General features: G+C 42.9%; 2 protein-coding genes across 2 annotated transcripts; both read right to left on the reverse strand.

Moving 5' to 3' along the window:
- Positions 1-6,899: 6,899 nt before the first annotated feature.
- LOC125438759 (solute carrier family 22 member 2-like) lies at positions 6,900-26,751 on the reverse strand. Its single transcript, XM_048507281.1, has 10 exons — positions 26,332-26,751; positions 24,625-24,728; positions 22,058-22,212; positions 19,220-19,388; positions 16,619-16,733; positions 14,594-14,706; positions 11,458-11,672; positions 11,222-11,330; positions 8,893-9,005; positions 6,900-7,902 (listed from the first exon to the last, which is right to left on the reverse strand). Exons 1-10 carry the CDS (start codon positions 26,743-26,745, stop codon positions 7,778-7,780), a joined length of 1,632 nt encoding a protein of 543 aa, XP_048363238.1. The 5' UTR covers positions 26,746-26,751; the 3' UTR covers positions 6,900-7,777.
- Positions 26,752-36,741: 9,990 nt separating this feature from the next.
- IGF2R (insulin like growth factor 2 receptor) lies at positions 36,742-120,605 on the reverse strand. The gene is made up of 48 exons (XM_048487772.1): positions 120,312-120,605; positions 114,391-114,524; positions 106,681-106,805; positions 105,447-105,545; positions 104,782-104,911; positions 103,508-103,622; positions 101,878-101,995; positions 99,672-99,834; positions 98,807-98,981; positions 96,781-96,884; positions 95,966-96,130; positions 95,025-95,165; positions 91,187-91,330; positions 89,459-89,596; positions 88,404-88,548; positions 84,343-84,520; positions 81,002-81,117; positions 79,782-79,944; positions 78,480-78,653; positions 75,845-75,946; positions 75,194-75,295; positions 74,583-74,736; positions 73,307-73,474; positions 70,571-70,714; positions 69,153-69,331; positions 67,537-67,624; positions 66,729-66,947; positions 64,977-65,110; positions 63,522-63,619; positions 62,987-63,123; positions 59,786-59,976; positions 58,891-59,017; positions 58,511-58,636; positions 54,887-55,155; positions 54,065-54,277; positions 52,767-52,916; positions 51,494-51,655; positions 50,313-50,520; positions 48,689-48,835; positions 47,256-47,490; positions 46,559-46,695; positions 45,626-45,743; positions 44,160-44,306; positions 43,330-43,514; positions 41,907-42,093; positions 40,503-40,658; positions 38,390-38,459; positions 36,742-37,736 (listed from the first exon to the last, which is right to left on the reverse strand). Exons 1-48 carry the CDS (start codon positions 120,482-120,484, stop codon positions 37,341-37,343), a joined length of 7,449 nt encoding a protein of 2,482 aa, XP_048343729.1. The 5' UTR covers positions 120,485-120,605; the 3' UTR covers positions 36,742-37,340.
- Between the last annotated feature and the right edge of the window lie 1,291 nt (positions 120,606-121,896).

A 121,896-nucleotide genomic window follows, 5' to 3' on the forward strand; every position in this document is an offset into this window, starting at 1 on the left:
TGCATCCCACTGTGGGATCCCAGATGGTTTGTGCTGTGGCCAAATGGAGGTACAGTATTTTATCATTTTCTGTTTGCTGAGCCCTTGCTCAACTTTCTTCCAGTTCCACAGGACACACTCCAGAGGTGTTAACACTGGGTGTTGGTCCTGGGGCTTACTGCCTGATTGTCCCATGTTTCAACTCAGGCTTGAATACAATTACACAGGTTTAAACACACTTAACAATGATCTAACACACATCTAACACAGATCTAAACACACAGTTAACAATAATCTAACACCAACTTAAGTTGCACACAAAATGTCTAACAACAGATTCTACAATATTTCAATTACAATAGAACAAAATTCTTCACTTTTCTAACAATCAATTCTACAAAATTCAATAACACAGAATTCTTTACTTCAAAAGTTTGTGCCTGGCTACCAAGGCACTTCAATAACACAGAATTCTTTACTTCAGAAGTTTGTGCCTGGCTACCAAGGCACTTCAATAACAGAAATATCACCATGAACAACAATGCATGCATTTCAAAGACCCTTGTTCTCTTAACAAGGTCTTTTTTTTCTTTACCAAAAGTACATCCTACTGACAGACGTCTCTGCCAGTGCAGGTGTACTTACCAATACGATGTGCCAGGCGCTCAGTCCCTAGCATAGGGTGGCCCTGAACCCGCGACTTTCAACAACAACAAAAAATTCACTGACCAAACAGGAATCCGGCTGATGGTCTGACAAGCGTAGTCCCAATCCAAACAGAAAACCCCACGTCCTCAATCAGGACGGCAAAGCCGACAGTGTCTGGTGGTGCAGGGTCAGCAATGTCAGCCAAAAAAAACGTTTGTCCTGTCTCCCACTCTGCCTGCTAGGTCCGGGGAGCTGGTTGGGGCAAGTCCTCACCCAGGCCTCCGACCTGGGCCCGTTGGTAGAGAAACTGACAACTCTGCCCCTTGAGTGTCAGTCACAAGACCACCTTGCATTCAGTTGCAAAAGGCAAAATGGTTGAAAAATAAGTGAATGTTTATTAACAGATCTCTTACAACTAGATCTAGGTGGGTCCAGTACGAATTATGCTAGCAATACATTCATTTTATAATGATAAATCCAACAAGCAGCATTGAATTAATGAGATTGGCTAATTAGTATTTCAGCTCCTCTTTCTTCCTGTGTATGTCTTGTGTAAGTTTGGGTGCTTTCCGTATACGGGTTGGCTTTTACCAGTTTGTTGACTCAAGCAACAGTTTTGAGATAGCTACATGTCAAATAACCATGAAGCAAGGCTCCCTAGGGAGGGGGTCAGGAGGAGAAGAGTGCAGGTGGCTTTTCTGAGAATCACAAGAACACAACATTAAAGAGTATTTCTAAGAGAAACCTCGTGGTTTTGACACCTCTAGTACAGGATATAAATAAGCTTGGTCTCTGCAAGGCAAGAAGTTTGCGGTCAGGGCATCTTAGCATGTTTGCAAAAAGAATGCTTTTCAGAAAATAAAATGCTTTTCAAAGTTTTTCTCTGTAGGTTTCGGCTTAGCAGAGAGGCCTTTCAAAAAAATCACAATTTTGGGGTTCACCTTACAAATGCACTGATTGTTATGATATATTGTACACATGTGGATATTGTTGTGCACCACCCAGAGCCCTTCGGGGATGGGGCGGTCTACAAATCCAAACAATAAATAAACTAAATAAATAATCTGACCAGGAGAACCACCCCTCCCCCATGCCAATCTGGGCTGGCAAGCTTGCTACAACCCAGCCCAATCAAGTTACATTTATGTCATATCTGGCCCTCATAACAAATGAATTTGACATTCCTGAATTAAAGCATTCAAAAAGGGGGATATCCACATCCAAAATTAACTAGAATTATCATCATTGTAAGAGTCACAGTGATCAGATGTTAAGCACATATGACCGACCTATCATGAGCAAACCCGATTGCCACTTTGGAATTAGAAAGGAATTTTCCTTCAGGCCAGACTGGCCAGGGATCCTGGAAGTTTTGGGGATAAAGCAGGGGTCACTGGGGGAATGAGAAGTAGTTGTGAATTTCTTCCATTGTGCAGGTGTTCGATGGCCTTTCTGATATTTTCCAACTCTACAATTCTATAATTCTAAACACAAAGCTTGATAAATTATATGTCAGACATCTAATGTTACAGACAGTGGCATACAACCAATAGGGACATAGAGTATCCCATGTCCCTAGGTGCACGCCGTTTCGTCAAGTGGGAGGGGCACTGGGCACCAGCTGGGTCCCTGTGCCAGGGCTCTCCAGCAGTGTGGTGACCCAGATGGCACCCAGAGGCTCCCCCCGTGCTGAGGCGCCACTCACTGGTTGAGCTGGTTGCTGTGGCTTCAGGCCAGATCCCACCCCCCCACCCCCCAGGGAGGCCGGGGAGGGCAGAAGCTGGCCTGCAGGGAGACCAGGGGTGGGGCTCGGCAGTCCAGGTGGGCGCCACAGCAGCAGGCCGGTCCAGGAGCCAGCCTGCCACTATGGTGCCTATCCAAGCCTGCCCCCAAGCCCTGGCCTTCCCCAGCCTCCCTGCTGGTTCCTGTAAGTGGGGCACAGTGGGGTGCGGGGAGCTGGGCGTGGGGAGCCAATCATGCCCTGGGGCCCCATTTAGGCCCAGTACGCCACTGGTTACATATAAACCAGACTCTGTAAGGTTCCACCGTAGTTTAGGTGTTATTGGTGAAGTGCAAGATGATTTAGATCCCTTCTCTGATATAAATCAGGGAAGTCTTCAGCTTTTCCTGCTTCCTTCTCTGCTTCCCTGTAATTTGTTCCCCCCACGCTTTCATTCCTTCCCAACACTGGAGGTCCCTCCTTAGGAAAGTTATGGCTCAGTTGCCTGGTTCTAGGCATCAGGTTGGGCCAAGTTGTGTGGTACTAAACCTACTGAGGAGGCTGAGATCTAGTCAGCGGGCTCCTTTAAGACTTTTCAGCTCTACTGCCCAGGTAATTGGCAGGTATGGGAGCCACTTGAAGCCTCCTAGCCCACCACATGTCTAGTGAGCCTCCCAGGTGGTAGAGGAATTGACTTATGCCAGACTATGAAGGGATCTTGACGTGCCAACTCCCAATTTCTACAGTGGAAGACTGTCTCTTGAGAGGCAGGTGGTATAGTGGAGCATGTGTGGCCTGTGAGTCTTTATTAAAAGCTGGATGGAAGCAGGCCGAGAAAGATGCACAGCACTCTTATTCCTGAGCCCAGAGGAAGAGGACTGAGGTGCTTTCTAGTCCCCTCCCTGTTTGAACTGAGGCCTTCGGAAAAAGAGGACCTCACTGTGGGATTTGAACTGCCTTAGGGCCAGCAAACCTTCTCACACATTGTGGGATAGGTAAATATGCATTTGATAGGGAGGAACTTGCAAAGTGAGTTTCACCAAAAAAAAAAAGTGTAACCAGAGTCAATGCAGGCCAAAGTACTAGAATGAGATTGAAGTCAAAACACCACAAGATCATACTTAAAGTCATTTATTAAAATTATGCAACAATATGATTAAAAGAGCGGACTGTGAGGGTTAGAGCAACAAACCTAATTCAAAAGACTAACTACAAAGTAAAAGTATTGGTTCAATGGCAGATGTTATCATTCAAGTTCAGGTCTTTAGCATTCAGAGTTGGCTCCTCTCCAGGAGCTATCAAGTTTTTAGTCAACAACACTCTCTCAGGCAAGATAGGGCCAGAATCAGGGTCATGATTAAGAATCAAGGAACAAAAGTAAAATTAAAACCCTGATCTAGATTCTCAGGGATCTGAATTGGCCTGATGTTACTTGACCAGTCAGATGTGTGGTCATTAATGTCAATTGGCCACATAACTCTGTTACTAACCACATGAGTAAGGGAGGGTCAGAAGAGTATGATGATGTGACTGAACCTATCTGCAGTGAAGTCCAGCCCCCACCTGTATTTTTCAGCTCCTTGTCCTTGATGTGCTAGGAGGCTCTTCACTCTAGCACTCCTTGTACCTGGGTCTGTTATCTGGGTTTCTAAATAAAGGACATCTTGCTCTCTTTGCTGGTAGGCATAAAGCGGACCCAATCTTTGAGAAAACATTGTAATGAATGGAAGGATCTTGGTTTCTTGACAAACACAATATCCATCACACAAATGATGGAACATAGCTGATTTCATCAGCAAAGTTTTGCCAAGGTTCTGGAAGTCCTTAGTGACTTAGTGAAGACTATTCCAGGTTTCTGGTACCAGTTTTTGTATACTGGTTTTAAAAAATTATTTAGAAAATGTACATGCCACCTCTCCAGGAACATGCCGCAAGCAGCTTAAAATTAAGGTTTTGGGGGTTTTTTAATAACATTTTAAAATATCTTGCTATAATTTTTGCAGTTTTCATTGTATAATTTTTTATTGTATAATTCAAAAACTGCCCCATTTTAAGTCAATTTAATCCCCAGCAAGAGTGTATTAGGTTAAATCCAGTGCAAAGACCTTGTGAATTCCATGCAAGGATCCTCATTGGAGTGCTAATATGGTGTAGTGGATAGAATAGAAGACTAGGATTCTGGGTGACTCAGGTTCAATCACTACTACTGCTATGGAAGCTTGTTGGACAATCTTGGGCCTGTCACAAACTTTCTACCTGGCCTACCTCACAAAGATATTGTTGTGAGAAAATTGAGGGGAGGACAGTGTTCTAAAAGCCACTCTGAGTCCTAACTGGGAAGAAAAGTAAGATATAAATAAATGCATTGTTGTCATCCTAGGGGCGGAGTGAGGGGGAACTGCGCCCCTACCACACGTGAGCCCTGCGTCCCTGCTACATCCCTGCCTCGGAATGCCCCAGAACACCCTCGCCAAGCCCCTGCAGGGGCGTATGCCTGGTGCGTCACCCCAACCCCACCACACCACTGCTCTACCCCAATCAGTAATTTATGACTCAGTCAAAGTTTATTCCCAAATCCACAGGATCGGCTTAGAGTAACAGCCATATGGATCAGAAGACTGCAATAGTGAGGGCAGAAACAGCCAGTCTCCAGATAGGTCCTGGGGATCACTCAGAATTACAGCTCATCTCCAGACAATAGAGATCAATCCCCCTAGAAAAAATAGCTGGGGGAGGGGACTCCATCGCATTGTAACCCAATGAGCCCCCTGTCTATCCCAGGCTTCACCCCAAAATCTCCAGGAGTTTCCCAACCTAGATCTAGAACCCCTCCCCTCCATCTCCCACTGGGGGCTGGGGGAAGGGGGACACAGTCACTCCTTTCTGCCTCTTCTATCAGCCGAATACCACCCATGCAAGAAGAAGAAGGAAGCAGTTTCATAACTTTTCCCCTCCCCCAGAGGCAAAACTACAAGGGGGCCAGGGGATGCACGTTTCACCGGGCACGCGCCTGGAGGGTGCAAAAATTCAGGTTTGTGGTTTTTACATTTTCTAGTGTTTTTACAGTTTTTGGCCTTCAGGGGGTGCAATTTTTAGGCTAGCAGCACCAAAATGTCAGGAATTTTTTGGGAGACTCTCCTGATAATACTACCCATGTTTGGTGAGGTTTGATTCAGGGGCCCCAAAGTTATGGACTTCCAAAGGGGGTGCCTCATCCCCCATTGTTTCCAATGGGACCTAATAGAATATGAGGACTACACCTTTGAGGGTCTGTAACTTTGGACCCCCTGAACCAAATTTCAACAAACCTGGGTGGTATTATCAGGAGAGTCTCCTAAACATATCCTGAAATTTTGGCACTGCTAGCCTAAAACCTGTGCCCCCTACAGGCCCAAACCTGAAAAACACAAAAAATACAAAAAACACTAACGAACCGGTGTGTGTGTGTGTGCGCGCGCGCGTGCAGAAACTAAGATTTTGCTCCGGGCTCCATTTTCCCTAGCTACACTTCTGCCCTCCCCAGTGAAGCCTCCCAACCTGCTGGCTATTACTTCATGATGGAAAGTACTGCAAACCTGGGAATAACTTCTGTGGGGAGGGGAGAGTTAGGATTGTGGGATCCCACTCATTGCACCCTTTGTACACGGACTTTACAGTTCAAATGCCCTCATCCTGAGGCATTCCCTCTCTCTGCCCCTCCTCAGTTCCAGGGATTATTTTGAGACTTGGAAAGCATGACATCTGGAAAATTGGAATACGCCACAAGGGTCAGTGGAATACGCTACAAGGGTCAGTGCTATCAGTCACAGACCAGGAAAGGGATTTGGGTGTCTTAGTTGATAGTTCCATGGGAATGTCAACTCAATGCATGGCAGCTGTGAAAAAGGCAAACTCTATGCTGGGGATAATTAGGAAAGGAGTTGATAATAAAACTGCAAGGATTGTCATGCCCTTATATAAAGCAGTGGTGTGACCGCACTTGGAGTACTGTGCTCAGTTCTGGTCGCCACATCTCAAAAAGGATATTGAAGAGATAGAAAAAGTGCAGAGAAGGGCAACAAGGATGATTGAGGGACTGGAGCACCTTCCTTATGAGGAGAGGCTGCAGCGTTTGGGACTCTTTAGTTTGGAGAGGAGACGTCTGAGGGGGGATATGATTGAAGTCTATAAAATTATGCATGGGGTAGAAAATGTTGACAGAGAGAAATTTTTCTCTCTTTCTCACAATACTAGAACCAGGGGGCATTCATTGAAAATGCTGGGGGGAAGAATTAGGACTAATAAAAGGAAACACTTCTTCACACAACGTGTGATTGGTGTTTGGAATATGCTGCCACAGGAGGTGGTGATGGCCACTAACCTGGATAGCTTTAAAAAGGGCTTGGACAGATTTATGGCGGAGAAGTCGATCTATGGCTACCAATCTTGATCCTCCTTGATCTCAGATTGCAAATGCCTTAGCAGACCAGGTGCTCAGGAGCATTAGCAGCAGCAGAAGGCCATTGCTTTCACATCCTGCACGTGAGCTCCCAAAGGCACCTGGTGGGCCACTGCAAGTAGCAGAATGCTGGACTAGATGGACTCTGGTCTGATCCAGCAGGCTAGTTCTTATGTTCTTAAACTACATGCTCATTAACAATGGGCAGGAAAGCACTGAGAAGACAGTAAAAAGCATGTACTGTAATAATTAGATTGGATTACATTACGAAATGTACACAGTCACGTATGCAAGGACTGCTCTTACTACCTCAAAATGTATTTTCAGTACCAGGCCTATGATCAGATTGCTCGGAAAGAAGAACACCCCCTCCTGAGCTGTTTCCCCGGAGAATAGGGACAACAGCCTCCTGGGGATCTCCTGGAATTATAGATTTAGACTCCATCCCTAAATCTCCAGGAGATTCTCTAGCTGGATCTGGCAATCTCTACCTCCTGAATCCCCTGTTGGTGACCAGGGAAGATCAGACAACCCTACTGGAGAACTCCATCTTCAAAGAAATGTGCAGGTTAATATGTTGGTAATGGTGATTAGGTTTATGCAAACATTTGGAAGGCGAAGGATGCCATGTTGTATGTTTTGATCCGAAGCATGTTTATGTAAAGGTAATTTCAGGGCTACGAACCTATTAAAAAGTTTTAAGAGTGTATCTGCCACTATTTGAAATGTTCTCATGCATGTAGTGAAGGCAAGCAGCTATGATAGACAGGTAAATCAATTTAAACCATATCTGATTTAAAAATGCATATCTAACAAACCATATAAAACACACACAAGACAAAAATATGCATTTATATATTAGTGTAATGATTCTTGGAATATTGAACGGCCTTTCAGTTTGTTTCTTGTTGGAACATTGATTAGTAAGCAAAGTTGGACTCTTTTCACGCAGCTGTTGAAATAACACTTTTAAAGTAAAACTTAACATATTATTAATTAAGCTGACTAGTGTGATACTTGTGGAAGTTTTCTACATCTTCAATGGTTTCAGGCAAAGTTCTCCCTTTAGTTTCAGGCAGAAGTAATACTGATACACCAGCAATCAAACCAACTAAAGCTGACAAAGAAATGCATAAAATACAAAGTTAGAATCCAAGATACAGTGGATTGCATTTTTTAAAAATCACAGACCTTGATCACAGACAGTAAGCCCATGAATTTGTACTTAAGACAGCATCCCCTTCAACTCAGTGGGACTCAGCATTAAACAAGATGAGACACTGGAGATATCAGACTGGAACAATTAAAAAAATTGTTAAAGGAGCAGGGGCATTTATGTTGGGGCAGTGAAATTCATAATGGAAAATGTAAATTGCCCTCCCAATTTACAATTTGTGCCAAAGTAATTAAATAAAATAAGTAGAGGAAAATATGCAGACACCTTACATCCCTACTGAGCTTAGTCCCCTCCTCAAAATTTGCTTTCCCAATTCACTACCACCAGTTCTTCCCAAGCTAGAGTTAGCAGCCACAAGAAGATAGGAGAAACTTGAATAGAAACTAGAGTAGAAACTTGAAAACTATTTTAGTACAAGTCAGTTTGTTGTGATTTCTTAATCATCCAAAATGATAAAAGTGCGCGTTTTTTTCCTGCCTGTAGATGGGGATTCCAAACTAGAACTGAATATGATTTAGAATCCCAGTTACCAAGAAACACGCACAGCTTGCCATTGTGCCTTATTTGGATAATAAACTATGGTTTGAATCAAAAAGTCTGTTTTTTTACATGAAGGGAAGGAGGGATGAAAAATACAGTATACAAGTTCATTCTTCTCATCCTGATGAAACTAAAGCTTTTTTCATGATATCTAAATGCAGTCTACAATTGTAACACCATAACTTATATAAAGAAAACAAACGCATTGTACCTGCCGCTACTTAACATCTATATTATCAACGTCATATAACATATTCATAATAGTGCAATATCAAGTGCAATACTCTTAAAAGTGCTCTACAACATATATTCCTTCACGACCATAACTTAGACGCGATTCATATGCCCGAGCACTGCATACCAAACTATTAGCAAATACTTAATACTTACTAAATACTACAAGAGGTAGCTCATGCCAGATCTCTGCTAGCCTATAAACAATGAATGGTGATATTATTCCACCCAAATCACATAAGGATGAGCAGACCATCACGCCAAGGTTTCTGAATAAAAAGAAATATAGACATATTATTACAGCTAAGGTTTGCAAAACTGAAATACTGAGGTTGCAAAGTTGATGTACAACATTCCTTATCAACTCTGCTTTTTAAGAAATGGTTTTTTATGTCTGCATTTTAAATATTTTATAGATCAGCTAAGAAACTGAGCTTTTCACAATTATAGTTTACATTTTCTGGGATACAAATTGGAGTCCATATCAAGACATCACTGTTTCTCAATGGCTGTTTTCCCTTCAGCACATAGGAAATATTTGGCAGTTTAGTTTCCTTTGAAGAAGAGCACTTGAGGCAGTGGTGCCTTTATGGTATTTACAAATATACAAGGACAACACCATGCTGTGTATTCTGATTCACAGCTGGCTTTTGTGGCCTCATGAAGCTGTGTTATGCTGAATGAGACCATCTGTCCATCCAGATCAGTTTTGTCTACTCAGACTGGCTACAGCCTTCTGGAGTCTTCATCAGAAGTCTTTCACATCATTTACAGCTTGATTTCCATAAATGAAGATGCAGGGGACTGAACCTGGGACCTTCTAGACACCAAGCAAATGTGCTGCTACAGAGCAGCTTTTCCTCAAGCAACAGATCCAGTCCTATTGCTTGAAAAGTATGTTGCAGAGGAGTTACTAAATTTCAGCAGCTTAGGCTGGTTTGCCAGGACTGCCAGTTAATGGGAAATGCTTATATGACCAAATCACACCTTGGTAACATCCGGATAAAATATGCTCTACATGGGGCAGCTTTTGAAAATGCCCAGAAACTTCAGTTATCGGTACTTCAATCGGTACTGGCCACAGGAATTTCAAATAGAATCCTACCAGAATATTACTTCTCCGCCCCCCCCCCCGCCCTTATTATATTTACTATACTGGCTACCCCCCTGCCCCTGCCCTTTTTATATTTACTATACTGGCTACCTACTTCAAAGGTCCACTAAACCCCTAGATGTCTTATGACGAGAGATACGTGTGACCCTGGCTCTACACATACAAATCTGGCCATGATTCCATATCAGCTCTGTCACTGGCTCAGGCGCGACTGGGAGAGGGGTTGCAGCTGCCGCCGCCATGCCCAGCCTGTCGGCTTCTCCGAGCCCTTCCCTGGGCCCCAGCCAGGCCTGTAGTGGGAGGCCTCTGTCTTGCCGGCTTTCCCTGCTGACCGTCCCAGCTGTCCCCAGTCATTTCGAAGCCGTTGATGCCAGTTTTGTCAGGGGATGGGGCTCGTCACCTGGCCAAGTCTGGGGGTTGGGGCTGCACTCAGCCCCAATCAGTCTCTTTAAAACAAACACACAAGTTGGAAGATGCACCAGTCAACATTCAAGCCATGTGCAGCTGCTGCGGGTGGGTAGTTCAAAGCAGTGGGTTGTGATTAACATGTGCTGTTGAAGAGGTGTGGGAAATGGGGTAGGGAGTCAGAGGAAACAAGATGAAAGACAGCAAAGGGTGGGGTAGGTTGGGCCATGAAAAGTGCAATGGGGCTTGTCCACAGGCAGAAAACAGAGATATTGTGGTGAGGGGAGATGCAGGTGAAAAAGGAGTGGGGCAGGGGCAGCAATCTCGAACTCGACACCCCAAAGCACAAACAAAATGTGTTTGTTGTTCCTTATGGCTTTCCTGTATGTGCAGAGTGTGTTTGCCAAAAGGTGTGGTTCGTGGAAGTAAACATTACTTCCTGGGAAACTTCTCTGCACATGCTCAGAGATAGAACCTCCCCCTCAAAAAACAATAAACTGAGCTCTCGGTTGTCGGATGTGGGGGGAGCAATTTCATTACTTGCCCCGGGCACCATTTTCTGTAGATACGCCCCTGGACAGAGTCTATGGTATGCCATACATTTTAGATGAGGCTCCCCCATGCTCTCCAACTAGGATTGCTAACCAGCATGGTATAGTGGTTAAGGTATCAGACTAGGCTCTTGGAAACCCCAGTTCGAATCCCCACTCTATTATGGAAACTTAGTGGATGACTTTAAGCCAGTAACACACTCGCAGCCTCGTCCTTGGCAAGTATGTGGATGACAGATCTCCAAGAAATACCAGGCGCATGACATGAAGGTAGACAATGGCAAACCACCTCTCTTGCACTGAAAACCCTACAGGGTTGCCAGAAGTCAGCTGTGAATTGACAGCAAACAAGCAAACAAACAAAGCACTGAGCAATTTCAGTAACCACCTTTTCTTTGATGGTAAAAATGCTTACCTAAGAAATGTTGGATACAATTCAGTATTGACAAAGCAAACCATTTCAAAAGCCATAGTGATTCCTAATCTGCCAAGACAAGCCAGAGTAATCTTGAGCCAGAGCAAACCTGGAACACAAACATTAACACAAATTGTTTCCATGCATCTAAAAGCCATTCAGCAAATAAACAATGTTGCATTTCTGTCCTGAGTCAAGGTGAGTGAATTGTGTATTAATGGAAATTATTGACTTGCCATCTGGGGTGAAAGCTGTAGCAAGGCAAGCAAATCCTGCCACAAAATTTGCTGAAGCCCAGGGATAACGCCGACCTACACGTTCAATTGTGAACACGAGTATGAGGGCAGCAGGAAATTCCACAAGAGCAGAGTAGAAAAAATCCAGATAAACATTGCCTGCAGCTATTCCCAGATGCATAATGAGGCCCTGGTATATCACGGAACTGGTGAACCTAGAAAAAAAAAGAGCAATCCTGATTAAATGTGAAAAGATTTGTCAGCCTGAGGAAAGAGAAGTTCTCCTGAAAAATCTGCAACACAGTTTCAGGAAATACTATCAGAACAAAAACATCCCACTTCATTTGTCTTTCAAGACAGACAAAAAAATTCCTGCAACATTTAAGATTCCTGATTTTTTTTTTAATCTACAAGTGTAACTTTCCCATTTTGTTTTTATACAGCGATGTTCCCTCAGTATGATAAATTCATTTCACACAGAGGTCAGGGAAGATTCAAGAAAGCAACCTGAGGCAGTATTCTCACACTGAGGGAGAGGCTATTATTTGACTGTCAGGCAAATCCACCACTGTTACCTTCAGAGGTAGCAGGGCAGGCTACCAACCCCAGGGCACTTGGGACAGAGGCAGGGTGAGGAATTTTATTCAGACCAGCAAAAGGTTCAGTAGCACTGAAAAGTGGGACTGATGTGTCCAAGATATCTCTTTTTTTTTTGGTAGGCTTTAGTATGGGAAAGGAATGTTACAAAAGGCATAATAAAACCATCATAGATACATAGATCACCAAGTTGGCACCTCTTCATCACCTTGCAACAACACTTTAAGCTAAATGTCTGTTGTTATCTACAACTGAATCACGCTCTTCCTCTGGCCATCCTTTCTTGAATAATGTGCCACTATGGAAGTATTGACACATATAGCAGGTCTTTAAAAAGCAGCTGTTTTGGCTTGCTAGCCTCGAATATAATATATCGTTCTTCCGCTTCCTGCAGCATTATCAGTAGTCAAGTATCAGTAGTCAAGTATTACATGGCAGTGACAGGTTAGAAATAAAATGCTAGTCATGACACCCAGTTATAACATAGCAGAATTCTTTGATCCTTTGCTAAAGTCATGTGGGGGTATTGATAGGCCTGAAGTTTTATAGCTGTCCTTGCATTCCTTCAGGGCCATCATGGTCCCCCACCCTGTGTCTGTTCAACATAACTGACAGCTTCTTGGCTCTTTGTTATTTTGGGCGATCACACAGGAAACTGCAGTCTGGAGTGCCAAGGTCTACTTACTTAATACTAAAGTTATTTCAATGTTCCTGAGGTTACACCATTATGAAATGAGTGGTGTAACCCCAAGGCCTCCAAAATCTGTATGGGAATGTAAACACTTGCCTTCCTGCACTCATAGGTTACTACTGAAAATGCTAAAGATTAAAAACAGTACTGCCAGCCATGTTAAATTCCTTTTATCTGCTTGAGAACCAAAGGCCTTTGCATATAGACAGAGTCCTAGTCATCTCACAGGCCTTTGCATTAAATGCAAGCTGTCCCTCCTGCTCTGGCTTGTTTAGCTTCCTTTTTCTATCAACATTTCACCCCTCCTAATTATTCATGGCAGGCTCAGGTAGCCTCCTTAGTATGCTGGGCTGGTTTCCCCATTTTTTCTATGACTGAGCTGTTTTGATGAGGTGTTTTATGCTTGTCTGCTCAGGCTTAGGAACTTCAAACAAGTGGAGCCTCAGCCTTTTTTCTGTCTGGCAAATCCTCATTTTCAAGGCACCAGAGAACTGAGGCAAGTTTGTCCAACAAAAGTAAAATGTATTGAACAAACTAGATGGGATCAGTTGATATTTCAATGTATGGAAATCAGGCAGGAATTGACTGTATACAAACATCAGTTTTGGCAAGGCACAGTCCTTAATTCAAGCTTTATAAGTTTCTTCAGTTGCTTACGTGTTACATTCTTTTCTTTAAGATGGTACAGTTAGATGTTACTGGTTTATAGATTAACAATGACTTTGGGTTCAAAAAGGCTGGTGCTCTTTTCACACAGTACACATACAGCCTTGATAGTATTAGATACCCACTTCACATAAATCTCTCCCTGAGATAATTTTAAGCACAATACTAATACGCCAGACTGGGAATCTACTTGTGTGTATAATTCCCATTCTAACTGGCTTAGGAATTCTTCTTCTACACCCAGAAGATATATTCCCTTCCATTTCATTTATGGTCATTGGTGGAAAGTCTCACTACTATTCCAGCTTCAGCCTTGACCACTAAATAAAATTCCCAGTTTTCTTGTCTGAGTATTTTCTGCTTTAAGCACATGCTCACACTCAGTATATTTCAAGTCAGATCCACTCCCTGACTGAAATCTCCTCAGACTAAATTTTAGCACACACAGTTAAGGGACTTGAAGTTTTAATTCACAGGAATCAGGATCCAAAAACTCATAAAACTTTTCCTCTCAGATACCCTCCCTCTCTGAGTCAGCTGGTTGCTCCACCAATCAAAATGCAGACCCAGTTCCCCAATCAACACTCTTTCCCATTCCTGGGATGTTTTTCCTCACTCTATTCTGATAGCAGCTTGTTCCACTGACTTTTAAACCTCTATTTTACTGTGCATTCTGACACACTTTCTGCCTCTAAATCCACCCCACAAACACTGTGCTACAAGAGTGGGGGTAGGATTTTCAGGACTGGGAAAGCATGAAGAGTTTGTCTTTGATAATGGTTGCCAGAGCAAGAGGGAGACACTGTAGGTTTATACAGTAGGACATGGAAACAAATATTTGGCTTGTATAACTTTCACTGTTCTTCAAGGAGAGCTTGTGAATTAGGGCTTACAAACAAATGTTTACATAAGAAGGCTCTATTTACACTATGAATCAGCTATGAAAAAAAATAATAGGTGGCGGGGGTAGACCCTAAGTGTGTTGGCTACTTATACACTGAGGCCCTAATCTGCATGCAGGGCTTCATGAATGCTGGGGAAGCATACACCCCAGATAAGGAGGTCATATATGAACCATTCCTCAGTGAATAATGAACCATTCCTCAGTGAATAACTAGGTAATATGATGGCAACAGGGGTACTTAAGCAGAACATGAATAAAAAGCGGCAAAGTTCTCTTACCAGTTATACATCAAAATAAATGTGTATTTTCTCATCTGTGGTGTCTTCACAAGATCAATAAGTGAAGGGCTCAGTTTTTCGCCATCTTCATTTCCCTCTTCACAGATAACACTCTATAGAAGAACTGTGCAAAATTAATTAAGGGTGAAGAGCTCAGGTAATTTTAAGTTTATTAAAGAAATGGCAGATTCCAGATAATCCATTGTTAAATATTTTTCTGCATACTAAGAGAGATTTGTACCTAATTTGAGGGTAAACCTGTTTTGGTGCCCTAATGTAAATGCTCAAACATGAACTTTGAGGGAACGAACTAGTGGATTACAAGAAATCACATTGGGGTGGGTTGTCATGTGGAAATTTCACCCTCCCCCTCCAGGATTCCATAATGTAACAGGATCAGGGAATTGAGCAGGCTAGTTAAACAAGGACAGGCTAGTCTGCAGTGAACCCAGCCAATGGGAGTTCATGCCTAGGAGGGAGGGAGAAGCTGCAGGCAGTAGGGATTAGAGAGCATTTAGGGGAGCTAGGAAAATATCATATTTGTTTGGCAAAAAACCCTGTCACTTTTACTTTGGTGTGTCTCTCATATGATTTCGCCCTAACATATTACATGGAGTCAAAAATGACAAGCTAAACAAATATTTGAAGCAAAAGTAAAAGCAACTAAATACTGAAAAAATGATGAGCTCAAGCCAAGTATTTGAGGCCTGGTTGCAAAACAGCAAGCATGAAAGTAACTGGATTTTCAGGAGTTTCTATTGCCATTTCCCCACTTAAAAAAAAAAAAAAAGCTAAGGCAAACTGGTCTAGCTTGAACCGCTGCTTTTCAACGTGAGTTCGTGCACCCCACCGCAGCTTGTGCCTTCCGAAAGCTTCGCTGTCTTCCGCAGCGTCAGAAATGCGGGTCTCTTTTCTGATTGGCTGGAGCCCTGCCGTGGCCTGATTGGACGGTAGCGTCCACGTCACTAGGAGCAGCGGCCCATGCTCTATGAGGGTTTTTCCTAAAGACGCTCTTGCAAACAGGAGTGGGAATGACGCGCGCTAACAGGTTTGAAGAGCTCCAGAATCGGGGTGGCTGCGCTGCCGCTGCCGCTGCTGTCGCCGCTGCCGTGGGGAGTGCCACTGGACTGTGGGTTACTTGCTGTGAGTAGCCCGCATCAAAAGGGGAGTGGGGAAACGGCCTATATCAGCGAAGGGATTGTATATTGCTACTGTCACATATAAAGGCATTAAATATAAACTGTCATTTATTATAGTACCTAAACAGGTAACCCCAATCTTGGGTCAAAAGAATACAGGTGCATGAGCAGTTTGGGAGGGAAAAAACCTAAGTACACAGGTGTTCAAGTAATTAAAAGCCAATCATGCAAAGTGAGTGATAAGCTCATGTTTGATCACTCTATTTCATTATGGTACATTCAACTTGAAAGTTGCAGCATCCCACCTATGAACATGCACATCCTAGCTTAATCTTGGCTTGTTCCCCTGAGATATCCTTACTGCAGCTCAAGCTGGGATGCCAGTTTGTCTGCATAGGAGGTAGGGGAAAGAGTGAAGATAATGAAACAAGAATTGGTAATGCAAATCTGGTTTTGAGTGAATCAGATTTTGGTTTCATGCTAACTACAGATGGTTTTATATTATGTGTAAATTAAGCCACAGTGATTGGCTGGGGTTTGAGAGGAATCATGTTGTAGGGAGGGTAAACAGTTTGGAAATTTACTCATCCAAAATCTCCCCTCCAGGATTTTGTAAACTTGGAATTAAAACAAATCTAAGAAATTCAAATCCAATTTAGGAATCTAAGAAATCCTAAATATTAAATGGCACATACCACTGGCAATATTTTATAGGTAAAGAGCAATGAAACATAATAATTGTAACAAATGTTGATTAGTTCGGCTGTCAAACACCTGATTTATTATTGTTATAATGTGTACCGCTATTATGATGAATACTGATATTACTGCCATTGTCAATCAATACAGTACAAATTCATTCACAAATATAGCATTCTAAATTCACCTCGAATTGGGCAGGTAACATTTTCCCATTTGTTTTAGCAATATTGTCTACAATCTCCATAGCTTTACCATTCTGTCCTCGGGAGATAAGCCATCTGGGAGATTCTGGGAGACACCTATAAATAAAAGCGGTTTAAGTCAGATGTATAATCAAGTGTCATATTCCACAAAAGAAGTCATCTAGAAGGCTTTGACCATAACCTCTCTAGCCATACTGAAACAAAGCCTAAGAATACACCTATTTTTTCCCTGTTTATCCCCCATCTTCACCCTCTTCCCATTCCTTTGTTGGCTTTCTTAGATAAAACTAGTGGGCCCGACCACGCTTCGCTGTGGCTGAGGGCAGTGAGGTCTGAAAGGAAAGGAGAAGGAAGGGGAGAGGCGTAACAGCTGTGTCAGACCATTTGGGTGGGAACGCTCTTCCTTCCTCTCCCTATGAGTTTTGGAGCCATCAGTGTGTACCTCCTTGTTCCCCAACGGGGGCTGGCTTGGTTGTTCCTAACGCCCCTTCGTGCATGCGGGTTGCCACCGGCAGTCCATGCAGGGAAGCTATGAGGAAAGCGAGAGACAGCGGACCTCCCCATTTAACTTAACTGCTCTTCCCCTCTGGGAGGATGCAGCCACTCGCTCCCTTCCTTTTCTAGGCGGACCTTGGAAACCAGTCTGTGGCTTCGCTGCGGCTCACTGTGGGGAGGTAGGCAGGGAAGAGAGGAGGAAGGGGAGAGGCGTACCGGCTTTTCCAAACGGCTTGGCTTGGAATGCTCCTCCTTCCTGTCCCGGTGTGTTTCTGGGGTATACCAGCGCCAGGCGGCCAAGCCACACCCCCGGCATGGCGGCCCCTCATTAGTCCGCTGAGGGTTTGGGAAACATGCCTTTTACCGGGCTCCGGTGTGACCTGTGAGCCCGGTGAAGATCCGAAAACATGCCCGCAATAGGAAGCCATGCTGTGTGCAAATTTGGGGGTGATCTGTCCAGCCATTTCCACGTTAGGGCATGAGTAACAAACTCACGCTTAGCTTTTTATATATATAGATGTTAAACTGCAAACTCCTTGAGGTAGGGAGCTATTTTCTCGTACTCTGTAAAGTCCCCTGCATAACATGCTTCATAACTAAATAATACTTCATTCCAACATGGCAAAATGAATAAATGAATGAATGAAAACCCTTATGGCACATTTAAGGGCCAAACTAGACAAGATACTGGAGATCCATAACTGAATCTTTGTCTATTCTGTTTATATTTCTGTTAACAGCAGCCAGAGAGAAGTGGGGCTAAGTTGTATTAGGATGGTATTTCCCTTTGCCATTTTCCTAATTTATCCCTTCCTTGCTTCCCCATAACTACTATTTGTCTTGTTAGATACCCATTTGTTTTTCCTGTGAGGCAAATTACAGTAAAATGGGGATTATTTTTACTGAGAAAACAGCAGTAGAGGGAAATCTACACACACACACACACACACACACACACAGAGTTGCTATCCATGAGGAATGGCTGGGATTTAATGCCACAGAGTCCATTTTTCAAAGCAGCCATTTGATCCAGGTAAACTGATCTCTGTTGCTTGGAGATTAGTTGTAATCCCAGGGGATCCCCAGCTACTATCTGGAGGTGGGCAACCCTATTTGTTCCTCTGTATGCATTAGTTCATTCCATTCATTAAAGCTCAAATTTAGATATGTCAGTAAATGTTGCTGGTCACAATACTGCATGCCAACAAAACACTGATTGGACTATTTTGAAGTAGTGCTTTAATCACTAGTCAAGCTGAAGTGCACACTGCTTTGTGGTATGGGCTAGTATACATGGAATTGGAAAAGTGGCTCAGATGTGATAAGTGCAAATCTGAATAACCCTAGATCACTCTACTGTCATCTCAACAGTGGTGTAGTGCCAATGGGGTGGGGGCACGATGCCCCAGATGTGTGTCATGATGGGGGCATGGCAGGGCTTTCCGGGGTGTTACGGGGGCATTCTGGGGCAGGACGAGAGTGGGTGGCGCTGTGGCAGGGGTGCAGGGCGTGCGTGTGCACTGGGCACAGTTCCCCTTCACTCCGCCCTTGCATCTCAAACTAATAAAATGCCAGTCATTGTTACTCCTGGTGGGTGGGGGTGGAGTAAATGTATAGTTTGTTTCCATTGAGACAACATATAAAGCAAGGGGAGGGAAGGCAGCATGGTATAGTCCAATCTTGGCAGATCTCAGAAATTAGGCATGGTTGGAAGGGAGACTTCCAAGGAAGACTTCACAGAGGAAAGCGATGGCAAATCACCTCTGCTTCTCACTTGCCTTGAAAGCCCATTGCTGGGGTTGACATAGGTTGGCTGCAACTCGATGACACTTCATACACACATATAGCAATGAGATCGGGGGGGGGGGGTCGCTGCAGTACAATGACAGGGAAAAAGAAAGAAAAACCTTCTTTGAATTATTGTCCCCTCAAAATAAAGGATTTTGCTCTCTGTACTACTGACTCCAGTTTCTAAGAATCAAACCTCTTCATATTTACATAGAGTCATAGCACCCTCCTAGGTTCTATTTCTTGGACATTATATAGAAGCACACAATGAGAAGTAAACAGAGCTGAAACCTCATTACCAGTAGTAGAGCAAAAGCAGGAAGGATGGCAAGGTAACAGCAAGCTGAAGCCATCTCCAGTGGGGAATTGCATAAGCAACCACATCAAGGATGAGAAGACCAACAGTAAATGCCGCTTGATAGAAAATAGCCACCGTCCTCCTGTACCCTGGGCCAACAATTTCTGTGACTGAAAAATAAATTATCTGATCTTTGTAATAATATTTTCATCTAAAGTAAGGTTCAAATAGTACTTAACTGAAATTTACCCATTTGGGACTAAGCCTGGCTAGCTTAAAATTAAAGTGCTCCCTTGTCACTATGCACATGGGTTAGTACCCCACAGCAACAATAGTCTGGAATGTGAAACTGGTAATCCAGTTTAAATGAGATGGTGCCCATGAGGAAAAGTTCCTTACCTGTTAAACTGAAATTAGGCTTTATTACTGATGCATGTGTAACAACTAGGGAGTGTTACCTCTGTCCACCTGTGCCCTGAGCAGATTTTCCCTCCAAAATTCCAACTGTCAGTTTATGCTATGACTGAGCAGCCCCCTTTGATCTACTCTGATAATAAAGCAGTAACAAGAAAATGATGATTTTACTTTATATTTCACTTTGTGCTTCAGACCCCGCCTGGAGGTTAAACCAGTGCCTCACTGCACCAAACATGTAAAAGTATAACACCTGTAAATCTTAATCTCTTACAATCTCTCAAATAACTTTTTCTATTTTTCTAGATAATAACCCAGAAAACTCAGCTAAGAAAACTGTATAAATGTTTTCCAAAAAAACCGACAGAACAATATATTCTTTGTTTTTGTCTTATTAACAAAACGCCTGCAGTAGAAGCCACTTACAAACCCTGGGCTTCTACTGTAACAGCATCAACTACATTCATATATTTTCATGTATGTTCAATGTAATGTAGGGCACTATAACCTCTGGATAGGCTGTTATTTCGGATCTCCTTTTTCAAGCCCAGTTTCTGAAAATAATTAGAACATATTTAAAAAACAGACCCCTTTTTTCACTACAATACTATGTAAACTCTCAAAACACTTTATTTAACTATTCCAAAGTGCATACATATGCTACACCCCCAAAAGTTTCCCCAGAAGTCAACTGCATGATTTATACGAAATAATAATAAATAAAATTAACTGCATGTATAGGGAAAGTATTAATGACATACATTACACTGAAAATTACTATTTTTGGATATCTATGGAGGTGTATTATATCTAGGCACTTTGGAATAGTTAAATAGAGTGATTTGAGAGTTCAGTTTATATAGTATTGTAGTGAAAGTGGCCTGCTTTTGAAATATGTTCTAATTATTTTCAGAAATTGGGCTTGAGGAAGGAGATCGGAAATAACAACCTATCCAGAGGAAATATCACCCTACATTATATTGAGCATACATTGATAATATATGTATGTAGTTGATGCTGTTACAGTAGAAGCCCAGGGTTTGTAAAAGACCTCTACTGCAGATGTTTTCTTGAGACAAAAACAGAGAATATCTTGTTCTATTTGTTTTTTGAAAAACATTTATACAGTCTTCTTAGCTGTGTTTTCTGGGTTATTACCTAAAAAAATAGCAAAAGTTATTCAAGAGATTGTAAAAGATTAAGATTTACAGGTGTTGTACCTTTACACGTTTAGGTGCACCTACCTGGCTGAATCCTCACCTGGAGGTTGACAACACTATGTGCAGTTGAGAGCACCATTCTGCTTTTCAGATGTGAATTCCATTTCAATCTCTGTACCATTTTCACAAGAAAGAGAGACGCAAAAATGATTACAATGCAACCTATAAGCGAGCTCTTTTGAGCACTGTATTTCACTTGTTTGTATTACAGACAAATCTCAGGACAAATGGGACCCAAAGATAATGATATGTTTTATTGGCATTTCTTGCATATTAATTGAAATGAAAACAATCTTTTGACTGAAGCAAAAAGGTGCTGTGCGTTGTGAGCCCAGCCATTTTACTAGGCTTGCTGGCTACTGCCCACTAATGTCAAGCAAATTCCTGGTACTTGTCTTCTGATGCTTATCTGGTTGATGTGCAGAAGCAGGCCAGCAAAATGGTGGAGGGGTGGCAATCTTCATTGCCACATGATGATGTCACTTCCAGCATGACCCAGAAATGCCAGCAAAGAAAGGAGGCAGAATTTTTCTCTCTGCTACACTAGTTTTCCATTTCCATTGATTTTATTACGCAAAAAACACTCAGAAACTGGAACCTCCCACTTTGATCTGGTACAGGCCATTCATCCATCTCAGCAATGTACAACCTTATTTCTTTTACAAGTATGAACCAGGAAACCTACTGCTCACTATCAAACAGAAGGTTTATGTGTGTGTGACTTTTGAGGGAAATTTAAAGATGGACACAACATGTTCCTTGAAGGATATTCATACAAGCCCACTCACTGACAGACTAACTCCTAAAGTTGTGATTCTATGCATTCTTATAGAATACAAGTTCAATTATCAGCAATAAAATTTACTTTAAAGTTTAGGACTGGAGCATTAAAGTTCCCTGAATCATTGTGCATTCTCCAACTTTAATTAGGTACAGATAACAGAGAGTTAAAGATGGTATGATTAAAGCATCATTACTCAATTTACTCACATTATTATTTCTCTTGGCTCTTTAAATATCTGTAAAACCTGTTTTACAGAGACAATAGATAACCAATAAAATAAATGGACATACATACTATATAGGCAATGATGATTCTCTTATGACACTTGCCATTCTCTTAAACAAATATTTGTCTCTGTTCAGCACTCATTTCTTTAATCCAATAAACAGGGTGTTGGCAAAAGGGAAAGTATCAGACTTACTTAGGATATAGCCTGCTGTCCAGGCGCCTTTGCTGACTAGTCCTTGCATGAATCGAAAAATCACAGACCATAAGTAGTTTGGCGCCAAGGCTACAAGAACTCCTGAAATGGAGGTTATCAAAGTGGTAATCAAGAGACTTGTTTTACGTCCAAACCTATGTTGAGGGGAACAACAGGAACAAGGAAAGGAGGAATCAGACAATAAGGATAAATATGTGAGGAGAGATATGAAATTATTCAGTTGGGTGGAACAGCCCAAGGAGGGAACTATGCACCTAGTCAAATTTACGATGATATCAGTTACCAGTGTAATCTCTATTACTATTATCAGAGTACACTAGCTACTACAGCTGACTGGAATATTCTATTTATATCTGGGAGGAGCTGCTGGAAGTAGGTGATTTTATCTATGTATTATGTGCAGAGACATGCTCAAGCAACAGAGATAACATCTAATAGAGATATGGGAAACATCAAAAATTCTTGATGAGCCATAATTGGATACACTTTATAATCCTTATTCTCTACGGCGAAAAGACAAATATGGCAATAAAATATTAAAGAAACCTGTAAACAGCAAAGTGAAATGATACATGTCTAGACTCAGCCAGTCACTAATTCTTGACTGAATAGCAAGAAAGATTGGGAAGACTTTTACTTAACAAGTGAAGGCAGATATGCTGATAAACCACTGCCAGAAACTGTGCAACACCTCTACCGATAGACTGATTAGGAAGTAAGGAAATGATATACAGCAATTCAGGACATGGAATCAGTAGGGGATACAAAAAGAAATACACACAAGAGATAAAGCAAATTCACATTTCTGGATCCTGTAATGGAGTTTTGGCCTTTCTACAATAGAAGCTACCCATGGGTCAATACAAGCCCAATTCACCATGCTGATATCAGAATGACATATACCTATTCTATATTGTTGATGGTTATTGATGAGATTGGAAGTGTATGGTATCATTTAGATACTGTAGAAAGTGGGAACAGATTATTGTGGGGTTGCTATTTTTAGTAGCAACTCCTGATCCTTGTAAAAATCTAGCTATGACCTAATTAATCATTTTATCTTTTTAACAGTGCTTACTGCACTAGACATTATCTAGAACAGTTATTAAAATTTTGCTTGCCTTTCATGACTATGGCCTTCTCTGCATAAGTAATTTAAAATGTTTCTAGAACTTTAATAAATCGTTTCCGCTGAAGTTTTCCACACTTCGGTTTTCCCCATTTGTCCTGAAAATGTTTCATTTTCTTTTTAATATGTTATATTTAAAAACCCAATCCTTTGGCAGAAACATTTTCTTTTTCAAGTGAATAAGAATCAAGGGGTTGTGGGGAGGGGGAGGGGAGCGGGTTGTTGCAACTCAAATGGTGGTAAATATTAACAGGTAACATGGATTTAAATAGGTTCAGCTTCCAAACTATATGTGCTAAAACAGCCAAAATCCTTTTCATAAGAGGTTTTAATACTAACTTACACTCTGGATCAAACCACTACTATTAAACACAGCACCCTACTGTAAATTAGTAACTCTCTCACTCAGTTCCAGGACAGTATAAGCTAGCTTTAGGGGGGAAAATCTGATCTCTGCACTGTCAGTCCTTAACCCGCTGCCCTGTGACGCTATCCAATTTACCAGACTCCTCTCCCCACTTGACCACTTCCAATTGCCAAATTTTAAATGACTCTGCCTACCAGTACTCAGCATTCTGTTCTCTATTCCCCTCATTGCTCCCCCATCCATTAATGTTACAGTGCAGAGTAGTTTAGGAGTCTTGCTGGGCCCTGCTGTTTTTTAAGGAGCAGGTGAGTTGAGAAGCAAAGTGCATTTTATCAACTGCATAAGGCATAGAAGCCTGCCTTTCATCTGCAGACAAAAGGCCTGGTCATACTAATCCATGCTACAGTAACCCTTGACTTAATTATTGTTAAAAGTTATTTACGAGGCTGCCCTTGGAAATGACTCAGAAATTTTACCTGGGGCAGAAAGTGATAGTCTGTTTATTAGCTAGAGCTGGCTTTAAGAAAAATATTCGGCCGATTCTGTATGCTGCCACTTGCTACTCATTTGTTTCCAGATCCAGTTCAAGATGTCAGTGCTTACTTTTGAAACACTCATCACCCACCTACTTGAAGGAACTTCTCTCCCACTATGTACTTGGCTCTGTCCAACAGGGCCTTTTGCCTGTCCCATCTCTAGCCTGGGAGAGTTTTTCTGCTGCTGCCCCCCTGTTCTGGAACGACCTCCCAGAGGTGACTTATCTTGCTAGCTTTTTTATTCATGTACTTCATGTATACCCAGCCTTGAGAACATGTGTTCTGTATACTCCACCCAGAGTAAAAAAGGTATCTGTATTTGTAAAATCTAATGGAAAAAAATGTTTGGGATACCTACACAACACAAAGATAATTACCAAGCATTCATTGAAACCTAATCATAAATTTGGACTTATCCTTAACAGACCTGTTGATTTTCTACAATACACTGAATTTCTGCCTCATTGATCCGAAACATTAGTCAGTTGAAATTCACCCTTCAGTCAATACCTACCTGTCTGCTATATAGCCAACATTTACTGACCCAAGGAAAAACCCAGCATTGACACATGCCTGGAACACATCTAGCTTCCAGGAGTCTTCACACACCAAGTTAAACTGTAGGGAGACAATTAAGATGAAAATAACTAATAACCTCACTGTTATCCAGAGCTCAGCTACAATATTCTGCAGTTCACTGACATAAGCACATCCACTCTACAAATAGGTTTAACAATCCTCTCCAAGGAGCAGGTTTGTGAGGCCAGGCAACCAGCAGGAGACTGGAGGGACAAAGGGGAGTGACTTTGATGAAGGCCAACGGGGCCAACTCAGGAGTCTGGGATTTATGAAAAGGCCAAGTCCTAGAACAGCAGTCTAGAACATGGCTATTTTGCCCTTTCTCTCAGGAGCTCAGACAAATATACATGATTCTTTATTCACCTCAATTTTATCCTCCAAAAGTGGATTTGAACTCAGGTCTCTTTAGCATAACATTCTAACTGCTATTTCACACTGGCTCACAAGCTTATATTGTGTCCCCACTGCTGTTAGCCAGTCTATAGTGGATTCCGCACAGCATGTTTATAACGAGTTGCAATTGTTATAAATGAATTCGTTTTATCAAAAGGGAAAACAAGTTCATTTATAACTATTGCAATTTGTTACAAATATGCTGTGTGGAATGAGCCTAGGATAATATGTTTCCCAATAACATGACAACTAGCTGATGTGCCACAGCAGCTCCTTGGTTCAACTTTCTGTACATCCTCCCACCTTGCCCTTCCCAGCTGGTAAAGCAGTTTCTATTCTGCAGGCTTTTGTCTACTGAACAATGATATGGCTCTGGTCAGTCACCTTCTGATTGAGCATTTGCCTCAGGTTCTGTCTTGATGATCCAGCACCAGGGGCATCACATGTTCCCCAGGCACACACCATTTTGTCATGTGGGGATGTGCTGGGCCCAGCCTCTTCTGCCGTGTGGTGACCCGGCCGGCAGCCAGCAGCTTCCCATGTGCCAGGGTGCTATGTGCCAGCCAAACTGTTCGCCTGGGCACCCACCGCTGAACCCCCCCCCCCCCAGTCTTCCTGCAGGCTGGCTCCTGCCCTCCCCAGAGACCTGTTCAAGCCCCACCCCCAAGCCTCGCTCTCCCGGCCTCCCTACTGGCTTCCCATGCTCCATAAGTGTGGCATGGGGGGCGTGGAGCTGGGGGGGCATGGGGAACTGGTTATGCCCCTGGTCGCCATTTAGGCCCAGTACGCCACTGTCCAGCACTGAGTGACTTTTAATCCTACTCACAACAACACCTGTCTTGAGTTCACAGACACATTTTTGCAAGAGTGAATCTCATCTAATTTTTCTCTGCAATTTGGTCACTAAAATAAAATAGGCAACAAATAAAATGAAGGGGAAGGATTTTTGGACATGAAGAGCCGGCAAATAAGTGCAACATTTTCAGAATGTAAAGCACAGGGTTGCTATTGACATCTGTTCTCTTACAAAAGAAGCATCACATCTGAGATAACAGTTCGATGGTCACATTAATATGAAAGTATTTGAATGTAAAAGAAAAATGAATGCCCACACTTCTTGCTCAGTATTGCTGTTTCTCTCTGAAACCTTCCGATACAGAAAACCCTGTTTTTGTTTTCTCTTTTTTTGCTTTCAGTTATTCAACTAAGATGAAGATAAAGTATGAGAAAGGCATTTGTACACCCTTACCTCACTCACGATGGATGATATTGAAGGGTCATAAAGCCAGCCATCCTGGCAAGTGGTAAGAGATAGATTGTTCTTGTCCCAATGGCTAGCAAGACCTCCCAATGGATCTGTACAGCTCAGGTCAGTTGCATTCCAGTTCACATTGTACCTCAGGCACTGACTAGTTAAAGCTTCTCCAATCTTTCCCTTTGGAACTGTGTAATTCAATTCCTCTTCAAGACTCCAGCTGCATCTGCTCCTTAACTCCTTAACTCCAGGATTAAGGCAACGGTGCTCGGGTATAAAACCTAGAAAAACAACTCCCACATAGATTGGGGCAAAGGCAGCAGACAGGAAGCAAATGAGAAAAAATGTTCTTTTCTGGAATCGGTCAAACTCCCCAATATGCTCTAAAATATCATCTAAGTTTGGCATTTTAGGACAGGGATGTTGTTCACAATGCTTCCCTCAATTGTGCTGGGGAGAACTGCTTAAATTTTAAAAAAATGACCTAAAGTCAGTTACCTTATAAATTATTAAGCTGCCTTTTCAACTTTTATATAAGGTACAGTAGAAATCACTCTGAAAGTCTTGCAGTTCTTTTCCACAATAAAAACAAAAATTCTTACCAGCAAAAAAACCAACTTATATTAGTAAACCTACATAAAATTTTGAAGAGGTCATATTTGTCTGTCTTAATCATTATGCTGTTTCAGGTCCAATATCTTAATTCTCTGTTCTACATTTAAGAAACTAGTAGTAGTGAAGCAAACAAAAAGAGGTTACTAGCGTAAAGGAAAACCATTGGTTCGTGATAAAACAGTTGGAGGGGAACAAAAAACGGCACCATGGTACATTTGTCCAGCCTTAGACATTGGAACTGCTTATATATAAACAGATTATGGGCTTCCTGCTGAACATTCTATTATTTCTTCGAATGCTGACCCTGTTTTACTCTGTAATTCGCAGTACACTGGCAAAATGCTTTTTGTTATGATGGGCAGTGCTTGTAGACAGAGAGCAGCAGGAATGCCGGAGTGTGCATTGCAACTCCATACTGTTACACAGCATACGGAAATCCATGCCAAGTAGGATTGCCAACACTGAGTTGGGAAATTCCTGGAAATGTGTGGGCAATTAGTCTGAGGATGAGAGGGAGCTGAACGGGGATGTGTTGCTATAGACTTTGCCCTCCAAAGTGGCCATTTCATCCAGGGGAACTGACCTTTAGTATGGAGATGAGTTGTAAGTCCAGGAGAGCCCTGGACCCCACCTATACATTGGCAAATCTTCCCTCAAGTGTGGCTGAGGCCAGTTCTGTTTTCCTTCTAATTTGGCCCCTCCATATAAATTTGCTTTACCCCAGAGGAGAGCATGACAGTCAGTTCCTGAGGGACCCCAGTATCAGGAACCCATTCCATTATTCCCTCTTCCACATAGTAGCAGTTCATTTGTTTTGCCTCAAAGAATTCAAGACCAGTCTATGCAAGCAGCCAAAACAAGTAGGTAAGCTTTGCCTAAAATCTACCACTTTGGGCTGCAGGTGAGAAGACTGCATACTCACTCTCACACAGCAAAGTAGCCTGGCAAGGTGAAAGGTGTGGCTGAGTCTTTCTTCTGACATGCTATTTTTCTACATTCTGTTTTTCTTTTTGAAGGATCGTCTCCCTCTGTGCCAGATACTTTCATCAGACAGACAGTCATTGGCTGACTACCCTACCACTTACGGTAGCCCATCTGTCATCAACCAGAGCCGGACCTTCTTCACTGTAGCTCCAGCTCTGTGGAATGAGCTTCCCACAGAAGTGAGTAGCCCCCTCCTTGGAGATCTTCAGGAGGCACTGTGAGGCCTGCCTGTTTGCCAGGGCTTTTGGAGAAAACCTGAATTGGCAGGCATCTTTTAAGGGCTTATTTTATTTTTTCCTTTAAAACTGAAAATATTTTTAACTGCTATTGTAAGCCGCCTTGAGTCATGAGGAAAGACAGGATATAAATGAACTAATAAATGCAAGGAAGTTTTCTTCTTGGGGACTAGACACGCAAACTACACTTGCAGCTGAAGGAGTATCTGTTAGGATTTTACAAGCACCTGCTTCATGCAGTCAACAGGAGTTAACTGCTGAAGTTACATGCCTAGAATCACATGAGCTTCTGGAAAGATCTCGCTGCTTCTTTTTCCAGCAAAAGAGGAGAGACAGACACACAGGCACAGATAGACTGCACAGACAGCCAAACTTAGCAGTTGCATAGATAGAGTTTGCTCTTCTTATATTTAGTGTAACTTCATTTGTTATCCAATAACAAAACAACTCTAATAATTCATTGCAATACCACAGTACCACTATGCACCATAGTTTCACAAATTGTATAAACTCAGTGGGAGCAATGGGGAACAGAGTCTTTCTGCATGGGCTTTCTGCCATGTTTTTTGGACTTGATGCTAGACTGTGATATATGCCAGGAATTAGGTTTTATACATATATTGCCCCCTCAGTGTTCATGCAGCAGGTAGCAATCCCTAAAGATGGAAATATTCATTTAACAGAAGTGCTTTCTGCTCCAGGATCTGCTTGCTTTTTAATAAGTAACTATCAAAAACTTCAAGCCACAGCAGAGACAAGCATTTTCTTTAAGCTGTAAGGGCAATGAATAACTGGAATCTAGGTTCATAGAACAGTCCACAGCTGGATAATGTATCTTTCAGCTGACTTGATTTACAGTCTGGAATCCCATATTCACTACTTCAGAGCATGACTATTCTGTCTTGAAGCTTGTTCAGATTGCCAGATAATGGGCATTATGCAATCTACATTCATTGGTGCTTTATGTTTAAAGCTTATTGTGCAACCACATGCGGTAGGAGGTTTTGAAATAACTCATTGGTCATGAAAGAGGTGCTATCAGTTCACTTCTGTTATAGCCTTCACCCTTAAAAACCCTCTGGGGATAAAAGTGTCCCAGTATTGCTGCAATTGCAGAGGAGCTGGTCTGAACTGTGAGAGGAAAGGATCTTTTTGCCAGAGTAATGCTAGTACCCCTCACTGCGCTGAATGCAAAGTCGAGGCAAAACACCTAAGTGACCAGACACGTTGAAAAATGTGGATCCCATGTTGTTTTAAGGAGAAAAGGCAACCAGAAATAGTGGCTAGAATGTTCTGTGACTTCAAGCAGCTTGCCAGTGTAGTTTGTTGTGCAGCTTATAAAGAGGCATCGAAGAGGGAAGGGGTAAAGAAGATTTGTCTCCTTATCTCCTGGGCAGCTAGCCCCTTGCTGGCAGGTGGCAGACAGGATGGGAAGTTGCCACTCCTCATCTGTGACCCAAATCAACAGACAGAGGCTGCTTCATTTTAGAGTCAACCCTGAAGGATAGATGTTGATAGCTGGTTGGCAAATCATATTGAGGGGAAATGACACTTGGGGCAACACCTCCTCTGGATGCCCCTTGGTGGGGGCAGGGCTCGGGGGCAGAGCTCGGACTGAGTCCCACCCTCACCCCTCTGCAGGCCAGCTCTTGCCATCCCCAGGGCCTGGGGAGGGCAAAAGCCGGCCTGCCCGGAGGCTGGGGGCAAGGCATGGCATGGTATCAGTGGGCAGCCCAGGTGTGCACCACAGCTGCCTGCTGTCGAGCCCCATCCCCTGCTCGGTGATGTGTGACTGGAGCGCACACAGTTTTGTTATGTGGGGAGGTGCCCGGCACCCCTCCACGTGACAGAGTGGTGTGCACCCAGGGACATGGGTGACCCCATGTCCCTATAGGCTGTATGCCTCTGCTGGTTGGACACCATAGTTATTGGACACCACAATCCCCAACAAAAATTGATGGAAAGATAATAGAGAAACTGCATTTTAGGAACTCGCAAACTCTCTCTTGCAGTTCATATCAACCAACCAATGCTTCCTGAAAAATGTGGCTTCCAAAGCCACACTAATCTCTACCTCAGCGAAAACTGAAGTAAAGATTTGTTGAACTCCTTAGCAACATACTGTGCCTTGACTGATCCAACTACCAAAAATAGATGCATTAGGAATAGTAGACACATAGGTAGACCATATAAGTAGATGAGATTCATGCAAAGTCCATTAGGTAAGGAAACCCTTAACCTTATTTAACCTGCTGGCATTTTGAGAATTTAAGAATGGGTAGTGTGCACAAAATGGTGATAGCAGGTGTGGGACTACTCATAAAATACTGGCCAGTTCCAAGCTAAGCATCCTTCCATGTTAAGACAATCTCTACTGGGTTCTTGTGAAGCACCTTCAACTTGATACTAAGTGGCTTCACATAGCTGTAGCACTTTCTTCCACATCTTGTAAGGAGTGCAAAAAATGCTATGGGGATGCAAAGCCATTTGGTTACAGTTTCCAAAGAAAGGGAAGTGTTGGTGGCTTGTAGTTTCCAAGCTTGTAGTTTCCAAGCTTAGAAATATAAAGGGGGTCTGTGCCTTCGCATAAGTATATAAGATGTTTGCCAAGGATTAACGCAGCACGTAACTAGTCAATCCAATTTGTATCCAGTGTTCATTTCCCAAGCAGAGGAACCTTTCTATCAGCAGAGAAGAATAGGCAACTTGGATCGTCGTTTCCCTTCTGCATACCATACCATCACAATCACAACCAGTGCTATCCCAAATCATGTGACAAATTCAGGGGCTCCAGAGGGAGGGGATACATTCCAGTTCCATGAGCAGTTCTTTGAATATTATCCAAAGCATTTTATGTTACTTTTCCAAGTTAACTTAGATGAGTTTTCTGTGGTTACTGCAATTTGTATGAACCATACATTGGATAAATCTATAATTTACTCTAAAGACTGATTCACTTGCTCTACACCCCCCTCCCCATCAGCAATTGTAGTGATGCATTTGAAAATTGAAATTAAAAGGTTGCTATTCAAGTCTTTAGTGTGAGAAGAGATGCTGGGCGCAGCTTAGCTTAGAGAATAGCTTCATAAAATGTAAATCACCTTCAGTCACCTGTAAGCCTCTCCTACATTATGTATGTAAAATGTCTATTAGTGTTCATTTACGTTCTCTTCTACAGTAAGACAGAATAGGTATTACATTACTGTTACAAGCCAGTTCCATGATTACACCTGTATTAGCCAAAAAGTCACAGCACCATTGCTTGTTGGCTAAAGTCCTTTTCATCACATGCATGCAAATCATACACAAACCAGGTGAACCAAGAACCACTTTTGTGAAAAATGTCTTTATCAGAAGTGAGGAGTTAATTTGGTAGGCACTAAACAGAAACAAGGAGACTCCAGGCTGATGTTGTTTGTGTTTTTATTGAATTATTTTTAATTGTTCAGAAGTTTTAATGTTTTTATGTGTGCCATTTTTGGAACACTGTTCAGGTAAAAAGATGGCATAAAATGTTTGAAATAAAGGAACACGTTGACCTAGGTCCAGTTTGTGGCCTGTGTGGCCACAGCTTTTAGTTTCAAAACTTAGAAATATAAAGTGGGATTTTAGGCTTGCTGAACTTTGCTTTTGAATTTGGAGCATTTGTATTCAATGTCATATTACTGGGCCTTTTTTCATATTTCACTGTGAGAACATAAAATTCTATGGTTTGCCCTTGTACTATCAAATGTAATATTTGTATCTTATGGCATTGGGTTAGCAATTAAGACCTTCTTCCTGGACAGAAATTTTCATTTTTGTTAGGGTGTTGTGGGTTTTCTGGGTTGTATGGCTATTGATCCAGTAGCATTTTCTCCTGATGTTTCGCCAGTATCTGTGGCTGGCATCTTCAGAGGATCTGATGGTAGCAGAGCAAGTTGAGTATATATACCTGTGGAATGTCCAGGGTGGGAGAAAAAACCTTTTGCATTGGTTAAATGCATTAAGAGTTCAATTTGCAGGTGTAATTTGCATTTGTTAAGTGGAATCCACCTATTTTAGCATATGTATGTAACACTGAAGTTGCATAATCAAATTAGTGAGGGCATCTGCATAGCATTTTTGTATTTGCTAAAGCGGCAGTAGTAAGATTCTTTTCCTGCAGTGAACAATTGCTATAGATGACCAGTTAGTCATGAGTTTGCAAGTGCACTTTGATTTTTACTGATAACTTGTCATCTCTAGCTGTCTGCAGTGCCTTTCATTCTTACAGTTAGGATTTGGGCTGGTTATTGTTGTATATTTCATTTCAGTAAATATTGCTAAATCAGTAACTTTCAACCAGGAAATTTCTGTGATGAAGATCCACACAACAGGAAATCTACTATTAAGGATGATGCATTGCAAAAAGGTTTTTGTGTACCTACCCCTGCTGGGCTGGGACCTGCGTACACACACACACACAATGATAAGGATGGTTTCCTTAGCCCTAACACTGGGGGTACACAGTGAGCCAGAGAGTACATAAAGATCTACATAAAAAACTACAGCATCGGTTCCTTATTCACTCCTCCCAGAAAGTAGAAGCCTGGGCAGCCACTGTAGCTTGCTTGTATCCATCTGTGAATTGGGGCTCAGAAGTAATTGTTCTCTAAATTATGTCAGAGTAGCAGTAAAGCCCATTGCAGGAGAGATGCAATGGGCCCTAGCAAGGGGTCGAAGAGGAAGCATCTCCCCCTGCAGTGGGCTTTACTGGGGCTTCAGCATCCCTACCCCCTGCCCCGATCCCAGCACAATGATTACCTGATTCTGAGTCTGCGGCTGCAGGGTGGGGGAGGCGGGAGTGATGTGGGTTGGGGTAAGTAGGAAGATGAGGATAATGGGAGGGTGGAGGGGAGTGGCTCGGCGGGGGGTGGGTAGCCAGCAAGGTGAGGGTTGGGGTTAGTGGAGGATGGAACAGAATGGCTTAAGATGGCAGGAGGGTTAAAAGAGGAGACTTGGGGTGGGGAGGGTAGCAAGATGAGGGTTTGGGTGGGGCAGGGTGGCAAGGTGAAGCCTGGGGTGGGGGGAGGGTTGTAAGGTAAAGCATGGGGTGGGAGTGGATTGGAAAGTATTAGATTGGGGGAGGGTGACAAGGTGTGTCATGGGGTGGTGGGAGGGTGGCAAGGTGAGACTTTGAGTGGTGAGAGGGTTGGAAGGTGTTGCTGGAGGTGGGAGGTGAGTATTGGGGTAGGGGAGGGTTGGAAGGTATTAGAGTGGGGGAAGGTGGCAAGGTGCTGCTAGGTAAGGGGGGAGGGTAGCAAGGGATGGTGGAGGGTGGCAATGTGAGGTTTGGAGGAGAGGGTTGGAAGGTGTGGCTAGGGGGAAGGTGGCAATGGGTGGCTAGCAGTTGGGGAAGGTGGACTTTTGGGGATGGAGGGGCCCAAAGAGCCCAGCTGGGGAGTTTTGGGGGGTGAGGGAGACTTTGTTTGGGGTGGGAGAGCGGGCTGTGGAGCATTGCTGGACTGTGCTGGGCTGTGGAGCAGCTGCTATGTGGGCCTGGCAATGGGAGTGCAGGATGCACAGGACTTGGGCCCCTGTGCATCCTGCATGGTAACTGACTAAGGGTTCGTCATCTGATGTTTGAACCCTTAGCCAATTATTTATTGTAAAATTTCAGACTGTATGCATGAACTGGGCATATATTGGTGGGTGATTTAGGGTTGATCACCATGAATGGTTTAGCAGGCCAATTTTCCTTCTCCAAAGTTTTTGGGTTTTTAAAATTAAATCCACCTGTCCTGCTCTTGGTGAGAATTTTCCTTACGCCCAAGCTACTCCTTCCCTACTGCATTAGGTGGGGATTTCCAGTGACATCACTCTAGCACTTTTTTCCTCATGTGGGAACAGTCATGTTTAACATCTTTTAGACAGACTGTTCCCTTTAAAACTTTTTTTTCTACGAAGGACAGATTTGCACAATACCATAAGTAAAAAATTGTTAAAAAGTAAAGCTGTATAAAAGTCAAGTTCATTTGAGAAAGAGTTGAGAGGTTAAAAAGCAAAGTCCACTGACTCCTTCCTACGGTGGAGAAGACAAGCTGCAGCATTATTAGTAGGAAGGTAACTGAATAAGTTATTCACAGTCTCCTAAGAGTTGGGAAAAGTCAGTCACTACCAACAGCAGGTTAGGTTTGCTTGCTTGCTATCAGCAAAGCAGAAAATGACTTTGCTTTCTAAGTTGTCTGTTCTGTACCCAATGACAAAACATTAAATCACTGACCAGCTCTAGAGGAGAATAATGCACAAAGGTCTCTTCTTTGGTAAAGCAGTCCCTAAAGACTGGCCTGCATTACATGCAGAAGTATTGGCCCATTCAAGTTCTCAAAATTACCAGAAAGCATCTTCTCTAAATCCTATTTTCTCTGACCCATAAAAGAAACAAACTTTTTCATCTTGTGCCATGGGAGCAGGAAGGGGAAGCAAATGTGTGTGTTGCCCAACACTACTCAGTAAACTTCATGCTGTACAGTTATTTCAGCAGTTTGTCCTATTCTGACCTGTGAACATTTGGGGTGGGGAGCAGTACCCACAAAAGACAATGTAATGTCATCTCATTTCTGTTTGCTGAGTTTTCAAGTCCTACTTGTATCTGCATCCTTAAATTAAGGAATGAGGAATCAAGCACCCACAGATTAATTTTTATGGACTATTCTGTGATAGCAAATGATGGGAGATCACTTGGCCACCGCACTTTTGGTATTCTGAGCTCTTTGAAACCAGCATAAGATCTGAGTTAATGTCTGGAACCCTTTCTCTATGACTTACAGATAACCAGCCATTACCCTTTCCCCCTGTAGATTGTAATTTGTGAATATTTCTCACTATAAATGCTAGCTGGCCAACCTATATGCAAGATAACCTTCCATCCTCTGTAAGTCACCAGAGGCAGCTCAGAGTCCCTTGCCAACATTGACTGAATCCAGCGGAAACGCTGAGGAAAGTTTTCAGTGTGATGGTATATTAATGGTTTGCTTTTCCCCTTCTCTGTTTAAAAGGTATATTACAAAGACATTTAACAGGATGAAAACATTACTTTTATCATCTACCAATTCCTAGAAGAGCACTAATTTCATAATTTATCATTTATTGAAACTGTGAACACTTTTGTTACATTAAACCTGATTCCTCAGTGGAAACCAATGTAAATAGGAAAAGTACAAATGAGGAAAATCTTCTAGCCAGTACAAGTACTAGTATATTGGCTGTTGAGCCTCTCTCCTTGCTCTTGATATTTTTCAGAAACACTGAACAGGTGCCAGCCAGTGCAGGAACACTGAGATCTTGACTAAGCTTTGCCAACAACAGTTTAATTATCATGGCTACAGTATGTAACAGTTACTGGAATGTTCAATGGTATTATCCCAAAGAGTGTTTTTCTTTTTTTGGCCTATCAGCATTCATGTATTTCAGGAGCATGAACCTGTGCAATTAAGGTTTCTGTGGCCCATGGCTTTAATCAAACCAGAACCTCCCAGGATAATGAAGCTGATATTCTAGTAATTCTATAGCCAGGAATCAAACAAATTAGTTCTGCATCGTGGGATTGTCAGCTTTTTCTAGATGGGCTACTTCCCAATAAGGGTGCATCTAGCTAAAACAGCGCCCGGGGCCCACCCTGGGCACGCCCGCTGCAACAGCTACCTTTTACTTACCTGCTGACGGTTGGGTTCTTTCAGCCACCCACCCTGGCACCCACTCGCCTATGGTGGCCCCAACGGCTCTCCCTTGGGAGAGAATGGGTAAGAAGCAGGTAGGTGTCTGGCTGGCTGGCTGGCAGTTGGCAACAGAAACACCAAGAGGGGAAGAAAGGGAGGCAGGAAGCTGAGGCTCAGGGTTGGGAAGAGGCAGGTAGGTGTCTGGCTGGCTTCAGCCAGCAGAAGTGCCCAAGGGGGTGAAAGGCAGGAGGGAAGCCGAGGCTCAGGGTGGGGAAGAGGTGGGCAGGTGACTGGCTGGCTGGCAGCAGCCAGTAAAAGCATCTGAGGAGAAAAAGGCAGGCAGGAAGGAAGCAGAGACTCAGGTTAGGGAACAGGCAGGTGGCTGGTTGGCAGTGGCCAGCAGAAGCATGAGGGAAACAGGTGGCTGGGAAGCAGCAACCAAATTGGAACCAGCAGGCAACCAGGGTGCAGTTGTGAAGGTGCTGGGCCCCCAAAATGTGCCCCCCAAAAGTGGCACCTGGGACTCGAGCCCCCAGTGTTCCCAGTAGATAATAGGAATTCTTCCTTTTACGGCTGCCTAAACTATCCAATTGTACAGCTCCCTCCAATCTCCTTTCCCATCCTTCCAACATTCAGACACCAGTGAACTTCTGCCCCTTTAAGTATCACACAGAAGGTTTAAGCTCATCTGAGAAATGACGATATTTTCAGCCCAACTATACTAGAAATGCATCTCTGGGTATTTAAAAATGTGTTTTTTGTTTGTAAATACTGATGAAAGGATTGATGTGATCAGTACTGGAGCGAGACTTACCATGCAAAGAACAGCCACTGTTCTAGGCTAAAGCTCTAAAGATATGAAAGACCTTTCAATAAAAACAATTTTCAAATCATAACAAGTCATTTTAAGTTAGGATACAGAAATCAAATTTACAGGCAAATTTCATCAGATCAATTCCAAAATGTACATCAAACCAACCCAGAGGACACACAGAGAACCCCTCAGCTCTGCTTCAAGTGGTGGGGAAATCTGTAGAACAAATACCCTGCCTGCAGGAAGAACATGCTGCTTATTATTCCCATGAACCTGAGTAGTGAGAGCAATAAATTAATACAGAAGAGTGTTAAAATGCAAGTCTCATCTTGAAGCTAGAAGTGAGGGGACTTCATTCAAATTGGATTCTACCCTTCAGAAACATCATGTAGCTTTTTCCAAGTCAGGGGGAGTGCAAATCCTGGCTTAGGAGACGTACCACAATTCAGTTTACTGGGTGTTAGAAACCCAGCAACTGTTAAAGAGATCATTGTAAACAACTAGGATTGACCATTTCTCTCTCCCCCACCCCCACCCCCACCTTTCCCTCTGAAATTTTCCCTTACAAAAGGCTAGAAAGAAGTCAGCGGCAGCAGAAGTCTTCATATTTGGTTGGAAGTGTTCGCTGTCCCATTTCAATATATACATTGAATTTTGATCAGGCACGGTACTGAGCTAAACGTTCAACAAGTCCTCATCGCTGTCATCATGGAATGACGCCGTATTTGTTGCATTTCGCAACTTCCGTTGGCCAAAACCAGAGCTGCCTTTGCTGTTCATGCCACCATTAAGCAGGAGAGCTTCATCGCCTGCCTTCTGATGAGGCATACCCCTATGGGAGCCTTTGGACTGGAAGGTCTGGGCTGAATAAATTTTTACTTCTGGTACTGTTAGAACTTCATCCTCACTGTCCATGTCATCCACATGAAGGGATGGGAGGGTCTCTGATTTCCTTGCTTTCCTGGTGACATGGCCGTTTTCTTTCACTTCATTTTCCAGCTTCTGATTTGGTGTTGCAATTTCTTCCATGAGCCACTCAATTTCACTCTCATTTACATCTTCGGTGTTAATCTGTCACATTCAAGGGGTTACAATTAGTGAACAATATTTTAAGGGCTTTGCACAAATATTCCAGGGTTGTTTAAAGCAAGGTTATATCTTCTGACTCTCTCTTTCTGTAGCAGCACAAACACTCCCTCAGCATAAAGGAGCTTATTGAAAATATGTTGAATTGCAACTGCCTCAGTGAACTACTCTCAAGAGGAAATATGCACTTAGGGTGAGGGGGGCTATTTTCACAAGCCTTGTGAAGCACCAAATCAGCATCTTCACATGGAATGTTTAGATTGTGAGGGGAGATAAGAGGACTGTCCCACTGCTGCACAGCTTTCATCATTAGGAAGTTGCTTCTAATATTTAGCTGAGAAGCACTTCTTTGTAATTTCCTCCTTAACTATGTCTAGTGAAATTCTTTATACCTCATGCAACACTGGCTTATACAGAATTAAGTACAATGTGTTCAACATACTGAATTGCTTAAGACCAAAGGCATAGTTCCAAGGGGGCCAGGGTTAGGGGGCGTGGCGGGGCGTGTGGTGGGGCATTCCGGGGTGGGACGGGGACGACGACGAACTGGTGCACTGGGCACTTTCCCCCCTTGCTACGCCTCTGCTTAAGACATTAAAAACTTGAATGCATACAAAAATAGATATGGGAATAATTACCTTTGAGTACTTATAAGAAACATTTGATGTCCTCCAACAGCAGCTTGCAAGTTTTTGCTTTACTGTTTCTCTACAAATAGAGAAAAGATTACATATTCAATCCATTAAGCTCCATTCATTAGTAAATCTATTGGCTAAAACCAACTTCAGGTTTTACAAAGTGAATTGACCAGTGGCGTACCTGTCAGAGGGACATGGGGTCACCTATGTCCCCAGGTGCCACCTATCTGGTAACATGGGGGGAACAGCGCAAAATCACCCCCCCCCCCAGACCAAAGCTTTCCACAGGTCTGCTGAGCACCCCTTGGCCTGGCCCCACAAGAGGAAGAAGTTGAAGACCAGGCAGGGAGATGATCAGCCACTGCTGATGGGAGGTTGAGCCGGGGGGGGGGGGGGAGCAGCAGCTCCCAGAAGGCCTCCCTCCCAATAGTGAAGCCCTCCAAGGCCCAGGGTGGAGGGGGGGGGGATCTGCTGGCTGGCTGAGTGGGCGTTCAGCTTCTCCATGTGGTCCTTCTGACATTGGGAGCCATGTGACAGCCTCTTCCTAGTAGCTGGAGGGAAGAAAAGGCCAGCCCCACCGAGCGTGCTCCACCATCCAGCCCCATCCATGTCTGAAGACGTGGCCACCAAGGGTCCAGGAAGAGCTGGGCTGGTGGCAGGAGCGGTGCGGCCGCTGGCCTGCCTACCAGGGGGCACCTGTTTCATTGGCTCCTGGGCCAGCCTCTGCTGCCTGGCACCCGGCCATGTCTCTGGGCGCAGAGTATGAGGCCGCTTCTGCGCTGACTGACAACCCAGACACTGATGAGGTGGGTGAGGGTGAGCCTCTCCAGCTGACTGGCACAGCCTCCGATAGAGGTAGGGGGGGGGGGCAGCAGCAGCCGGCACTGGACTGGGAGCCTGCCGTGGGCAAGGCCTTGTTTTTGCGCCCCCCCTCTATCGGAGGCCAGGGGCGCGGGGTGCATAAACAAGGCCTTGACTCCGGGCCACATTTTATGCCAGTACGCCTCTGGCACTGACATTCACTTTTATGTCTGAAGGAGGACTTGACTCCCAGATCAAACAACTGCTCTGAGAAACTCCTCCACCATTTAAAAAATTAGATCCTACAGAGAATTTCCATGATTAAAAGAGAGATGTGATTCTGCCCAATTCCATCTCCCGCTGAAGACTTCCAATTTATGTACGTATGTACGTATGTATGTATGTTTCAATTTATATCCCAGCCTCTCCTGCAGGGCTCAGAGTGGCGAACAATACAATAGTAAAAACAACCGTAACAATACAACAAAATCAATCAACAATAGCAGCAACAGATGGCAAAGACCCACTCCCTCTGTACCTACGGGTGGCCAAGGTGGTAATATGGGAATCAAATACAGCAATCAACCCGGCTGGCCAAATGGAAATGCCTGGTGGAATAGCCTTGTCTTACGGGCCATTTCATCTCTTTCTGGGGATCTGCTATCCCCTAGAATCAGCATGTCAGGGAGCATTTTGGGCAGTAGCAGGAAGGGGAGGTAGAGAAGTTGTACAACCAGTACATCTAAGAATATTACCACCAGAGCCAAATCAATTTTGTCAACTGAGGATCTTGCCCCTGAAGTGAAAGGAAACTTGCAAATGGAAGATGTGCAAGTACTACCCTTTATCATGAGCCTGTTTATGCAATTTCCCCTTCACATTTTACATGAAATAATAAGGGGGGGGGGAGTGCAGAAGATGGTGGTCCAGGAAAAAGACACAAAGATAGCATGCTGGAAGGCTGAGCAAGAGGAACATAAAGCATTGGGTCACAGCAGAAGGGATAAAAGTGGGACTGGGGGAACGATGCAGGCTGCAGCAGCTGAATAAGAATGCGCTTCAGTGGCACCACTGCTAATTGTTTTGTCAAAGAAAGGACAAACATTACAGAAAACGAATCCTTTTGCATTAAGGTTATTTAGTGCTGCCATTTGCGCCACAATTGCCACAGTAAGCACATTAGTCTGTGTGAACCAGCAATCAGGAGAGGCCACCTGAATGGTGCTCACAGGCCCCTTCTCTTTGGACAAAGAGAAAGTGACCAGGAAGTCGTATCAAAAATAAAAGCCCTAACAATCCTTCGCTCTCTTACCTCCGCTCTTTCTTGTAAAGCAACAGGATCACTAAACATGCCGTAAGAATCACAAGGAGCAAACTCAGCACGGCACCAACTGCTTGGCTTCTTCCAGAAAGGCCTTTATGAAAGAAATCGTCCACATAGTCTTTGCTGTTTGTGTCCTCGGGGTTTCTGCAGGTAAAAAATGAAACAGCACTAAGTTTATGTAGGAAAAGGGCAACAGTGCCTGAACAACTTCTGATTACATATATTTGTCAAACTGCTTATTGTGACATGTGGAGAAAATGGGTCCCGAAGTTACATGTTCATTTGGGTGGCTTACAGCCCCAAATCCTCTTCAGCGAGTGGAGGATTGGCTGTGATGGTGGATTCACCCTTCCTGAGGCACTTACCCCGATGGAGGAGTGATTCCGCTGGTGTGTGGCCTCTGCCCCCATCCCTGGCACTGGAACGTGGTGCTGAATGCTGCCACCAGTGCTCTGCTGCCACCAGTGCTTTTGTCAGTGTTACATCGGTGAGCACTTTTGTCTGGCATAGATGCGTTGAGGTCCATTGGGGCTTTTTGGTGTGGAGGCTTTTTGACTTCCCCACGCCATTGGGAAGCCTATTTGGGGGCGGTGCCTAGGTGCCTAGCTTGTGGATGGTGCTGCTCGCCTTTGTTTAGAACCAGCCAGCCAGCCAAACTGAAGTCTTCTCTTAATAATACTTCTGAGTGTTCCCTGCACCACAGCTTTCAAAGAGACTACTTAGCCAGAAGTTAATTCATTGTCACAGGTGCCAAGTTACCTCCAATAGGCTCATTTACACACTAGGATTGGCCTCGGACTAGGAAGCATGTAAGATAGGAAGAACCCCACCAAAATGCAATTTGTGAAAATATTTGAAGTTGTTGGTCCTTAGCCTTTATGCCAAGGGGGCTTAATTGATGGGAGTTTTGTGTTCATATAAGCACCACCTGATATTTATCAATCTTTAGATCAAAGGGCAGTGAAATGACAGCTCAGGAGCAGTTAAAATTTATCACTGAGCAGCTTTCTGGCAGCCTAATATACTACAGACTGCAGCCAAACAGTCCCCCCAAGTTTCTCCATAAGGGCAGCCCTGCTGGCTCAGACCAGTGGTCCACCTAGCCCTGGCATGCTGTTTCACACAGTGGCTAACCAGTTGCCCTAGAGGGCCACCAACATGCAGGACACACAGGCCAAGGCCATCCCCATGAAATGTCCTCTGAGCACTGGATTTCAAAGGTTTACTGACAGCTCAGTTTACTGCCTCTGAATAAGGAGGTTTCTTTTACATTCCACTCTGAGTGGGAAACTTACACTATGCACTTGGAACAAACCCTTTTGCTATTCCATCTGGTAAGTATAGAGAAGATCTCCTGTCCTCTAAGCTAACTGAAAGACAAGATTCACTTACACCAATGGGCAGACTGCTGAGGTGTACCAGGTAAACAAGTACTGGCAGTCTGAGGACTCATGAAGGAATTCGGGGATGCCTTCTTTGTCCTGCTGGTTGCAATGGAAGAAAATAGTCGAGGACACAAACTTTGTATCATCTCTACCACATTTCGAGTTGGAAGACAGCACAACATCCAAATCTTCATCTACAAAAGAGGGAAAGACAGAGATGACATCACTACAAAGGGCTGACAAGCAATTAGAACACGTTCTCATTTCACCTACTGTACTTAAAACTGATAGAGGGGATAGTTATTACTGAAATTTCATTTTGACTACTATCATGTAACCCAATAAAAAAAATTCCTACAGCTGGCTCACAACAGAATCTAACAGAACCTTTAAAGAAAAACAGAGATGTTAACCTGAGTATCAATTCATCATTGAGTGGGAGTGATCCACCCTGACTCAACTTTGATCTATTCTTTTTCCTGGACTTTGTTTTCATTGGTACTTTGCATAGTAATGTAACGTAACTGTTGCTTGGACTGCTTAGCCACCCATCCTTACTTTGTAATAATGTTATCCCAGAGGCCCCAACCTCTTCTGTACATTCGTTCTTCTGGCAACTGGGAGTAACAGTTTATACATTTGATTAACAGCTGTGGTCCACATATACTTACAGTTGTTTGTCTGAAGATGCCACAAGACTGTGAAGCTGCTATTCCTCCCACCTGAGGGCTTGTTTGCTTTTTAAGGAAGTCAACAATTGCTAGAAAACTACAACTCAGCAACCCCACTCATTGCCAGGATTTACTAGCTCCACTAGCTCACAGTTTTCATTGTCATCCTATTGCTCTTTTTGCTGCAGAGGTGGGAAATTAGGTGATAGTGGCAACAAACAGTTCACGTTATTGTGGTGTTGTGATCTAGCAACTGCAGATTTTATAAAAGCATGAAAAAACTTAGGTGGTGTTGGCATGGTGTTGGCATGTGGGAAGGACAACAGCCGTGCAAGGAAAATGTAGCCACTGTGCGCAAGACCTTCAAAAGTGTGCCCCTTTCAAACCACGCAAGTATGCAAAGATGTCTGTTTGCAATCTTTCCAAAAAGATTGCATAAAGCCAGAAAATCCAGAAAGTAGATTTCCCCCAGAAATCCCAACACACACACAAACCCCAGTTTGGATGCCAAACCCCAGTTTGGAGCAAAACTTCCATGGTGAAGTTTCCCTTAACAAATAAACCAGAGCAGGCAGGGCAGTGGCTTGGCAACTGGAGTTGCAAATTGGGAAGCCACTGGGCCGCTCTGCTAGGAACTTATGGTATACAGCTACCATTGGCAGCTATATATTGAGTTCTGAAGTATTTTAAATGCACCTCATCAATATCACTGCCAGCCTTCATAATGACATAGCATTAGTAAACCAAGTAGGTACCTACCCTGAATATAATATTTAGTTTTGCTAGAAGATCCAATTTTTCTGAACAGGGAACCTGTTTTTTTAACCTGGCATATGTTGGCTCCCAAACACTCTGGATGCTTTGAATCAGTGATAGACGAAAGCTGAATTTCGTAAGTGTAGATGTCACCATTTGGTCTGATATCACCAGAAGCATTGTATAATCTGAAACAAGGCACATTTAAATAAACTAATTTAAATTTATTTAAATGTATTAACTTTTTAATCCACCCTTTCCTGACCATGTCAGGCTCAGGGTAGCTTGCAACAGAATTCCACAATTAAAATTACATATTTCATAATTTAAAAGCCTCACAAACTAATACTCTAAAAACATACACCATAATGGGAACCAATCAGAGAGGAAAGATGGGAAAAGGGACCAACTAAAATTAAATAAATGAGGGAATAAGGAACAATTGACCTCAAAAGTGGACAAAAGGAAGGTGGAAATTGTCACTGTCCTCAACCACAGGCCTGGTGGAAATGTCAGTTTTACAGGCTCTGTAAAATTACAACCAGTCCTGCAGGGCTGGGTCTTCCTGGATAGAGGGTTCCACCAGGCTAGGCAAGAGCCAAGAAGATTCTGGCTCTGACTGAGAACAGCCGGATGATTTTGGGACCAAAAACCACCAGTAAGTTGTTCCCCACTGAGTGAACTGCTCTTGGGAAGGGGGAGGTGTAACAGGAGAGGAGTTACCATAGATATGAAGCTCCTACCCCATTAAGGGCTTTCAAGCTTAGCATCAATGGCTGGATTTTTGTAGTCCTGATTTATAGCAGCATAAATTGTTCCCACTATTTACTTACTTGTAATATATATCACCCAAACTGAAATTCTTCCCAGTCGCTGAGTTTTTAATTGTGCCATTCACTATTTCTACTTCTTGAGGTTTCACTGCACAAGCAGCCCGAGTCTCCCATGTAATATAATAGATACAATTTTCTTCATCAATTCTAAAAGAAAATACTGAGATGTCAGCAAAAAGCATTTAAGAAAAGCATACGTGGTGTCTGTATGCTTTATTTCAGTAACTGCAGCTTGAAGAAGATTGTTTTTCAGTTCTCCGAAGTCACAAAGACTGTTGAATGAGATAATTGGGAATTCTTGTTAAGAGTTTGTAACCATTTGCACCAGCAAGCAATTGAAGATAACACTGGCAATTAGTTTAATTAGTAGGAATGATCCCATTGGATGTAGAGTGTTACCTGACACATAGCTTCTTCTATATTACTTTCGAATATTCTAAGGGAGACATCTTTACTTATTGGCTTATGCTGTTACGTGTATTATTTCTTGCTTTTCGACTTTGATCAGTGCTCTTGACTGAGAATGTTACTTTGCTTGCTTTTGTGGAACTAAGGCTACGCAATTATGAATATTGCTGACTGGGCTATTTTGGGGCTTTCTCTCCTTATGTTGGCTATTGCAATATTACAAATATTTTTCTGTTCCATTTGTGAATGTTATTATCAGTGCCATTGAACTTCTCTGATTTCTCTTAAACCAAAAAATAACTTTTATTCAGCTTGTGTGAGTTGGTTTTTTGGTTCAGTGATGACCAACGGGTCCTGGGAAAGTACTTAAGGTCCATGACACTTTTCCTCCCAGCATCCCATGCCCCCCTTCAAAGAGCATCCTTCTATTTTGAGAAAATGGGATTATGCCATCACAAATCAGCCCTGCACGAATGGAGGGGCAGAAAAGAGTGGAAGCAAAGCTGTTTTCTCAGAGCAGTCCCATGCAGAGCTACGCCAGCCTAAGCCACAAAAACCAACTGGCTGAGAATGGAGTATTTAGCTCAGGACTGCACCATTATTAACAAGGCATTAAGAAAGGGAAGTGGACTGAAGAAGTGGGAAGCTACAAGGAGTTCTTTAAAAATAAAGATGGGTTATGTATGTATGACCATCTTCTGAGGTGATTATGAAGCCTTTGGTTCCACTAATAGTAGATCCTTCCTCTGAAGGAAGGAGCTTGTTCTGCTAGCATAAAGAGGCTTAATAAAAAAGCACCTTGGAATTCGACCCAAAGTTTCTAGAACTTGAGATTATGGAATTAAGTGAAAAGGCAACACATTGCTTAAAAGGAAGTCTAAATACACAGTGAGCTGCACAATAGCTAAAGGTCTGGCCACACAAGGGAGAAAAATTTTCTTCCCTCACATAACAGGGAATACTGTAAGTCCTTGTGGTACCTACACTGGTTCACTGTGGTAACATGCAAGGAGATCCTGACCCTGTTGGAATGGCCAGTTAACAGCCTCTGTACTTACCTATCCAGTTTTGGCATACCAACGGTTTTTGCACATTTCAGCTCTATTACCGTTGTTGCTTTCTTGTTTCTGTGTGGACATTCATGGCCATTGGAGTAATTGAGAAGAATTTTATCATCTGCAATAGAAGAACCACCATGTGTTTGCAAAGTATAGGAAGCAAACAATACTTTGAAACACTCCCTCCAACTACTCCTAATACTATTTCTTCATAAGCCATACTCCATTCAAGTCTTATAGCCAAACATTTCAAATCAAAATGCAACAGGGTTGCAACCCTGGTTTCTAGGTGTCGGGGGGGGGGGGGCTCAACAAAAATATGACACACATTCCAAACAGTTGCAGAAATGAGGCAGTTTTCACATATTTTTAATTACTCACTGCAAACATTTATTAGCTGCCTTTCTCCATTGTGGAACTCAAGGTAGCTTACAATATAAATAAAACATAAAAACAGAATAAAACAACAAATGATAAAACCCATAAAAAGTCACAAAAACTCCAATTAGGACCGTCAATAATAAAAGTTAAATCAATTAATGCAGTCCTAAATAAAATGGTCTTCAACTGTTTCCTGAAAATCAACAATGAGATTGACAGATATTCCACAAGGGTAGTGGGCCAAGCAACGGTTAAATCTTCGGAAGGAAGGAAGGAAGGTGGATAGGCAACCCTCCATGGGGAGATGGCTCCATAAATGTAGGGTTGCCATGGAAAAGGCCCACTCTAGTGTACCCACCAAACAAGCCTCTTTAACTGGTGGGACAGTCAGGAGGGTACCTCCCTGCAACCTTAAGTCCTGGGCAGAAACATATGGGAGAAGATGGTCTTTCAGATACTCTGGAATAAAGTTTGCATGCATGTTTTTAAAAGAACATACAGATAACTATAGGAAACCACCATAGCAAGATCACCAAAAAAAAAATACAATACCCATCACATTCAGCATCTGTGTGTGCACCAGTCCCAGAACTTGTACAGTCCCACTATGACTCTTCCGACAAATATTTGCCTGCTCAGGGCAGCCAGAGGGCCCTTCATGGACTCTTTGACAGAGATTCATGTAGTAGCTGTTTAAAAAAAATCATAACTGTATATATATCCTTAAGTAAATATTTCCATTATATAATACTTAAAATATGGCTCCCATTTGTCTTTCGATTCATGTTCTGATCTTCTGTTGACAAAATTAGTCAGTTTAGCATATAAATTGATTAAAGACCTCTTAATATATATTGATTAAAGACCTCCTAAAATAGTACAATATTTTCCATGTGTACAAAATTATTTGTATCTATTAGTTTTTTTCTAAATATAACTGAGAATGTAGCTAAAATTAATTAGATAATTCAAACAACCAATGTTTAAGGTTGCTCTTTTTCAGTATATTAGTAAGTAGTAGTTTATTTTCATCAAAACGATTTTAAAATTTTATAAATGCAGATCCATGTAATGACTTTATGAATGAAATGTTTAATTATTTTATTTTCTTATTTTTCCCTTTTCTGTGACTTTTTGTTTGTAAAATAAAAACTGAGGGGGAAAAACAGAAGAAAGAAAGTGAGCACAAATCTTCTGACCAACAGGAACTAATCAGCCAGGTTTCTATGAGACATAGAGACAGACTTACTAGCTGTCCTTGTCAGCAAACTTCCATGATCCTGTCAGCGAGGAGAGCACTCTCAAATCATAGGTTCTGTGCTGCTGAATGAACTTGCACTCCATTTTCCTGGGTGGGCACACAACTGGAGTCTTCCATTCAAAAGTCACAGCACAATCAAGGGTCTCACTTAAAAGCCGAGGACTCGTGTTACCAGCGTTTTCATCACACTTGAAAATAAAGGTCGACTCCCTGCGCCCAGTTACTGGAAGGCAAGGACAAAAATTTACCACTCTTGAGAAATTAAATCTGTGACTAACTCCTACAGTCCAGTTTTGTAATAGCTGGGAGAAAATTAATACTTTCAGTACTTCCATATGTACACCTGGACTGAAAAGTGAAGCAACTTAATACTTGGGGAAACCTGCCTATTCAGAACATTTATATTGTCACAACAGTGGCTTTCATGCCAGTCTCAAAAGGAAAGAGTATATACCGTGTTTCCCCAAAAATAAGACAGTGTCTTATATTAATTTTTGCTCCCAAAGATGCGCTATGTCTTATTTTCAGGGGATATCTTATTTTTCCGCTCCACAGCTGCATGCTCTGGTGTTCTGTTCAACGGGCATGCTTCCAAACAAAAACTTTGCTACGTCTTACTTTCGGGGGATGCTTATATTTAACACTTCAGCAAAACCTCTACTATGTCTTATTTTCAGGGGATGTCTTATTTTCGTGGAAACAGAGTAAAAGCTGCTCACAACTGGGCTTAACAAAACAGAACAAGAAAGCCATGAGTTTAACAAAACTCCTGAAGCATCAATATGGAAAGAGCAAGAGAAGAGTCTGCAAAGGTCAACAGAAGTTACCTGCCCACTGGTATTTAGTACAATGATGGCTGGGAAAAGTGTAATCCAGAATTTAATCCTGATTTGAAATTTCAGTTTGAAGAACAGGTCAACAGACTGTGATTAGATTAAAGAAGTCTTTGGTATCAGTTTTGTGCACAAAGGAATGGGACAGGGAGGTTGCACCGAGTCAGACTGATCTGTACCATAAACTCAAATGTGTCGGAGATGTCGGAATAAAGCATCTGAGTCTACATCACCTCCAAATCCAGTGGGCCTGAGCCAATCAAACTCATTTTACACTGTGAGTAATACTGCATGGAGTATTTATTATTTATTGAAAAACCAGTACAAATGGTTTCAAAACTCAGATGATCTAAAAATTATGGGAAGTAGCTTCCAAAATATTTGCTGTAATGTTCATGTACATTATATGGTCATATCCTATTTATTTGGTAAGCCCACACGTACACAAACTCACTGTTCAATGTAACATACCCAGCAGTTTATATTTGTCACTAGCTAACAAAACAATAGAAATCACAAAATACCCCATAACTGACACTGTATAATAGTTACTATAAGCACCTTCTTTAAAAAGAGAAGCTTTCTTACCATTTCCACAAAAACCCCATTTTTTGTCTCTTTGGAAATTATCCGTAGTAGCACACCACGGCCGTTCGTGTCCTTCCTGAATGCATTTGTCATACCTGACACCTTTGTACTGGAAAGGGAAGACACAAAGCTCATCCATTTCAGTCACTGCAAAACAAAAAAAAGGCTTCCATGAATAAAATATACTGTCTCTACCTAAAGGCACTCCAATTTAAATGAGCCAAGAACTTCCACAGGTTTTAATCACCCTAAAATTGCAGACTACAACAGTGAACAGCTCTTGGTTCAGCAACTGCCCTGTATTATGAACACCTAGGATACCAAATTAATTGTGTGCAAGTTTAGGGAGAACTAAAACAGATGATACTCCAAATGGAGGTTAAGGTTTGTGCTGCTTCTTAGCTGATGTTGTGATTTTTAAGAAGGCCCCTGATTGAATAGGCCTAAGATACATTTAGTTCAGCCTTCTGCTTGCGAGAGTATAAGATAAGACAGAAGGCTAAACCCTTGTTATCATACAGATAAGTGAGTGAATATCGCTTTTTATAGTGTTATCCCAACATTTTGAGCTAAAGGCCCTCTTTAGCAGAGAGTATCTTCCAGATAAATATATATATCCAGTCAGTTGGAAGTATTTGAACCTAATTTTCCAGGAACCTGGAAAATGTGTCTGGGAAGCCCACATTCAGAACCTGCCTTCCTGTTGGCCCCCAGCCTCTGGTAAGCAGAAGCATACCACCTATGAAAAATATGAAATGGTATAAGGCTGGAACCTCTTAAACATGGCAGAGAATGGCAATTCTCCATGTTTCATGAACTTGATTTTTAAAGTAACTTTGTGACTGAACTCCTTCAAGCGTTTTGGAGAAGCAGGATATAAATGATTAAACAAAGGAACACCATCCACCAAAGGCAGGTTATTGTAACAGACATGCACCCACTATTCATCAGCTACCCAGAACAATGAAAAACAGTAACTCATAATGACTAACAGGATTTGTGAATGGTAGGATCAGTCTCCCATGCTTAGGAAGAACTTCAGACATCCTGTGATTACCACGTGAATGTCTTTCCCTTCTGGTTGTTCTGGTGGTAAGCTTTGCCTTACTCATACCATAAGGAGAGAAGTGAGGGGGGAAAGGCTCCTTAGCTGAGCTCTGAAATGCCTTACAGTATTAGGGCAAGCTTGAAATAGGCACCTTGCCTTGTACAATCTTCAAGATATATGGATCAGACATTTGGCATTATAAACAGATATGTCCATTTCTCTTCTTTACATCTCCAAGAGGCTCAAAGGGATAAGAAATGTCAGAAGCAACCTTCAGGAGATTGCATAACCTAGCACACTCCAGGACAACCGCATAATTTACTAGGGGAAATTTCAATGGCGATTCCCAGACATAACGGCTTCAAATATACTCCTTTATGCTTTGGGATTGAGAAGTGCTTCTTCAAATAGAAACTGTGAGCCAGAAGAAGCTAAGAAAGTAGTACTGTTTGTCTTAGGCATTAGGCGCTGATTGACTGCACCCCTACATATGTTATTGGGTGTTTCAATCAAGCAATCCTGAAGATAAAGGAACTCATTCGCTGGTTTACTGGTAGCAATTTCACAAAGCTTTACCTGGAGGGCACATATCACCACCCTTATACTGCAAAATGACAGCTTCATCTTGATGCCGATAATCCATCTTCATTTCCTTTATGTTACCAAACGAGGCAGCACTGTTGCCCGAGACAAGGCAGACTGCTGCCTCTTTGCATTTTCCTTGGGGCACATCAGCTGCTCTGGAACACACCCCAAAATGATAATGCCTGGATCCAGATGAAACCTGTGCAGAGAAGTCAATACCACACATTACTGAATTGCAAAAAAAGATTTTAAAAGATGCTTAATTACCTTGTCATGCAAAGACGAGTGAGGGAACAGAAGACTGAGAGCAGAAACCCTACTGGGAAAGATCAGTGAAAGCTGCCCATATGTGATACATTTAATTTAAATGCTGAAAATGGCTGCTAATCTCAGTTTCAACTATATAGGGCAGTCACCCAGAACTGCGAAAGCCTGAAAGGAAACAGAAAGATTGGGATTTTTCCCATCTCCCCCGCCCTGCCCCCCATTTTTCCAATAGAAAAACTGGAAATATTATAATGTATTCTGTCTTAGAAATTAAAGTTGTCAACTCCAGGTTGTGAAATACCTGGCGGTTTTGGGGCCGGAGACCAGCGAGGGTGAGATTCAGAGATGGTAGAGAGCCCAGCAGGGATTAATGACATACAGTCCACCCTCCAAAGCTGCCAGGTTCTCAGCTTTCTCTCAAGTATTGGGTATATTTACAATTTTGCTTATAGAAAACTAAGGCATTTATAACTTTTCAGTTCCATGTGGCAACATTTTCAATTTTATATGCCAAGCAGGATACAAACAATGCATTTTATGGTCATCAGTGGTAAAACGAGTTTAGCTTCTCTAGGCCAAGAGGTGTTACATCTATTTCAATCCCACCTTCCCACCCCCCCACCCCCCAAAAAATCACAACTTTTTCTGAGGGGAAAAACATTTTCTTCCTCCTTGGGTTAAACATTTCTGGAAATTTTACAACTCTAGGATCACCTAGGGAAATACACTAATGCGAGAACTTCCAGCATTATCTGGAACTGAACTGAAAATAAAAAAATAAAACTAGACAAATCAATAGCCATTTGGGTCCCCATAGCAGCAACAGCTGAAGTCAGAAACATATAACACAATAGAGTAATTTGGATTAAAAGGGTACAGTTCCCTTACTGGCCAAGCCACATCACCTTGTGAGACTGTCTGGAAAAGCTGGAAAGATTGAAAGTGTAGTGTAAGCGCTCATCCGTCACTGAGCAGCCCAAAACATCAACTTCATCATGGCATACAACTGGAGTGCTCCATTCAAACAGGTATTCACAGTCAAGCTTGCCTATCATTTTTGGCTCCCCCTGTGACCAAAGCACAAAGAAGAAAACAGAAAATTGTTTAAGGCTTGGACTATTAGATGGCCAAATAGGAGGGATGAAAGAACAGCAGCAGCCTTTAGGAATGAAATAGCCACTGAAGCAAGATACATTCAGAATAAGGTTTGATGCACCAGTTGATATTTAAGACATGGCTGACACCCTTAATTATATTTTCATTTCCAGATGACTAGGATCATCTAAGAAGCTAAGCAGGGCATGCCCTTGTTGGTACTTGGATGGAAGACAGCCAAGGAAGTCCAGGGTTGCTATGCAGAGGCAGGCATCTCTTGAAAATGCTACGGAGTTGCCGTAAGTTGGCTGCAGCTTGACAGCCAAAAAAAGAGAGTAATAGACAAAAAAGGCATGAATATCCCTTGAGAGAGAGATGCTCATTGCAGACATTCAGGTGCAACTCTTACAGCATTTTGCTGTAAGAAGCTCAGAAGGTATTAACTGCTGGACTATTGTGTGTGCTCGGCATAAGGCAGCACAGAACCTATTATTCACAGCAAACAGAGTATCCCCCTACCTCCTTCATAGAGGGGCTTTCTATGCTTCTCCACAGTGGGCATACCACCCTTCTGCCCCAATTGATATACCATTCCTTTCCCCATGCCTTTTCAAAAATTTAACATTGCCTTGCAAAGTATACAGACTATATCAATTTACTTTATTTAAGCATCCACTGCATAAAATCCGAGTACAAATTCAAGCCTGACTACGGTCTCCATGCGCCAATCTAGGAAGGCATTGGTTCACTTTTTTCATTCACCTTCTATTGCAGTTCAGTCAAATATTGTTTCGAGGAGGGCAGATGAGAATCTATACAAGCATATTTATTATAAGTACCCCTACCCCCTTACGCTAGGAAACATTTGTGATGGGATTGGGAGTGCACCTGCTTGAATGGAAAATATGTGTCGAGTGAACCCAGGTCTACAAAATACAGCCAGGTATCACTGAAGTAGATAGAGTAAACCCAGAAATGGCCTTAAAATCTATTTCAACAGTATGGCTTTATCATCCTTCTTTTGATATCTCAAATAATTTTTTGATACATTAAGCTGGAAAGGAGAAAATCATAGCTACTTACCAGATTTGTTCCTCTGTTGCAATGAAATATAATGCGAGAGGAATAGTTGAGTGTATTATTTGATGAACAAGGAGTAGAACTTTTATAAGCAATATAAACTTCATTTGTTGCTGAGTTGAGTTTGGGAGCTGCAGGGATGTGCCCAATATCCTGAACAGAAGACAAAATTTGTTACTTTAGTTGTAATAAGTTCACACTTTGCTACTGGTCTGATGAGCGTCAAGGTAGTCCTGAAAGTTCTGCAAAGCATCTCATATGGCACTGAGAAGAGAAGTTATCTTGGGCTCAGCAGATGAAAGCAGCAGCCAGTTAGATCAGAACTAAGAGCAGTTTGGCAAGAAACACGGGACAAGGAGACAGACTCCTTGGGCTGTGACATGTCAGACTGCAGGCTGGAGAACTCCATTTTCAGAGGCTGCTCCCACATTAAATACCACCTCTCTCTACAAGCCAAAAATAAGTACCACTGTAAAGAAAAGATTGTCATAGTCTTCTCCTTGATGAACTCATTTATAGCATGGAAAGGATTTAAAGCTATGATCCCCTCCATCTGCAATCTGAAGAGGTATAGTCTCTAGTGCGACCTCTTCATCATGCAGAATGGAAGTGGTACAGCTCCAAGCATGTTTCTTGGAATGACTGGCTCTGGACACAGTAGGAGTGAGAAACAGTTATTCCCTGTTTCTCAGCTTCTGCTTTGTTCCATAGCTTTTAAAGCAGACCAGGAGGTGTGAAGGAACCTTTAGAAAGCTATAGCATCAACTCAGAAATTTAAAGTAAAATTTGAAAAGATTTCCTTCTTCACCAAAACCCTGTCACATTTTAATGGACTGGGATTCAAACAACTAGCTTGTATCCATACACTTGCCCTGTGAGGCTAGACTTTTAAAAAAAATCCATTTGAATAGCAGGCATTTTCCTTCACCCCAATACCATAGCATAAAAGAGACTTGCCATGCGACATAAGGAATTGCAGTTCAAAATGTAGAAACCCAAACCACCTTGGGAGATTGAACCTTATGTCAGGCAAAGCCACAGCACAGTGGAAGTAATTACTTGATAGTGCCCTCCAGGTGTATGTATAAGAGGAAGGGTTAGTACAGGCACATAGAGAGTAGAAGGGTATGCAACCCCAAACAACAGACTTGCAAAGATTATTCTTTGAAGACTCCAGCCAGCTCAATAGCTTTACCCATTATTGTTACAGAAGACCCAAGCAACAGGGCTTCCATTCCAACAGAACATTTTTTTTGCTCAGGAATTTTATTATTTTATTCCATTCATACTGTGAGACTTACTATAGGATCACCAGTCACTGGGACCATGCATACAGCTGCTCCAGGTGGACAGTTGACATCTTTGATTGGGTTTAGAGGTTGGCAAATATTTATATAAAAGTCTGGAACAAGGCCAGTCATATCATCTTCATCAAATGCCTCATAGGAACCCGTTTGATGGATCAAAGGAGAGAGGTCAATTATTGTGCTGCCATTTGTAACAGAGCATTCCATCTATGGATGGGAAAATGGGAAACATCATAAACTGGCACTTGACATGCCACTTGACATTTTACTAGTGGAAAACAACCCAGCTAAGCCAAGTGTAATGAATCATATGAACTGCTGTAAATGTCCCCAGCTCATCTTGGTGCTTTTGTCCTTCTAATTCACCATCGCCTCTTATGCATTTCACCCAATTCCACCCTTCAGCTTCTTCCCACCTCTTCCCACTCTTGTAAACACAACTGACTATATTCATGATCTAGGTTCTAGCTCACACACACTTATTTGGAAGCCCACAGTCCAATGAATGTAAGTACCAACACATGTCCAGGGTTGAGCAGCTGATTAAGGCAGACTGTATCTTATCCCCGAAGGGCGGTATACTAAATTGAATAAATAATAATAATAAATTATTATTATTATTATTAGGCTTTTCCTCTCAGCTTTGCTGCTCTGTACCACAGCATACACACCGGCCCAGCATGACATCATGCAATGAAGGGCTAAGTACATGCCCCATGAGATCACCATTTCCCTCCACATCCAACCCCTGCCTCTACCATCGCTTGTGTTACTGATTCCTTTAAGCAGAATTTGGTGATGCTTTCAATTGCTTACCGCTCTCTCCTCTTCACAGGCTAAAGGAGTGTGCCACAAGAAGTCATAAGTGCACGTTGTTTCATCAAAGGCATTGAGGGAAGGCTGGCTGCCAGGGCCAGCATTGCTCCTGCACAGGAAACTGAAATAGCTAGTATACTTCAAGTCAGGATTTGCAGGGCAAGGGTCTCCATCTTTGTAGACAAGTTTCAGCACTTTATTTTCATAAGTTAACATTTTGCTTAGTCTTCCAGCATTAATTTGCTGTTTGCCAGCAGTAAGGCAGATCCCTGTTACCAAGTTTAAAAGTGAAGCATTAGTGTTTTTGAAGATGCTCAAAATTCTGTCCAAGCAATTTATATTGGTTTACAAAATGTATATATACTCTGCCTTTCTGCTCTCAGAAGCAGCTAACAGACTAAAAGCAAATAAAAAATCTCAAAAGCCATTAAACCCAAACAAAAACACAACACTAAAACAATTAAAGCTATGTTAAAAATACATGTACAATAAAAAACACAAACATAAAAATGATAATTAAAACAATAGAGCAAGAAGGGAACACCAGATGAAACAAAAATGTATTTCCTTCAAGCAGAAGAAGGCAAAAGATGGGGACAGACCATTCTCCTTGGGGCAACAGTTCCAGCATCAGTGTCACAACTGAAAAGGCCTTCTCCTGGGTGGCCACCCACCTGATCTCAGAAGGCAGGGACACCTGAAGCAGGGCCTCAGAAGATAACTGTGGCAGTCAAATAGGTTCATAAGTGATTAAAAAGTCCTTTGGGTAGGTCAGTCCTTTGGGTAGGTTAAAGATCAAGAGCAGCCCAAAAACAAACCTGGAGCTAGTGAAGATAGCCCAAAACTGGAGTCATATAGTCCTTATGACCCACTCATCAACATCTGAAAGGCAACATTTCCTACCAACTGAACTTTCTGAGTACTTCTGAAGGGCAGTCCTATGAAGAGTGCTTTATAGTAATCAAATCTAGACTAACCAGTGCATTTATCACAGTAGCCAGATCCTTTCTGACCTGGGAAGGCTGGCAGCAGTGCACCTGCGCTGGAGAGAACGGTGCAATTATACATGTATACCTCTGAGGGGAGTGCAACTGCATCCAGAATGGGCGACACATTAAGTTCCAGGTCAGTGGATTGTGAAATCCACTCTTGATCAGCTACATTTTAATACATACAAGTGAAAAATAATTGCACTAGTTGCATAGTTAATTCAGAAAAAGACTAGCTTTGAAGACTTCAGGGAAAAAACAGAGGCCCAGACTATTGTCTAAGGGTTAAAGAAACATGAACTCTGGTTATAGAGCAAATTTCTTATGATCATGTCCTGCCCATCTTCGAAGTTTGAGGACTCTTTGAGAATATCAGATATAACATGAAGAATAGAAGAGTGAGCAGGAAATCTATGGAAACTGAAAATTTAGTTCTCTTTCACATAAACACATGTATTTTCTCACACAACAGCACCTTTGGACTCAACCCTAAGAGTAGCAATGAAGAGAAACTACTGGTTGCACAAGTAACGGATTGAAGTTTTTCAGTAACTCATTGCATTAAGGTAGTTCTGCGTGCTCAGTTCCCAGTTTGTCAAAATGGGAGTAATATGGCCAATCACAGAAGTTTGTGGAGAGAATTCATTAATCGGGTATTACTTAAGAAAATAAAATTTGTTTACTCTCTCAACACACAGCGGTGGAAGGAACAATTAACAGTCTGAGATATGCAGATGACACACCACATTCACTGAAATGACTACAGATGAAGGTTAAAGCAGAAAGCGTCAAAACAGGATTATGCTTGAGCATCAAGGAGACAAAAATAATGATTGAATAGAATAGAATAGAATAGAATCTTTATTGGCCAAGTGTGATTGGACACACAAGGAATTTGTCTCCGGTGCATATGCTCTCAGTGTACATAAAAGAAAATACATTTGTCAAGAATCATAAGGTACATAAGGTGATTGCTGGGAAATTTACACAACTTTGGGGCTGACAATGAAGAACATGAAACAGTTCAAGATTTTCTATTGCTTGGCTCAGTCCTCAACCAAAAGGAAGACTGCAACCAAGAAATCAAATGAAGATTAAGACTGGGAAGGACAGCCATGAGCAATCAAGAAAAGAGTCTTCAATGTAAGGATGTGTTGCTGGCAACCAAGATCAAGCTAATTCATGCCACAGACTTCCCTGTTGTTATATGTCCGTGGTGGCGAACCTTTGGCACTCCAGATGTTATGGACTACAATTCCCATCAGCTTCTGCCAGCATGGCCAATTGGCCATGCTGGCAGGGGCTGATGGGAATTGTAATCCATAACATCTGGAGTGCCAAAGGTTTGCCACCACTGTTATATGTGGATGTGAAAGTCGAGCAATGAAGAAAACTGGCAGCAGGAAAAGATTATTCATTTGAAATGTGGTGTTGGAGGAGAGCTGCGTGTGCACTGTGGACTTCCAAAAAGACAGATAAGTGGATTTTAGATAAAATAAAGCCTGAACTTTCCCTAGAAGCTAAAATGACTACACTGAGGCTATTGTGCTTTGGTCACATTATGAAAAGACTAGAAAAGACAATAATGCTAGAAAAAGTTGAAGCCAGCAGGAAAACAAGAAGTCACAACTCTCAGTTTGCAGGATTTGAGCAAAGCTGCTAATGAATGTATGTTCTGGAGGTCATTAATTCATAGGACTGCTGTTAGTTGGAAGCAACTTGAAGGCACTGAACATGCACAGCAGTAAATGGAGTACCCATCTCAAAGGAATTTTCCAGCCTTAGCTAGTTCACTGTCTTTGCAGGTGAACATTATTCTTCCCTGCCCTCATCACCATTTCCCAGGCAAGCTTAATTAAAACATGCATTGCTGCTGAGAATCCCTGTTGGGAGGTGGCTGTTTGCTCATTCTCTGGACAGCCCCATGATTGGTTGTGAGGGGTCAGCAGGGTATGGACAGCATTTCCCATAAGAGTAAGCAAAGAATAATCTAGTCTCTTTTTAATTTCCCTTCTTCCCTCCTTGTGGTCAGAAAAAAACTCATAACAAGCTCTAGAAACTTTAGGCCTCAAGAACCAACTATGTCGTGATAGGACTTTTGTAAGTAGTTAGCAAGTTAGCTTTGTTATTTTCTATGCATCCTTCATTGCCAAATGGTGTTCCTTTGTTTTTAAGTTCCTTTCCAATTTTCTCTAATAAAACTCATTTTGCTTATAATAGGTGTGAGTTTACTGACCAAGTTCAGAAGCGCTTGGTTGCATTACTGTACAGCGGCTGGCCTGTCACTATAACACCCCCATCCACACTAAGATTCTAAATTCGGATTTAATCACATCAGTATGCAGAGCATGACTGGTTCCCAGTTTTCATACTCAGGGAAAGGGGGAGGAGGAATAGGCTAGGAGAACACATGTAAACCATGTTCAAATTAAACTGGAGTTTAACTGCAGCTTGGCATGATGCCTAAATGCAGCTCTAATCTCTAACATGCATAAGATTGCAAACAGAATGGGTTACCCTTTTGCTAACCTCAAATCAGCTATTGCTGATTTTGTCTACTTCAATAGGGTTGAAGTGGAGAGGGGGAGTATTTTTGATGGGCTCAACAAGCTACTGAGAGGACGGCAAAGCTTACCAACTCCACTACCACAGGAGCTTTTAGCTTCATCACACACACTCAGCTGGATTGTTCTTTGGTTCCTGAAGTCACGGACAGTATAGCCATCCTGCCTCTTTAGAGGGTTAAGGTCAAAGAGGTGTCCTGTAAGAAAATGGAAAGGGTGAGAATAAAGGTGGGGAAACAGTAACAGTACTGCAGTGAAAACTCAAGGAGCACCTTCTTTTGTCAAAAGACAGAAGATGCTCAAGTGCCACTGCTCTGTCTCACAGCGAGAGGGCATGAAACAAAAACCAGCAGTAAGTAACCAAAGCCCCCAGCCTGCTGCTGCTTCACCTGGGCAGAAAGCTCACAGCCACTTCCAGCTATGACCCTGTCAGGCCCACAAAGGAAATTACCTGTAAGGGGGTTGGTTACTTTGCAGTTATTCTGAACATTGCTTTTCAGAGGACAAGCAGCAGCAGTGAGCCACAGAAAAGTATATTCGCATTCTTCTATTTCCGTTATTAGCTCTGGCTTAGAGTCCTAAACAAAACCATTAAAAAAGTGAAAAACAGAAAAAGAGTGGCACAAAAGTATGGCAGATTTTCATAAAGCAGCAAATACAGCAGTGGCTGCTGCCAGGGAGTAGCCCTTTTTCTCTGTTGTTAAAATAGCTCTAGATAGAATATTAAGTCCAGCCTAGTTATTCTGACTTGTCACTGAAAGTTAAAATAGCTGTGAAGGAGGAAGAGCAACAAACTAACCATGTTAGTTTTTCAGTCTGCAATTTGCAGTGGGTGAGTACAAAAGGAAAGGGAGGCTTAATCCCCCTTTTCATCATTTCATTCAACTCTGTCCACGATCTTCCCACTAGAATTATTTACTTTAAGGAGAAAAACATGCAGGGAAGTTTCTCCTCACAGAGCAAATAGTAGCCAAGGTATCCCACCCTGATCTGAATGGGGACTGCCACCCCGATTCCCCGCTATTTGCATTTCTTATTTTCAAAACTGCAGTTAGATTCATGGATCCCTCATCACATCTACTGAACCAAATTTCTTTTTCTTTAAATATAGGAAACTCATAAATCAGCTACCCTGTGTTCCACACACCTCCTGAGGTAGGTTTCATTATCTGTATTTCTCTGCCACAATTGCTAAGGGCAAGGGGAGAGTTGGACCATGAATCAGGTTCGGAGGGAAGCCAAAGCTGTTGTCTATATGCACTCAGGGTTTTGTATGCTTCCACCAAATGTGCAGCTGTTCTCCTCCCTTCCCCTCTGTGAAATCTTATCTGCTAAGACATACTTACAATTTTATCTTTATCACACAGCAAGCGTATTATTGTGGACTTCCTGCGGATCTGGTCTGGACATTTTTCCCCATTGATGTATTTAAGAACAAAAATACCATTTTCTCTTCGTAGTCCCACAGTCACCTCACCTAAGCTGACATATTTGGATTCATTTTTTAAGCAAACTGCAGTGTCTGGTGGACAGAAACCTATAGTTTGGCAAAAAAACAAACAAACCAAAACGGTAAGATTTTGAACTGTTTCCTTGCCTGTCACTCCAACATTCTCTCGCTTCTATTTCTGTGGAAGTAATATGTTCAAAAGTATGTCAAACTGAATATAAACTTGACCAAACACACCTGAAGCTCATTCACACATGCCTTTTAAGTGGCCTACTCCTTAAAAGAAGCCACTGCCCTCAGTTTGCAAGACCTCAGCAACACCACTAATAGGATATTTTGGAAGGCACTAATTCATAGGGAAGCCATGAGTCTGAATCAACTTCCAGAGAGGTTTTCAAAACTTTTTGGGCATGCTAAATTCGTTCAGAGGCGTTCACACTGGGCCAACTATAGACTATTCTTGAATAGTCATGCAAAGATATTATTTTTCACCAGTTGTACACACAATCAGTCCTTTCCATGCATATATCACAAGTCTGGTGATCTTTTTAGACATCTAAATATTATGTTATGGAATTCCAAGCCTACCGTATATACTTGGGTATAAGCCGAGTTTTTCAGCCCTGTTTTAAGGCTGAAAAATCCCCCCTCAACTTATACACGAGTCACCGCTTACCAGTCGGCTCTTCAGGCCTCTGCCAAGGCTGGGGGCGTGGCCCGGGATGAAGTCCCTGCGGCTGCACAAGCCGCTTGTTGCTGCCCTCCTTATTTGGGCAGTGACTCCCCCTGATGTCACTGCCCAAATAAGGAGCTCCCTCTACCTCCTGCCTGAGTTTGAGAAGGCCCAGCCAGCTGGCAGGCAGAGGGAGCCACTGCCCAAATAAGAGGGAGTCACTGCCCAAATAAGGAGCTCCCTCTGCCTGCTGGCTGGCTGGGCTTTCTCAAACTCAGCCGCGAGGCAGAGGAAGCCCCTTATTTGGGCAGTGACATCAGGGGGAGGCTTCCCACCCTCGGCTTATACGCGAGTCAATAAGTTTTCCCAGGTTTTGGTAGTAAAATTAGGTGCCTCGGCTTATACACGGGTCGGCTTACACACGAGTATATACAGTATATTAAACAGCAAAAATACTCAACACAAACTCGGATGAATATCCTTGTCAGAATTCATCATCTGATGGATTCTTCTGACACTTCAGCAATTCTTAGGGAAAGTTTGTGTATACATTGCTTGTGGCTGACTCAGAATACTATTCGTCAATCTACTTTTTTTAAAAAAATGGAGTTGGTTCAATTTGTGACAGCGTATTGATACAAGTCATTGTTTGATACAGCAATCAAGCTATGAGAATGAACGTTTCAGCTAAGACTTCAGCATACTCTTCCTTTTCTATACATGTGAATAAACCATGTTAACTCTACAGCTCATGAATGGGATAAAGCGCAGTATAGGCCAAGCCCACTAAATCAACCCAAACTCCACAGAACAACAGCTCTTCTTTAGACTTGCTCATAAAACTCTTGCCCCTTTCCGAGCTACTGGGCAGAACCTGATGTTCCAGGGACCAAGGAGAACTGTTTACACCCCAGCTCCTGTTTGAGACCATGTCAAATTAAGCAGCAGCTACTCATTTATTAGTACAGGAAGTAGAAAGTATGAGCCTTTCTACACAGGGATGAGCCTTCTTTGAATATTTGTGTAATTATTAAATTGTATTTAAACATCTGCCAGAATTTTCTTAGGTGCATTACATTCATTTGATTTTCCTAAACTTCCCACTTCCACCTTTTTTTTTTTTTACATACCAGGTAGGAATCAACGTTCCTTGTTACGTAGGTCATCTCCCTTGATTCAGAGGAATGTCATACCCAATGAGACTGGACTAGTAGGCTGCTGCACATACAGTATGTCATGAAATAGCAATCACTGTAGAAGATCTGACATGCTGACTAGCAAAGCAGACAGATATTAGTGTGCACAGCATGACTACATGGCCACTCTGCTTTTTTGTTTTCTTCCCACCCATATTCTCCAGTTGTCTTCTTCTTGGTCTACTATGTACTTTATGAAACAGAACTCCAAGTTCCCTAACAACTCAAGCAGTGTGCTAAGTCAACTACAATTCACATTTGACTGTATGCTGAACTTTGTACAGGCTTGAGATTATTAGTCCAACACAAAGTAATGTTCTTCCCTTATAACTGTATATAAGGTATTCAGATTCATTCTATTTTGCTAATTCATCAAGAGTTGGGAATGGTTCATCTACTCTGTGGATTGTTTAATCCTGACTGGATCTGACTTTCATTTGTGTTCTGCAACAATGATGATCTAAGATACTGGACCGTCTCAACCTTTCTGTAATAGCTCCCCTCCCATTTGGTATAAAACTCCATGCCAACTAAATATTAACACTTCATGCATCTGATAAAAGTGGATTCTGGCACAGGAAAACTTAAGGCACAGAGGTATCCAACAGTAGAATGTCATGAAAATTTCATTTAAAAGTCATAAGACCACCACAGCATTTAAGCAAAACTAATGATCACAATGTCTGAACACTGTATATGTGCCTGCACACCTGCCATTAAGCCATAACTAACTGATCCCGTAGTGTAGTTAGCCTTAGGGTAACAGTAGGGCTTTCAAGACAAGAGACATTTGGAGGTGATTCGCCACTGCCTGCCTCTGCATGGTCTGAAAGAACTGTTTACTTAGCACTGAACTTTTGGCAATCTGATCCAAAGCAACAACCGCTAAAGTTCAGGACTAAAGCCGCTTCCACACATGCACTTTCAATCCACTTCCAATGCACTTTGCAGCTAGATTTTACTGTGTGGAATAGCAAAATCCACATTTAAACAATTGTAAAAGTGCATTATTTTGCATGTGCGGAAAAGGCCTATGTGAGCAGGTAGCTATTTATCTTGCCTTGGATCTCAACAGCATTTCAATAGCAGAGAAAACTTCCCAACCGTGGCTGTTCTTAAAACAATGTGGCCTGCAAAGAACACTCCTCCCCCCACCAACACCCCTTCAGCCATAATATGTACATAATGAATCACTAGCATGTTGTTACAAACAGTAGTCAAATATTACCTGCACTTTGATATGGAACTAAGGATTTACAGATGTTAATGTAATATTTCTGTGAGGAGGCAGAATCTGAAATTACTTCCCAGTTTTCTTTATACCGTGTAAGAGAAGAGAGATCATATGAGTTGCCGTCACTATCTCTGTAATAAAGTAAATATATGTTTTTTGAAAATGTCCTGTAAATAAGAGGATCAATTCTTATGCTGTGCAGACAGTACAGAACTGCTTCTCAAAGCTACCAAATAATTTATACCTGCTTCTAATCTCAAATCTCAAACATGAAGTTTGTCTAGCTGCAATACTGTCCTACTTTGTTTGCACTACTCTGAATGTGCTGCAAGAAGGATCCTAAAGCAGAACTGACACATACGCTGACACCCTCCAGTTTTTTAGAGATGTCTAAACTCTATCTAAGTTTCAGATTCCTAGGAATATCTTACAAACACTGCTAAATTAGGCTGTGCATTAATATTTTCCAGAAAGAATAGCAAGACCTAAGTAATACATTCTAAAACCCTGCTTAAATAAGATAACTTACTTATAGGAGCAGTCTATAGATTTGTAGGGTGGGCAGGCAAATGGGGTGTGCCATTCAAACATATAGGTACAATCTTCAGTTTCCTTCAGAAATACAGGCTGAAAAACAAAGCAGATCTATTACATTTAGCCATTAAGGTAGAAATAATGTTACAAATCCTCATTATGAACAAGTGATTGTACAGAATAAAACAAAATCTACTTTGGTCAAAATGCTAATGCATCCCAAAACTGTTAAAAAATGAAAATAGGTCAACAGAAAGTTCAGGAAAACAACTGAACCAACAAGTTTAACTGTAGCCATGTTAACGGTGACAAGAAACATTCAGCCAAAATGGCATGATTTTCAGTTAGCTCTTGCTGAATCTGACCTTTTGGGCATCAGATAGAACTATTTACACAGAAAAGAATCAGCAGCTGTTCAGGGCGTAGCCAACTATACCTCTGTCATTCATGTACTGGTGGGCACAAAATTTAGCACTAAGAAATTCTTGCAACAGTTCTTAATTACAGCACTGAACCAGCTGTTTTGTGATTAGAGTAATCTTTCTCTGCTTCGTGCAGTTTTTGCAAAATTCATTTTAATGAAAGTTGCTCCTTTGCCTTCCATTTCTCTCAGGCACCTATCCCCCGCAATGCACAGACTCTGCACAAAGCCGTGACACAGCTTCTGTCTTTGTGGAACAAGTCTGATATGCAACAATGCAGAGCTGTATCCCCCCAGCCACTAGGGCAGTGGTGGCGAACCTTTGGCACTCCAGATGTTATGGACTACAATTCCCATCTGCCCCTGCCAGCATGGCCAATTTGCCATGCTGGCAGGGACTGATGGTAATTGTAGTCCATAACATCTGGAGTGCCAAAGGTTCGCCACCATGGCACTAGGGCAATGTGAATGGAATTTATTTGGTTGTGGTGGGTTTTCCAAGCTGTGTGGCCGTAGTCTGGTGGATCTTGTTCCTAATGTTTCGCCTGCATCTGTGGCTGGCATCTTCAGAGGTGTATTACAGAAGGAAGTCTGTTACACACTGTGTCCAGAGAGAAGGGAATATTTGGGGTATCTATTGTCCATGTCCCAAGGTGGGGAACCAATCAGTATTTGGGTGGAACTTGTTATGCAAAGATGTGGTTGATAGTATTGTATTGTGAGTGGGGCTTATCAGTCCAGGGTATTGCCTTCGACAATACATGGAATTTATTTGAATTCCCATTCAGCCAGCAAACTCCCTTTCCATCTCCCAGAACAATGTGTAGAACCACATGATTCAGTCTGAAAGGGGAATCAGGAAAAGCTACCCAAGCACCATCCCTGCTCATGGAACTCCAGCAACAAAAAGATCTGCCAGGAAAAATGGTATCTGCCAGCATTCTCTGATTGTGATTGGCTGTACAGAATCCACTGTCAGTGACTGTCACTGACGTGTGAAGAAATGGGAGCCCGATAACATCTGCTTACCTCCAAACTGTCATGAGGATCACAGTAAAAAAATATGGCCGTTGACCGCTGGTATATTTTGTGGCATATCTCTCCCCCAGTATAGTTAATCTTGATCAATCTATTTTCAAAAGTCAGCTTTGTTGTGTGCAATCCTAACAGTAAAATATTTAACAGAAGTATTAAAGAAAGGTTGGGAACATTTGGAGGATAGATTTCAGATAGGATTACAGGTGGCTAGCGGGATTACTCTCTGTCCTAATGTTCTACATGCCATGTACACTTATGAAAATCATAACGACATCATCCGATCTCATTTTTTGCTTCCAATCTTATTTGTTTTAATAGAATATTGATGTAGGATGACAACTTATACTGGCAGTGCATCAGAAAGCTTTCTGTTGCATTTTGGGTGTTTCCTCATGAGGAGGTGGCAGTGTCCACACCTACTGACTTGGTACCAATCACACAGCAGGCTTTGAGGTTTGGACCAGAGTAGGATGCAGAATGTGGGGAATGAGAGTAGATAAACTGCTAGAGTGACACATGCTCTTTGTATTCCAGTCTGATTTGGGAAAACCACCAGACTCTCTTTGATCCTCTTGTTGCCTAGATCTAGCAGTGAAAAAAAGGTGGCCCAACAGGGCATATGGAACTAGCCAATGTTGATGGTGCACATCTTGACAGTGTAATCTTGGCAAAGCAGGGGTACCGTGTTTCCCCGAAAATAAGACAATGTCTTATATTAATTTTTGCTCCCAAAGATGCGCTATGTCTTATTTTCAGGGGATGTCTTATTTTCGGGGAAACAGGGTACTTTGCACAACTGTTGCTACACTTACGTTAGTGATACTGAGTGGCTCAAGAGCCATGCCATCTATGGATCTCCTGAGCACTGTTCTACAACACAGCATCCACCCAATGTTTCAGGAAAGCTAGTGAGGCCTGGTGAGCATTAACTGGTGAGCCTTGTGGTTGCTAGGTGATTCTCATTTTGAAACAACTGTTACTGGAGGACAAGTAAACTGAGGTTCAGGGCTCATGCCAGGAATGGAATTAAGGGTTTCTCCATCATCCATCCCCATCTGCAGCCTTTGTCTCATCTTAGTACCTGAGTGGCTGTTCACAGGAGAACAACTCTCTACTATGTACCCCTGAATACTTGCCTGAATAGCACTAACTTGCAGGGCTATATGTCAAGATGACAGAGGCCATGTACTGTACAGTACTTCAAACACTCTACAAATTTAAATGTTACAAGTCACGGTGGCCTAGTTTTTAGTATCAAATAAAAACTGCGAAGGCCAAAGTTCAAATCCTCAAATGCTGGGAGGTTTACTGGGTGACCATGCACCTTGTTCTCAGCCCATTCACCTCACAGGAACCCTGGGGGAAATCACATGCTGATCTGAGATTATAGGAAGCTGGATTCAAGAGGCATAACCCTACAGTATTCCAACTAACCTTAAATTTTGGTGAATGCATTCAACTTCAATTGGGCTATATCTGATTGTAAAAGCAATGGAACCCTAAGGAATGAAGGGATTTTTTTTTGTATCTCTACACTTTTGGAACATGATGCTTTTTCCTACACAGTAGCTTCCAAGAGGCCCCTCTAAAGAGCAACAACAGGAAGATTCAGGTTTTAAATTTAAAAGGTCCATTTGGGCATTCACTCCAGAAATCTATTAGGCTCTTCATATGCCTGTCCCTGCACAGCCAGGCAGCCCTCCGTTTCCATGATAGATTCAGAAAATCCCAGAAAGACTTTACCTGCTATTCTTTTAGTAAATGGGTTTTGCGTCTTTATTTGACATGACGATATTACATCATTCTGGGGGGGTGGTTCTTTGCACTTCATTGTTGTCAATCCCTGGCAGATACTGAAGTAGTAGTCATATTCATCAGTGCTGACTTTTATTTCCTTTCCAGAAAGTGGCATTAGGTTATACACATAACCATACCTTGGATCTTTCACTTGACAATTCTCACCTGAAGAAAGAAGAAACCTAAGACATGCAGCCACAAATAGAACTTACTGTTATGCACGAATTTACAGCAAAATCTATACCAGATCAGCACACTGACCCGAGATATTAGATTAAATATCTCTACACTTGTACTTGCCTTCTGCTCTCTGGATAGGACATGCTGCTACATGCTGCCAAAGATCTACAACTGTCCATTTCAGCATGTCATTGTAGTTGATATGATTGTTTAAAATGGAGTGATTTCCGTCAACTCCCCTTCTTTCTGCATTCTTTTATCGAGCTGCATGCCCTACAGCTCCCAGATCATATAGATTAGGGGAGGCTTCCAAGACCCCCTTCATGCTGTTTCAGGAGTAGCTTGGAGTGGAACGCAGACCGATTGTGTCTAATTCCATCTCCTCTCTACAGCTACTTGTTATGTGTCGCGTTTTGTTCATGAATATCCACCAACTACCAGCAGAGGTTTTGGAACACGCCCAGCGGAAAAGACAGACCAGAAACATCTTAGTCAAGCAGCACCTCTACACAAAAGCTTTTAGAAGTGCAGGTTAAAAAAAAATAAAAGACCAATTCCAAGCACTCATACTTGCCTTCTGCTCTCTGGATAGGACATGCTGCTACATGCTGCCAGAGAAACACAAACTCACAATTCTCTTCATGTTGGAAGACTGGTGATCCCTACAGCATAAAAATGAAGACAGTAGGGAGTTGGCCAATTTTATATATTGATATACATCAAGTTCAACCCATCCTCTGCCTACATATCCCACAAATCACTTTTCCAATGTTAAGATATAGAACGAGAACTCCAGTTTTTCCAAATTCTGAGTAGCACTAGTTCACAGGATTACCCACGAGTCCAAGAGTCCCATTGTTCGCTTATCCTCTAACAGACCCAAATTCAGTTTGCACCTTTCGGTATGCTGCAGTTTTTGTGGAAATGAATCCTTATAAAAGGAAGAAGCTGTTTGAGCTGGAATGACTGTAGTACAACGCTTTCTGTTACAGAAGCACACAATTTGGCTGTTGGGATAGAGATCCCATGACAGAAGTACTCTCAACTTCTGCCATATTTGAAACATCGTAACACAACATGCTTTTGGGTACTTGGAAATTGATACCCATGAACGAAGCTATAGCCTGTAAAGCAGCCCTTTTATGAAAAAGGTCAACACTGTCTCAATTGAACAGAGCTCAGCAGATAACTGAATGTCTACAAGACGACCCCTCTGAATGAGTAAAGCCAATATTGTCAATTCATTGTGATTTGTGAACCACAACAAAATTCCTGATCAGAATGGTAACGTGAGTCCCAAATAACCTACTGTCCTTCAAGAAGAAAGCACATAATGTAGATTGCTATCCTATTTACCGTCATAGAATACAGGACAAAAAAGTCAACTGATTTGAGATTTCTCTCTAGATTTCTTGGGGAGGGGGGGGAGGATGGATATCATGGACAAAGAACCCTTGGATAAGATCCACTGAGAATGGTGGTGCTTTTCTCTAGCAGGGAAACTTTGACTTACAAGATAATGTATTGGTGGCTACGAGTACAGATGGCTTTAGAAGAGGGTTAGAGAGATTCATAGAGGAGGGGTCCATCAACAGCCATGGTGAGTAAAGGGAGTCACCTCAACATGCAGCGGAAACAAGCTTCTGAATACTAGTGCTAGAGGTCAACATCAGAGGAAGGCCCTGTCTTTCTCTTTTGGCCCTCCGGAGCAACTGTGTGGGGCAGGATGTTGGACTAGATAGACCATGGGTTTTATCTAGTAAGGTTTTCAAGAGTCTCTTTTACTAGTGAAAGAGGCTCTTCCGCTGGAACGAAATGCTACAAATGGATAAACAAAATCCAGTACTTTACACAACCCTACATGCCTGACTGGGCAGCAACTGCATCCTGGATAGCACCTGAGTAGTAAACAGTGAAGTCAAATAGTTGCTCCACACATGGTGCCTCACTTCCACCTAGGAATGGATAGTTACCAACCCTGCCTAGAGGCTAGAAGGGGGAGACTGTGCTAAGCAGCGCATGCAAGTGGCTCATTCATTCTTCTCCCATAAGAACAGAAAAGAAATGCTGCCCTGCACATATGCAATGAGGTACAGTGGGGTAGCCAACCTAAACAGGGGGTAGATGGACCAGCCCCAACCTGTCAAACTTAGCAGTCTGTTCAACTGAATCCATTCGCACAAAGCTTACCATAGACTGGTCACACTGGAAGATGATTCGTGTGGAGTACTGCTGGTTACCTCTGCATTTGTCCCCATTCAAGTACACAATGCTAAGGGACCCATCTAAGGCCGCTTGAGGACTTATCTTAATCACGCCAAGACTCTGACCTTTGTCTGCATCCTTCATGCAAGCTCCTATTGAACCACCTGCAGCCAAGAGGGAACATTTGCTTTTACATTCCACAAAAAAAAGTCACACTGATCCTTACATTTAAAGTGCTTTCTACTCTCTCTGAAGCCTGACAAGACAAAGGTAATGCTAGTTGGTAACACTGAGGTCTTGGAAGATATTCTGATTCCTACATTTGATACTCAGTTGTTCAGGGTCTAGAACAGGGGTAGGGAACCTTTAACACTCAAAGAGCCATTTGGACCCGTTTTCCATGGGAAAAGAAAACACTTGGAGCCACAAATAATTTTTGACATTTAAAATAAAGATAACACTGTATATATTGGGTTTTTTTACCTTTTACTCCGCTCATTCTGAGGAGCGCATGGATGCGTCGGCAAGGATGGGGCCAGCGGCTCGGCCTTGCCGGCCGCCGGGAAAGCGCCCTACCCCGCTCCAACGGGGCAGGCGAGGGGGAAGCCAGCGGCGCCGCCCAGCCGGCCATCGAGGCAGTTGAGAGGCACCCGCCCTGCTGTTTGCAGGGTGGGCAAGGATGGGACCAGCAGGCCTCGGCCTCGCGGGAGCCGCAGAGTGCGCAAGCGGAGCGCAGAAAGAGCCGCTGTCTTTACGCCCCTCTCGAGCCGCAGGTTGCCTACCCCTGGTCTAGAAGTTACGCCTGAGCTAGCATTATGGCTTTAGAAGCAAAACATGAAGGTTCAGCTGCGTTCGCAAACATGCTTCCTTTCATGCCGGTTTCCTTGTGGAATGGAATTCGGGACACGTGAACCTCACTGACTTTCAACAACCCTCAAGAGTTACGCTTACTTACGATTAGTATGCTTTCTGGTAGTTTGTGAACTGCCCTCTGACTCAATAAGCAAGCTCATCTGGTACAGCTGAATTACTACCAGGAGCACTGCCTATACTACAGTCACTCTATTGATTACCAGTAAGATCCTGCATTCAGTTAAATGTGCAGGTGATTCACTTTAAAGTCCTTTCTAGCCTCAGAACAGTTCAATTCAGTTTCATCACCTAAACATAAATGAAAGCCATTGTGGCCTAGCCACTACCTAGCTGAGAAAAAAAAATTCCCTCAGCACTCAACTAACACACCCAACACTGTGGCACACAAGCAATTAAATTCAATGGCAGCCAGAGAAACTAAAACACCACTCCAGTGTTTTGCAGAAGGAAGAAAAGCATACACGTGGCCTGTTGTACTGGCACCTTTCTGAACCAATTTCACTACAGAAGTAATAAATTGAGATGCTTACTGGGGCACCCCTGTATGTAGGGAAGAGGTTTACAAACATTCAGATAGAAAGTTCTTCTTTTTGCATCTTTTGAAGTATCTAGTGCCACCCATGGCTCACTGTCTTTGCTCAAGTCACTTAGGTCATACTCATTGCCGACAGAATCTAAAAACCAGGAGACAAGAAAGCTTTATTAAGCACACCTCATCCAAGTGACTACTATATTCACAGATTACTGACTGAAGAGCAACATGTGACTTTATTTCTACAGTGTTTATGTTCGTGATGAACTGGCAAGGAGGGTCCAATGGATTGGTCACAAGGTTATCAAGGAGAGCATACCACAAGAGTGCTAGTTTCACACCACTACCCTCAGAGAACCTTTTTCCAAAGGTTTCAGGACTTATTTTTTCTTTCATTCACTTGTGTCCCTGAGCAGGAAGAAGTACAGGGAGAAGAACAGGAAGAAGTACAGGAAGAAGAACAGAAGAGGGTAATCATGATGATTTAGAGGTAGAGCACTTTTCCTCAGAGAAAAAGCTGAAAAGCCTGGGATTTTTCTGTCTAGGAAAAAGACCACTAAGAGGAGAATGATAGAGGTTTATAAAATTGTGCATGGGATAAAGTGGACAGAGAACTTTTTCTCCCTCTCCCAAAATACCAGAACTTGGGGCACCCACTGACTTTGACAGACAGTAGATTCAAGACAAACAAAAGGAAATGCGTGATTAAAATATGGAATCTGCTGCCAGAGGAAGTACTTATGGCCACAGGGATAAATGGCTTTAAAAGGAATTTAGAATAATTCAGGGTGGATAAATCTTTCAGTGGTTACTAGCCACAGCAACTATAGGGAAAGGAGGAAAAATCAGGGGAAAGCCTCTACTTTGCTGGCCCAACAGAATAACTGATCGACCACTGTGTGAGACAAGAAGCTGAACTAGATGCAGCACTGGTATGATCCATGCGGGTTCTTATGTTCTTAAAAGCAACTGACTGGCAAGAGGCTTTGGGACCCAACCAATGATGTCAATGGTGCTGGTTTTCTGCTTCCAGCTGTAATCTTGGAATTAACTTTGGCAAAAAGAAACTACTTGGCATCCCAAATTAAACCGCCCTATACAAACTCCAGAAGAATGTAATCTCTGTATATTGTCGAAGGCTTTCACGGCCGGAATCACTTGGGTGCTGTGTGGTTTCCGGGCTGTATGGCCGTGTTCTAGCAGCATTCTCTCCTGACGTTTCGCCTGCGTCTGTGGCTGGCATCTTCAGATGATCCTCTGAAGATGCCAATACAGGCCACTGGCCGATACTGCTAGAAGAGCTCCACAGCACGCAAATGTAATCTCTGCTAGATAGTCTAATAACCACACCATAGATCAGGGGTAGGGAACCTGCGGCTCTCCAGATGTTCAGGAACTACGATTCCCATCAGCCCCTACCAGCATGGCCAATTGGCCATGCTGACAGAGGCTGATGGGAATTGTAGTTCCTGAACATCTGGAGAGCCGCAGGTTCCCTACCCCTGCCATAGATGAACGAATGTTCCTACAAATAATTTATTCAAGCATGGCACAGAATTTAGCTAGGTATTTTACAAACCTGTTAAAAGTGCTACTGCTTAGAATGTTCTGGCTAAACATCAATTTTGAACATTTATTCATCTTTGATTCCAAACGAGCAACAATTCAGTACCTTGTAACATGTCCAGAGGCAGAGTGAGGGGAAACTGCACCTGGGGTGCACACACGTCCTGCACCCCTACCTGCCCCCACCCCTGGAACGTCCCCTCCACGGCCCAGCCATACCTCCACCGTGGCTCCGCCAGTGGCGTCACACACACATACACGCCCCATTGGCACTACGCCACTGAACATGTCTTTACTATTGTCAACTCATTAGTTTAGGCTGTCTAATAAAGCATAAAAATTAAGAAAGCAAGAAAGCACTTTTTCATCTAAGTCACATGTGGGAGAAGAGTAACCTACTTTGGGGGAGCGGGGAGGTATATGTGGCTTTAATGAATCAAAGTTGGTTAAAGGAAAGTGACGCAATTTCATTCCCGAGAGATTCCACACACACTTTCACAATCTTTAATGTGTTCTTTTTGATCTTTAAAACCTTAAACAGCTTGAGTACTTGAAGGACTGCCTCCACCCATACCAACCTGTCCAAGTTTTAAGACCAACTGATGAGGCTTCCTGCAGGAACCTACATTATTTGAAGTTAGTCTGACAGGGACTCATGGGAGAGCCTTCTTGGCTGCCGCCCTCCTGGTGTGGCACTCCCTCACCAGAAGGTGAGCTTGGCACAGTCTTTTCAGGCCTGCAGCAGGAGATGAAAGACTTCCTTGATCCAGAAGACATTTCAGCCAATTTAGTTATCTATTGCTTTACTGGTCTGGGAAGCTTTAGTTGTTGGCTTATGAGGATTTGCAATTCTATTTTATGCCATTTAATGTTTAAATGCCCAAGTTTAAATTGGATGTCTCAAGGTGAGGCAGAAAGACAGCATATGGAACACAGAAAAAGAAAGAAGTTGGAAAATCAAAAAGTTAAACAAAAAGTTTGTAAAGCACAACCGACTGCCAAATTAAACATGCTAATATTGTTACAACCTGAGTATTAAAAGTCTAATGCCAACTAGTTATGCAATGTCCCCGTAGTGTGCTTGGATAAAAATGTTTGCTCTGCATATTGTGCTATTAAAAATAGAATCCCTGGATTCCAGGGCATCTTCCTGATTTAACTGACTTACCAGTAACCTGACAGTCTACTGGAGCAGGTGGGCAAGCCAAGGCTGTATGAAACTCGAAGTAGGTATCAATAAAGTTCTGTGCAGAATTTACTTCTTCATGCACAAAACTGAGTTCTCCGGGATAGGAGTCGTTGCAGATAAAGGTCACTGTAAAACGGTCAGTCAGTCCTGAGGAATGAAAATGTTTCAAAACAAAATATCAAGCAGCAGCTTCTAAACTTTAAAAAAGTATTTTGCACCTTTTAAATTGCAAACACATTTGTCCCCCACAACCCTATTCTCATGACAATTCAGCATTGTAATGACTCCCCACCCCCACCCCCCAGCCTTCTAGAACAAACTCTAGTGCTAAACCTGTAGTCAAAATGAATGCTGAATAAGTAGGAGCATAATTGCCCCTTAGCCTTCCCAGCACCTCCCACTTTGGTCAAAATCCCCTCAAGTCAAAAATCCATCAAACCAAAAGGGGAACTCCTGAGACTCATGGTTCAGAACCTACAACATTTAAGAGTTGGTGCACCCTTTTTGCAGTTTAAAAATCTGCATAGTAGCTGTAGTATCAATGCGGACCAGTGAGACCTAGGTGCAAGCCCCTGGGCCAGCCAGAGCCACTACACATCTTTGTAATACAGATAAAGAGATTAAAATGGGAAGAAGGCCACATATGCTGCCTCAAACTGCTCAGAGGCAGGGCAGGTATAACAGTAATGTATCACAACATTAGTCACCTGTATATTGGCCTATGCAGCTCAGAATTTATTGAACTCTGACTAGCAGTGGTGTACTGCTAATGGGGCCATGTCCCCAGGCACATGCCACCTAGCCCCACCCCCTCCCAGACTCCCTGCAGGCTGGCTCCTGCCCTCCTTAGGCTCTGGGGAGGGCAGAATCTGGCCTGAAGGGAGGGGGGGGGCTCAGCAGCGGATGACTCAGGCAGGAGCCAAAACGCAAGGCCAGCCCAGGAGTGGCCTGTCACCGTGACATAGTCTGAGCCGCCCCCTCCCCCCACGCCCTCCCTGCTGGCTCCTGTAAATGGGGTGTGGGGAGCTGGGCGGGGGAGGTCATGGCTCTGGGCACCATTTAGGCCCGGTATGCCACTGCTGACTAGTGTGGACAACCTGGGCTTCCAACTCTTGATGCTACATCAGAAGTCTCGTAACCTAACCTTCTCTACATATGACAGCCAGCATAATGAAGGCTACAAATGTTGGTGGTGCAGCCTAGGTCACTAGTAGCCAACAGGAATAAAGCACATCGTAATTCTAAGGCAGTTTACCGGTGTAAGTAAGTGTCAGATATCCTTCTGTAGATAATTGAAGGGTTTTATTCAGTTTCACCAAACGGATGCGATTCAGATCGTGCGTTTCGCACCCAGCAGCTGGACTACCATCAATGCTCCCGCAATCTTTCGCAGGTCCACAAATATTTAACTAAGAGATTCAACACACAATACTTATTAGTTACTCTGATGACTCCTCAAGGTACTAGCTTTTCATTTACAGACTGTCTTTATTCATTCAGCTATTCTTTCTGCACTGGCCTCATTCTGGCACAGCTATCAGTACATTAGGCAGGGCAACTTTCAGTGCCCTCCCAAGTCATCTATGTGCAATACATAAGTTCTACATTTGCCAGCAAGATTTAACAGTCTCACACAATTGTGCTTGTACTGCTTTTTAGCCTTCAACAGTCTTCTCCTCAATTAATTTGCTGCTTAGTGATCACCAACTGAAATGAATATTCTTTTTATGAACATGGAAGAAGAAACTTTAATGCTTTGTATTTTCTGCTTATGAGTTGCTCTTAAATTACCAATTATACAGCAGAAGGGCATAAACCTTGGCAACATGTTCTACACTTGAAATAAGAAACAAGAAAAAATATTACCAAGTATGCCTTTCCAACGTCTGTGACAACATATCCATGTTTTGAAGCTAGTGATTCCAGGTTAAACTCAAAACCACTGTTGGGATCTTTTACAGAACAACTCTGCAAAAAAAAAAAGGGCGGGGAAGAAAAGTCAGAAAGGAAGAGAAGAGATTTTGATTACAACATTTAAGGTACTTCACATTTGAAGATGACAAGTCAAGGGAGATAAATCTTCCATACAGACAATGTAATCCTGCAATGAATTATTCCAGTTTAAAGCCAACTGAATCAAACAGAGTAACTCTGCATAGGACTACACTGTACAAGACCAATTTTAGGCTACCTTCAAAGTGAACTGTATGGTTGCATTATTATCACTTTAAAAATCAGAAGAATGAAATTGAAGCAGGATTACTGGGACCCACAGAAATTAATTCTTTTTAGTTAAGAGGACAAAATTGAAATACAGAAAGTGCCTTTGAGTTTACAGCCAGTTCTTCTTGCAATTGCAGATGTCAAAGACCATGAGTTTTCTTTCCTGCAAAATTTGGTGGGACCAACTCCAAGGTAAACATGCACAGGATTTGGATGGTACAGATTCTAGATTACCAAAATGCATTAATGTACATGAAGCCTACAAGATTGTCTATTACATGCTCTGTTCCTCACCTGAGAGTCTCCTTCTGTTACTGAGATTGGACAAGCAGCTTCAGTTTCCCACAGAAATGTTGCAACACATTCTTTAATCTCCAAGAAACTTGGGCTGCTACTCTGGAAATACAAGCAATAAGGCAAGCAGTGCTCAGAACAACGCAGCTTCATAAGGGCCAGAAGGACTTATTGTAAGTTTGTTGTAATTTCTGATACTATCATTTTGGGATACAATTTCTGTAAAAGCTACAGCACTGGCAGCAGAAAAATATGTTTTTCACCTCAGTGACCTTTTGATACTTCAAAAATGCCAATACTTTTGCAGAATAACTTCACAAACAAGATCATATCAACAAATTACACTGAAGTACACACAAGTTACGTTTCATATAATATACAATATTCCATTTTTGGATGTTAAAATGCTGAACATAAAATTGAGGAATGTATTTAAGACTTCAGTGGATCAAACTGGTATTTAGTGTATGATGAATATTCCATTCTAGCAGCAAAGCCCATTTTATGAACAAAGAAAATGGGCTCTACAAACTGTTGATGGATTAAGTGTGCCCACTGAGAGGGGTCAAAGCCTGCAGTCTTTCTCCACATACACACACACCGGTCAATGTTTGATATTTCACTCTCTCTCTTTCTCGCTCACACATACACTCACTCCCAACCCCAGAGTGGGTTGCTCTGCTTGCAACAATGGATTATTCTCCCCCACCCCTTTATTCTTTTGCTGCTATGTGCTCTGTCCTCGTTGCTCCCCTCATGTGTGCAGACTCTGCGCTTGATTTGTCTCCTGTACTCAAAATGTTGCCTCAGGCCCATATCCTGGTCAAATGGGTGGAAGAAAAATCAGGAAGGAATGAAAAAGTGGCCGCCATGGAAACAAAGGTAGGGGGAAGGCAGTCAAGAAATGGCAGTGGAATGGATGGACGAAAGGAGGGATGGTGGGAATGAAAAAGCAGCCACCTTTCAGTTATGAGGTACTGGGATTGTGTCACAGTGATTGGGTGGGAGTGGGGAATAGTCAGAGCCATCCTGCACCTCAGAAATTGGAGCCACTGCCACTGCATGCCTCATGTCCAAAGTCGCTTGCACTGAAGCTGGCAAATGCCTCACCAGTGCATGATGATTGGCTAGAAGTTCATCGTTGTCACCTGGCCAGGCTCTTACTCAATTATATATAGAGATAATCCAGCCAGATGACACTGAACAAATGGACAAATTATAGTCTCTTTTGAAGCAAACTTTAGCTAGATATGGGTGATCTTAGGTACTTCCTAATAAATTGGCATTCACCATAAGCTTGATTTTGAGCTCAGAATTCTATGGGCCATCTCATGGTGTCATAGGTTGAGTGTCATAAAGCTCGAGGAGTCCCTCCTCCTAGAATCCCCATTCTCCCATCTAAACTTATCTGCACTGCTGCAAAAGAATGATGTAACAGTACAAACAGGCAGCTGAGGGGAGTGAAATTCTTGCTGTCGTCTTCCTTTCTCTTCTTCTCCCAGCAAAGCAACTTGGACGTGTAGTGCCCAAGGAACCCAGTATATTCTTGGAATGTCCAGCACCATCATGCATCACAAGCCCCTGATGCATTCTACGAAATGGAATTTAGTTCAATCTGAAACTTGAATTCTGAACCTGGAAATTCCTCTTCTCTCAGCTTATAAACAGATACCTGGCTGGCAATTAGACCCCATCTTCCCATTCCACAAAGGTCCACTACAATAATGGAGGAGAGGGACACAAACATATCTCCAGAGGCTGTCTATCATATACCATTTGCATAATTAGTAATTTTCTTTCAAATATTTTTATAATTGCTTTTTATTTTTATAACTGCTTTTATTAGACACATAATTAGTAATTGTCAAGCTACAGAACAATGGGGGAGGGGAGCACAAAGTTCCAGGGAATAAGGAAATCCTGAAGAAAGTGATTCTTTCATTCCCCCACCAGACTACCTGGGTAGACTGAATGTCCCTGATGAGAGACCCGAGCTGATCCACGCCCACCCCCTCAAAATGGCTTGAAATAGGGAGCTTAGAAAAGTATGCTGCTTGTTCTTTGGCTTCCAATTAAGAGGGCTATGGGGGTGAGGCAGGCATCTATGGCGCCAGAGCAGATGAGAGACCAACAACTGCTTACCTTTAGCACACAACTTTAGACAAGGCTTGTTTAAAATTTGAGATTTGTTTACAATAAAGGAGACTACATTGAAAGAAAAAATTTCCCAAAAAAGCTACACTAAGGTGAATTATCACAGTCTAGTTTGCCTCGCCTTTCCAATAAATATAAAGAAGACCCTGGAAAAAAGCCCCGTAACTATTAGTGTCCCATTTAAAACCATTTTTCCCAGGGAATGGGAAATCCAAGTCCATTTCTACCAGCTCTTTTATTTAAAAAAAACACCTGTTGTACTTCAGGCATCAGCACAGATAAGACAAATGCACAGGATATTCCCACTATGAAAGGTGCAGTACTAACATCCTGTTGCATTACAAGTCCAAACTACACCAAGAGAAATTCAAGAAAGAAGCCAGGGTGTACCTACAAATGCACCTGCCTTTACGTACAGATTGCCAACCAGATGACCTACACATTCACAGTAAGAGGAAAAGCAAGTTGTCCAGCCACTTACAGTAGTGCCCTTAGAGCAGCTAAGATGGATCAGGCTTGTGAAAGGTACCGCCTCATTTTCGCCACACAGAGATCCATTGGTGTAGTTGAGGAGGATTCTGCCAGGACCTTCAATAACTGGCCCATGGCTGGCAATCCCAAGATTGCTGATGGAGGCAATTTCGGAGGAACCAGTCTAAGGTGAAAATACAAAGCACAGCAAGTGTTTTTCCTCTAAAAAGATTGTTTTATATCACATTGTGATGAGTAACTAACAAACTAAATAAACAGCATAATATTGTTTTAAATGTAGGAGATGTTGTTCAAAAAAGCACTGGCCGAAAAAGAAAGAGGCCTGCAGACTGTTAATGCTGAAATGAAACATGCTTAAGAACAAAAGAAAGGGCAAGTAGGGAAAGGAATAGCACAATATTCTTTTAGAGCCAGAATTAAAGGGTCATCAGAAGGAAAAATAAAAATGTTGTTCTTTTCAACATAGGCAAAGATGAAGATGCACACAGCAATGCACAGGAGGATAAAAGAGAAACCAGACAAAACTGAGCAAATGCTTAAAGACAAGCTTAACTGAAAAGGGTAAGTTAAACAGAATGAAGTAAAGATCTATGAAGCGTGATAAAGAGAATACAAGTAGTATTCTCAACATGAGCAAGGAAAGTAAACAACAACAAAGTTGTGTAAGCAACATCTCCTCCAAAAGTAGGGATTAAGGACAAACCATGAATCATCACATCTATTCCCATTTCTTCTCTCTTTTAAACATCACAATGTTTCAACTTGCTTATCAGTCAAACAGAAGTCAAAAGTGACAACAGAGAATGTTATTTTGTAATTCCAGGAAGGCAGCAATACTAGCCTGCTGATGCCACAGACAAGAGCCTTAAGACACCTTATAAACTAATAAACATGTGGCATCAAGCTGTACAAACTACAGCCCAAAAAACTCCAATTATTCCATAAAAAGTGTGATGATACAAGCAAAATCTTTTGATGACCCTCTCCCCCAAGAAAACCTAGGGCAGCTGTACTGTTGTCAAGAATTAACATATTCCTGGCTTTCAGAATCCACAAAAATAAAATAAAATAACTGTGGTTTATTGCTACAGGCTCAATGAGCAAGAAATTCTACTTTCAAAGTAGCTGCCTCCAGCAAACTATTACGAAATCATCTTCACTAAATCACTGCAATATTCCAGAATAAAGGATGACACTGGAGGCACCTGCACTTGAAGCGTGACCACTCAGTTCTCTAATTTGTTTGTATGATTGGATTGGTTTTTTTTAGCACTAGCATGGAGATACTCACAGCAACATTCTTGTACGTCATTTCACAGACTGATGCTTGTCTGTCACAGCCTGGGACAGGATTTAATGGACGACAGATATTTATGTAATATTTTTTGTGTGCACCCTCTTCAGAGCTGCCCATTGCAAACCAGTTTTCCTTTCTGTCTCCATATAATGATAAACTGAAATTTAAAAATATGTTGGTTGAGTTAATAAGAAGATTCACTTGCAAGGAGCTTAGCACTTGCTTCCACCATTTGTGCATCCTCCTGTAACAAGCATACTAAAAATATTACAAGTTAGGCCAGCCGAGAGGCTTATTTGAATATTTAGTAGTGAAAGCAAAACAGCCTCTGCCTCATCAGAACACGACAAGTCAAGAATACCAATGATTTCTATAAGAAGAAGCCCAACATAAACAACCATTAGGAATAATATGCCCTCCTTCCATATTACAGTGGAACCTCAGTTTTCATTGGTAATCCATCCAAAAAGAATCGATGAAAACCGAAACCAATGAAAACACTCCAAAAAAAATAACAAAAACACATTTGTGGTGAATAAACATAGTGTTTAATGCTGAAAACAGAAACAAACAATAACACTAGGACCAGCTTCAGAGCCAGTGGACCAATGTCGCACCAGAAAGCTGTCTAAAGAGGTCTGTTTCTGATGCCTCTTTAAGATTTGTCTGAAATTGGGCAAAACACTGTCATTAAATAAGCTGCAGACACGGCCTGAAACAGCTTTGTCCGGGTGATTTTTCTCCACAAACCCCTGCACCTTACTGCAAATTGTTGAAAACCGAGGCAAATTGATGAAAACCGAGACAAATTTTTCACTGAAAAAATCGATGAAAACAGAAACCGATGAAAACTGAAGGCAATGAAAACGGAGGTTTCACTGTACCTACTTATTTCAAATTTGTGGGAAACTGTGACGTCTCTAGCCTGGGTAGGAAAGAGTGGCATGATCCAGCTAGTTCTGAAAAACTGCACACACACAAATCTTCAGAAGACAGGTTTCTGCCCATTCCACCCTAGGCAGTTTGAGTGTCTGATGACCACCAGGAGCAAAATTTCAGGTGGCTCATGAGGGCTGCAGCAGAATGAAAGTTCTGTGGATCATTCCCCATATGCCAGCAGTAGGTTTGAAACATGCTCTGGACAGCAAGAACTCATGAATCAAGCAATTGGATCTACATTTTAAGGTTTACACACATACTCCTTTGATGTTTACCTTGAAAGATCATATTGCTCCATAGTCTGTGGATCTGTCACAACACATTCTATGGGTATCTCTGGACAAACATAGCTAGTATACCACTTGAAGTTATATGTGAAATTATCTTCCACCTAAATTGTCATGACCACACAGAGAAAAACAAACAAACAAGCAAACCGTAATTAGCATGGGTGAAAACCAACTACATACTGGCTTGAATACTGCCGTGATTCCCAGAGGTACAAGCAGAAGCGTTTCTAGGCAAACTGGAGCCCGGGGACAAAACCTGAGTTTGGCGTCCCCCCCACCCCAATCTCAGTATGGGCAGCCACCCTCCCTCACCACGACCAAACAATGATTTTTTGTACCAGCTCACAAAACACTTCCCACTCCCAGCAAAACATACATGGCTCTCTCCCTACCAACTCTCTTTCCTAATTTTGTCCTCATACCAACCCTATGAGGTAGGTTGTTAGCCTGAGAAACAGCTCCAAGCCACTGCAAGTGGGTATTAAGCATGTAAATCTCTCACAAATCACCCCCAGCAAAACATTCACCAAATAAATGTCAGCAACATCTCTCACAAAACACCTTCAGTGGAATCCACCCACAAACAGCATTACTTTCAATGGTGTTTAATCTAGGGAGCCCAGATTCTCCTTTTAAATCCACCTTAAAGCGAGAATCTGGGGTCCCCAGTTTAAACAACATTGAAAGTGATGCTGTTTTGGGGTGAGTTCTCCCCCACCCTGAAACAGCATCACTTTCAATGTTTAAACTGGGGACCTCAGATTCTCCCTTTAAATCCATGATGAGGGGGGGTGGATTTAAAAGGAGAATCTGGGGCAATTTCAGAGGTGCCTGCTGTCAGAGGTGCAATTGTTACGCTAGCAGCACCAAACTTTCAGGGTATCTTTAGGAGACTCTCCTGATGATACCACCCTGGTTTGGTGAAGTTTGGCTCAGGGGATCCAAAGTTATGGATCATCAAAGGTGTAGCCCCCATCTCCTATTAGTTCCCATTGGAAACAATGGGGGATAGGACACCCCCTTTGGGAGTCCATAACTTTGAATCCCCTGAACCAAGCCCCACCAAACCTGGGTGGTGTCATCATGAGAGTCTCCTGAAAAATTCCTGAATTTTTGGTGCTGCTAGCCTTAAAACTGCACCCCCTACAGGCCACAAACTGAAAAAACACTAAAAAATACAAAGAACACAGAAACAAGCCTGAATTTTTTGCGCCCCACCCCCATGTGACCAAATGGGGATGTCTGGGGACATTTGACTCCCTATGTCCCAATGGCAGATACACCCCAGGCACAAGGGAAGATAATTGCCAATCCCTTTACCCCCAACAGGAGTCTTCCTATTCTCCCACCACCACCTTCCTGAGAGTCCCACAATCCCCAGAGTAGAATTTCTGGGTGTCTGTGGCTGCTGTGAAAGACAGTAAACACTGAACATTATCAGCCCCACCTTAAACCTGAGGAAATCCAGGCAGTATGCAAACCCTACAGCTCATTAAGGAAAGGTGTAATTTTCTGTTTATAAAATATGTTGTTCTGCTCTCATGTGAAGAAGTTCAGCTTGAACTCTCAGAAACAGGAGTCCAGAGAATTTAATGGCACCCGCCGACACATGCATCCTTCTAGACCAGCAGTTCTCATTCAGAGGCTCACAGAGACATATATTCACAATTAACCAAAAGAATCAGCCAAAAGAATCACATGCACTTCCAGCCCTGGAGTGAAGACTGCACCATTAAAGAGGTGCGCAGCTTACCCATGCCTCTGGCAGCACCTGTTTCAAGATGGGAAGGGAATTATCTGCCAACTACAAGCCCCAACAGGAAATAGGGCAATTTCCACACTTGGGAAAAGTGCTCAGAACAGGCACGGTTGATTCCCAGCTCTTCACTGTTTCAGACAATACAAGGAGTGTGCACCATTTTTTCCAGTATTTTTCAGGCTGAATAGACCCAGAAATTTTCAATAAATCTGAAAAATCCATACACCTGTACCAGTATAGGGATTTTATTATTGTTGTTTTTTTCAGAAATTTGAAATGTTTCAGGGTATTAAACCTGAACTCCCAACATTTCTCACCGCCTCCAAACTCCATGAGTGTCTTGAAGTTAGAGTGCTCAGCTCTCTGCCTCTTGCTGACTCCAACACCCACATGGACTTCGGTGGCAACTGGTGGTGCAGAGTTCAATGCTGGGCCCAGTCAGCCAGTCGGCAAGTTAGTGGGGAGAAGGGATTCCCTCATCAGTCTTTTTTTTTAATGGTGGTGGAGCCAAAGTGGCCCCCATAATGATGAAAAAAATCAGCATTATTTGTGATCCACTTTTTTGGCCCCCTTAAGTCACTGCCATTTGGGAGGGGAGGTGGTTAGGGTTACCAAAAAGGTATCTTCTCAGTGGGAGGAGGGGTGTCAATTCGGCTTTGTTGAAAGCATACCCATAGACCAGTGGTGGCGAACCTATTGCACGGGTGCCAGAGGTGGCACTCAGAGCCGTCTCTGTGGGCATGTGTGTACAGAGTTCATCATGGGGGGGGAATCACCCCCCCCCACACACACACACACACACAAATCTAGGCTGGCCTGGATACAATCCTTTACCTGGGACTGAACTCGGTTGCTGGCAATGGGGCTTGCTTCTGAGTAAACCCTCCTAGGGGAGTGATTCACCCATTTGAAGTGTTGCACGGCTGCTTCACCAAGCTTACTCCCGAGTAATGCACGCCTCAGAGCCAACTATTTTTTCTAAACTAAAACCTCAGTATTCAGGTTAAATTGCTGTGTTGGCACTTTGCGATAAATAAGTGGATTTTGGGTTGCAATTTGGGCACTCGGTCTCAAAAAGATTCACCATCACTGCCCTAGACAATACCATTTTGCGTTCTAACATCATTAAAAATAGTTATACCGATATCTCTACTTAGCTCCCCTTCAAAGAAATACAAACCAACTGATATAAGTCCTTTTTAACGATATTTTATAGCAAGCTAATGCAAGTAGTTGTGAGCTTTCCATCCAGAGGAATAAACACGCCACAGAAATCTATAGGGGACAGCCTCAGGCAAAGAATCTATAAACCTGAAACCAACCTCTATGTGTAAAAAGCAGGAATACACTTCAGCACTGGGGCCTACTGAAAGTGTTCATGTGGGGTTTGGGCAACCAATGAATTGAACTGTTAGGTGCTTAGCAAGGGATCCGTCACTACAGTTTTAACCTGCAAGTTTGTTCTTTTAAGAAAGTTGTAAATTGTTTAAAAACTATTAGTAGTTGGCGTTATATAATTATTTTAATCAAATGAGGAACATCAGACTATACCACCTTCATTTCTTACCTGATATTCAGGTTGACCCGCGCCTGCCTCACGATCACACAAGAAAGTTATGTGAGTAGACCGATGTGTGTGCTCCTCGTTATTATAGATTGTGCCATTTTTGTAGTCCAACTGAACCATTCCATCATAGTAGGAGAGCTCAGAACTGGGAACTCCCAGACTCCACTGACCTTCGCCACTGAAAGTGAACATAAGAACATAAGAACATAAGAACAAGCCAGCTGGATCAGACCAAAGTCCATCTAGTCCAGCTCTCTGCTACTCGCAGTGGCCCACCAGGTGCCTTTGGGAGCTCACATGTAGGATGTGAACGCAATGGCCTTCTGCGGCTGTTGCTCCCGATCACCTGGTCTGTTAAGGCATTTGCAATCTCAGATCAAAGAGGATCAAGATTGGTAGCCATAAATCGACTTCTCCTCCATAAATCTGTCCAAGCCCCTTTTCAAGCTATCCAGGTTAGTGGCCATCACCACCTCCTGTGGCAGCATATTCCAAACACCAATCACACGTTGCGTGAAGAAGTGTTTCCTTTTATTAGTCCTAATTCTTCCCCCCAGCATTTTCAATGAATGCCCCTGGTTCTAGTATTGTGAGAAAGAGAGAAACATTTCTCTCTGTCAACATTTTCTACCCCATGCATAATTTTATAGACTTCAATCATATCCCCCCTTAGCCGCCTCCTCTCCAAACTAAAGAGTCCCAAACGCTGCAGCCTCTCCTCATAGGGAAGGTGCTCCAGTCCCTCAATCATCCTTGTTGCCCTTCTCTGCACTTTTTCTATCGCCTCAATATCCTTTTTGAGATGCGGCGACCAGAACTGGACACAGTACTCCAAGTGCGGTCGCACCACTGCTTTATATAAGGGCATGACAATCTTTGCAGTTTTATTATCAATTCCTTTCCTAATTATCCCCAGCATAGAGTTTGCCTTTTTCCCAGCTGCCATGCATTGAGTTGACATTCCCATGGAACTATCAACTAAGACGCCTAAATCCCTTTCCTGTACTGACCCCTGTAGCGTGTATGTGAAGTTTGGATTTTTTGCCCCTGTGTGCATCACTTTACATTTTGCTACATTGAACTGCATTTGCCATTTCTGAGCCCACTCACCTAATTTATCAAGGTCCGCTTGGAGCTCTTCGCAATCCTTTGTGGTTCTCACCACCCTACCTAATTTGGTATCATCTGCAAACTTGGCCACCACGCTACCCACCCCTACTTCCAGGTCATTTATGAATAGGTTAAAGAGCACTGGTCCCAAAACGGATCCTTGGGGGACACCACTCCCGACATCTCTCCATTGTGAGAACTTCCCATTTACACCCACTCTTTGTTTCCTGTTTCTCAACCAGTTTTTAATCCATAGGAGGACTTCCCCTCTTATTCCTTCATTGCTGAGTTTTCTCAACAGTCTCTGGTGAGGAACTTTGTCAAAGCCTTTTGGAAATCAATGTCCACCGGTTCACCCCTGTCCACATGCCTGTTTGCCCCCCTCAAAGAACTCTAGTAAGTTTGTAAGACAGGATTTGCCTCTGCAAAAGCCATGCTGACTCTTTCTCAGCAGGTCTTGCTTTTCTACATGTTTTATAATGTTATCTTTAATGATAGATTCTACTAATTTACCAGGAACAGATGTCAAACTGACTGGCCTGTAATTTCCCGGGTCCCCCCTAGATCCTTTCTTAAAGATTGGTGTGACATTGGCCATCTTCCAGTCTTCAGGGATGGAGCCTGATTCCAGGGATAAGTTGCATATTAAAGTGAGAAGATCAGCAATTTCATGCTTGAGCTCTTTAAGAACTCTTGGGTGAATGCAATCTGGGCCAGGGGATTTGGTAACATTTAGTTTATCAATGGCTGCCAGAACTTCTTCCTTGTCTACCACTATCTTCGCTAATTCCTCGGATTCGCCTCCCAAGAAGCTTGGTTCAGGTGCAGGAATGTTCCTCACCTCCTCTTGGGTGAAGACAGATGCAAAGAATTCATTCAGCTTCTCTGCAATCTCCCTGCCATCTTTTAGCACACCCTTTGTTCCTTTGTCATCTAACGGGCCTACCGCTTCCCTTGCTGGCTTCCTGCTTTTGATGTACTTGAAGAACTGTTTGTTGCTGGTCTTGATGTTCGCAGCCATGCGTTCCTCATAATCCTTTTTTGCCTCCCTTACAGCTAACTTGCTTCTCTTTTGCCACCATTTGTGTTCCCTCTCATATTCTTCATCAGCCAAACTGGACTTCCATTTTCTAAAAGACATTTTCTTTTTTCTGATAATTTCCTCAACCTCTCTTTGTAACCATGGTGGCTTTCTTTTGGACTGGGTGCTGCCTTTTCTAACCTGTGGAACACATTCCAGCTGAGCTTTTATTACTGTGTTTTTAAATAACCTCCAAGCATCCTGGACAGTTTTGACTCTCTTGATTTTCCCTTTCAGCTTCCTGCGCACTATCCCCTCATCTTGGGGAAATCTCCCTTTCTGAAGGCTTATGTAAGTTCATTAGTAGTTGCCACTTGTTCAGACATGCTGAGATACTGAATCTGACAGCATTGTGGTAGCTGTTCCCTATCGGCTCAACAACACTGACTTCCTGCACCAGGTCCTGGGTCCCACATAGAATTAGATCTAGGATCACCTCTCCCCTGGTTGGTTCCACAACCATCTGCTCTAAGCCACAGTCATTTAGCATATCCAGGAATGCTCTCTCCTTACTATGACCTGAACATGCATTTTTCCAGTTTATATGGGGATAGTTAAAATCACCCATTACCACTACATTTTTGTTTTTGTTGGCCTCTCTAATTTCTTTTTCCATCTCAGAATCCTCTTGTGCACTTTGGTCAGGGGGACGATAATATATTCCTAATATTAAACTGTCCTTCACACCTGGTATTGATATCCACAGTGATTCTGTAGGGGAACCAGCTCCCCTTGCATTGTCTATTTTATGTGATACTATGCTCTCTTTGATGTAAAGGGCAACTCCACCCCCAATGCGCCCTATCCTATCCTTCCTATACAGCCTGTAGCCTGGTATAACAGCATCCCACTGGTTCTCCTCATTCCACCATGTCTCTGTAATGCCCACTATATCAAAGTCCTCCTTCAAAACTCTGTACTCTAGTTCCCCCATTTTAGGTCGAATGCTTCTACTATTAGCATAGAGACACCTGTATACCCTGTCTCTGTCCTTAACCTGGGATTGATGTGCTTTACCCTCAAGTCTTTTGTAGACACTATCCCTTGTCACATGCACATTGCTATGTTCCTCGCTTGTATGTGGTTGATTTAGAAAAACCTCCCTCTCTGTCTGCAAAATGGAACTTGAAGAGAAATGGAACTTCATATATTTTTTACAAAAGCAGCTCCAGCTACATAGCTCTTCTCCAGTGATGGAGAAACATCGGCTCATGCTGCGCTATCAGAGTAGGGCAAGTCCTGCACTGCAGCAAAGCCAGTAAACAGCCCATCACATACTACATTAAAGTTCACTGCCACAACTGAACTGGATCTAAATACCACTGGGAAGAGATGGAGGTATGACACATCTGTCAAACAGCAGGCATTCAGAGGTTCCATCCCACCCAGTATCTACGCTTCAACAAAAAATTGAACAACACGAGTCACAGTGTTCACCGGGAAGTCTTTCTACTAAGCGTTTTCCCACTGCAGAAAAATGACATAATTGCAAGGATCCAGATTCCTGCTGAACTAGACTTGAGCAGCGAAGGTTTTAAACTTGAAGCTCCAAGATAGTACCCTAACCTCTAAGGCTGCAAAGCATTACGCTTCTGCAACTGAAAGGAGTTAAAGCAGCAGTCTGGTCAAGGCATTGGGGGGAGGATCTTCTACCTGGATGGGTGCAAGTCCTTGGGCTCCCCTGCAGCCCAGCTGATATTTTCATATGTTCTTTTAAACAGTCTTCATCTCATACAGTGTAGGAACAGCTAATCCTAAGAATCTTTAGTCAGAAGCAAGTCCCACCGAACTCAGTAAGTGAGTGTTACAACAATACTGACTCTTTCACCCATACACAATTAGGCAAGCAAAATCATAAATAAAGGCTTACTTTTTCTTTACTTGGCATGCTGCTGAATTTTGTCCACAGAGCGTGTTTGAAACAGCACCACAAATATTAATATAAAAGTTATAATTGCTTGTATTTACTGCATAGCCTCTGTCCATCGCCAGTGGTGATAAGTCAAAGGAATATCCTAAACAGAAATGTATTTATTTTTTAAAAGCAGTTTAGTATAGAAGCTACATCAATGTCCTTGCCCCATCAATCAGCAGGTTTTCACAAGACAGAATATGCACCTCTGCAGTTCAATAATATTTCATGACTACATTCAGAATCCTGACAAGTCTTGGCGGCAACAGCTAATTCCTGTGCTTGCATTCTTCCTTTCCAACCGCCTCCTGCTCTCTCAGAGGGCAACTGAAATGCTGACCTGGAAAGCCTTGAACTTGGGATTTGTTGCAACATCTGAATGCAGGAATCTGAGTAAGCTGCAGTTTTCCTCCCACTCAGATGGTTTATGAGGATGAAGCAAACTCCTTGACCAGGAGCCTGCAGCTCGATACTACAGCCCACTAGAACCTGGTTTAAGGCCTTCCCAAATGAGGATTTTTTCAGGGATGGAGCATGGGAACAGTCTGTGCACCTCATGGACAAAAGTTTCTCATGTCAGAGTGTGGCCCATGAGTTACAGTGGTGCCGTATATTGGTGGTTACAGACATCTGCTCCCTTTATTAGACTCTTAAATGTCCCACGTACACATAGCTACACTTACCAATATTTGTACATTTAATAAAGGAAAAAACTAAAGCTGCTCTAGCAGCTAGACTTAGGAAAAAAGTGAAAGATGGTGTTTGCAAGACTTCATGGATAGCTAGGCATGATCAGCCATTCAATACCACCAAGTGCCTGAGGAAATGGCTATACTGGTTTAGTTTGGCTGAGCAGGTGCCATTTAAACACAGTTCAGATATAACTCAAGTTTGTAAAAAGCTGGAAGCAAACTATGGTTAAGAAACAGAAGATGAAAAGAAGTTAATGAGGATTTCGGCACACAATGAATTCGATACAGATCTACAAGTATTTTGGAAGACTAAATATTTACCTGCTTGTGAGTCAGAAACCCTGCAACTGTCGCCTTTAGTTTTAGACAGGACACAGGCGGCAGCCGTATGCCATTCAAACTTATATAAGCACTCATCATGCCCAGAGTTCATCAAAACAGGAGCACTTTCCAGATAGCCTGGTAACAAAACAGCAAGACAACACTGAACTGAACTGCTACATTTATTTTGGGGGGTGGGAGGGGCCTGCCTAATTCTTTTGATAGCAATTTTTTTATTTGTACTTAATCTTTGTAAAATCGAACACACACAGAGAGATAAAAGTTCACCAAACTGTGAAGTGCTTATTCCATAAAGACTCCCAGTACCTTCTGAATTGAATATTAACCCTTAACCCCTAAAAACAATTTTTTAGCACTTGGTCATTAAGGATCGAAATGAAATTAAATCTTTAGCATCATTACTGATAAAAGTTTCACTTTTTCTCCATTGGTGCTTATTAACCTTCAAAACCACTAGACATCAATTTTTTTTCTGTTTTGTCAAAATACTCTATCAAGGGTTTCCATTTGTCCATAAACCTAGTTAAATTCTTTTCAACCACATTCACTCTCAAGAAGCAAGCTGGATGGTAGGGCTGGGCTGGCCTTTTTCATTTTGATTTCAATACACTATCTGATAGTTTGCTTCATTACCTTCAGTAGTTTTCTTTAACTATCGATTAACTTCACGAGAGCTGACAGTTTGCATTACCTGACAGCAGACACTTCCCCCATGCCCCAACAATAATTGATTTATGTGCTGAATCCTGTAATAAGAGTCTACTCAGTCTCTTTGCAGGAGAACACCATTATGAGCTTGTGCATCATCTCCCTCCATTTATTATCACATTTCCTTGCCTCCATAATGTAATTTCACTAAGATGGAGCAGCCAGAAAAACATACTATTTGTGGTATGGATTTCCAGCAGAATCTATAGTTTGATGCTCAATTTATGCAGGCCACATGCAGTCTGATGAAACTTATGGCTCAGTAGTCTTTAACATTCTGACATTCATGGAAGAAATCGGACAAGAGAAGAAAAATCAGATTCCTAAAGAAAGCTACTGAATAAGCAAGGACAGAAAGTCAGGTTGGTAGAGAGATTAGGATTCTGTTCAAATTCTTATGCAGTCATGAAGCTTCCTTGGTAATTTTTGATCCTTTACTCTCAGTCTAACTCATGAAGATAGCCTCAAATGTGCTGCCAAAGGACTTTTGAAGAGTGCAGCATGACGAATCCTTCTTCAGGGTTTTCCTCTCAGACATCTTATTAGGAGACACTTCATGCTAAAACTTTTGTTAAGGCTGAGGTGTTATGAAAGTATTTTGTAATCCAGATCCCTGCTACCAGCTCACCTTTTTTGAGATCATCAGTCTACAGAGGACATATAACAGCAATTAACAATTCCGTAGCCCACACCTACCTGAGTAAGTAGAAAAAGCTACCACATGGTAACATACAAGAGAGAGAGAGCAATAACATATGACTCTACTATCATAAGTGAGATAGGAACTGACACAATGGCCTTGTCATGATTGGGATAGTGCATGAGGTCCCTACCATGTAACACAAGCTGCTTTTCTGATATGAAGGAAGTTGGCAAGACTGCTGGACCTGACTGCTACTGGTTTCCACAGTTTTTCCAATTTAGCTGTTCAAGATGGTATGAGAAATATCTTTGTTTTAACCAGCCTCTTAAAAAATACACACAACAGGATTCACTCACCTGGCTTGCATATAAGGGATATCCTGGTTTCAATTTTCTTATTTTGACCACAGTAGTCACCATTAGAATAGACAAGCTGAATAGTCTCTCCAACTTTTGTGGGTGGTGACATAAATGTCCCAAGGTTTTTTGTACCATTTTTGCCTAAAGACGCACAAGAGAAATACAGACATCTGCTTTAATGAAAGTTTTACAGAAATGGAAACATGAATCTTAGAGTAAGTCCTCCTGAAAAAATAGCACAATTCAGTTGTTGAGGTGCGGGGGAGTGCTGCTTTAAAGCCCGCCAGCTGCCCAGATCACCCCATGGCTTGCGAGCCGCAAACGGCTCTTTCCTGCTTGTCGTGCGGCTCCTGGCATGGCCCCTTCCTCCCCTCTCTGGGGCCTTTCCACAGCAATGTCCCCCTCTCTCTTGTCTCTCTCTCCTCCTCTCTCCTAGTCACCTCCTCTCTCCTTTCCACCCTCCACTTTCCCCAGCTTCTTCCTTCTCCTCGGAGCCTCGTTCGGCCGCCCCACCCCCCTTAAATCCTGCCCCAGCGCCTTCTGGGGCGTTTCTCCCCTCATCCTGCAACGAGGCCAGGCCGGGGAGAGTTGTTGCCGCCGTGACTCGCTCGGCGGCCTGCCCCCGCAGCGCTCGGCCCGTTGTCCCTCAGGCCGGGTGCTGGGCACCTTGCCGCCGCCGCCGCCGGGGCTGCGTGGCCAGACCGAGGCCTGCCGGCGCCCGGCGTCCGGCCCGTCAAGTCTGGGGAGGAGCCTCCACCCACGCTCCCGCATGAATGGGGAGCGTGCAGCCAGCATCCCGGCCTGAACCGGGCGCTGCTTTTTTCTCCCCTCCCCTCAGGGTAGAATCCTGAGAAAAAAGCAGCGCCCGGCTCAGGCCGGGATGCTGGCTGCACGCTCCCCATTCATGCAGGAGCATGGGTGGAGGCTCCTCCCCAGACTTGACGGGGTGGGCGCCGGGCGCCGACGCAGCTGCGCGCCCCAGCAGCAGCAGGCCTCGGTCTGGCCACGCAGCCCCGGCGGCGGCGGCAAGGTGCCCAGCACCCGGCCTGAGGGACAACGGGCCGAGCGCTGCGGGGACATTGAGTCTGTATTGAAAATCAAATCCACTCCAGGCTAAAGAGAAACACAGTGAACTCTTAAAAAAAAAACCTCAGCAGGCCCTCTTATTTTTAAATAGTCCTCATTTCACAAATCAAATCTTGTATTTAGATATCATGAATAAACCAGAGTTTGTTCAAGATGTGAATGATTCTAAAATCCTCCAGTTTCCTCCCTCCTTACTTTGCATGCTATGCAAGATAGGGCTTTTCTTGTTTTAGGAAATCTTTGTTCTAACCACAGTTTTTAATTACATCTGCATTTGGGCACTTTAACACTTGCCCACCAGCCTGATTTGTAGACTGCTTCACTAAGACAAGTGCAGTCATGTTTACTCAGCAAACCGCATTTACTAGCTAATTTACTAATGTTTACTAATGTTCTTATTGCCTACCTAAAATGCAAAAACTGAAGTGGTTCTCAAGCATCTGGCAGGCCATAATCTTTCTTTGTATATTTTAATATCATGCGTCTCCCATTACCATTATATCCACAAGATAGTCAACAACATTCTTCTTAAAACCTAATGACATATCCCGCCTCACAAGTCTGGGGAGGAGCCACTCCACCTGAGCCGGGCGCTGCTTTTTTCTCAGGATTCTACCCTGAGGGGAGGGGAGAAAAAAGCAACGCCCGGTTCAGGCCGGGATGCTGGCTGCACGCTCCCCATTCATGCGGGAGCGTGGGTGTCCGGGGGGTGCCTGGAGGCTCCTCCCCAGACTTGACGGGGCGGACGCCGAGCGCCGGCGCAGCTGCACGCCCCAACGCCCCAGCAGCAGCAGGCCTCGGTCTGGCCACGCAGCCCCGAGCCCCGGCGGCGGCGGCAAGGTGCCCAGCCCCGGCCTGAGGGACAACGGGCTGAGCGCTGCGGGGGCAGGCCGCCGAGCGAGTCACGGCGGCAACAACTCTCCCCGGCCCGGCCTCGTTGCAGGATGAGGGGAGAAACGCCCTAGAAGGCACTGGGGCAGGATTTAAGGGGGGTAGGGTGGCCGAACGAGGCTCCGAGGAGAAGGAAGAAGCTGGGGAAAGTGGAGGGTGGAGAGAGAGACGAGAGAGAGAGAGAAGAGAGAGAGGGATAGATCTGTGGAAAAGCCCCAGAGAGGGGAGGGGGTTGAATGTAGTACAGATGGGGGGGGGGGGGGCTGAAAAGATAACTGAAAGCTGGGTAGAAATATTAGAGACAGAACAAGGGGGAAAGGAGGAAACAGAATGGGAAAAGGTCACAATCAGGGTTTGAAGCGGACCCTGACGAGAAGGCAGAAGTTGAGGAAAGAGGAGAGTTGCCCTTTATACAAATCGTGCGTCAAGGTAAAAAACCCAAATACTCAGTGTTTTCTTCATTTTAAATGCCAAAAAGTAGTTGCGGCTCCATGAGTTTTCTTTTCCGTGGAAAATGGGTCCAAATGGCTCTTTGAGTGTTAAAGGTTCCCTACCCCTGCCATAGCCTAAACAGACTTATGCCACATTTTTTCCGTGGCATAAGCCTGCAGCCATGGAGGATAACATTCCCGTGCAGGATTGCTAGTGGAAATAAACTAAAATCAGCTCCTCCCCCCTGGGAATGGCCCGACCTGCCCACCTCCACTGCACCAGTGTCCACTCAGATGCTAGTGTAGCTCCCCAGTGGTGCACACTCTGGGTTTGGCTGCCACAGAGCTGTGTGGCAGCCAGACACTGTGTCTTTACTCTCTCCACTGGCATGGGTGCCTCTTACACCACAAAGGGAGGCAAACGCACTGGCAGGGCCTTCGCTGCTCCCAAATGCCATTTCACCCCACTCGCATCCAGACTGGGACATAAACCTTGTAGAAAAAGACCAGAAGATTTTTTGTGTCTCAGGCTGAAAAGCAAGGAGACATCCTTTCTGAGAATAATGTTACAATCACTTAAAATTCAGCCCATTTATTCAGCTGCTGAAGACAGACAGCAAGACATCATATCATGTGAACCAAGGTGGGGAAAACATTTTAAAGCCCAGCTAGTTGGTTTATTAGCCACTGCTGCCATAACCAATACCAGGAACGAGAGTTCTGAGTATGCATGCTGAATTTTTCGACATATCATGCAGTTGAAATGCAGAGCGTCTTTCTGGTTTCAGGGTTTCCTTTAAAGTCAGTAAAAGAAATGCCAAACGTTCATACTTTGACTTTTGGCATGAGAGTTGAAAATGCAAAGCAATATTATCATGAAAGCAAGCCTGGGAGAGCCAATGCTTGTTTCAGTAAAGACCTGCGTCCTTTTCTCCAATAACTCCAACCAGCTGAGGTCTCAACGATTTTTTTAATTGAAAAACAGAAATAAAAGAAATAAAACATAAATGCAGTTAAGAGATTGCTCAGCTGATTACATTCCTTTTGGTCCTTTTGTCCCCATTCTGGGAACCCATGGCCCAGAGATGCTTCTCTGACCACGTCTCAAGATGGAATCCAAAAACCTTTGTTTTCCCCCTCTCAGGAAAACTCTGTTCAGGCCACGAGGTAATTTAGGCCTTTGAAGTTTCATCCTGGCACCTTTGTATGTCTTCCTGTTCTTTCTCCAGGAGATCAAAAGGCAAAGATGCTTTTCACAGTCATGTGTGATTTTGCGAGTTTTACAGTACTATCCCATCACAAATATTAACTTTGAAAAGAAAAATTCTGCAACAGATACTTGAATTTCTATCAACACTCATCCATTTTGACCAGATCATGCAGCATCTTGCCACCACAAGAGAGCCTGGGTTCAGTCACATACTCACCAACTGAGCAAACAGATGCCTTTTCTGAACAGTTTGCTGCCCCTCCTTTCCGAAGTACATTGTGACAGATGTTTATAAAAAAGTGTCTCTTTTCTGCTTCTACAAGAGTACCGTCTACAGCCTCCCAGTTCTGTTCTGACTCTAAAGGTAAGAAGTAACATGTTTACATTAAGAAACATTTTTAGAAGATAGAGCTGTTTAAATGGATCGAACTTACACAGGTTATTTGGTCTTTTCTTAAATGCACATGGGATACAATGAATGCACAATGCAAACTGTTTAAGAAGGTCACCAAGGATGTGCACATCTAAAGTAAATACAAAAACTCGGTTCTTATAGTGACTTGTCATTGCTGATGTGGTCCAAGGCAATGGGAAAGAAATCCCATCCAAAGGAGCTAGTGACAGACACTTTTCTTTTTGGGGAAAATTAGAAAAGCAAACAAAGAGGCTCATCTTATGCTTTTAAGTAATACATACTGCAGCAGTGACTTCGTTTTATTGCATTATGTTCAATGGACCAGAATGCCTAGAGGCCCTGTTCGTGCATTACAGTGAAAGCATGAACAATCCGCATGCAAGGAACAGTAACATGTGTTTCTTTATAAATCAGTTGCATGAGTTAAATGGAACATGAAAATTACTCTATGTATAAATAAAAAAAAATCAAGTGTGCACTGCACAGAGGTTGGATATGTGTTCACTGTAACTTGCAGAAGGGACTAGAGACATTTTTTTTTATTTCCCAGCCGTTAAGAGCTTCAATGGCTTTAAAGATCACCAGTGCCTGATATTTGCCTGGCAGTGATGTATGATCGCTGTCTGTTTGAAAGGAAAGAAACAGTTGAGTTTACTACTTAAAGCATCTTCTCTACACATGGCATTTGAGATGGCTTAATAAATATGCTAGCAGTCAAGGTGACACATTTTAAACAATCATACCAGAATGGCGGATAAGTCGTGCTAAATCGTAGTGTTTCTTCTTATCTGCAATCCTGCAAGGGAGATCTTCCTTTTCTCCAACACACGCGTATTTTGTCTTCCACGTGAATAAATAAGTGCAGTCTGTTTCACCTATGTATTCTGGGGCTCCTTTGCCATCGTTGACTTTTGGGAGTTCCCGAAAAAAAAGGAAGATCAATTATGAAATAAGATAAGCAAGAATAAGGGTAAAAAATGAAAGATACAAATCACAGCTAGAAAGAAAGTACTTCAAGCAAAAGAAATGTCTATAAAAATGTCTATGCAAACTGAAAGATTATCTCACAAATTTAACATTGAACTATATAAAAAGGTTGTAAAAATGCAAGTACTGTCCTGCTGGATTACAGCAAGGAGCCCTGTAATTTTCCTTACACATGAACATCTAATGGCTCTGGAGAGCTTGCAAGGGGGGCATAAGAGGTAGGGGACACCCCCTGCTTTCCCCCCAGAATTTAAAACTCAGAGGTGTACTGCCTATGATCATGAGAGCTGCACCTCTCATGGCTAACAACTAGCTATACACCTGTCCTCCATAAATTTGCCTCATGCTTTAGTCACAATGACATTTCCCTAAGTGGTGAACAATCCATGACTAGAGTCTGAACCACACTGTGGCAGCAGGGTCCTCATCTACATATGGAAGAAATTGTATCTGTGGAAGAATGTAGTTTTCAACGTTCTTTTTTTTTTTAGGGGGAAGCAGCATGACAGCTCTTGAGCAAGAGGACTGCCACTGCTCAAAGAAGTCCACAGACCACCTGCACATTCATTACCTGCTGTCTGATTGCATTCAAAGTTTATGACAGTCATTCGCTGGAAACCAGAGCTGCAAGTATCTCCTCCTGGGTATGTGAGAATGAGGTCCCCATCAGCATACCTGATTAAGAAAAGAAAAAACAAAGCGCTTTCTCTTACATCAGACTATTATTGCTAATCAGAAGTCAATTGGTGGCCCAACTAATCAATCGGCTTTGAATCTGGCCCAGAGGTCTCTAAGCAGAACTGTCGGTTTGGGCCATAACTTCAGTCACATGGTTTATTGTGATGGTTACATGCCTAATCACAATAATTTTGAGTGGATAATGTTGTGTACGCATTCACAAAAAGCATCAAATATCAAGGACAATGTTCCAAGCGGCGCCTAGTTACAGCCCTTTCCATTCTGCGGCCAGCTATGTTCACAGTTCAGCTGCATCAAAGAATGAAATTAGCATTTGCAGATCAATATGCAGAACAGCTTTTCTTTAGAAACAGCTTCAATTAGGAGAATCCAGCACACTTACTTCCCCCTTTTAACGTATAAGGCATTGCTGTGTGCCAAACCTGCATTGTAAGATGGAAATGTACAGCATCTCCCAATACAGCTGCCCCAACCATGTGACTGAAGGACATAAGCTAGAAAAATACTATTTTCATGAAACATAATATACTGGATGAATCAGTATTGTATGATGCAGTTTTATCATACACGAGGGAGATTGTAAACATCAGGACAAAAGATAGCTTTGAAAAAGTAGGCAGTGTAGCTTGGGTCTCGCTTTTTCAAACATTTTACATTCAGAGCCACCCACCACCCAAATGCAGGAGTCTAAACATGTGGGTCTAAAGAATAAGGTTATCATTTATGAAAAGATACAGCAGAGTCCTGGCTAGCACCAGTGGTTGCATACCAACACATTAAAGACAAACCTTTCCCACCATGTTTTCAATTTGATTCTGGGGTTGGTTTGTTTGGACACACTGGTATGAAAGGTACATTGGACAAATATAACAGCAACAAATGGGAACCTACAACAAAATGTTGTGAATTATTTTTCACATTACCCAAAATGGCTGCAATACTTTCATCAAATGGGCAACCCGCCCCCCCAATTTGGCACCCCTTTTCAGGCATCCTCAGAACAGGGCTACTGAGGCAATCCCAGTAGATGATCTCCCCAAAGTCCTAACAATGGCTAGAAAGAGGAGACTGCTCTACCCCTTTCCAGCTATTCTTGAGTTTCCAAGAGCCTATCAGTTGAGACATTTCCAACAGATGTTCCCTCTGCCCCAATGGCAGAGGACCTGGGAGGACTTGTGGGGTTGGGGAAACCTCAAAAGCAAAAAGAATTTTCCTCCACTATCATACCAGCTACATTTGCTTAGACTATTTTTACCTACTTACAATTTACACAACAAAGTGATGCCCACTGACACAGTCCTTAGTGCCCGCCAAATGTTTTAAGGAAGTGAGTGGGGCCAAGTGAGGCTTCTGGACAGCAAGGCTGTGCAGATTTTTTAAAATGTCACTTTGGCAGCAGCTGCCACCATAACACAAGGATCTTCACTGGGTGACTGAAAGTAATCTGGGGCAGCTCTTTTGTGGACTGCTCCACCTCCTACAGCAGCCATTTTATGGCTGCACCTATCACGCTATGTGAGAGTTCCAAAAGTGCCTATGGGCTCAAAAAGGTTGGGAAATCTGTTTTATACGTTATTTCCTTCCAAATCCCTGAGTGATAACTAGACAAGATTACTCTTGTGCCCGGAATCTTGCCTATGAATATCTGACAAGTTCCTAAGATATGTAGAAAAAGACATTCTAACACAGTGGTTCTCAACCTGTGGGTCGGGACCCCTTTGGGGGTCGAACGACCCTTTTGCAGGGGTTGCCTAAGACTCTTTGCATCAGTGTTCTCAATCTGTAAAATGGATAAATGTTAGGGTTGGGGGTCACCACAACAGGAGGAGCTGTATTCAAGGGTCGTGGCATTAGGAAGGTTGAGAACCACTGTTCTAACAGCTATGTCAAGCACACACCTGAGGGTTTGGTTTGCAAATCTTCCTGCCACTTTATGCTGATTAGTGTGAGGTTTGGATTGGCAAGAAGAAATATATGCATCATTTCCACAGTCGCCAGCAGTTGTTCTCCCACATACATTCAGATAATAGTAATACTCTTCTCCGTCTTTAGCAAGATATGCAGAGACATGCACTAGAGAAAAGGAAGATAACAATAGCTGAAACACAGCTCCAGGGAAGTGGTTAAGTGAAGACACACAGAGAAGAAGGTGCTCAACACAAAACAATACATGTGACTGAGTTTCCACATCCTCATAGCTGCATCATGATTTGGTCCTTTCAAGCAGACACTTCAAAAACTCAAACAATTGTCATACAGCAACAGAATAGTCTGTCACTAAATGTAATTATGGAAACAGAAGTAACAGTAGAAACCCTCATAATTACAAGTCTTTCCCCTCCTCATTTAATTTTACAAAGGCGCTCTGCAAGAATTCACAGTTGCTTCTTCCTATTTTTGGGGAGCAGAATTCTGGTTGTCTACAAGCCCAAATTCTGAAGCAATTAATGCTTCATGTGATAAAGTGCTCATGGAACTTTCTTTCACAGGAAGAACTGAGGGAGGGGAAGCAGTGCTTGTTTAAATACATCCCCATATTAGTCTCCATGTACATGGATACCTAATACAATGGGGGACGATGACAACTCCTAGCTCAGTTTTCTCCCTGACAGAGTTAATTTCATAAATTCAAACACAAGTCTAGAAGTGTTTTGAAACCATCCAGGAATGTGGCAACGGGCTTGACAGATGCTCAATTTGCCTCTTCAGTCTGCCCTCATCACTTAAACACATCAGTGCTAGTATTGAAAGAAAGGTGCTTACCAGGATCTTGTGTGAGGGGAGTCAAATTTACATAGACATCATGCTGCTCATTAGTCAGAGTACAATTTTTACTCTCTAAGTAATCCCTGTGACAGGCAGATTCTGTAACCCATTCAATCTCATACCGACAGTTGCTCTCAGCGGTGAGTTTGGGATATGTGTCCTGATGTGGAAAAATATGTACAGGCAATGTAATCAAAAGATTCAAAGAAAGAAAGATAGGCATGAGTAACTATCCATATCTGCAGGTCTGGATGGTTATCTCCAGAATTAACTCACACGAACGTGACCCAAAATTGCCCACTTTATTATATCAGAACTCTAAATTCAGGTCCAGCCTTTTATGAGGAAGTTTACAGACTTCTATTTTAATGATTATAATTTTGATTATTTACTGCCTCGCCAATGTCTGTTTTAAGATCTTCTGTGTAGCACAAGTAGCAAATCTGTAATGTTTCCACCTGGGGCAGGGGTGGTATGAGAAGCATCTCGTATAACGGAATCTCTGCTCACCCACACACTAGTTTCACAAACATCCTCTGGTGGAGCTGGGGGAGCAACTTAGGTTAAAAAAAGTTATCATGCACAACAGCACTTCCTGAAACAGAATCACTTCACCTTTTGTACCTTAGGGCAATGCTCAGTAAAATAGCTGGCTGGTTTTTCTCATCTCTATCGGTGTTCAAAAGAACGTGCAAAAAATTACTGTAGTCCAGATTCCCTTCAAAACAATTATTCAAAATCAGAAGTTATACTAGCGACATACCTTGACCTGGATGACCCAGGCTAGGCTAATCTCATCAAATCTCAGAAGCTAACCTGGGTCAGCCCTGGTTAGTATTTGGATGGGAGACCACCAAGAAGTACCTAGGTTGTTATGTAGATGCAGGCAACAATGGCAAACCACCTCTGATAGTCTCTTGCCTTAAAAACCCTACTGGGTTGCCACAAGTCAGCTGTAACCTGACGACACTTTACACACATGCACATGTGCTAGCTATGCAGCCATAGCACTTAACTTCATGGGACTGTTGCACAGCTACTTTGTCCATCCTCAATCAGCATTATGGGGATCTGCTTTACAAGGCTCTCATAACAAGCTGGGATCTATTGTAAGCCACGATCTAAGATGAGCTAAGCAGTGTTTGTAGAAATCAACTTCCCTGCATTGCTCCCCGCAGTGTAGGCTGGTGTACCCTCTAAAGCCATGCCTCTGAGAGGCCAAAGGACCACCCTATAGTATGGTGCCTGCAGTGGGAGGGGAGAACAGGTGAAAAATCATATATACTCCTTTTCCACTGGTGCATTTGGCAATGGGAAAACCCCGGGGTTGAATCCCACAATCTGTGAGCTCAAAGATCACAGATCTTTCCTTCATTTCCCTCCTTGCAGCAGTTCCTTCAGGCACTGAAAAGTTGATTCCTGGGGGCAAGTGAGTCAAAGCGTTGAATGGGGTGAGGGGAAAAGAAGGGGATGAAGAGATGCTTTTTCAATAAGCAGAGCTTCACTCATAAAGGAGGAAAGGCAGCTCCACTCCTTATAAGGTTGTTGTGGAGTTGAAGTGGGGCAGGGACGAACCACATATGTCACCCTTAGCTCTCTGGGAGAAAACAGAAGTTAAATATGAACTAGACAAAAACAACCCAACTTCCCCAGCAGCACTGCAGTCCATTCCTCCCTCCCACGAACACCTTCTTGGCTATTAACACAAGCAGTTTCTGCATACCCAGGAATCAACATTACTGGGATTGGAAGGGACAGCTGGGGGAAGGGAGAAAAGAGGAAAATAGTATTAGAATCTAAACCAATAAACTGAAAATGCTACTGTACCACAGCACTGTTCAATGGGCTCTTTCAAATGCCGATACGGCTGCTGCCATCCAACCTGGCATATGGAAACAAGAACCCCAGCAGCAGCAAAAGAGATGAGGTATACCATTGTGGTACACAGCTAACATTTGAGTCGAAGTTTCTCAAGCGCAGCAACATTTATAATATAAGTGGTGTTTAAACATAGTTGTTTGATATACAATAGCTGCTGATTTATACTGCGCTCTCTCATCTTTTGCATGTTTCAAATTTTACATCTACATAGTGGTCTTTATGTTTTAACTTTGATGGGAATTTTAGATCTGAAGGCTGGATCCATCAGTTTAATGACCTGAGCACCATAGACCAAACGTTAATTACGGGAGATTGTAGTTACCTCTCCTCTTCTCCCCTGTGGGCACACAAAAGTAATTGTAACTGCTGGGTTATGACCGTGACAAAAATCTGGCTTCTTTTCCTGATTGCTAAATTGTCTCTCGTATGTCAATACGAGCCTGGAACGAAAGAAGAAAACCATATAAATACAATGTGAAATATTTGTTCCAGCTAGGAGGGGATTTCAAATATGTAAGACAAACCAAAATACCAGGAACAGGACCAAACACTGCCACTTTACCACCTTTAAGGAGCATTTTTAATTTAGGCAGTCACCAGAAAATTCAGTGTCTTTGGATGCACAAGATTTGTGTCACTTCTGACCAAGTAGGAAAACAGTCCTCTTAGCCACCATTAACTGCCTTCTCTTTCTCAGAACCCTGTAACCTTGTTAATTCTCCTTAGACCTCCTTTTAAGGCTGAAAGACACTGCATTGCACCTCAAAGGTAGATTTCAGTGCTGGGGGTCTGCTGCTCTGCTCCTTGGCCTCTGGGGTTCAGCAAAGTTCTATCTTGTCCTCATGCCTTTCAAACATCAATGCAAAGCTGCTGGGAGAAATCACGTGTAGATTTAGGCTGAGCTGACAGTCATATGCAAATGACACACAGCTCTGTGTTGCACTTCCACTGGATCGCGTGGAAACTGTGAACTGGCAAAAAGCCTCAGAATTCAAACAAAACACAGCCATGCATTTTATTAATGGCCATAGCCAAAAAAGTTTCTGAGAGGGAAGCTTCTGCGCACAAAGTCTGACAACTGTTTTGGAATGGATGAAAGCTAACAAGCTAAAATTTCATCCTAGCAACGCATAAATGCTACTGGGGGACTGGAGGTGGGGGGCCGACCCAGGAATAGGAATCTCTCCTGTTCTGGATGGGGTTACATTGCTCCTTAAAGAGCAGATTCATAGTTTGGGGATGCCACTGAGCCCAGGCCTCCTGTTGGACAAGCAACTGACAAGGATGGCGAGGGAGTGCCTGACATCCATTCTTGACCTTCCCGAGGGGGAAAGATCTTGCCACTGTGGTGCATGCCCTGGAAACATCTAGATTAGATTACTGTACTGTGTTGTATGTGGGGCTGCCCTTGAAGACTGCCCAGAAGCTATAGTTGGTACAGAATGCCTCAGCCAGAATGCTGCAGTGACCATCTCTCCAGTTTTGTCACTCCAGTTTTGTTCCACCTATACAAGCTCCCAATTTGCTTCTGGACCTAATTCAAGGTGTTGTTATTGACCCTTAAAGCCATATAATGTTTGCCTTAAGGACTGCCTTCTCTGGTCCTTAAGAACCATATACTTCAGTCATCTTTGAAGGCCTTGCTTTGGGTCCCCCCCCCCCCCCCCCCATCTTAATCCTAGCAACACATAAATGCTACTGGGGGCTGGAGATGGGGGGCTGACCCAGGAATAGGAATCTCTCCTGTTCTACCACACAATCACAAAGGGGTAGGTTAGAATATTTTCCAAGCTGTACATTGAAGAAACCATATTAAACCAAACAGAGTCATAAGTGGCAGTTAAATGGGAGAAAAGTTAATTCTCAGAGTTTCACTGACAATTATGAATGTTTGATACCATTATTGTGAATAGCATGTAAACTTCTTTTTAGAGTAAATATTTCAAGCATACCTGTTTCTTTCAAACCTGAGTTGATCTTTAGGCTGCCCCATGTCAAATGCATGGCCATCTTTCAACAAGCAAGCTGCAGTGTCCTCTGGGCAACTCCTGGTTGCATCAGACTTTCCTGTTAACACAGTGCCCATTACTATCTGATCAGAACTTTAGATTTACAGCAGAAATGCTAGGCCAGGCTTTTGATTGCCTAGTTAGGCTTCCAATTAATCTTGACCATGTTTTCTATAAAAGGAACAGCAGCTAGGTGGGGGAGCAGGACAAGAAGAGAGAGGAACATGCAACAAGGACACACTGTCAAGGCAGGTAAAAGTCAGGTGGACCACAGAAGATATCCCACCTCTCTGGCCTTCTGAGGTACAGCGAAATCAACATACCCAAAGAGGGAATGGGAACAAGTATTTCAGCCCGACCTAAGCATGACTACCACCTGAACACATTTCCTGGCCAACTGACTGAGTGCAGATGAAGGGTGAGGCTAGTGCCCTTGTATTAGATTCCCTTTTCTACACACATTAATTTCAACACACATAATGGCCACAGAGAGCTCCTGTTAACATACAGTTTGGTCTCTTTCTCCCAAAAACAAGAAGGATTGTCCTCCTCAGACATAACACAAAAGCAAATAAAAATCAAGAAAAGGCTCCCACTCAACACTATGAGGTTTTCAGCAAGATGAAGAACTTCAGCAGGATGCCACGTGATTAAATACTGTGGCTGATGATCGCAATGTAGTTCTTGCAGCCACAGGACAGTGATTTGGCTGGCTGCAAAGCCACTGCTGAGAGAAATCTTGGGCATGCCTAGCTCTGCTGAAAATCTTGGGCACGCCTAGCTCTGCTGAAAATCTGTAACCTACTGGTAAATTATCACAAGGACACGGCTGATCACCGGGGAAGTTACTTGGGGACCTCTATTGACTTGTCAACTTCAGCTGCCATCTTCTGCACTAGATAAAAAACCTCAATGAAGAAAGCTTGAAGCATTTTAAGTGTGAGGGGAAGAAAGTACTGAAAAATGGAGGAAAGAAACATGGCACTATTCCCACATTATTGTAAAAAAAAAGGAACAGAAAAAAGGGAGAGAATTTAAGCAAAAGACAGCATAGGATATATCAAGTAGAATACATTGTGGAGAGAGAGATACTATCCAAAGGAGGGTTTCTTTCAAAATCCCATTTGAACACATAGTTGAACCAGCTTTTAAAAAAAGGAAGAAAAGCAGTCTAAGCTATGGAGTATTTGACAAACAATGCACATTGAAGTTCAGACCTATGTTTCTACAGATGTTTATATGTAGCTCTACATCATCGTCTGACTCATCAACCACGTAAGCGTCAGAAGTCTTAATCAATGGATTCAAGTCATGTTTCTTCAAGCCATCAAACACGTAGCAGGGTACCTAAAAAATTAAATGCACTAATGATATTTAGCCCAAAATAATTACAGGGAATAGACCTCACAATGCAGCAATGCAACTACTAAGGGAAGTATGCATCAACTCACACAGGATGCAGATAGACACAGTGCTTATGTGGTCTTGGAAAACAATGGAGGACCATACAGCACTACATGTGAAGCTTCTATTGCAGAAAATTCTGTATCACTGGTGGAAGGAAATTCAGGGAATAGTGCCAGAACCCCTGCGAACTGGGTCTGAACATTGGGCTTGCATTGGAAGTGGATTGTTTCAGGCCTCCCCCTCCTACAACTGTGGGAAGATTGAGTTCAGGATTCAGAAACCCTGACCCCTTAACAATGAAGTTATGGCAAATATTTAAGCTGTGACTAAAAAATTAAGATTCGCAATGAGTAAACAAGGTGAATATAAAGTTATACTCCCAAAATGTTTTTTTTAAAAAAGGGTAGATCATCTTTAGATCCTTGAAAAGCAAGACAACAAAAACCAAGATCTGTTTGCTGACTTATTGTGTTACCTCTTTCTTTGGTTTGAACAAATCCTTCTTGCAGGCAAGATATGTCTTCCACTCAAAGAAGTGCACACAGTCTGTTGAAGCCACAAATTCTGGGGAACCCTAATTAAGGAAGTGATGATATGGAGAAACATGTTTTACATTTGACGACAAAATGCCAGTGTAACCATACAAGCTATTAGTCTACAGCAGGGGTAGGGAACCTGCGGCTCTCCAGATGTTCAGGAACTACAATTCCCATCAGCCTCTGTCAGCATGGCCAATTGGCCATGCTGGTAGGGGCTGATGGGAATTGTAGTTCCTGAACATCTGGAGAGCCGCAGGTTCCCTACCCCTGGTCTACAGGATCACTAAAGTATGAAAAAAACATGTCTTAATTCTCTTGCCTAATTTCAAAGTCAGCACCTGGATTTCTGCTCTTTTCGGGTGGATAAGACAACCTAATAGAAGTCATAATATTTGTATCTGCTCTGGTAAAATGGGAGTTTAGAGCTGACAGGGGAAAGCAAGATACAAAAACAGGGTCAGACATTTGTCATGGAACTGGGAGCAACCTAGGCATTTAAGGCAGGTTCCCTCTATTTCAGCATCTTCCATCAGAACTTCCTTCTACAGATATAATATAGTAACGATTCAGTCGGCTTCAGTATATTCACAGACCAGAGGACTAAAGCACAGGAAGATACCAAAGAATGGCATAAACGCACTCTAGTACTGTCACTGCAGATCAAGACCACGGGAAATCCTCCTACTCAAATTGGGTTCTTTTCATTCCAGACCTCCAAACTGCTGAGTTCTCAAAGATTTTATTTCGAACAGAAAATAAAAAAGAAGTTGCTTTTACATAGATCCCTCAGCTAAGCATGTTCCTTTTAGATTCCTTTGTTCAAACCGTGGACCTATGGCCAAGAGATGCTTTCCCTTGCCTGGTCTGAAGTAGAATCTTTTCTTTGTCTCTCTCTGCCCCTCGGGTAACTTCTGGTTACTGACATGTGTTTCAAACCAATCCTTTGATCTAACCTATTTGGCTTTTCAGTTTGGTTTCTCTGATGATTAAAGGTTTTAACAGTCTTGTGGGAATTCCTCTATTCCTGTTCCCGGAGCTATTCCATCACAAGTACTAACACTGATAGAATCCCACGAGAATGTGGTTTGTAAAAGGACTGTGATCCTACCAAGACTCATCCATAGTCTTTAGTGACAGGGGGTAGGGGGAAAGCACAAACACCATACTAACCAGCGTCTTCCCACAATAGAAATTGATGCTGCTCTGTAGATGATGTTGACTATCTTGCTGTGGACAAGGCTTTGTTGTATTGAATTCCAAGAGCAGTTTAGTATTCCTTGCAAGTGAGACATCACCTAAGCCAGAGAAAAAGTTTTGAAAATTCATGTTTCATACTTCATACAGTATCATAACACAAACTGCTAATTTTGCGAGTGGTATACCCACAACTGTATTCAGTCATCGCCAACAGAGGAAGGTTTGTGATAGGCACAAATGTGGCTTATTTTTGTGCTTGCATGCTCCATCCCCTTGCTTGGAAGAGTCATAGACAGCCTTCTCCTTCTGGAAACCTTCACGTTACAGTCTGCTATGATGGTCAGAAAGAAGCTCCAGGATTCTAAACTCATATTCAACTATGGTGGAAATTCCTGCTTTATGGGAAATAATCAATTCCAATTAACTTAAGGAACCACACTTTGATGTTATGCCAAGTAAGTCTGACTGAGGAGTTACAAAACCATTAAGTATTTAACCATGCCTGAGGAAGAGTGCATGAACATCGCAATAAGCTAGGCTTGTGCAAGTCAGCACACGTCACTGTGCTGAAATGATACACGGATAGACACATATCTCTCAAAAGGAAACATCTCTACTACAGAGACACATCTTGTTATCAGGGAAGTTGCAAGCTCTACTTTGCTCTGAAAGATACACATACACCCAGCTCTAATCTTTGGCTAGGTTAAGAAACAGAGAGATGCAGAGAGCAGTAATGGTTTGAGAACTTTTTTAGATTACTTTTTTTATTAAAGATATACATTTTTTAAAAACCCAAATTTCTCTTGCAGGACACAACATGTACTTTGAGATGTCTTTTGAACTATCCAATCAAGTAGTCTGGAAAAGGATACTGGAGCAAAACAAAAAAGTTTAATTTACTTTGTGGATCCCATATCTAGCAGCTTCAGCAGACGCCACGCAGTCTCTTCAATACACTTTTGATGCTTCTGATTGGCATGCTGAACACCTAGAATTCACAATCCTTTCTAAGTGTGTTGAAAGTAGATTTCTATCATGACCGTATTTGAACGAATTTGTCAACTGGATACTAAATTAATGTATTTTCTTTAAAAGCGGAAGAAGGAAATAACAATACAGCTTAGACCTAAAAAGTTCAAAATGTGTAAGAGTTTATTCGTAATACCTATACCCAAAGCACTGGAAGATTAGCCAAACTTATTTTGTCTGACCATTTCAGTCTGTGGAATCAACTCCCAGTAAACAGACATCCAGCTGGACATGATGGTAAAGAGAAAACAGACTTACAAAAGCAGAAGAAAGAAAAATCATCTGAAGATCATTAGATTATTAGCTGAGAATGGTAGAACCACAGAATCACAGAGTTGAAAGAGACCACAAGGGCCATCATATCCAACCCGCTGCCATACAGGAATACACAATCAAAGCACTTCTGACAGATGACCATCCAGACTCTGTTCAAAGACATCCAAAGAAAAAGACTCCACCACCTTCCAAAGTCAAAGAAGGTGTTGAATAGTTCTGCCTTTTCTACATCCTGTTAGCAGTTTGCCATCTTCTCTACTCAATGACTTTATCACATCCTTTTTCTTCCTTTTGCTATGGACATAACCATGAAAGGCTTTTCAAATCATCTCGGAAAATTCTACAGAGCTCCTCCGAGATAGTAAGCCCACGCAAGAATGAAAGAGGCAAGCTTGCAGAGGCGTAGTGGGGGGAAATGGTGCCTGGGGCAAAATGGTGCCCCCCGTGTGCCCCCCCCATGGTAGCTACACTCCCCTCGTCCCACTTACCTGAGCCGGTGGCAGTCTAGTAGGGCTGAGGGGTTCCTGGCTGCGGCCTCCACTGGACCTGGTGGGGCCAGGCCAAGGGGTGCCCTGCAGTGGTCCTGCTAGGCCACTTTTTCAGCCTCCACTGGCTGAAGAAGCAGCCTGAGGGGCTGGGACTGGCTGAGGAGGGGAGGAGAGGTGTGGGGGGCAGTTTTCTGCTTGTATGGCTAGGCCTGTATGGGAGCAAAGAGGGCGGCAGGGAGCAATCTCATTGATGGCCATTGAGAGCCATCTATTCCAGCCCTAAAAATGTGTTAATCTAATGAGTTGCCAAGAGGCTTCGGATCCCACAGAGCAGTCCAGAAACCAATCATATCCATATATCTCCATGAGTGAGCAAAAATCAGCTTGGCGACCATATGAGGAGGGAATGGGATACCCAAGCAGACTTTCAGAATACAGTGATCCGACCATGGAACTGGAATTCCAGTAATCGGCTATACTTCTACACTGGCCATGAAAATTAAAACCTAGGGTGGCCTGCTCTATATGCAGGGTCTTACAAAACCTAAGAGAGTCTAAGTACTGCCATGGAAGATACCAGATCTGTGGCTTGACTGGAGGCAGCATCGTCCACATATTGAAGTCTCCCACAACCAATAGCCTGGGGAACTCCAAAGCCCAGTTCACTACCACCTCCAGCAGCCTCAACAGAGTATCTGCCGGTGCATTGGGCGGATAGTACACTGACCAGATAGCCATACTCTCCTCAGTGCCCCACACTTTTCCCCTCAAAGGGAAGAGATTCTGGAAAGTATTTTCCTCTGATATATGAGGTATTGGCAAAACTACTGAGTTCCACTATCATCTTGCAAAATAAAAGTGACATCACATTCTTGGATGTACCCAATAACCCCCTTCCCCTGCAGTTTTAATTTTAAAATGGAGACCAGCTGTCACTAGAAATTTTTATCTATGATCTTCAGGAGAACCTCGGAGCTGTTCAAAACATAGTCGGAGAACCACTGGGGTTTTTTACTAGTATTTACTTAGCTGTTAGAAGTCTTTCTTCTTCTACACAGAAAAGGAAAGAGGACCTTCTCTAACAGTCTGACTAGCAGATTCTAATAATCCAGTGATAACAGCAGAGAACACACAGAAGTCAAAGGAGAAAGACTATTCTCACCCATTACAAAAATACAGCTCTGCACTTAAACCACCCAAATTCTATTGCTGGAATAAGCAGGTATAAATTGTCAGACAACAATAAACCAGGTCACCACAAAATTTGTTGCTGTTTAGGAAGCTGGAATATTTTTGCAAACTTTTCATCTAGAACAGGCATTCCTAACCTTTGTGAGCCTGTGGGCACCTTTGGAATTCTGACACTGGGTGCTGGAAGCAACCCACAAAATGGCTGCCGCAGGAGGCAGTCAACTACAAAAGGGCTGCTGCTGGAGATGGAGCCACACACAAAGGCAAAGCAAAGGGGAGAAGAGGAATAATTTTTAAAAACACACTGGGAGAGAGATGTGAGACAGCTGTCACTATGATGACAGCTGCTATCGAAACAATGTTATTTTAACATGCCCATCCAATTGGATTTCCAGTCGCCAGTCAGAATACCCACTGGGTAAGTGCCCTACCAGACCCCACCCACTTTCTGAAAACATTTGGTGGGCTCCAGGAAAAGTATCGGCAGGTAGCATGGCATCCAAAGGTACCATGTTAGGGATCCCTGTTCTATAATGAAACACAGAAAAATATAGTTGGAAGGGACCTCAGCGGTCACCCAGTACAACCCCCTGCACAATGCAGCAAATTTACAACTACCTCTCTCCACTGTCACAGGGAACTCTGCTTTATGCCCAGAAAGCAAAAAAATCCCCCAAACCCTCCAGGAACCTTGGCCAATCCAGCCTGGAGAAAAATTCCTTCCCTATCCAAAATAGTGATCACCATTACCTTGGGCATGCAAGAAAGGGCCACAAGAGTTGAGCATTTACTCATCCCTTCACGCCCTCCCTCACATGATCTGCCTAAATTCTTATAATTCACTGTCACTAACAAAATCAATGCATATTACATTTGTTTTATTCTTCTTCTCCACTGCTAGATTATTCAACTATCTTTATCAGGACTAGAATAATGAAAGGAGAAAGCTATATAATACTTACAGCACAATCTAATAAACTAAACTAAACAAAGCAACAGTGACACAATGAACTGGTTTAGGTAAAGGTAATTTATATGTCAACAGAAAAAAAAGATACCATTCCAAACCTTTGATTTAAACTGAGCATCCCATTTCATAATTCATGGATTGCCTGGAAAAGAGTATATGCTATATTATATTGTTGGTGTAATAACAAAACCCGTTAGTTTCTAACTAAACAATGTCTTTATACAGCCCAGAGAACAATCCAAAATCTCCTATGGTCAGCCTACATGCTTTTTGCATTAGAGGGATTCCATTGCTACAAAGACCAGGAGAAAAGGAGAGGGGGAAATTAATGGATTTCTGTACAGTTCTGCATTCATGTGGAAAGACATACAAGGTTATTTACCTCAACATGTAGTTTGCAGAACAATAAAAAAGTTGTGTGTTGACTTGTGGATCAAATACCCAAAACTCTCTGGAAGCAACTACTGAGTAAAATGCCATTTTCTCTACAAAAGAAGTCTTTACATTGCCTGTTTAGAATATTCAGCAATTTATAATTGCTTTGCCTCTTTAATTTGAGGGTGAGCGGGTGTTATTTTTGGAAAGGGGCTACAATATTGATATAATTGCAATAACAGCAGTGTCGATATAACAGCAATTTTAAAGGACTTTAACGAACGCAGAAGTCTTGCAACTGTATGCCTTCAAGAGTGAGTTGCTGGGTGGAGTTAAGAAAACCAGGAAAAGTAGAAACCTGGGAGAGTTCAGTAGGCAAGCTGTGCACTAGACAGTGGAGTGCCTCCTCATAAACGACGCTTCTCAAGACGTTTTTCCGCCTCTACCGGCAAGAGCGGGCGGCGTAGTGAGGTTCGCTCGCATGCAAGCATGCTTAACGGCTGCCGAGGCCGGCAGACAGCAGGCGTTCAAGACGTGAGCTCGCTTCATCGGTATTCAGCTTCAGTTCGCCACGCTGCCCTCCCACCCCTGGAGGGGAGGTCGGAGGACAGTGTGGGCGGGCTGTACGCCCGCAGGCTTAACGCAGGAGGACACCGTGAGTGGGGCGGAGACGGGAGACAGCGTCTTCCCGGCGGCGCGGTTCGCACCGCGCCGCAGGGAAGACGCTCCCTCCCCAACAACACCCCTTTAAAGGGTTGTTGTTTAGGGCGGCTTGACGCCGCCCTGGGGGGAGGGAAGAAGAGTCAGGTCGCCGCTGCTGCGTTACAGCAGCGGCGCCTGTGCGAACGGCGGCCTGGGGGCGCCTTTTTTGGCACCCCCAGGCCGTCATAAATGGGCCGTGCGGAAACGGCCGGAGAAATGCGAAGAGACCCCACTACAACCACATTGCACAGTGAATGACAAGATCTCCCATTGACCAGTCTCATCATCACCTTTTAGCTCAGACAGGAATGCATGTTAAAAACCAGGTGGAGATGGATCCCAACATTGTGGCAATTTAAAAAGTGCAGTCCAGAAAGTAAAATTCAACAAAGATGCTTGTAGGTAATACTCACTATGACACGGGGGAATTAATTGCGTGTATTTCTTCTTTGGTAAGCTAGCTTTCACACATGAACCAAAGAAGCAAAGGGGGGAAAGCAGCCATATTTTAATTTACTTTTGCTTTCAAGTGTCCTGTAGAATTACTTACTGTTACTTAGCACTTCCCCATTTTAGAATGTGGCTTGTCTGATGTTAACTACTAAATATGTAACAAGTATTAGTTTTAGTATTAGTTTTGGACTATGCTCATTACACCGCCTTCCCCTTCTTTCACTGATTCTGGATATAGAAAAATAAGCCTAAGGAATAAAGAGAAAAGAGGCTAACTGATGGGGCATTCCCAGAGGAAACTGAGGAGTTTACCTCAGTCTTCTCTAGGCATCAGGCAGCAAAAGCAGAAAATCAGCTTGAAGTGGATAATACAATTGAACTTGTACTACTTAATTATACAGCTCCTATTCCCAAGCAATGTCACATTATTGCTCTACATCTCTTAACTGCAGCAAGATTGACTTCTGCAAAATTTGGAAATAAAATCAGACTGTTATTAGTAGACTAGTTCAATAATATTTAAAAATTCATTTAAATTATTGAAGTTAACTTTAGTGCAAGTATATCAAGATGTTCAAAAATATTTAGGCAATAGGATACTGATTTTAAAGATGAGAAAAGATATAAAAGGATTAAAAGTAGTAGTAATTAATAAAAATAGTATTATGTGGTCATATACTGTTCAATTTGATTGTATAAAATAATTGTATTTAAATATAATACTTTCTTTTTTTTGTTCATTCTTGATTTTCAGTCTGATTATTGTATGATGTTCAGATTCAAATTTTAAAAAGAGACCAAGGCCATATAATGTCTTATCCAACCCCTCAGTAAGCTGTGTTCATACATACACCATATTTGCATTTGTACACCTTAACTGATAACATGTATAGATGAATGTATTCTTGTCTTCTCAAACTGGATAGAAGAAATATGGATTACAAGTACAGACCTGCTACAGAAGCAGCACTGAACATATGAAAGCCACCGACATACAATTTAACACAAGACTAGAAAAAGAATTTAGATGCATCACTTTACTGATGGGGTTAAATTATCCCAACCTTTTCTCTAGCACATTTGCCTCAAATGTGAACCAGCCAAACCGTTGGCTCGTTCACATACAACACAAGCCCTTGACAAAATAAAAAAAATAGAGGACTAAAAATAAAATAAAACAGAGGAACTGCAAACAAGACTGACAGCAAAACTGATTTTCACCTAGAACCAACTAAAACTCAGTTTTCAAAGCAGTTTGTTTAAAGATATGAATGATGGCTGATGGTTTTTGATGTTTCTTTCATGTCTGTCTTCAGTGTCTATAATATATTTTTAATGAAACTTTTTCCCTACAATTTAAACCAAACATATATGATATAGTTCATATTTTACTGGATTTGTTTTACAACTGGATTTCACTATACTTCTCGGTAAGGACCCAAATCATTTTTGCTTTGAAGACCTGTAACAGGGATCCCCAACAAGGGCTGTGGTATCCACTAACACCTTTCTTAGCACCAACCAAATGTTTTTAGAAACTACACAGGGCTAGGCGGGGTTTTCCCTCAGGAGGCCTTCTGATTGGCCACGCAAATTTTTGAAATGTTGCTTCAGTTGCAGCTGCCTCCACAACATAAGGATCTTCACTGTGTATGCAATAAAGTAATTTTAAACAATATGTTCGTTTAAAGAGGAATCTTGTTAAGACAGTTCACGTCTGAAATATTGAAGAGTTACTATTAGATTTATGCACGACCTGACTTCCTGACATTTTCTGACTCCCATAGTGGCCATTCTGAAGTCATGCTCACCATGAATTCCACAGGTATCCTCAAGATCAAAAAGGCTAGGGTCCTCTGATCTATTTCATTAAGCATTAAATAGATTTGTTCATTTTTTAAAAGATTATCTGTTACAGTCCTGGAGAAGTACCAGAATTAAATTCCTATTAGAATGAAACTCCAGGGTATCATGTTGAAGTCTTTCATATCACCTACTACTGGATCTTTTTTAGACTAAGATGTCATGGACTGAACTTGGAACTTCCTGCAAGTAAAGCAGTGATCTATAATTGAGCTATGGGCCTTTTCCAGTTTGACAGAGCACCAAACCACGTCTTCAGCATAAGGGAGAAAACAACAAGAAATGCTACTGTTAGATTTTCTGCTTCATTTAGTAAACAAATCTTTGACTTACCAACTGAAAAAGAGAGACCAGTTTTCATATCAGTGGCACAAACAGCACTAGATTTGTCACACTTGTCAATACCCCCACATGGATTTATTTCATAGCGCACATTTTTCTGTGGGTCAACAGCTTCCCATGTATACCTAAGGGGAAAAAAAAACAACGAGAATGGAATTGTTTCACCGAACTGATGGACTAAAACCCACGTCCCCCAAGGCAACTCCAGTCTTAAAACCAACTGCTTTTATTAATATTTGACATGTGTCCCTTCTCCCCCGCCTACCAGCTGGACAGCACAACCCAGATGATCTCCCTGCAGCATCAAAGGAGATCAGAGATGATGCCCCAAGATCCTTGCATGCCAACCTTGGTACAGAAGGGAAGAAGGGCTTATCCAGGAGGAGAAGGAGGGAGTGGGTGACAACAGGCAAGGTCAGGCAGGGGGAACAGGCACAGCAAGGCAGCAAGCGGAAGAACTCAGGTGGAGAAACCCAAGCCACTGAGTTGCAAGATGGACCTGGGGAGGGGGGTGGGAGGCCAGGAAAGCAGAAACATGGAGGAAGGAGCAAGGGAGGCAGAACTAGCCAGAGACAAGCAGCAAGGGGAGTCAATGGAGCCAGGGAAGCATGGGCTCGGACCCAGTTCCGAGGCCCTGATTGGCGTTCCAGGCAGAGGGAAGTGGTGGCAGGAAGGATAAAAGGTGGAGATGATGGCCGATGAGGAGGCTACTGGTTCCTAGGATTGGATAACCTTGTAAGTCAGGAGGGAGAAGCAGCGCCTGAGACTTCCTTCCTTAATTCTGAGACTGAGCCCATCCATGAGGAGTGGGCAAAAGCAGCAGGAGTAACAGAAGGGGGCAGTAGTGAGCAGCCCCTGTACCAGGGGGCATCACAGCATGTAAAGAGAATTCAAATGTATTACTTGTTTATTTGTTACAGCCTTTGACCACCATTTAAAAAAAAAGAAAAACCCATGCAAATATAACTAAGCATAAAAAGGAATACTCAATGTACTGCTAATGTAAACAGATTTAAGACTGACACAAATAAATTTAACTACTACATCACTGACCATCTTATTAAAATAGCTTGAGATGATTTCAAAGCAGTAAAATAAAGTAAGTTTACTAAACCAGACAACCCAGCTATGGTTTGGAAAAATAACAACACACATGCAAGAGATTCATACAACAGAGAAGGGCTTATCTGAAGAGAACAGTGTTGCCAAATTCAGATTGAGGAATTAATGGAGATTTGGGATGAAGCTGAGGACCTCAGCAGAGTGTCATGCCATGGAATCCCTCTTCTCACCAGGGGAACTGATCCCTAGTCTGAAGATCAGTTGCAATTCTTGGAGAACTCCGGGCCCACCTGGAGGTTGGCAATCCTAGAGCAGAAGGTGCTTCAGTGACATCAGAGAGGTCCTTCATTTCCACCAACTCCTGTTGCAGGAGCCTATTCATACCACATTCCACCCCATGAAGAAGATCCCATAGACTTCAGTAGTAACTTTAGAGCTAGCTGCAGAGCCGCCTTCACATGGGGCATGCTGCTTTTCCCCCCTCTTACCTCCTCTTGGCTGCCATCACTGTAGAGATGCCAGGGGACGCTCCCCCATAGCCATGTGCCGCCTCTAGGGACAGAGGCCAGGAGGTGTGTCCCCTGGCTTCTCTACAGCAATGGCAGTCAAGATGAGGTAAGGGGGGGGGAAGCGGCGCAGAGAAACCATGCTGTTCACATGGCAGCGGGTGGAAGACAATGCTTTTCAAAAACCTCGCTCGTTGAACAAGTTTTGAAAGCAGCATTTTCATGCCGCTTGAGGGGGGCAAGCAGCGCCCCAGGGACAGTGTTTTTACCGTCCCTAGGGTGCTGTTTCCCGCCCGCACGAAAACAGCCATGGGAAGGAGCAATGATGCAGTTTTCCAAAAATTCAAAATTGTACAGCACTATAAATAGCAGAATCTGATTTGGTGTATTTATTCAGCATTTCTTTCAATATATTTTTATTTATTCTAAAACAGATGTTACAAATATTAAAATATAAAGATTCAATTACTTCTGTTCATATTTCTTTACACTAAAATACAGATTTCCCAATTTTAACAAAACAGTTAACTTAATCAGATTAAAGCAATCTTGAAACATCCATTCACTCTTTGTTCTTGCTTCAGATATTCTCATCCAATGTCATGTAAAAATGAAGGTCACTGTGACTGTATTTCAAAAGAAGTTTCATATCCTGTTTGGAACCATTACCACATGATTAAGCAAATACATTTTTGTTATACAAAAAGTCTAGTCCTAAAACAGCTAGATTTACTACCACTATTGGCAATACTGAATAATCAACATTTAAAGAGAATACTCAATGTTAATTTTGCCAGTGTCAACAAACACAAACTCATATTTTGATTAGAATAATAAGTGTGGTTTAAAAGTTACACTAAAAAATTGTAAGCTCACAGACATTACAGTGGGAACTTCTCATATTCAGTTTTATAAAGGGAAGGAAAGCAATTTAACTCTCATTCACAGAGGTCCCTGGGGTACGTCATCAGTTCCATATTATGCTGCTGGTTACAATATCCCTTCCATCATGTGAGGGAAGACATGTGTAAGAATTATGGTTTTAGAATTTTACACTCACAGCCTGTTTGAATTATTTGCGATGTTATGCCCTCGCACTTCACAAATCCACAAAACACACAATATATTCTCTTTCACTCAATTCTGAGAAACAGTTGCATTAGAAACATTAACTGACACACATTGTACTAGCTGTGGTTAATGCACAATTCTTCGCTGTTAATCTTGTTAAAAAAGCAACTGTTGGAAATAGTAATCTGCTAACTGAAAAACTACCTCATCCAAATTTCTCAGGAGGAGGAAAAACATGGGAGGTTTTCCTCCCACCTCTAAAACACAAAAGCAATACGCTGCTCAGCAGTGAGCTAGAAGAACTTACTCATCACCCTGAGTAATGCAACAAAATACTTTCACCTCCCCCAGTCTGCTAAGAGCTCTTAATCTGGGATGGGATACGGGGGTGGGGAGGATATGCATCTAACACCACTTATCTCTTAAACTTTCAACTTCCATCCAGTGTATTTTCAGCTATGGAATGTACAGAGTCTCTTAAATAGACCAAGGGATAACTGGAATCAGACGAAAGAACCCTCTTTCTAGTTAGCCTCCTTCCCAAAAAGGACTGTGCATGATACCAAGCAAACTTACCCCATGGATCCCAATATAGGCACAGAAATTAGGCAGGGTACATGCACGATTCCACATCTGCTGATCTATTTTTCCTTCAACCACTATGCTGCGGTGAACCAAGCTGTTTGCTTCTAAGCCAGGTAGAATGGAAGAGTATGCAAGAACACTGCTCTGCATACATTCTGCCCAGGGATCAACAGCAACACATAAAGACCCTCTTGTGCTTCCCTGTTTCAAGAAAAACATGTGCACTTTGAGGAGTAAATGGGAAATTATGTTTTTCTATTCTGTCCCTATTTTTCAGGATTCCTTCAGTCATAACATGCTCACCACCCCTGCTCCCAGTTCTCTGGAGGCTGGCAAGGAATTTCTGGGAAGAAATGGGAAGAGAAAAAAGATAAAATTTGGATACAAAAGAGACAGAGTAAGGCTGACTTCCATCTTGAGGAAGTTGTTCTTTCCATATTCATGTTCCTTTTTATTTCAATTGGTCCATCTCCCCTATTCTGTGCTTCCAGGAACATGCTCGGCTCTCATCAGGATGATTAGGTTTTTCCTGCAACCTACTAGTTGTTTTAACACTGTATTTTTCTGCATACATAAGGAGTCCCCAATACATAGAATTCTTGATCTTCCCTGTGGATGATCTGGTTTGCTGATTTCACATTTGACACTAGTCACCCAGACGCTATAAAATCAAGGGATCAGTTGAAATTCCCTCCTTAGAACCCAATCTTTAACTGAATGGACAACTCATTTTCAGGGAGTGAGATCTGAGAAAAATTCTTTGCTGGGGTGTGTATGGGAATATATAAGAGAAACAGTTAGCTTGAAGTTTGGAGTACGAAACAATGAAAAAGAGATAAGAATTTGGCTGGACTTCGCAGAAGAGGGGATTGAAATTTTAGAGGGGCTACATATACTCAGTGAGAGTCTGCTGCTATCACAGGATAGCCATGTTGGTCTGCAGTAGAATAGTTAGATTCAAATCCAGAAGCATCTTAGAGACCAATAAATTTTTCAAAACATAAGCTTTTGAGAGTCCAAGTTCCCTTAGACAGATCTGAAGAGTCTGATACAACGTTGGTTGATTGAAACCAAGTAAATACTCCTGCAGGCAGCCAATCTGCTCTGTTTGCACATACATGTAAACAATGGAAACTCAAGACATCATAACTGTCTTCTGGAGTTTCACTCAAGGAAGTCCAACGGTAGAACCACTGCTCAAAAACTTGAGAACAGGTGGTACTGACCTACCTAATATTTGTAAAGTAATCTGAACATACTAAAACAGTATATGACTATATTATTGTGTTAGTCAGCATACCAGTTTAAGACGTTACATTTTCTGGGCTACTCCAAGCACTGAATTTCCTGCCTGCTTTACTACAAAGTTACACCCAACTAGAAAATTTGAGCGCTCACAAACCCAAAGCAAGACAGCACTATTTAACAATTCTTCCCTGTCCTAGAATAAGTGACTATTTAACCTGATAGCTGCTTACCTTAACACAGGAAAAACTGGTTCTAACTGCTAGACTTGCACACGCTGGATTAAACCTATGTAATTATTTTGATTTCACAGGATCCAAAGCACACTCTGCAAGTTTACTTACAACTAATCCAGCAGTAATAATTGCAATTCCTTACAAAGAAGGCCCAGACAAGCAATTAAGCATATGTTGCGATAACATTTCAATTGGAGATATATTATTCAAATGTGTGCCTGACTAAGCAGATTCCACATGGGCCAAAAACAGCAGTGTGAAAACGGTGTAAAAACGGTGTAAACCCTTTTACACTATTTTACATTGTTTTCACTCCGATGTTTTTGGCCCATGCGGAATCCGCCTAACTGATTATAATAGATCTAACAGTTTGTGGTGGAAATTGATTAGAGTTCTAGGCCTGATTACAATTTTAACAGATTACAGAAAACAATGAAAAGAGGTTCTTCACTGTAGGTATGAGCAACCCCACAGACCATGAGCTGATTGCAGCATAATTGATCATTCTGCCTGGCATGAGGGGCCAGATCTCCACCCAAGCAACCAAGGCAGTGGTCTAGCTGTAAAGCAAAAGGCAACCAACATGCTGTCATCAGCTGGATCCAAGGGAAACCCTTGAAATGCAGGCAGTGCTGCTGGGCTCTGACCTGCTCCAAGGATTTTAGTCAAGCACTGCCCACATCTCTTCCTTTCCAATCTTGTTCGCCAGCACACCAACATCTTCAGAGGTGAGTGTTACCCTTTTTTAGCATACAAGCCTAAAAGGTTGTGTAGCTCTCTTTCATGAAATCATAATGCTTCTGCTTCCAAACTGTTGGAGAAGCTAGCACATGGGCCAAAAGGCAGGCACATAATTTTTATATGTAAGCACTTGCCATAAATTCTACCATTGGTCTAACAAACACCCAAGGGAGGATGGAAGCTGTCTTGTTCACTCCAGGAAGGTCCTGGGTTGCAAATTAAGCAGATTGCAAGTTTCATTAAAGATACAGACTCACAGCTGTACCAGGCAGCACAAGAAAGGTGGAAAGAGGTGCAAAGAGTTCCTTCGAAGCCTAATCACACCGTTGTCTCACAACTATCAAGATCAGCAAAGAGAAGGAAGTGGATGACTGTTCAGAGAGTTTATAATGGACGCTGCCTGCAGAGCCAGCACCAACCCTCCTGACAGGGAAGCTACCAGAGGAAAGGTGGGGCTGGTACTCACCTGCACAGCGCCTGGTAGTTGAAGCTGCTCTGGGCCGCTAAGACGGGGCTGGCGCCTCCCTGCAGATCCGGGAGCAACAGCAGCAGCAGGAGACGCCAGCAAAGCAAAGCCCAGGGCCGGAGAAGCCGGAGCCCAGCAGCACCCCCGAAAGGAAGGAGGACGGGGTGCCTCATGGTCCGGGAAGGGCGGCGGCGCTCTCAGATAAAAAGCAAAAAGTCCTCCGCTGACATGACCGAGCAACAAGGAAGGAGGGAGAGGCACCCTCGCCAAGGATCACCTGACTCCCTCCCCACCAGCCTCGCGCCGCTCATGTGACCAGACACGCCCGGCACGTGATAACAGTCACGTGAGGCTCGATGTGTATGGCTGGAGGGTGGGGGATTGGAGGGGTCCGCCTGGTGCGGTGAAGCTGAGTCGTCTCCTCTGCGAGAAGTTGCCCGCACCAGATGAACAAGTGTGGGTGTCTCTCTGGACTCCACTTAGTCCTTGACTCGCAGGCAGGACAGCCGAATGGGTGAAAAGACAGCGTTGAAAAGCATGGCGTTTGAACTGACAAAGGATGCTGGTCCTGTGATTGACTTTTCACCCATGCGAAGGGATGAACACACGACAGGAGTGCCCAGTGAAAGCCATGGGAGAAAACTCCAATTGAATACGTTTCAGCACGCAAAAGTTGCAATGCAAATGTGGAATGGTTTTCAAGAAACCTGCCCTGGGCCTGGAATGAGAGTGGAATGACCATTCCTGGTCTTAGGATAAGAATATTCTGCAGCTGGAATGACAACCCGCTGAGTGCAACAACAGTCCCTGCGTTTACAATCACTGCTTTGCAACTGCAATCACCAATGGAGCGGAGTAAAACACTTTGCGTTTTAAGTGATATTTCTGAAGGTTGTGCTTTGTTAGGCCCTTTGCTGGTCTTGGCTAGTACTGCCTCTGCTCTGTAGTATGTCAAGTACAGATGAACAAGTTTCTGCTTCGTCTTTGACACCTCTGACTTCTGCCTCTGGACACACATTCCACATTCCACACTGCCTCTGGACACACAAGAAAGGTCCGGCGGCTCGGCCTGGCCGGCCGCCGGGCAACTGATGCACCTGCCCTGCTCCTTGCAGGGCGGGTTGAAGAAAGGCCCGGCGGCTCGGCCTGGCCGGCCGCCAGGCAACTGATGCGCCCGCCGTGCTCCTTGCAGGGCGGGTTGAAGAAAGGCCCGGCGGCTTGGCCTGGCCGGCCGCGGGCGAGTGATGCGCCCGCCCTGCTCCTTGCAGGGCGGGTTGAAGAAGGGTCTGGCGGCTCAGCCTGGCCGGCCGCCGGGCGACACAGGGCGGGTTGAAGAAAGGCCCGGCGGCTCGTCCTGGCCGGCCGCCGGGCAACTGATGCGCCCGCCCTGCTCCTTGCAGGGCAGGTTGAAGAAAGGCCCGGCGGCTCGGCCTGGCCGGCCGCGGGCGAGTGATGCGCCCGCCCTGCTCCTTACAGGGCGGGTTGAAGAAAGGCCCGGCGGCTCGGCCTGGCCAGCCGCGGGCGAATGATGCGCCCGCCGTGCTCCTTGCAGGGCGGGTTGAAGAATGGCTCGGCGGCTCGGCCT

This window comes from Sphaerodactylus townsendi, linkage group LG01, assembly GCF_021028975.2.
Source record: "Sphaerodactylus townsendi isolate TG3544 linkage group LG01, MPM_Stown_v2.3, whole genome shotgun sequence".
Lineage (NCBI taxonomy): Eukaryota > Metazoa > Chordata > Lepidosauria > Squamata > Sphaerodactylidae > Sphaerodactylus > Sphaerodactylus townsendi.

What these genes read in the sequence shown, in the direction of transcription:
- IGF2R (XM_048487772.1), bottom strand. Translation starts at nt 120,484, where the DNA reads ATGAGGCACCCCGTCCTCCTTCCTTTCGGGGGTGCTGCTGGGCTCCGG. An exon ending in ACGTTGGAAAGGCATACTTG is followed by an intron (nt 74,737 to 75,193) that starts GTAATATTTTTT and finishes TGAATCTCTTAG; the next exon opens with TTAAATATTTGTGGACCTGC. An exon ending in CTCCTGTGGTAGTGGAGTTG is followed by an intron (nt 55,156 to 58,510) that starts GTAAGCTTTGCC and finishes ACTTGGTAACAG; the next exon opens with GGATCTGCCTTACTGCTGGC.
- LOC125438759 (XM_048507281.1), bottom strand. Translation starts at nt 26,745, where the DNA reads ATGCCAAACTTAGATGATATTTTAGAGCATATTGGGGAGTTTGACCGA. An exon ending in GACAGCAGGCTATATCCTAA is followed by an intron (nt 19,389 to 22,057) that starts GTAAGTCTGATA and finishes TTTATTTTTCAG; the next exon opens with TCACAGAAATTGTTGGCCCA. An exon ending in TTTATTTTGATGTATAACTG is followed by an intron (nt 11,673 to 14,593) that starts GTAAGAGAACTT and finishes TTTTTTTTCTAG; the next exon opens with GTTCACCAGTTCCGTGATAT.